Source organism: Drosophila takahashii, chromosome 3L (assembly GCF_030179915.1).
Source record: "Drosophila takahashii strain IR98-3 E-12201 chromosome 3L, DtakHiC1v2, whole genome shotgun sequence".
NCBI lineage: Eukaryota > Metazoa > Arthropoda > Insecta > Diptera > Drosophilidae > Drosophila > Drosophila takahashii.
The window spans coordinates 27,852,493-27,993,666 of NC_091680.1; the positions used below are offsets into that span (position 1 = coordinate 27,852,493).

At 38.9% G+C, this 141,174-nt stretch overlaps 15 protein-coding genes and 2 non-coding genes across 26 annotated transcripts; 9 read left to right on the forward strand and 8 right to left on the reverse strand.

Moving 5' to 3' along the window:
- The first annotated feature begins 5,031 nt into the window (after positions 1-5,031).
- On the forward strand, positions 5,032-18,540 carry Gbs-76A (Glycogen binding subunit 76A). Of its 2 annotated transcripts, none has more exons than XM_017149539.2 (3): positions 5,032-6,058; positions 13,243-13,462; positions 14,702-18,540. In XM_017149539.2, exons 2-3 carry the CDS (start codon positions 13,295-13,297, stop codon positions 16,631-16,633), a joined length of 2,100 nt encoding a protein of 699 aa, XP_017005028.2. In that variant the 5' UTR covers positions 5,032-6,058; positions 13,243-13,294; the 3' UTR covers positions 16,634-18,540. The 2 variants fall into 2 exon arrangements, with proteins under 2 accessions (XP_017005028.2, XP_017005036.2); XM_017149547.2 differs by lacking the exon at positions 5,032-6,058 and adding an exon at positions 10,167-10,338.
- A 35-nt stretch (positions 18,541-18,575) lies between these two features.
- LOC108062758 (putative cuticle collagen 80) lies at positions 18,576-19,817 on the forward strand. 2 transcript variants are annotated; one of them, XM_017149560.2, is made up of 2 exons: positions 18,576-18,660; positions 19,097-19,817. In XM_017149560.2, exons 1-2 carry the CDS (start codon positions 18,651-18,653, stop codon positions 19,792-19,794), a joined length of 708 nt encoding a protein of 235 aa, XP_017005049.2. In that variant the 5' UTR covers positions 18,576-18,650; the 3' UTR covers positions 19,795-19,817. The 2 variants fall into 2 exon arrangements, with proteins under 2 accessions (XP_017005049.2, XP_017005058.2); XM_017149569.2 differs by having other exon boundaries at positions 18,605-18,660; positions 19,104-19,817.
- Positions 19,818-23,292: 3,475 nt separating this feature from the next.
- Positions 23,293-37,637, reverse strand: LOC108070300 (uncharacterized). 4 transcript variants are annotated; one of them, XR_011418756.1, is made up of 8 exons: positions 35,924-36,118; positions 35,762-35,865; positions 35,261-35,342; positions 34,441-35,202; positions 33,583-33,994; positions 33,040-33,491; positions 23,481-23,711; positions 23,293-23,416 (listed from the first exon to the last, which is right to left on the reverse strand). XR_011418756.1 is itself a non-coding variant. In XM_017160720.3 (7 exons), exons 1-7 carry the CDS (start codon positions 35,996-35,998, stop codon positions 32,200-32,202), a joined length of 2,625 nt encoding a protein of 874 aa, XP_017016209.2. In that variant the 5' UTR covers positions 35,999-36,118; the 3' UTR covers positions 31,887-32,199. The 4 variants fall into 4 exon arrangements, 3 of the variants coding, with proteins under 3 accessions (XP_017016209.2, XP_070071779.1, XP_070071780.1); XM_017160720.3 differs by lacking the exons at positions 23,293-23,416; positions 23,481-23,711 and adding an exon at positions 31,887-32,924 and having other exon boundaries at positions 33,027-33,491; XM_070215678.1 differs by lacking the exons at positions 23,293-23,416; positions 23,481-23,711; positions 35,762-35,865; positions 35,924-36,118 and adding exons at positions 31,887-32,924; positions 37,293-37,637 and having other exon boundaries at positions 33,027-33,491; positions 35,261-35,357.
- Positions 37,638-38,090: 453 nt separating this feature from the next.
- Positions 38,091-40,519, forward strand: Aldh7A1 (aldehyde dehydrogenase 7 family member A1). The gene is made up of 2 exons (XM_017160717.3): positions 38,091-38,213; positions 38,821-40,519. The coding sequence occupies exon 2, from the start codon at positions 38,822-38,824 to the stop codon at positions 40,442-40,444; it is 1,623 nt and encodes a 540-aa protein (XP_017016206.2). The 5' UTR covers positions 38,091-38,213; position 38,821; the 3' UTR covers positions 40,445-40,519.
- Mettl5 (Methyltransferase like 5) lies at positions 40,442-43,818 on the reverse strand. Its single transcript, XM_017160718.2, has 2 exons — positions 43,331-43,818; positions 40,442-40,693 (listed from the first exon to the last, which is right to left on the reverse strand). The coding sequence occupies exons 1-2, from the start codon at positions 43,816-43,818 to the stop codon at positions 40,540-40,542; spliced, it is 642 nt and encodes a 213-aa protein (XP_017016207.2). The 3' UTR covers positions 40,442-40,539.
- LOC138913165 (uncharacterized) lies at positions 41,254-43,322 on the reverse strand. The gene is made up of 3 exons (XM_070215784.1): positions 41,900-43,322; positions 41,812-41,825; positions 41,254-41,756 (listed from the first exon to the last, which is right to left on the reverse strand). Exon 1 carries the CDS (start codon positions 42,402-42,404, stop codon positions 41,985-41,987), a length of 420 nt encoding a protein of 139 aa, XP_070071885.1. The 5' UTR covers positions 42,405-43,322; the 3' UTR covers positions 41,254-41,756; positions 41,812-41,825; positions 41,900-41,984.
- An 11-nt stretch (positions 43,819-43,829) lies between the features above and the next one.
- LOC108070299 (SOSS complex subunit C homolog) lies at positions 43,830-44,388 on the reverse strand. Its single transcript, XM_017160719.3, has 2 exons — positions 44,151-44,388; positions 43,830-44,093 (listed from the first exon to the last, which is right to left on the reverse strand). The coding sequence occupies exons 1-2, from the start codon at positions 44,274-44,276 to the stop codon at positions 43,830-43,832; spliced, it is 390 nt and encodes a 129-aa protein (XP_017016208.1). The 5' UTR covers positions 44,277-44,388.
- A 2,870-nt stretch (positions 44,389-47,258) lies between these two features.
- On the forward strand, positions 47,259-49,559 carry Max (MYC associated factor X). The gene is made up of 6 exons (XM_017160714.3): positions 47,259-47,277; positions 47,339-47,451; positions 47,524-47,589; positions 48,011-48,118; positions 48,530-48,653; positions 48,724-49,559. Exons 2-6 carry the CDS (start codon positions 47,407-47,409, stop codon positions 48,867-48,869), a joined length of 489 nt encoding a protein of 162 aa, XP_017016203.1. The 5' UTR covers positions 47,259-47,277; positions 47,339-47,406; the 3' UTR covers positions 48,870-49,559.
- A 118-nt stretch (positions 49,560-49,677) lies between these two features.
- On the reverse strand, positions 49,678-50,407 carry Bet1 (blocked early in transport 1). Its single transcript, XM_017160715.3, has 2 exons — positions 50,216-50,407; positions 49,678-50,123 (listed from the first exon to the last, which is right to left on the reverse strand). The coding sequence occupies exon 2, from the start codon at positions 50,084-50,086 to the stop codon at positions 49,733-49,735; it is 354 nt and encodes a 117-aa protein (XP_017016204.1). The 5' UTR covers positions 50,087-50,123; positions 50,216-50,407; the 3' UTR covers positions 49,678-49,732.
- An 89-nt stretch (positions 50,408-50,496) lies between these two features.
- On the forward strand, positions 50,497-53,583 carry nes (lysophosphatidylcholine acyltransferase 3 protein nessy). Its single transcript, XM_017160712.3, has 4 exons — positions 50,497-50,647; positions 50,929-51,044; positions 51,355-52,385; positions 52,648-53,583. Exons 2-4 carry the CDS (start codon positions 50,936-50,938, stop codon positions 52,999-53,001), a joined length of 1,494 nt encoding a protein of 497 aa, XP_017016201.1. The 5' UTR covers positions 50,497-50,647; positions 50,929-50,935; the 3' UTR covers positions 53,002-53,583.
- A 1,546-nt stretch (positions 53,584-55,129) lies between these two features.
- rept (RuvB-like helicase 2 rept) lies at positions 55,130-56,887 on the reverse strand. The gene is made up of 2 exons (XM_017160713.3): positions 56,791-56,887; positions 55,130-56,733 (listed from the first exon to the last, which is right to left on the reverse strand). The coding sequence occupies exon 2, from the start codon at positions 56,722-56,724 to the stop codon at positions 55,285-55,287; it is 1,440 nt and encodes a 479-aa protein (XP_017016202.1). The 5' UTR covers positions 56,725-56,733; positions 56,791-56,887; the 3' UTR covers positions 55,130-55,284.
- A 7,059-nt stretch (positions 56,888-63,946) lies between these two features.
- Positions 63,947-64,018, forward strand: TRNAC-GCA (transfer RNA cysteine (anticodon GCA)). The gene has a single exon. It is a non-coding gene; the product is annotated as a tRNA-Cys (tRNA).
- Positions 64,019-84,441: 20,423 nt separating this feature from the next.
- On the forward strand, positions 84,442-85,275 carry LOC108068520 (uncharacterized). Its single transcript, XM_017158148.3, has one exon. The coding sequence runs from the start codon at positions 84,563-84,565 to the stop codon at positions 85,181-85,183; it is 621 nt and encodes a 206-aa protein (XP_017013637.2). The 5' UTR covers positions 84,442-84,562; the 3' UTR covers positions 85,184-85,275.
- Positions 85,276-86,321: 1,046 nt separating this feature from the next.
- Positions 86,322-122,924, reverse strand: jim. Of its 5 annotated transcripts, none has more exons than XM_070215756.1 (7): positions 122,908-122,924; positions 119,590-121,378; positions 97,148-98,035; positions 96,324-97,083; positions 95,539-95,736; positions 95,090-95,478; positions 86,322-94,603 (listed from the first exon to the last, which is right to left on the reverse strand). In XM_070215756.1, exons 3-7 carry the CDS (start codon positions 97,616-97,618, stop codon positions 94,013-94,015), a joined length of 2,409 nt encoding a protein of 802 aa, XP_070071857.1. In that variant the 5' UTR covers positions 97,619-98,035; positions 119,590-121,378; positions 122,908-122,924; the 3' UTR covers positions 86,322-94,012. The 5 variants fall into 5 exon arrangements, with proteins under 5 accessions (XP_070071857.1, XP_070071855.1, XP_070071856.1 ...); XM_070215754.1 differs by having other exon boundaries at positions 95,087-95,490; XM_070215755.1 differs by lacking the exon at positions 122,908-122,924 and having other exon boundaries at positions 95,087-95,478.
- Positions 122,925-126,496: 3,572 nt separating this feature from the next.
- On the reverse strand, positions 126,497-127,036 carry LOC108068522 (uncharacterized). The gene has a single exon (XM_017158150.3). The coding sequence runs from the start codon at positions 127,034-127,036 to the stop codon at positions 126,743-126,745; it is 294 nt and encodes a 97-aa protein (XP_017013639.2). The 3' UTR covers positions 126,497-126,742.
- Positions 127,037-127,176: 140 nt separating this feature from the next.
- LOC108068521 (uncharacterized) lies at positions 127,177-128,199 on the forward strand. Its single transcript, XM_017158149.3, has one exon. It carries the CDS (start codon positions 127,177-127,179, stop codon positions 127,639-127,641), a length of 465 nt encoding a protein of 154 aa, XP_017013638.2. The 3' UTR covers positions 127,642-128,199.
- Positions 128,200-134,436: 6,237 nt separating this feature from the next.
- TRNAL-CAG (transfer RNA leucine (anticodon CAG)) lies at positions 134,437-134,519 on the forward strand. Its single transcript has one exon. It is a non-coding gene; the product is annotated as a tRNA-Leu (tRNA).
- The last annotated feature ends 6,655 nt before the right edge of the window (positions 134,520-141,174 follow it).

The following is a 141,174-nucleotide window of genomic DNA, read 5'->3' on the forward strand; positions in this document are numbered from 1 at the left end:
ATATTATAATTTTCAAGACCCAATCTTTAAAACTAGAGTTTATGCCAAAAAAACTGATTTTTTCCCACTGTGCACCATTAAATTTAATGAACGTGGATGTGGAAAGTTTTTCTCCCCACTAGATGGCTATCTAGCATTCTCGGCCACACACGCTCATGAGCTCCACCTAGATGGACTACGGCAAAAAAAATATTTTGAACATTTTTAGGGGGTTGTCCACTAAATTCTATTTGCGCATAAGCAATATATATTATAATTTTCAAGACCCAATCTTTAAAACTAGAGTTTATGCCAAAAAAACTGATTTTTTCCCACTGTGCACCATTAAATTTAATGAACATGGATGTGGAAAGTTTTTCTCCCCACTAGATGGCTATCTAGCATTCTCGGCCACACACGCTCATGAGCTCCACCTAGGTGGACTACGGCAAAAACAGCTCCGATGGTGTGTGTCTCCGCTTTTTATATTGGTGTAAATATGAGTTGGCAGCTCCTCATTTTGAATTGAAATGATAACGTATTTTGAATTTGAATTTAATTTAATTTTTAAAAATGTATAAATAAATACGATGACCGAAAAGCACTTTTTTATTCAGGCCGTTCGCTATTGGAATGACCTCCCAAACCACTTAAAATGCGTACGAAATGAAGCGCACTTTAAAACAACTCTTTTAAATTACTTGAAGGGCACAAGCTAATTCTAATTTTAATTTTAATTTTAACTTTAATTTGATTAGTAATACTTTTTCTTCTTCTTTTTAAATTTTCTTTTTTTTCTCTACCTATTTTTTAAGCATCTAAGCATGTAATCTTCTGTAAAATGAATTTGTTTCTCAATGTCAAAATAATTATTGTTTCTTTAAATGAAATTGGACCTCTAGTTCCTAAGTAATTTTGTAATTACCACAAAGTGACCGATGTTAATCAAAAAGACATAGTCTTGCATCATATGGGATAATAAATCAAATAAATAAAAAAAAAAAAAAATAGTTTTAAAATATTAGGAACCGGAAGGAAGAATTGATGGCGCCTTAATTCAAAAATGTGAATAATATTGAAATTTTTATACCCCATACTCGTGAGTAATAGTCTAGTCACATTATGTGGGGTAAACCATCGAGTGAGCCAATAACCCGATTACTCCAAAAAAGTGTTTCCACTGGGTTAACTCCAAATATCGGGTGATGACATCTAGTGTTTGTTGTATGGTTTATTTGACTAGGGATGGACCTTCACCGATAGGAAATAAATACAAAATATACATAAAAATACAAAAAAATACTCCGAAATACCAAAGACCCTAAAAGTACCTCACTTTTGCCCCCATCTAGTTGCCTATACCCACTATGTAAAAAAAACAGGGTTATGTCAATAACCCCATAACCCCATAACTCCACCCCAGTGTAAATAGACTATAAAAGGGTATATTGTATTCGGGGAAATGTATGTAACAGGTAGAAGGAAGCGTTTTCGGTCCTATAAACTGTATATATTCTTGATCAGAATCACTAACCAAGTAGATCTAGCCATGTCCGTCTGTCCGTGTGTCCGTATGTCAGTCTGTCCGTGTGTCCGTATGTCAGTCTGTCCGTTAGAACGCAGAGATTTAGGAACGCAGAGAAACTATAAGAGCTAGAGGTTTGCAGTTTTGGATTAAGATACCTTATCACAAAGCGCGAAAAGTTATGGCGCCCACAGTTTTGAAGCTAGATTAAAAGTCATAATTGAAATTTATTTGTTTCTTTAGTTCCCATCGATTGACCAAAAACCCCGTTCACTCTAACGCCCACCAACCGCGAAAAACTGAGGCACTCATATTTTGAAGCTAGACTTAATAATGTTAACTAAATTGTATTTGTTTCTTCAATCCCTATCGATGGACCTTGAAAGCGTTTGCACGCCCAGTCTACCGTCTACCAACACCCCTAACGGTTAGCCACACTTTTGCCTTGCGTCGATTCTTGATTTAAACTTGGTTAGCTGAGTAACGAGTAGAGGCATTAGTGCAGTTGAGAAACTCTTACCCAACACCAACTTAAAGCATTAAATGTTTCTTAAAAGCCATTTATATTAAGGGCAGGAACATTATGATATTGAAAAATCGGGTATAAACCCTTACTCGTAGAGTAAAAGGGTATTGATGAAGATAATGATGAAGATAATTATAAATTAATAAACAAATTTAGGCTTAAAATTTTAAATTATGTTATTTTACTAAAAATACAGATATGAAATAAATACCGGTTTCTACCTTAATTGATTCTGTGACATCTATAAGATATTGAGGTATTGATGATAAGTAAAATATCTTCATGATGTTAGGGCGCGCGGATGAACCAGGGCTGGAGATATTTCAAATTATGAACATTTCTTGCTAACTTAAACTGCGGTTTTTTCAGAAGAGGCACAAAAGGGCAGGCTAATTTTTTCAGAAGATGTAATTAAATATCTAAACTTTAAAACTTTACGTCCAAGAATATCCAAAAAAAATAGTACTTATGTATCTAAAATTTTTATTTGTTTTAATATTTTAAGAATTGGTTGCTCTTAAAATTTCAATCGTTACATATACAACTTAGGCCTTTGGGCGCTTTCAGAAAATTTCAAAGATGTGTAAAAATACCTTTTTTTCTTATTCGCTAAAATTATATTTCGAAAAATCCACTTTATAAACCTGTAGTGGGAGAACCATTCATCACAGATCACTCTTTCCTTTTGATTTGTATAGAAAATACAATTGTTTTTAAAGTTGCATTGCAACATTTTGGAAAATCTTAAAAAAAAAAAACCATTTTGGCAGGCTTTTTGTTCTAGGCGCCCCAGTGTGCGACCGCCACGTCCCCTCCCACAAGCGCCTTAAACGTTTTTAAAAGGTGTCTGCCCGCGTCTTTAAATATTTCGGAAAAGTAAAAATTGTTTCTTTTCAGATCGGTCCATTAGTTAAAAAGTTATCTCCCTCGCACTCCCTTAAGCTGAGTTCTTGTTTTTTTCTAAAAATGTGGTGCTAATTGCTAATTTCCAAACCTATTCAATTCATTTGTGTTTCAGCTGTGCCAGAGCAAAGATGATTGCAACATAAAATCAGATACGTATATGCACGTATAAATGAAATCTTTATCTACAGTTTTTGCAACTTGGAGTTTTTTTTTCCTTGGCGCTGTTTGAGAGTGACACCGTTTTTGCTCCAAGTGTACCTTGTATCGTAATGAACTTTTTGTAAGGTATGGTGACGAACTTTTTTTATTCAAGAATTTTAGTTTTTAACGTTGAAACTATAATATTACCATTAAACATTAAATGCCGCAATTTTATTGTAGTTTTGTATTGCTTTTACATACATAGTTGTGCCGTCAGTTGGAAAGGACGGGTTGCGCCATACGTTGTGGGATTTGGCTCCGCTGAAATTTCTAATCATACTTTTACAGAAATATGCTCAGTAGATGTAAGCAACTTTTTGTTTTTACACTTTTGAAAAATATTGATTTTTAGAAAAGTTACATTCAAAAAACCAATCGTTCGTTACCTTACCCTACACTCCTCTACCAAACTATTGAAAATTAATTTAAGTGTGCAAAGCATCCTAGAGATGTTGTTAAAAATATTTCAAAATGACATCATTCATTTTTTTATTGACTAACTGACTAATTAGACACCCGAAACTCAAAATTAAATTACAGTTAATTTAATGTCATGTGATAAGCAAAGCCGATTTAAACCAAATAAAAGGTGGCTCTCATTTCTCTGCCTCCATGTCTCCATAGACTTTTTCCGCGTGCAGTGGGAGGGTTGGCACGTGGCTCACTTCGCGTGGAAATTGTATTTGCTGAGAGCGCCGTCGCATTTGAGTGAAAGCGAAAGTTTGCTGGTGACCTAGAGATGAAAGTAGTACAACGAAGAGATATTTTCAGAGAAAGAGAGACCATAATTAATCTGTGTATCTTTATGAACCCGCTGAAATGCAAGTTCTATTTAAGTGGAATGCCAATTTACGCATCTTCTCGAGGAGTTCGACCAGTCAACGCACTCTGTTATAAATGACAGAGAGTACAATACTCATTACATTTTTACACAAAGATATATTTGTATCTGTGCCTCAGTTTACCGTAAATGTGCCAGTAAGATGTGTTATACCGCATAGAAAGTACGGCTATTTCTCAAAACAAAGGTAATTATTTAAAAAAAAATAATATAATGAAACTAAAACAAAAATCGGACAAACAATTTCAGTATGCAAATATAAACAAAAAAAAAAATATGCCGGCTCCACAACTGCCCGAGTGGAGCGATAAAGAGAACTAATATTGAGAGATATCACGGCGAGAGGCGCTGAGAGCATAGTTCAAACAAAAAACAAATGATGCACAGTGGTAATTGATAAAAATTAAAAAGCGAAATACATTGTTGCCAGTATACATTTCATAAATCAACGAAAGTTAACAATAGATACCACTTAATTACTTTTTTGTTTATTAGTAAATATACAATTATTGCAAATGTATTTCAGTTAACATTAATAAAATATTAAATAAACATAATTAATAATAATTATAACTGAAATTGGGTTTATTTAATATGTTAAACTCTTATACAAAATTGTTAATAGTGAATAGTTAACACAGAAATCTCTTGTAACCAAGGTCGTTTGGAATTAATTAGGTAATGATCTTTATTAAAAAATACCAAAGCACTAGGAGAAACCTGTTTAAAATGTTTTACTTTTTGAATATATGTATCTCGAAATATCTCTGGGTAAACTAAAATAAATGGTATTAAATATAAATTTTCTTAAATCGATAAATATTTTTCTAATTGACCACCACTGTCCATCACCTAAAATGCTGGTTCTCTCGATTTTGTGACTCTCTGTAATCGTTAACATTTAGAACCGAGCCATATCTAGCAGAACCACCCAAAAGCCGCCCACTGAGAGGGAGAATTCCCGAGAGAATTGACCAGAGAAGCGATGAGAATGAGAGCGAAAGTGAGGCCTAAAAAGGTTGCAACTTTCGGCAAGACTTGCCTTCAGTTGCCACACGACAGGACGGCCAAACGGGCGATTTGAGAGGCACAAGACTCGGGCCTGGTTCAAAACCGTATCCGTCAGATACACCGATAGGCAAATTAATAATAATAATTAAACCGCTGCGTGACAAAGCCCCCTCTCTACCCAACACACCTCTCCTCTCCAATTTTGCGAAAAACGAAAAAAAAAAACGAAATAATTCTCGAAAATCTTTGTATCTGTGTATCGGAGAACTGAAAAGAGGCCGTCGTCTGGCGCTCTCGCATCTCAGCTGCCAGTGGGCGAAAGACGCAACTGCTGCGACCTTGCAATGCCCTTGAATGACACTCTTATTGCGACCAAGTCGCCAACGTTGCCACTCCAACGGGCGCTGCTGCCACGGCTGCCACTCAGCGCTGGCAAAAATATTATTAATAATAAGAATAACAATAGCTGAAAATCACATAAAAGCACAGAAAAATTCAAAGATATTCATACAAAACGTTGCGACGAACAAAAGTGAAAATTGTAATAGAGTCAAAAGCAATTTCGCGTACCTTCGTTAAAGCCGAAAACCTCCGACGGGTCCTTATCAAAGCCTTAACCCAAAACAAAACGAGTGTGTGCTGAATAAAAACAAAATTATAATATTTTTATTCATAATTCCCAAATGTAGAGCCAGTTAATAAAAATAAAGGCAAACATATCTGAAAAAATCGCCAAAAAGAAAGTGTTATCTAACTAGCGCCCCCTGGCGGATTGTGTATTTGTGTGCGACGAATAAAAGTGAAAGTTCTCGAATGGCGAATATCCTTCGGTAACCTTTCTCCTACGTTGACTCACTTCTTTCAAAACATAAACTACATCAGGGCACGCAATAACCAAAAGTCCACCCAGCATATATAATAACTATATATACCTGGAATCGGTATATGTAGGCGATTTTTGTGCCACAACTTTTGACAAGCAATTTTTTTATTGCTACGCCGACGAGGGCGAGAAAATCACTGGCAAAGGCCAAAAAGGGAACGCCTTGGATTAATAATAAAACATCAGGTTGGTAAATCATAATTTTTAGGACTAATTCCATACACAAGTGGCATAATTGAGTGCGTGTTTTATTCAAAAACTTGCGTGCTGATTTTACTTTTCATAAATATATACCTACAAATGATGCTGCTGCAATTAGCGTGTGTATACATCCATCAGATACATTTGACATTGTCTTTTCCTTCTAAAGTCGAGGCTTCATAGAACTGAACATGGAGTTTTCGCCATTTCTCAGTAGCATAAACTTAAAAGTCAAAACAAGTTCAATTAAGCAGAAGTTCAGGGGTTGAACAAAAGTATACCAGACTAAAACAATCAATTTAATGACCGCCACCTAAAGTATAGCATTCAGTTGATTAGCCGGTTCTTGCATATAATGTACATGCATTTATTTCATTTGGAAAATCTTCTTTATAGATTACGTTTATTAGTTTATGTTTTTAATTCAAAAATGAATTCCTTGCTAATTCCACTTATTTTGTCGCCGACTTATTTTAATATTGAAAAATTAAAATAATTATATTTGTTGCCAAAACTCTTTAAATATTAATTATATAATCTAGTGTTTTCGAATTTATACATTGGTCCCTTTCTGTGGCCAGTTTTTGTAATATCCTGGAATCATATTATCTTAGCAATCAAAACAAATCAATCAAAACAAAACAAACCCAATCTCGTTATCACAGTAATCAGAACAACCCAAGACTTGGGCAAATCCCAACAATAACCATAAAATAGGAAAGGGAAAGCCAGTTGAAAGCGAAAGTGTCTTTTTCCCGAAGTATCTTTGTATCTGTAACTTAGTTTTCAGAACGGCGCAAGCGTTTTCCAGTTCTTTTTGCCTTTCACGGTGCTTGGCTTTGTTTGCTTTTGACATTTCGGTCGGTAGCAATGTCATACAAATATAAATAAAAAAATCCACGCGCTGCTGAAAAGCGGAAAAAAAATGAATGTAGAAACCACCCACATCCGAGCACACGCACTCACACACGCACGCAATGTATCTAATAGATGGAAAAATTACTGAAAGCAAATTAGCGTCTTAAACTAGGCTCGTGTAAGCCACATGTATATTATATTGATTGCGGGGAAGTTCCAATGCAAATCGATTACTTTGGTAATCGGGGAATCAAAATTCAAATACCGTGGAAAGAGCGCCATGCGCCTTCCCAAATTTCAGCTAATTCCCATTAATATAATATATTATTAATTTTTGTGTATTTATAAATAAAGAGGCCAGTCAGCTGTTGTGGTTTGTGATGGGTGGAACAAGTATCTATTGAGCTCATTTCAATGCGCGGGCGGCACTTGCCGGTCCGCAACAAAGGGAAAATGGTCCTATAGAATTTATGTTAATGATATATGCGACCCTGAATGACAGCGTAAAAATGTGTTCTAATGAAATTGATTAGTTTTATAAATTAACCAAATTATCGGGTGTTATAGTTATTCAAATTAATATCTTATAAGAAATTTAAAATCATTCAAGATTCATTTTTTATAAACCTACTAATTACTAAAATTCAAAATTCTTTTTGTTTATATATATTTTTTAGTAATTAAAAATTAATTTACCATTAACATATAAGTGGTATTTAAAAAGCATCTTAAGAAACGTTAAAAACTGTATCTATCCAAATTGAATTATTTTTCGTAAACTCTTATCTTATCACTATACTTCAAATTTCTAATTAATTGCCTGTTCAGACCACTTTCCGAAGCATATTTGCTTTGTAGAACAGTTCAATGATCCGCTAAGCAATCTTATCACCTTGGGTCCCTCCTGACATCCATCAATCTAACTCGAGTCGTAAAGTACTGCTAAATCAGGATTACATACTATTCTGGCGCCAAATCCAAACGCCAACAAATTAGTTACCTAATCTCATGCTCAAATGCAAAAACTCTCCACTGATTAGGTCATATCGAATAAATAGTCCCACAATCACTGCGGGCAGCCCCAGCCCCGGAAGGTTTTTCAAAGCCCACGGGGCCTAAGTGACAGCGAATATTAAACGCTGATAGTTTATCTGACGGTAACACGGTTGATATGGCTAAAGCGATATGTTACAGTATTTACCAATTTATTGCAGGAACATAAATGAGTTCCCTGGTTTTGGTCAATGTGTGTTAAGTAACAACCTGGATTATTTAATGGGTATTTAAAAATAAATACGTTATGTGACTGAGGGCAGTCCCTAGATATAAAATGATATTGTAGGACTAGGATAGTTAAAATATAAATAAATACAAATAATTATGTAACAAATAAGAAAGGAAGCTAGCTTCGGCAAGCCGAAGCTTATATACCCTTGCAGATCATTCTGTTAATTTACAAATCGCAAAAATGTTAAATTTCTATATGATATAGTAGTTCGATCTTTCAAAAATTAAAATCGAAATTTGGAAATATTTCAAAATAGTCATATCCCAGAGTAGAAGGGAATGTAATAAAAACCAACAAAGATATAATTTTTTTCCCATTAATTTCCATTTAATTTTTCGACCGTTCCTATGGCATATATGGGGTCGGAAACATCTCCTTCACTGCGTTGCAAACTTCTGACTGAAATCATAATACCCCCTGCAAGGGTATCACTATGGACGGCAGTCCATGTAGTGACGAAGCGCACCAGGAGAGTGTGCGAAGGCGACTACTATTATATAGCCGCAAAATTGAAAATCTGCTGTGATAGTCCGATCGTAATGAGTAATACACCAATCGAAAGGTATTGCAAAAACTTAAGGGATTGCATACCAAGACTTTATGAAAATCAATTGGCTTGGGAGAGAGAGCGGTGAAAGTGACAAAGTGAAAATTTTGAATTTTGGAGCTGTTGGGGCCGGTGGGGATAAATGCCCCCTCGCAATGTTTTAATTGTGTTCCTATTGAAAATACCCGTCGAATGAGGAGTCAAAAAAAATAAAAAAAATCCGACGCACCGTTCAAAAGTTATAGCCAAAATAAGATTTTCTTCTTCTTCCCAAAATGAAATTTAATTTAATTCTGTTTGTCAGTTTGTCCAAAACATGTTTTTTAAGTTTTGAAAATTTGATATGACGTTTATCACATCGATATAAAAAACGGGAAAACAGCTATAAATAGCTAAAATTCGGAAAGCCGTAACTTCTATACTACTAAAGTAAACTACTAAACGAACGAGTAAATTTTAGGTAGCGTACTTACTTAGTCGCATCTAAAATCATTTTTCGTCACAAAAGTTGATATCAGAACTTTTGCACGTTGAAGGTGCGATCGTCACTAGTTTTTTACCTCGTTAAGAGGTATTTTTATTTGATAAATATGTGTTAAATATGGAAAGTTTTTATGATCATGGTTTTAGGTTTTTTTTGGAAGTTTTTATATACTCTGATTATTGGGTTATTAAAAAAAATTGTTATAATATTGAAATTTAAATTAGCAGCTCCTAGTATTTATTTTAATTATTCCAATATAATGTTTTCCTAGTTTAATTTTTAATTATTTTAATTTTATAAAATTGATTTACCTTTTTTTAGCATTTCCAAAGTTTTAAATATATTTGTTCATTAAATAATAGGTGACATATGAAAATAGTCTTCTTAAATTGTAGACAATGTTTGAAAAATAGTTTAGAAAAAAATACTTGTGTTTTATTTGAACGGACCATTTGAATTAATTAAATCCAGTGCCTTGGCATTTTGTAATACTCCCCGTCGGAAAAGGGCACTTGAAAGAGCAGTTAGCTAAGATTAAGATCGAGACAGACATCCGAGGCTGCGACGTCACTGATCACGAGCATCTGGCTATAGAGGCGGCTGTCTGGCAGAATCGAGAGGCGCTGCACTTACCTTTTAGGATGCACTGCGATTGCAGATACAAAGGCACAGTTACAAATACAGATACAGATTCAGATTCCCGAGGAGGCGGATGCGGATGGCGGATGCGGGGTGAGTGCAATCAGCTTGAGGGCAGTGTTTGGCTGCGATCTGCGATTTCGCTCCGCTGCGCTTTGATTTCGATTCGATCCCATCGCATCCCATCCGATCCGATCCGTTCCGATTTTGCCTTATCAATCAGAGTGGATTTTCTGAATGCCAAAAACACAACAAAAATATCGGTGGGTAGTCAGTGCATGCCCGACACCGTGACGCTGCAGACGTGGTGCAGTTCGAGTGGTTTTCGGTTGTTTTGGTTTCCTCCGCTTCTTTTGATTCGAACACCCAAGGAGTTTTTGTACCTGAAATTATTAAAGTCCCAAAAAACATTTGTGGCGAGCCGATCGGTTATATAATTTTCGTCTAGTGTAAGTGAAAAATTCACAAAGAGTGCAATTTGGTGAGAGCGGCGTCCGCGGTTCGCGGGTCAATTCTGATTGCTATAAATAAAATTGCAAATTCGTTATCACGCCTCATAATCGAGACGCCGCAGCAGCATGATTAAGTGTTCCGTTCGCTGCCCCACCCAACCTCCCAACCGCCCAAACCACCCACTCACCCACCCATTGGCCACTGGCAAATATCATGTGTGGTTCAGGTGATAAGCCGGCGACCGGCAATAAAAATATAGTGCGGATCGGTGGGCCTAGAAACATCTAATCGAACTATTTAAATGGTGCGAACAGCTAATGGCGCATCTATCTCTGGACCAGTGACTAACTAATTGACATGACAAATGCAACTGGAAGATGCTGCCGATAAGAGTGTCTGTCACCCCGTCAATAATAGCACCTGAAGGGCTTGTAAACATTTGAACACTTTGCTTACTTCAGGGAATTTCCAATTAAAATTAAAATACATCTAAATAAATACGAAATAGATCGTGCTGACACAATACTTAATTTTTATATTAAAATTCAAAAATGAATTTCCTTCATACTATTGCTGTAGCTTTTTGTTCAGAACTAGCACCTCAACAACACCTTGACTTCATCTTACAAACGTCCACTATGAACCAATCAAGCATAATTCAATGGTCTTTTTTATTGCGTGAGACGTTTGGGGGTCCACTTTAATATCAATTCCGAACATTTCCCCCAATTTAATTCAATTAAGAGCCTTTATGGGTGCTTTTGACTCAGTGCGTGTATCTACTTAAGTCAAGTACTTTAGGCAAAAGACATTTTTGCAGCTACGACGTTACACTCAAGGCAAAGCGTTAATTCGCAAAGCTGAAAATGAGAAAGATGCGCAAATAGTATAACAGACATAAGAAGAATAAAACGGAAATGTTACTTTGGCCATAAAGTAGAAGTCACAGACATATGTATGTTGTCTTATATTTATTTATAGATTTCGTGTTCATTTTATTTATTTTCATTTCTTTTTCCTGTGCATATGTTTTATTTATAAAATGTGAGCTTGGGGCGCTGCATTAGCGATTGTTATTTATACAGCAAATATTTTAAAACATATTTATATACAATAGGATAAGAGAATTGTCTGAATTATTATTATTACGAATTCTTTTTTAATGAATGCGTATACTTAATATTAATGATTCCTGACCTATTTTAGTTTATTCTCTGGCATTAATTTATTTTAAATGTTTCCTTAATTTGGCAGATAATATAGTCAAACATATTTAGAGTACAATTTAAAGCACTTTTGATTTTTAATGTATACATTGGGTTTTGTAATGCTTTTGTTGACCCAACGTCATTAGCGCCCAAAACGCATTTAGCCACTTGGCCAAAGGCCAAAAGAATATTAAATTTATCTACAACCAAAAAAAAAAATGAATAAAGGTACCGAGCTGCAAGGGATGTCTGTGAATCATGAAATATCTGCCATAAGTAAAAGTGGTATCACCTCTGTATACTATGCGGCTTCACAGAGACCTGCATTCGTTTATTTAAATTTAAGGAAATTTTTAAGGGATCGGCATTTTGACCTCGTTTATCGATCGATTGTCAGGCGATCGCTTGTTTATTTAAAAACTTTGTCGACGCCATTTGGCGAGAAGAAATTTCAGTTCAATCTTTATACTTCTTTTTATTCATTTTACTGCTTAATTAAATTTCCTATGGATGCTGCCAAAGATAAAAAGTACATAAAGGAAAAAGAGACGGATAATCGGAATAGACAAAAAAGAAATGCCGCGAAAAGTTCAAGGCCAATTGACTTTGTCTCGGCTCGATTGGCGCATCTAATTTCGAAAATAAAAACTCTGATGTCTTAATTGGGCGGCACTTCCTCTCCCAACTTAATCGCCTTCTCGCTCTCATTAGATCTATTAATGGGCGTGGCTTGGCTATGCACCTGAGCAAAGGTAATGCACGTGCAGCCTTTGCAAAATGAAAACAATAACATTGCCATCTGCCAAGATCAAAACAAAGAGGTGTTAACAATCTGTTCTGGTCACACGGTTCATTGGGCGATTTCATTGACATAGTTTGTGCTACAAGCTATCACGAGTTTTCATCGCCTGACTTGCAGCAAAAATATACGGTTTTAGGGCTTTCAAGCCTAGGTATATTATTTTTTCTGAAATCGTTTAAAATCAATTTTAAAACAAGAGAGAACGCTATAGTCGGGTGCCCCGACTATCAGATACCCGTTACTCAGCTAAAGGGAGAGCGAAGGAGATGGAGATAATTGGCTTAACTCGTGGGTTAAACTTTGATCCGCCGTAACTTTTTAACGAATGGTCCGATTTAAAAACTTTCTTCTACATTTCGATAGGTATTGATAAACACAATAAAACTGCATTTTTACTTTTCCGAAATATTGAAATTTTTAAAGTCGTATCTAAGCGATTATGGGCGTTAGAGGGGGCGTGGCACCCTTTTGAAACAAACTTGCGCTGCGTAGGAACTCCTAGAATCTGCATGCAAAATGTCAATCTTCTTTAATTTTAATTGCAAGTTTTTATAAATATTTTAGTGTACCTCTGTATACAAAAATGTCAGAACAAATTTAACCAACATATTCTTTCAATAGTCTATTTAAATTTGAATGACAACCAACTAAATCAAATAAAAATCAAGGCAACGAAAGAGAAATGAATGCTGTGGGGATAATAAAAGCAAATATACTGGCGAAGATATTTTCCCAGCTGTTTTAAAATGCCACCGGGAACATGGGAAAAGCGGAAAGGGAAAGTGATGGAAGAAAACATTTCTCGTGAATTTATTTGTTTGCTTAAGAATTGCTCATCGCGTTTCAATATATCACTCACGTCATATTACCCGATGGTACTATATTTGCAGATATTCCGCAGATCGGTTGCAGCAGACACGATTGTGTGCTGACGTGACGTAAATGAACGATCCCGGCGATATACCACTAGCACACACGGGTACTCCGGACGGCAGGCCGCCCTGCAGCATTATCTCCATCATACCAACCATAGGAATGTCCTCATGTCGTGGAAGAGCCGAGGCATTCGCACGGAGTCTGTCCTCCAAGCTACGCACCTTGGGATCTCAGGTGAATATTCGAATTCTCAAATTCCAAATTAATCAAATAAAGTAGGTACCCAAACTACGTATAGGGATTCAAAAATTAATATCAAATGTTTTTTCTACTAATACTTTAAAATTATTTAGAATTTTCTGAAGTGTAAAAACAATTTTCTGTAGATTGGGACGGTCTGTAAGTTGGGACTCCACATTTTTTCAAAACTTTTCAACAAAAAAAAATGTTTTTTATTTTTTTTAGTTGTATTTAGTAACAAAACATTTGAGTAAAACATTAGAAGCCAGGCTTAAGCCAGATTTAAGTTGTGACACTCGTGTACCATTTTTCACCAAAAAAATTTTTGAGCACTTTTTTTAAAATTCCATAAAAAATTAATTAGGGGTTTAAATATATTTGGTAAAATGCTTAAAACATAGGTAATTAAATGGTTAACAAATATTAAAAATATTAGATTAATTTGACAGCAAGAAAAAAAGTGTTTAATTTCTTTCCCAAACAACCCATTTTGTATATGTTGGGACACTTTGAGCGTGTAAGTTGAGACACCCGTTTTGCAGAGTCAGAGGTCGCCTTCTGCAAAGTAAATTTCATTGAAATTGGGGGAAATGTGATCCTTCAAAGAGCCTTTTAGTTTTAACTGCTATTTGTTCTAAGTTAATTAAAAAGGGACGGGAAATAACTTAAAACGAACTAAAATTGATTAAACTAACATAAATAAATAGTTTCTAAAAGTTTGAAGTACATTATGTGTGAGTTTTATTGATTTTTAAAAGTTTCCCAACTTACAGACCACTTTTTCAAATAGGAAAAAAATATTTTTTGTTGTTTTTTTTTTTTAAGTAGAATTACCTTTTGATCAGTACCTAATGCGTGATATTTCAGAAGTGAATGTCGAAATGGCAGATCAAAAAAAAAAGGTGTACCAACCTACAGACCTCTTCCCTACTTAAAAACAGTCGAGTTTTAATAGCTCGAACCTTTAATAGCTCATTCTGCCAAAAATAATGCAATACATTAAATTTTTTAAAAGTTTTGTAACGATGTTTATTTAGCTTAAAACGACGGCATTTAGATAATTTAAAGAGAAGTTTAGTAACGGCGGAAAATATACCATTTTCAATCTACATTGCCTTCAGCCAATTACTACTTGAATATTAAACACTATACCTCGTTTGCACTATCTCTGAGTTTATTCTTGTCTTTGCCTTTCGAAGTATTATATATCTAATGGAGGATCTCTTCCCGCAGACAACCGAGGAGGGTGAGGGCAATGCGGAGGATGAGCCAATCATTAATGGAACCAGCACGAACACGTGGGTTAATTCCCACGACTCGGAGCAGACGGTGACCGATCTGCAGCCACTTCGCCATGAGTCCGACTCCTTCTTCGACTTCGACTGCGAGCTGGAGTCGCCGGGGAGCCCGGTGGACGAGTGCGAGTACCTGCGCCTGATCGAAACCGCCTCGAATACGCCGCACAACTCAACGGCGGAATCGGGCTATGCCTGCGCTTCAATGGCCAGCAGTCACAGCAGCAGCACCGATGGTCCCTACTTCGATGCTTCCGCCTCGGCTTCGGCTTCGGCTTCGGCTTCCACATCCACAGCTGCAGCTGCCCAGGACCAAAAGCTGCCAGCCTCGGAACTCAAGGAGTATGTGAATACCCTACAATTAAATGGAAGGCATGGCCTGGTCAATGGAGTGCAGGAGGAGCAGCTGTCTGGCCAGGATGTTGCTCAGGAGGACGAGGCCTTCCTACAGGCCCAGATACTCAGTGAACTCCAGCAACATAGCATCAGTTTGCGGACCGAGGAACAGACGAAGCCCGAAATGGAGCAGCTCAGCAATGGGCATCTCGAGGAAGTGGAGGACATGGAACTGAAGGAAGTCCTGGAGGTAGCTGGTACTACGAACAGAGCTCCAGAGGCGGTCTCCACTGAAAGAGCACATAAAGAAGTGCCACATGAAGAGGTAACCTCTACGGACAGAGCCGCAGAGGTAACCCCTTACGATAGAGTTCAAAGGGAAAGCACCCAGGAGAGGGTGCAAGAAGAGATGCCCTACGAGAGAGTTCAAGAAGAGATCCCTAACGACAGAGTCCAAGAGAAAACCTCCAACGAGAGGATTCAAGAGGAATCCTCCAACGACAGAGCCGAGGAGGAAACCTCCTACAAATCGCCCACAGAATCCTCCCTTGAAAGAACGCCCACAGAGGAAGCCTCCTCCCCCGACAGGACCGTTCAGGAAACCAGAGTCGTGGAACTCTCGCCGGATAGTGGTGTGGATGAGACGGACAAATCGGCCAGCAATCTCACCGTAAACGTGGACCTGGCCCAAATAGAACAGGCCAAACAGGATGCCACCGAAGCTGTGGAAAAGAGTGGTGCCCACAGTCATGGCATTGATACCACAGATGACGAAGACGATTGCAGACCCCAGCGCATCAGGCGTTGTTCCTCACTTAAGACGGGAAAGACCCCGCCAGGAACTCCGGGCCGCAAGAAGATCGTGAGGTTCGCCGACGTTCTCGGGCTGGATCTGGCCGATGTGAAGACCTTCCTGGACGAAATACCCACCATACCGAAGTCAGCGTTCGAGGACCTGGAGATACTGGAGTCGGAGCCGCCTCTGCAGCTGGGTCCCAAGTCCGATAAGCTACTGATGCCTCTGTTCCAGCAGCCAGGAGGGCTGCCCAAGTTCCTCGACGCCGTCAGGGAGAAGCAGGTGTCGCTGGAGAACGCCGCCGTGTCCGACAACATCAACCAGACGATATCCGGATCGGTGCGCGTCCGGAATCTCGACTTTCACAAGTCGGTGCACATAAGATACTCGCTGGACGGGTGGAGGAGCTATGCCGATTTGCAGGCCAACTACGTGGAGAACTCCTGCGATGGCTTCTCCGACATCTTCACCTTTGTGCTGTTCGGGAACTCGCTGCACGTGGGCCAGAGGCTGGAGTTCGCCGTGCGATTTCAGTGCAAGGGCCAGCAATTCTGGGACAACAACTACGGGGCCAACTACTGCTTCCAGTGTCTGCCCAGCTCGACACATACCACCGGCAGCTCGACGGCATCGCCTCCGTCCGTGGCGACTGGCCCCGTAACCTCTGGCCACAGTGCCAGTCTGGTCGGAATGCTAAGCCCCACGGCGGGCGATGCCTGGTGCAGCTCCTTCTACTAACCGGTGGCGATGGGCCCGCACTAAAGGCACTGGCACACCGATAAGAATCCATCCCCCATCCATCCACCTCCCTCCCGAAGTCACGACACCAAGGTCTGGGACTCTGCCCGGTCCTTGATGTTGTGTCCACGCCCTGAGAGAATTCGAGTCCCCAAGTCCCAGATGATCGGCCAGTCAGAAATCACAGATCAGAATACCTACCTTCATTGGGCTACCTCTACGATAGGGTGCTACGATTTTTCGCTGAAAAATGTTATGGCAATTCTTTAAGACAGGTATCATGCAATGGCTGTTTAACATTAATGCGTTTACATCTGAGTTGTAAGGCCCAACGGGAGCTATAAAAAGAACTGGAAATGAATTTGTGCTTTACATATTAAGAGCTGATATATGGGATGTGGGTTCAACACATCATAATATATAAATCAGTGGAGCTCCTGTAAAATGCCTTGAAACAGTCTTAAAATTACTTCACTCCTACTTTACGAAAAGTCGAATTTGGTACCCTTCCTTGAGAATGCCAACATTGTTTATATTTTTATAGAACGGAAAAGATTGAAGGGTTAATGAAGGAGGAGGAAAGCTATAACAGCTAAATGAGCGCCACAAAAAAAAAATAAACAAACCAGAGTAGTGCGAGCAAGAACGAAAGCCAGCAAAGTTCGAATGAATCCCAAAGATAGTTGTTAGTCCTATGTTATAAGAAGAGCAAGTGATAAAAAACTAAAAATCAAATCAGTTTCTTCAATGTCTTCTTCTGTTTTCAGTTTTTTCCGATTTTTATTAAGTTTGCTTCTAGGTTTGCTTGTCATGAGAAACCGTTTCCAAGTCGCTGTCAGTCGGATCGGGTTATTAAGATTGGGTTTCTGCCAAGCTTAAAGAAATCATTTTTGTGAGAAAATCAATTATTTAATGTTAGTTCAGCAGCAGCTATTCGATAAGCTCAGATCATTTTGAAGCTTTGTTTATACACAGACCTATACGAGCACAGAGACCATGTCAAAAGTTAACTACAACTAATTAACATCCATTATCTAGTCAATACGAGTTTACTTTTGCGACCTTTTCGACTATTCACAGTCCCAAAGGAAATACTACAATCCCAAGATCTTTGTACCCCGATCGGTAACATGTTTTGAACCATCTGACACAACAGGCAAACCATAACTTTTGTTTCTCTTTATTGTTGATATTCTTCTAATATTTGATTTCTTTAATATTCTTTAATTTTAATTTAAACGATTTAAATATTTTTTATGTATATGTTGATGCGTAATATATATCATAATATTTTATAAATATATATATACAAAATAAAATAAATATAATACTTAGTTATTTCTTCTTGCTTTATTCTTTTACTTATGCTCTTGATTTCGAAATAATAAAAACGAACTCTTCTTATCCACAACCAAACCTTAAGTAGCCTATATCAGGGATAAAGTAGCGAAAACCTACTTTTAACAATTAATTGCAAACACAGCTACCTCAAGGTTTTGTGACCGAAAACACGAAAGAGAGAAAATAATAGTTAAACAAAATATATGATTCAAATAAAATAACAATTAAATAAATATGTTTATTGCATAGCAAACATGTATAAAACAAAAAAGCAAAACCACAAATAAATATGAACTTTAAAAGTTACAACTATTTACAAACGTATGTTAACATAGCAGGAACCTCAGGAAAATTACAAAAGTCCCCCAAACCAAATGACTTAGACTGAAGCGTGAGTATTTCGCTAGATGAGCGAAAAAATGTTATGAAATCTGCCCAAAAACCAGAACATTGTTAAGAATTGTGTGGGCGGGGCTTTTGTCAGCATGAGTTCCACTTGACACTAATGAAAGAATAATAATGAACCCACAAAAAAAAATAAATGCGAACAGAGATATATTGCATGACTTAAAGGTGTTTTCTTTTCTGCATCGAAATGGCACCGAAATCAGGGGGCAGGAATAAATTCTTTGCACATTGCATTGCACATTAAATAATTTTAACGGAAAAAATAATCATGTTCACAGGTAAGTGAAAATTAAGTATTTAAATTCTTATCCGCATCACTCTAAATAAAAGTCATTGCTCTGCTCCCATTTACGGTTATCCAAAGTTTATTGTCGTGTTCGCAGAATTAAATATTTTTTCTTTTTTTCTTATTTATTAAGCTGTTCCAGCTGGCTCAGAATTCACTTTTCATGGCTCAATCACAAAGTCCAATACCCATTAAGTGTGAAAGTTCTTTCAAATCAATCATTGATTTTTATGCAAATTATGCACACTTTATAAATAGTTGGCTTAGTTTATTAAACAAGAGGAATTTGCATAAGATACAAATAAGATGATCGTTCGACAAGACGTATAAATCTCAAATGAGCTATTTTAACGGTAGTTTGAATGGTTCTTCTTTATTGCCATTCTTCAGCCTTATAAAAGAAGTCACAATGATCTGATTTTTGTTAGTTTACAGCATGACGTCGCCTGTGGAAGTTCGCTTTTCGAACTGGATTGTTTTGGCGGTAGCAATTCTGTCTGTTTTTGGGGGTGTTGAGGCCAAGGATGATGCCTCAGTGCCTCGGCTTATCACACTTCAAGCCGGCAGTCCCGCTCCAGCTCCTCCGCCTCAGGAAGTAATCATAGAAGAGGACTACGATCACCATCATCATCATCCGCCGGCTTATCCACAGAGTTATCCATATCCGCAGCCTCAGCCGCAGCACTGTCATTGTCCACCAGGACCTCCTGGACCTCCTGGTCCTCCGGGACAACCGGGACAGAAGGGCTATCCTGGAACAAAGGGATCCAAGGGAGATACAGGAGAGAAGGGACCTCGGGGAGATAAGGGCTACCCTGGAATGCCAGGATTGCCTGGTCCCCAAGGTCCACCTGGATATCCTGGAGGTTCGTACCCGCCATATCCGTATCCCCCGCCTCCACCTCCTCCCCCGTCATCTGGCCACGGACATGGAGGCCATGGAGGTGGCCCAGGTGGACATCATAGGTACTACGATCAGTACTATGATGAGGAGGACAATGAATACGGCAATGAGCGGGCCTTCAGTCTCATTGAAGACGATCAGTTTAGAAATCAACCATTCGTCCTAGCCTTTAGTCAGCACAGAAATCCGTTGACAACAAGATTGAATAAAAGACGCAACTAAAAATAAAACTATTGATAAACAAACTAATTTTTGTTGGAAGTTTTTCTGGGAGAAAGAGATTTTTAGATTTGGTCTTGTAACGAAATTGCGCAGCGCCCCTAGAACCTCCACGATAAATACAAACTTTCAAGCTTTTAAAATTTCCGTGATCTTAGCTTTTATACAGACAGACAGATACGGCTTGATCGACTCGGCTATTGATCTTGAGCCATTATATATACACTTTACTCTTAGGGCCGTTTTCTCGTCCAGTTGTTAAATTTAAAGAAAGCTTTAAACTCCTTTTACCCCTACTTTAAATTTAACAACGGACCTTAGAATAAAGGATATTGTATTCGTGCAATAGTATGTAACAAGTAAAAGAAAGCGACCCTATAAAATGTATACATACATTCATGATCAGGATCACTAGCCGTCCGTCTGTCCGTGTGAGTGCTGAGATCCCGGAGCTAGAGAGTTTCCATTTAGCGCAAGTTTATCATGCTAATATGCCACGTCCAACCGATAAAAGCTGTGGCGCCCCCGAATTAAAGCTATATTACAAATTTTAGCTGAAATATATTTGTGTCTTCAATACCGTTCGAATGACATTAAATACCCGCCCTCTCTAACGCCCACAAACCGCGAAATACACATCGATTGACCTTAAAGTTTGCCACGCCCACAAACGCCCTTTAAGGCTAGCGCCCACGTTTATTCTTGTTTTAAAGTTCGTTAGCTGAGTAATGAATAGCTATTTTTATACCCTTGTAGAGGGTATTATAATTTCACTCAGATGTTTGCAACGCAGTGAAGGAGACGTTTCCGACCACATAAAGTATATATATTCTTGATCAGCACCAATAGCCGAGTCTATCTAGCCATGTCCGTCTGTCCGTCTGTCCGTCTGTCTGTCTGTCCGTCTGTCCGTCTGTCCGTTTCTATGCGAACTAGTCTCTCAGTTTTAAAGCTATCGCGATGAAACTTTCCCGAAAGCCTTCTTTCTATTGCAGGTAGTACATATGTCGGAGAGAGCCGGATCGGACCACTTTATCTTAAGGCTCCCATAGGAATATTCAAACAAATTTAAGAAAATTCATTGTAACTTTGTAGGAAGTAGGCGTTTTGATTCTTGACTACTTAAAAACAAAATTTAAATAAATAGAAACGCTGAATCTGGAATCCCTGGAACTGCACCGAGTGAGCATTCTTTTATCTACAAGGGTATATAAGCTTCGGCTGGCCGAAGGTAGCTTCCTTTCTTGTTATTTTTGTTTTATTTCTTCTAATTTGTCGGTTCATATCCACACAATTACGCCAGTATTTGTTTTAAGGACAATAGATTAGAGCTTAACTTTGCCATCAGTGGCGGATTTGTCATTTTCAGGGACGGCAAATTTCGACAGTGCAATGCAATTTTTTTTATTTCTCAATCTTTAAAAATGTTTTATGAAAGTTTCACAAAGAAATTTGAACTATTTTGGAACTTATACCAGGATGTCGACACCCACCTTCCTTGTGGAGTAGATACATTTCATTACTTTAAATGTGTTCGTCTCGAAACCATGTTGCTTTCTGATGCGGATCGTTTATCTCAAAAAGTAATGGTTCGATCATCTTGCTGCTTTTACAGAAATGTTTGTAATGAAATTGTCCACTGCACACTGGGGGAAAAGTCCAATTTTTTGGCATAAACGCAAAAAATAAAAGTTACTAACTTAAAAAACAAATATTTTGAGAGATCTGAGATCTGAGATTCTGAGATCTCGGAAACTACAAAACCTAGAAGGTTGAGATTTTCTACACATATTCTTGGGCTTCCTACGCAGCGCCAGTTTATTTCAGCCAAGCGCCACGCCCCCTCTAACGCCCACAATCGCCCACTAACGATTGTAAAATCTGGCGCCCACACCTTTAAAGATTTCCGAGAAGTTGCAATGCAATTTTGTTGTGTACATTTATACCTTTTAAAACGTAGAAGATATTTTCAAATCAGACCATTAATTAAAAAGTTATGCGCAATCAAAAAAGGTTATGTATCCATCTCCCTCGCGCTCCCTTTAGCCGAGTGACGGGTATTAGATAGTCGGGACACGAACCCGACTATAGCGTTCTCTCTTGTTATACCCGTTACTCGTAGAGTAAAAGGGTATATTAGATTCGTGCAAAAGTATGTAACAGGTAGAAGGAAGCGTTTCCGACTCTATAAACTATATATATTCTTGATCGGGATCACTAGCCGAGTCGATCTAGCCATGTCCGTCTGTCCGTCTCTCCGTCTGTCCGTCTGTCTGTCTGTCCGTCTGTCTGTCCGTCTGTCTGTCCGTCTGTCTGTCTGTATGAACGCTGAGATCTCGGAAACTATAAAAACTTGAAGGTTGAGATTTTCCACACATATTCTTTGGCTTCCTACACAGCGCAAGTTTATTTTAACCGAGCGCCACGCCCCCTCTAACGCCCACAATCGCCCACTAACGATTTTAAAATTGGTCCTGCGCCCACAAAGATTTCCGAGAAGTATAAATGCAATTTTGTTGTGTATATTTATACCTATCGAAATGTAGAAGACATTTTTCAAATCGGACCATTCATTAAAAAGTTATACGCAATCAAAATATCTACATATATCTATCTCCCTCGCACTCCCTTTAGCTGAGTTACGATTATTAGTCGGGACACCAACCCGCGTTCGCACTTCCTTTAGCTGAGTGACGGGTATTAGATAGTCGGGACACCAACCCGACTATAGCGTTCTCTCTTGTTTTTAAATCGATTGTTTGATGAACGTAGAATCAAAATGGATTGAATTTTTTAGAAATAACAAACCGACAAGTACGTAAAATTTCCCGACTTTGGTTTGAATTATCTATATTATATAAAATTCCAATAAATTTTACTTTTAATTAGTTGAAAAGTTCAATCTTTTAAGAACTGTCCTAGGAAAGAAATTACAGATTTTTGGCCAAAAAATTAACTTTATTTTGACAACTTATGAAAATGGTTTTTATAGCAGGTCGTAGAAAAGCCAACTGTAATTTTATAGCAAATCACGCTACTTTAAAATTCGGTTACAAGTGAACCATGGCAGTCCGCGCCTTCATTTCTTCATGTAAATTGTTAAGAATTCGCGGTCCGTCGAGGATAACTTTTTCGCGAATTTTGAGGGTGAGGACCGTAAACTAGAGTATTACCATCTTTTCTTCTAATATCAAAAACGACTAGTCGATAATATCAAAACCAAAGACTGAAATGCTGTCAAACAAAGGTTTTTTGTTACTATTGGTAGTGTTACAGTTCTACTACGTACAAGACAAGAAAAAAAGTTAGGATTTTATTGCTATTACCAATTCAGTAGAATATTTTCCATTTTATGGTGTATCAAACACACACTTGGATTCCCAGAACAGAAAAACATATTGCACATATTTTTCAATTGAAACCTCTTTGTAAGTAAATGTTTGTTAAATAATTTAAAATCTCACATAACATCAGGCAAGTAAGCTATCTCTTAAACTATTAGCAAACATCATCATCTATGACAGGGGGGTCGTCGCCCTCCTCCTCCGCTTCGTCATCCAAGGCCGCTTGCGAGGCACTAACCTCCGCAAAATCGTCCTCCATATTATCCATAAAACTGGAGACCCTATCAACACAAAACAAACAAACATTAAAAACAAATAATAGAGATATTCGTTGTCTGCCATCACTTTTCAAAGTCGCACTGCGGCAGAAGTCCCTCTTCCTTTGACGGGCTGAATCTGAGCAATGTGCAGAGCCTAAGGACCCCAAGAAGTATCAGGAACATTCCGGCCACATAACTAAGCCACAGATTGTGGGGATATAGTATCAGGCAGATGCCGATGACCGCATAAACAGGAGTGGGTCGCCACCCGCCACAAATCGCTGAAAGTCGCCAGCAGGCCAAGCAGCTGCAGTATCTCCGCTGGTAATTATCCCTGTAACAAATTGAATCCATAAATAATTATTGATATGTTTAGTCGCTTGTAGACATATTTGGGGTAGCCAATTTACATTATAAACATTTTTACGCAAGCTTGTCAAAAAGTGGAGCTCTTATATTTTAAAACCCTTGATGAGGGTATCTTTTTCCTAAAAGCTTTTTGGATGAAACGTTATTAATTTATAGATATAATCTGTAAAAATAATTTGAAGGAAAAATATAATTTATATTCTAGTTTAAAAAATAATTTTTTGATAATATACATACAAAGAAGGAGAATGCTAGTTTCTGGTAGAGTTGGACCACTAAAAAATTTGTTATGTGATATTCGTGTTTTTATTTATATCTTGTGTTGCGCCTAACCAATTTAGGTGATACATATTTATATTTTGAAGTATAATAAAACTTTAATTTTGCCGAATAAATTGGTTATGCGCAACTTGAAATCTGAATAAAAATAAAAAAACATACCAAAATATTGTTTGTACATCTTTTTTTATGTGATCTAGCGGAACTACGAGAAACTACCATTAACTTTTTTTCTTGAGGGATTTTATTGCTTAAGATAGTTAAATATTAGGTGAAAGACTCTTAAAACAATGGTATCAAAAATAAAAATACCCACTCTGAGCACTGAAGTTGCAGAAAAATAGTTAAGAGCCATTTGATCTCAACAAACATAACCAGCACGGCTGAAAAACTAACCAGACATTATTATATTTCTTGGGGATATTAGATCATTGGCCTACATTATATAAAGACCGGCCTGATATCCATGCATGTAGACATCAACGCCGACGCCGCAGATGACTGAAATGAAAAATGACTTAAGAAAGTTTGTGTAAAGGGTCCTTGTCTGCGGGTTCGAACAAGGAATGTTATCCGTAAACGAGCCTATAAAATAATGCGATTTGTCTGGGCAAATATATTTATAAGCATATTTATTGAGTTGGAGCTCTTTTGTTTACCACGCTTGGGCCATAAAATGTTATACAAAACCAATAAAAAGAAACGAGGGTGGAATAAGAACTTTGTCAAGACCCCATAAAATTATTTGAGCTAACCTAAAACATTGAGATTTTACCCCAAGGTAAAATATATTTTCGGTTATACTTCTAACTCTTTCTAAGCTATTTTTCTTTAAATAATTTTCAATAAGTCCCACTTTTAGTGTTCAAGATATCTTTATCGCTCGGTACAAAAATAGAATTGGGTTTTGCGGAAGTTCATCCAACCACAGATTTAAAATTGCGAATTCTGTTGAAATATTTAATGGAGATTTAAAATGTGAAATAATTTGTGTTTTTGCTCAAAAATTCTTAACAGTTTTATACCTGTTATACACGCCCACTTTAACCCACAATTTATTTATTTATTTACTTTATGTACCTAGCCTAGCAGTTAATTACTATGTTTATACGATGGGAATCACGATTTCTTAAAAGCGCGAAATCGGAATATGTTTGCCTTAAAAGCTTGTGCCGCGGAGAAGACATCAATAGTTTTTCGGAATTATCCTTTGTGTTATGTTGGCAAAGTCTATATATAAGATTGCCTAAGAAAAACTAAATAAAAGCAATTATTATAATAACTAAGCTAACATTAGGAAAAAAACTTTTTAAAATTAAGACAACATTTTTATAAGGGTACACAGAGTCGGGTTGTTGTCCCGACTATCTAATACCCGTCACTCGGCTAAAGAGAGTGCGAGGGAGATGGATATATACCATTTTTATGATTGCGTATAACTTTTTATTAATGGTCCGATTTGAAAAATGTCTTTTACATTTCGATAGGTATAAGTATACACAACAAAATTGCATTTATACTTCTCGGAAATCTTTAAAGGTGTGGGCGCCAGACACATTTTAAAATTGTTAGTGGGCGATTGTGGGCGTTAGAGGGGGCGTGGAGCTCGTCCGCTGAGATCTCGGAAACTACAAAAGCTAGAAGGTTGAGATTTCCCACATATATTCTTGGGCTTCCTACGCAGCGCAAGTTTATTTCAGCCGAGCGCCACGCCCTTTCTAACGCCCACAATCGCCCACTAACGATTTTAAAATGTGTCCTGCGCCACATCTTTAAAGATTTCCGCGAAGTATAAATGCAATTTTGTTGTGTATATATATACCTATCGAAATGTAGAGGACATTTTTCAAATCGGACCATTCATTAAAAAGTTATACGCAATCAAAATTGTTTATATATCTATCTCCCTCGCACTCCCTTTAGCTGAGTTACGATTATTAGATAGTCGGGACACCAACCCGAGTACAGCGTTCTCACTCCTTTTAGCTGAGTGACGGGTATTAGATAGTCGGGACACCCACCCGACTATAGCGTTCTCTCTTGTTTTGAATTAAAATCATTGTGCATAAAGTTAAAAACAATCGGTATTGACTTATTCCTATGAACAAACGTTCTATGTTTTTCGATTATTATTTTTCTGTGTACAATTTGACAACATTTTTTACCACTCTTCGGAATATTTGTCAAACAACCCCCTTAAATATTCATATTCTAACCACATTATGGGTTTCTTACCACTCTTCGGAATATTTGTCAAACAACCCCCTTAAATATTCATATTCTAACCACATTATGGGTCCGGTCTCCCATTTTGTCTCAACGAAATCCACTTCCAATGTGTAAGATATGACCCAAAGGAAACCCCACGCCCATTTCCCGGATAAATACCCAATCTAATTAAGTTGTTTTTATTATGCCGAGCCGCGAAAAACCAATCTGATTAAGCCAGTTAGATATATATATGCCCCACATTTAAATACAACTATAGAACCAAAACCAAACCAATTACATTAAATGCTGTCAACGGAAAAAACCGAAAAAGCGGAAATCGAAAAAACATGCAAAAATTATCTGGATAATTGAAAGCGATGGAGGGAAAATAGACACCGGGGAAGAAGGAAAACTTGGCGAATGGCTGGCGCCAAAAGGCTAACAACAAAGCTCATTGTCGACCGTATGGAAAAGTTGCTGATAAGGGGAAAATCGGGACGCGGGAAACTCTGCTCTTGGCACAGGATGCGAGATGTGAGCTGCAAGCTGCAAGCTGCATAGAGGCCAATGCCTTGTTAATGGCTCTGACAGAGAATTTCCTTGGAAACCCCTCCTTTCTCCTGCATTCTTCGGGACTTTTGAACTAAATCAAGATGTTATACTTTGTTTTTCTGCGTGCCACTGCATGTATAATAGACCCCAAACAATTTGCAAAGAAATTAGTTTGAACTTGACCCAAAGTTTTTGTTATGCTGCAGCCGGGCAATTTATCAAATTCTAAAAAAACGAGGGTGCACTATTTTAAGCGCATTAGGGAAATGTCAGATGGTGCTGAAAAATCGTTATGATTGGCCGTGATAAGCGTTTAAGCCAACTTTGATAACTGCCGCAGATGGCCACAAAATTTCGATGAAAAGTTTTTTTTGGTTTTCCTCAGTTTGAGGTGTAGTTAAATTATAAAAATATTTAAATTGTAAAAATGCAGCTAATGCACATAAATTTGTGTTGTTAATGCATTTACTCTTTTATACTTTGTACAATATCAAATTATATTGGCATTCATAATCCAGCTTGAATTACAAAAACTATTATCTCAATTTAACAAGAGAAAGGAAATCACAAGCTGGCTACAAAGAATAATTAAATTGTATGAAATTCACGATGAAATATATGCAAATGAATATTCCACAGAATGCAATTTTAAACCAAACTAAAACTTTAATTGCATCCGAATTTATTGACTTATGCAAACGAGCATTTACATAGAAATCAAATTGTTGAGGATAACTACGTGAGCAAAAGTTTAATATAGTATCTAACCTTCATAATATTTATGTTTTTACTGCCTTTAAGTTACATTTATTTTCCTCGGTCTATCCAAACAATTCAATAACTTTTGCTTACGAAAAAAAACCAAGGAATAATTTGTATTGAAAGGAGCAATAAAAGGAGCCAATAAGAACAGGTCCCTATTCAGATCTTAGCCGTACAGTTCCCATTCAGTGCCAAGAAATATAATAAGCCACAGCACTCGACAAATCCTAAGGCTACGGTTTCAATGCACAAGCATTTTCTTCGATTTGTCAAGGGTAAACATTCCGAAAAGGGCCACAAAAGCTGTGCGTATGCATTCATACACATATTCATTCCCATGCACCATAACCCCATATCATGATTGGCATTATCTCGAGACGGGAGGTCACATGGGTAGTGAGAAATTTTATTTCACTAGCATAGATTTCCGGGCACTTGAGCTTACCGAATGAAGTCAGCAGACCAAAAACTCTTATCACAGGACGTAAACACTCGCACGGCTCTGCGGACTGATTACGGTGATGGTGACGTCCTCGTCCTCGGAGAACGCGTTGCGTTGGCAGTTGCATTTGACTCATAGCTAGCTTGTGTTGTGTTAATTTACAGCCCGAAAGTTGTTATTTTTGAAATCAATATGCCAAGCAATAACACTATATATTTTTTTATGTTTTGGCTCTATAAAATATTGATTTTTAATTAATTATTTACTTTATATTTACATTAAGAATATTTACGTTTACGAAATATGACCTAAAATTCAAAGTTGGTGTTTTATATTAAACTTCGTTAAAAATAATTTGCCTTTTTTAATAAAAAATAATTTAAAAAAAGTTATACATTTCTCCAAATATTTGTATTTGAAACTGGCAGTTTAGTTTCTGTCCAAAGGAATCGCTAATAAAACAATCAAAGAACCGTATCCACATCACAAAAATCCGCTACGTGCTTGGCATACTAAATGGTCGAATAACGTTGCGACAAACATTTTCAATTCCAACTCGAACAGCTCGTTGTGCTTTTAAGTTTCAGCATTTAACTCGGGCTACGCTGCGTATGCGTAATGTGACACTTTTCGCACCTCTCCTTCCACGGCATTTAATCACCGGTCCCGCTCTGTTTGTGAATGTGTTTGTGGGACAACTAATGTCTGCAAATTACCGTTACCATTTGCACTTTACCCCCGCACGTTGTGCGTCCTCTGTATGTTTTTATACCCGTTACTCGTAGAGTAAAAGGGTATATTAGATTCGTGCAAAAGTATGTAACAGGTAGAAGGAAGCGTTTCCGACCCTATAAACTATATATATTCTTGATCAGGATCACTAGCCGAGTCGATCTAGCCATGTCCGTCTGTCCGTCTGTCTGTCCGTCTGTCTGTCTGTCTGTCTGTCTGTCTGTCTGTCTGTCTGTCTGTCTGTATGAACGCTGAGATCTCGGAAACTATAAAAGCTAGAAGATTGACATTTTGCATGCAGATTCTAGGAGTACCTACGCAGCGTAAGTTTGTTTCAAAAGGGTGCCACGCCCCCTCTAACGCCCACAATCGCTTATATACGATTTTAAAAATTTCAATATTTAGGAAAAGTAAAAATGCAGTTTTGTTGTGTTTATCAATACCTATCGAAATGTAGAAGAAATTTTTTAAATCGGACCATTCGTTAAAAAGTTACGGCGGATCAAAGCTTTTATCTCCATCTCCTTCGCATTCCCTTTAGCTAAGTAACGGGTATCTGATAGTCGGGGCACCCGACTATAGCGTTCCCTCTTGTTTTGGTTTAAATTTTTCCTTTTTTTTCTGTTAAATTTTGTTGTATTTTTTGTAAAGTGCCACTTTGCCACTTGACTTTATAACCGTGCTGTAAACAACGGACGTCCGCACGCTTCCAGCAGCGACAACTGAATGAAACTGAATGAAAGGACGAAAGCAATCGTTTCTATTTTCGGAGTCAGGATCCAGAGTCGCCGCTGAGGCTGCTTTTTCTACTGCCACTGACTTTGTAGCCAAATGCCAGCCAATGGGGCGGCGCTGCATATGAAACTGCTAAGTTGATTTGTTACGAGAGGACACTCGTGATTATTTCTTTTTAAATGTTTTTCGCAAAAAATCTATTTTTTTAAACTAAGATTTATGGAAACCGCAACTATTTAATATTGTTAGTAATTCAAATCATTCTTAAAAATTTTTAATTTTGTATTGAATTTCCGTAGATTTTTAACTTAGAAATATTGCTTTGGTATTTATATTTTTTATGTAGACCTAAACGTACGTTTTTAACAGTTATATTCTTTTTTTTTGTACATTTTATTTATTTATTATTCCCATTCTCTAAATGTACCTACTATGAAAACTATAAAAACTATATTTATTTGCGGATAATTTTTTACAATTTTGCTGTTTTGTTGATCAAAATATATTAATATTCTCGGTGTACTTGCTTGCATATATGTAGTTTAGTGCTTTTTTATAATATGTTGGTGTTCAAATTTAGTGAATTTACAGAGATAACACTGTGCAGCATTTTTAGTGCTTTTTAAATTTACCTCGATGGATGCTATATTTTTGGATTCGTTACGAATTCCCAAGTTAAACTGCGTTTTCCAAAAAGTTCCCCGACGCAAGGATTCTTAGCAAAAGGACCTCAAAGTTCGAAAAATTCAGAAATTGGCCAACTTTCTAAAGCTCTCAGAGGCAAACGGATTCATGGTTTGGTTAGATGCTAAAGTTTTATAAAAGATACACTCTTTATCTTTTAAACCCCATACTTACAAAATTTTTAAGATTTTTTTTAAGGCAGAAACAAGTTCTAGAAAACATAGTCAAAAAACATAAAAGTATACAGCTGCGGTCAAAATGATAGTAGTGTTGCCGCCCTGTGTATTTAAAAGTTTGTTGTTGTAATTGATCTTTTCCTGGTAATATTGTATTGATTATAATTTTCCTATTAGACTAATTGGATAAGAAAAAATTACAACATCAAACTTTTAAAATACACAAGGCGGCGACACTACTACTATTTTGACCGCAGCTGTATGTTTTTCAGTTTTTTGACTATGTTTTTTGAAATTTATTTCTGCCTTAAAAAAAATCCTAAAATTATTTTATGTATGGGGTTTGAAAGATAAAGGGTGTATCTTTTTAAAAACTTTAACTTCAAACCAAGCCATGCATCCATTTGCCTCTGAGAGCTCCGCAAAGTTGGCCAATTTCAGCATTTTTCGAACTTTGAGGTCCTTTTGCTAAGAATCCTTGCGTCGGGGAACTCTTTGGAAAACGCAGTTTAACTTGGGAATTCGTAACGAATCCAAAAATATAGCATTTATCGAGGTTAATTTTTGATGCTGCATAGTGTAATCAGGCAAATTATTTAAATTAAAAGAAGTGTTCTAAGATTTTAATTTCAAATACATCCTGGCAGCGATCACTGAACGCAGCGTAGCGCATTAACCTAGTCTTTAAAGTCCTGCAGGTCTTGTTACCAATGCTAGCTTGATTTTATTTGTCACGTTGTCCTGTGTGTGATGCCGACATGTTCTTGGTACTGCTGGTGTCGTCCTGTGTGTGCGTGCTCTCGTCCTGCTAGTCCTGCCCAGCACCCTCACCCGCCCTTGGCCACGTTTCAGTAATTTTCATAACTGGCTGAATGAGAAGCGGAGTGGCAGGAGGCGAAAAGAAGCTCAAAAGGCGACCAGAAGCAAAGCTGAGCAATTGCCAAGTGCCAGGCGAGTACGCAGAATATGGACAAAAACATTTTCGGCAGCCACACCGCCCTCAACCTCATATATTAAACGGGGCAAAATTCAAGGGGGAGCTCGAGTAAATATTTTTTTAGCCCCTCTGCTTATTGTGCTGTGCATTTGCTAAGGTGCCTATCGTCAGACTTGTTTGCATTATGCGGCGTTAATGACATCCAAAGTGGGAGGCCGCCCCCGATGAATCCCTCCGCTGTCGCCACCATCTACGACATAATTCACCGCTGCCTCACACTCAGAAAATGTAATTTCCTTAAATTTCTCAGTTGGAATAAAAAATTATAAAGGTCGTCCTCGGAACCTCGGGACCTTAAATGTAATTAAAATATATTTTTCTTAAAGGTAAAAACAAAAGTTTCTGGACTGAAATAAAAAACTTTGGACTGAAATAAAATACATTTTATTAATATAACCAAGCTGTGTAAGCTTTATCAATTTTTTAATTACTTTGTTTAAGGGGTTCAGTTTGTATGTTCCAGGAACAATGTTCCTGTTAAAATATATAGATATACAGACATCGAAGATATAAAAGATACGATTTTTTTTGTCAGGCCTTTTCAAATATTGCTTAATAGAATTAACAAAAATGTATCATTACATTTTTCCAAAACCAAAAACTTTTAAATTTAAATTTAATTTAAAAAAGATATTCTTCTTGAAAATCTGTTTAGTAACTCGGCTATATTATTTTGAAAATAAGTGTATTGGTTATTCTTATTTTTTCCGTGATTTTATTTGATATATTTTAACAGCTATACAAGGTACTTCTCGACCTATTCTGATCATTTTAAGCGTTTTAAGAAAACTACTACTGACTACTTATATTCTCCTAAAGTCTATTTCACTATATTTTTCTGAGTGCATGATACTTCCCGCGTGGCTCACTTGGGAAACTCCTTGCGCCGCTTCATTATCTTGGTAATCCCGGCCACCATAGCCACCTCGGGCAGAGACAGCTTGGCATCCTCTTGGAAGTCGCAGCGTCTGGTTAAATGCAACCAGGTCCTTTCCGGATTCAAAGACAACGGCATCTGCAGCCAACTAACGTAGTCTATTTTCAAAGAGCCAGTGAGCAGCTGGTCGAATGGTGTATTCCCAATGAAAAACATGGACCTTAGAACAGAGGTCTTGGCCTCCTTGATGTTCTGACCCTGAATGCCTTGAAAAGGACTCGGATCATTGTCACTCGTCCCCAGCTGTTCAAGCAACCAGTCTTTGTTGAATTTCAAATAGTTATAAACCACTTTTAGAGCCTGTTTTCCAATATTTGTGGTCAAAACATCGCTGACTAGGACTTCGGCTATATAATCTGCGATACCCACATCCAGCTCCATGGCATAATTGTTCGGTGGACTGTGGCTTAGGCGATCCGATTCTGCATTTGTCAAGGCCAAGTCATCCATTTTGATGGTACTTACAGCACTCATTCCTCCGGCCCCCCGATTATTGCTACCCGCTGTTCCTCCAAAATCCGTGTCCAAATTAATACTCTCCTTGGCCTGTTTAAGAAACAATTCGATTTGATCCGTGTGCTTGTCGTCCTCGTCAATTGAGCAAATGGCCTCCGATATCGAATAACATATGGCAGCCTTTTCCTCGTTTTTAGCTGAAAATATTTAAATGTTCAGAGGCAATCAAAAAATTATTTACGATTTTTACCATTTTTTACCATAAATATTGTATCATAAAAAAGAAAATATTAACTCACCTTGTTCATACACCTCCGCTGTTTTAATCAGTTCTGTATAGAGGGCTGCAAATACCACCTGCAATAGAACGGAATCCCCCAAAGGCCTTGTCGAAACCGGTATGATATCCTGAAGCAAGGAGGCTATTTTGTACAGCCCCTCGGGAAGGCAGTCCCAGATCTCAGAGACGCAGGTTAGAGCCAAAGACATGGCCTGATACATGCTCGCTCCATTTTCCACGGCATTAACCAACATATCCACCACACAGTCGAGAACAGGATATACAAAGTGCATGATGGCTTCCAGCCAGGGAGTTCGCTTTTGGTTCCACACCTGTCTTTTGTCTAGGCAATCGCTCCAGCCAGCGATCGCGTGTTCCTCCAGGGTTTTGATCAGACAGGACCTAATATCCACCGCCTTGCCAACAGCTACCACTAAATAAGTAAGTGATAGGACTATCTGATAGTTAGATTGACCCACGGGATCTGTTCAAATAAGTAATACAAACCCATAGAAAATATTAGATATTCTCATTTAAAATTTTTAAATAGGTTCTAAACTTTATAATTGTCTCACCTATATCCCCAGCTATAGAATCGGTGACATTGAAGCACTCGCCGCGACACAAGAAAGCCTCGCATTTTTGAGGGGCACCCTCTGCGCAGGTAAACGAAATCTTTGCTACGTTTTTAAAGTTTTCCGAAGAGGGTAAATACTGCATCAGATGGCGCATTATAATTCCCGTGAGAAAGGCATCTCTCATCAATAGAATCTTCAACAGGTACGACCAATCTGCCTCGGGAAAGGCAAGTAAAACCCTCAAGTCCAAGGAAATAGCCGTGTTGGTGGAAAGATCGGAGAACTCGGTGACCCACTGACAGGACTGCTCCTTGGGAAAATATCTGGGAAGAGCGAAAATAATCCAGGCACTTGGTAATCCGTGACGAGAGCTAAACATTTCCATGTTGTCCAAGCCCTTTCGAAAAACCTAAAAAAAATAATACATATTTGGTTCAAACACAAAACTAACCAAATGTAAGACACTCACTTACTAAACTAGTATTTATATCTGATGAAAGGAATTTATTAAATATCGTAGCAAAAGCATATAAATTTGATTTAGCTTTGAATAAATTAATGTTATCTATCATAACGTATAAAAAAAGGGGACCTTTTTCGACTATTAGATACCCGTTACGCAGCAAACGGGAGTGCGAGGGAGATGGAGAGATGGCGTTGAAACCGAAATGCGCTGCGTAGGAAGCCGAAGAATATGTGTGATTAATCAGTTTAATCAACTTTCTAGCTTTTTTAGTTTTCGAGATCTTATCGTTCATACGGACAGATAGACAGACAGACGGACTGACGGACATGGCTAGATCGACTCGTCTGGAGATGTATTTATATCGAATTATTTAAATTTAAATTTCCTACCTTCGAAAGAACACCTACTGGTGACCCCCTGAGGAGGAGACAGTAGAAGAGCTCCCTGCACTTGGCGTGTATATCCCTTATAATAACACTCTGGTTACTGAGCTGCAATCCCACATAAGCCTCACCACTCTCACAAATATGGGGCAATAGTTCGGCTATGCAGAGTAACATATTGCAAATATCCACCAGATGGAGCGTGGATCTAGCCACACTCGTTACTATCTGGGTATATCGTACAGTCAGTACACTCAGCGTTTCGTTCAGCATTCCGGCGAATATCTTTTGAGCCATTTTTGGTGGCACCGAATTCCACAAGTCGGTTTTGGAGCCCCTCATATAGTGCCACCACATCTGAACGGTATAGGAACCTCTTTCCGACTCGAAGAACGGTTGGGTATCCTCCCAATGCAGACAATCGGCATCTTGCATTATATAGAGTAAAAGCAATCGGCAGTGGAGATCCAGGAGTCGTTCGGCCAAAGCTTCTGACATCTGGGAATATTGCTTGAAACTGAGCTTAAGAGCTCCTCCCTTTTCATCGCCTTTTGGGGGACATATAGTTGTGGTTGCTGCTTGCATATAAACACTGAGGGAATTCTTGACCAGTGAAGCAGCTCCAATAGTGGCAGTAAGGACAGATAAATCGGCATGATCCAAGGACTCCTGAGACAGCCGATGAACGTGCTCCAGTAGTAAATCAGCGGATTTGGTGACCAGCTGCACGAACTTATCCGGGTCGGAAGTCTTTACGGTTACATTTGTCTAGGGAAAGCAAATCTTTTGATTTAACAACTATTGAATGTTATAAATAATATCTTACAAAATCTCCTTCATTCATTTCCTTTTCGGTGTGCAAAAGTCCAGAGGGCTTTCGATAAGAGGCAAAGTACTCATCTTCCCACCTGTGTAAATAGATTCTAGTTCCGAAGGTCAGACTTTCATGGAACTTTTTGGCTCATCCAGGACACAATGGCATAGAAAACTTATTTTATTTAACATTAAACATTTTCATACCTTTGGAATGAGATATCTTTATGTTTTTTTACCATAACATATATGTAAGAAATTATCTAGTTTTATTTAAACGACTATGCCAGGTCCGACAAATGAGACAGATATTTGCTAAAGTGAAACCCGTTGCATCTTACTGACTTCCTCACGTCTTTTTCAACTTTTAAAGGTTATAGGTAATATTTAACAGACTGTCGATAAGACCTGTTGTTAAAGTGGTCTTTAACAGCTTAAGCAGCGGCTTAAAAACTTATTTCCAGGGAAAGGAACAAAACTTAAATCATGATTCATAACAACTTGGAATACCTACCATCTTATTAATTTAATGGCTGCAAAGGATGCGTAGCGTGGGAAATCCAGTTTTCCACCTACAACTCCAGAGCAAATTGGTTCCTGAAGCACCCTTTGATGTGTCTGTTTATTGGAGATGAGTTATGTAATTGCCGACAGAGGAAACCTAACTGGGTTTTACCTGGTAAAACTCTAGATCGCGTTGTAATAAAATCGGCACTCTATCCATTAAATTTCCTTCTTCAAGTACCTCCATAATAAAATTTAGTTTATAAATAAAAAAAATTTAAAGAACTGATTCAAATAACAAAATATCTGCCTAATATGTGCTAACGAACAAACAGTTTATTTAATTCACCTGTTGTCAGGGTAACAAAAGGATAAGTGCAATAGAAAGCCGATATCTCCAAAACAGTGAGCGATAGTTTTTTATAAAGATAGTTAAGATATTTACATATTTAACAAGAGCGAACGCTATAATCGGGTTGGTGTCCCGACTATTTAATACCCGTCACTCAGCTAAAGGGAGTGCGAGGGAGATGGATATATACATTTTTTCAAATGCGCATTTTTAATGAATGGTCCGATTTGAAAAATGTCTTCTACATTCATTAAGTCATTTTCCAATTTAGTTCCTTGGGTTCATAGCTACATAATCACTAAAGACTTGATAGTAAAATTTTTTCGGTTCACAAGATATGGCCGTTACAAATAAATTTTGCATGTAAAACTTTAACTCGCTATAATAGGTAAACGTGAGCTAAGCCAGAGAAACCCAAATGGTTTTAAGCTTATTTCGATAAGTACTTTCCGCCCATGAAATCAGAATTGCGGTCACTTTTTTAACCCTAACAAGAGAGAACGCTTAGTCGGGTTGTTGTCCCGACTATCTAATACCTGTCACTCGGCTAAAGGGAGCGCGAGTTAACTTGCGTATAACTTTTTAATGAAAGGTCCGATTTGAAAAATGTCTTCAACATTTCGATACAACAAAATATCATTTATATCATTTATACTTCTCGGAAATCTTTAAAGGTGTGGGCGCCTGACAAATTTTAAAATCGTGGCGTTCGGCTGAAATAAACTTGCGCTGCGTAGGAAGCCTAAGAATATGTGTGGAAAACCTCAACCTTCTAGCTTTTGTAGTTTCCGAGATCTCAGCGTTCATACAGACAGACCGACGGACAGACCGACGGACAGACCGACGGACAGACAGACGGACAGACAGTCGGACAGACAGACGGACAGACAGTCGGACAGACGGACATGGCTATATCGACTCGGCTAGTCACCCTGTTCAAGAATTAATATACTTTATAGGGTCGGAAACGCTGCCTTCTCCCTGTTCCATACTTTTGCACGAATTCAATATACCCTTTTAGTCTACGAGTAACGGGTATAAAAATGTTGCACAGTGTATTGGGCATACAGAAATGATCAATTTATTTAAATTTTTTGCTTTGATTTACATAACGTAGTTTCAAACAAGAAAGGAAGCTACCTTCGGCCAGCCGAAGCTTATATACCCTTGTAGATAAAAGAATACTCACTCGGTGCAGTTCCAGGGATTCCAGATTCAGCGTTTCGATTTATTTCAATTTTGTTTTTAAGTAGTCAAGAATCAAAACGCCTACTTCCTACAAAGTTACAATGAATTTTCTTATATTTGTTTGGGAGCCTTAAGATATAGTGGTCCGATCCGGCTGGCTCCGACATATGTACTACCTGCAATAGAAAGAAGACCTTCGGGAAAGTTTCATCGCGATAGCTTTAAAACTGAGAGACTAGTTCGCATAGAAACGGACAGACGGACAGACGGACAGACGGACATGGCTAGATAGACTCGGCTATTGGTGCTGATCAAGAATATATATACTTTATGTGGTCGGAAACGTCTCCTTCACTGCGTTGCAAACATCTGACTGAAATTATAATACCCTCTACAAGGGTATAAAAATGTCTCTTATTATTATAGTCCAGTACTTCGACTCTCAGATAACCGTTACTCAGCTAAAGGACGGCGAGGGAGAGTGAGATATGCAGTCGTCAAAGCTACTGGCTCCATCCAGCGGCCATTTAATTTTTTTCGAGTACAATATAACCTTTTACTCTATGCGTAACGGGAATAAAAGTATTGAAAAACTGATTAATATTTATATCCAATACCTAAGCTTTTAAAGGAACAAACTCATGATAAAATTGAAAAATGTAATTTTCTTTTCCAATAACCCTCTGAAAGTATGCTTTAATTCTATATGCATGCTGCACTCAACCTCTCATTTTCTATAATTTTATTGATAAGACGCGAACTGAGCTCCCCACCCTCTCTCTTTGCATTAATTCTGTTTGCGCCTGCGATAAGCTGCCCACAAAAGCCAAATCGTCCCGCTGGTTCAGCATTCAAATCTTCCCTCAGTTGATAATTGACTTGTGACTCGGGCAGTCGCTCTTTGAATCCGGGCACCTACTAAGTAAGTCACTCAATTGTGATGCTATCAGTAGATCCGCTCTGCTGGGGATCTAAAAAACTTTCCAGCTAGTGACTAGAAATCAGACGGAGCTGTTATCGCTCGATAAGAATGGTATCAGGTCGTAATCAGTAATCCATAAATCTCCTCTCGTTCGCCTGCGCCAGAAGAAAAAATTTTTCGTTAAAAAACCTAGTTTCTTAATTTTCCATAATTTTAATTTCAATTTGATTTCTACAGATTTAACCAAAGCAAATGAAAGTGAAAGTACGTAGGTAGTATATAAGTCGGGAACGGACAACTATATCTTATAGCTCTCATTAAATAAATCGGAAAAAATTACGAAAAAAAATGTATCTTCGGTGTTTTTTGAAATATTACCTTATACTCTTGGGAATATTATTTTTGAAATATTTCCGAATTTCGAATTATTTTGACAAAAATCGGACGGCTATATTGAAGAGCTGAATTTAATGTTTTTGTAAGTTAATAGGAATGATCTGCAAGGGTATATTAGCTTCGGCTGGCCCTTAACCAAGTGCTTCCCTTCTTGTTTTAAGTCAATTACTTACAAATGACTGCAAATATTTTATCTTTCTTATTTATCTAGCATGCTGGCACATTTGAAAAATCTTTCGAGGCTGGCGTTGCCCCGCGGACTGATCACCGGATCCGCCAACTACTCATCGTCCTCCGCATTCCTGATCGACCAACCGGAATACAGTTTCCTGAAGGAATTGGGCTTGGAACGCGATAATCCAGGTGTTTATTCCGGTCAATGGCAGGGTCGGGGTTCATCCATCACCAGTTACGATCCCGGAACTGGCCGACCTATAGCCACAGTGCGTCAGGGAAATGTCCAGGAAGTTGAGCAGACTATCGGATTGGCAGTGGAAGCCTTCAAGCAATGGCGACAGGTTCCAGCTCCCGTTCGAGGTGAAATAGTACGCCAAATCGGTGACGAACTGAGGAAGTACAAGGAGCCTCTGGGAAAACTAGTCTCCCTTGAAGTGGGCAAAATCTACAGCGAGGGTCAGGGGGAGGTTCAGGAGTTCATAGATATCTGCGACTATGCAGTTGGCCTCTCAAGGATTTATTCCGGTCAGCTGATCAACTCGGAGCGGGCCGATCACTCGATTCTAGAGGCCTGGCGACCTGTGGGAGTGGTGGGCGTTATTTCGGCGTACAATTTTCCCAATGCTGTCTTCGGCTGGAATGCTGCCATCGCTCTTACAACTGGGAACAGTGTGCTGTGGAAAGGGGCTCCAAGCACGCCTTTGGTATCGGTAGCCACTACAAAAATTGTGGCTGATGTGCTTCGCAGGAATAACCTTCCGCCAGTAGTGACTCTTTGTCAAGGAGGAACCGACGTTGGTCAGACCTTGGTGGCCGATAAAAGAGTAAACCTCGTGTCCTTTACCGGTAGCTGCCAAACTGGTCGAGATGTGGGCGTAGAAGTTCAGCGCAGATTCGGTAAGGTTATCCTTGAATTGGGTGGTAACAATGCCTTGATAATAGACGAATCTGCCAACGTAAAAATGGCCCTGGACGCAGCTCTGTTCGGTTGCATTGGCACTAGTGGTCAAAGATGCACGACTACCAGACGGATAATAGTGCACGAAAAGCTGCACGATCAGTTTGTGAAGGCACTGGTTGGTAAATATAAACAGCTTATACCCAAGATTGGGCACCAACTTGATGCTCAAACCCTGGTGGGCCCTGTGCACACGCAACAAAACGTGGAAAATTACAAAACAGCCATCGAGGAAGCCAAAACCTTGGGAGGAACTGTGGCCTTTGGAGGACAGGTTATCCAGCGAGAAGGCTTTTACGTAGAACCCACGGTAATCACAGGTTTGCCCCACGATGCCAGCGTTGTCCATCGCGAAACCTTTGCGCCAATTGTGTACATCCTCAAAGCCAAATCCGTGGACCAAGCCATTGAATGGAATAACGAGGTGGAGCAGGGCCTATCCTCTGCCATTTTCACAGAGAACATTGGACAGGCCTTTAAATGGATCGGAGCCAGGGGTTCGGATTGTGGCATCGTCAACATCAATACCACCACCAATGGTGCTGAGATTGGAGGTGCTTTCGGAGGAGAAAAGGCCACTGGAGGAGGTCGGGAATCCGGATCGGATGCCTGGAAGCAGTATTGCAAACGGGCCACCATCACAGTCAATCACTCTGGGGAATTGGCCTGCGCCCAAGGCGTTGTGTTCAATGTGGAGTAGAAAACATATATGATCAATTTTAATGTCTTCCTATTTGCTACAATTTAAAATATATAAATGAAGTCCAAAATGAAATGCAACCAAGTTAGTTATTTCTATTCCTTGCTGATGTCGAAGCGCCAGAAATCAACTTCGATATCTTTCGACTTGTGTTTGTGGAACTTGTAGCTTGCGTCGATGTTGTAGCGAAGTTCGGCGATCACAGAGCCTCGCGCACCATATTCTTGAGCCTTTTTCTGTATGTAGGACCTGGCGAAATAGAAATAAAATACAAAGGTAAAAAATTAACCAGAAAATAAACCTTTAACATATCTCAAGTCTTTCCTATGAATATGATAAAATTGTTTTATTAACTTTGTAATATTCTGGGATGAGTTATTATGAAACCCAAAAAGAGTAGACATATAATAACAATACAAAAAAAAAAATTTAAATTGAAGAAAAACAAGAAAGGAAGTTAACTTCGGCCAGCCGAAGCTTATAAACCCTTGCAGGTATGCCTACTTAAAATGTTGTTTTTACATTGTCAAAAATCAAAACGCCTACTTTCTACAAAGTTACAATGGTTTTTCTATTATTTTTTTTGATTATTCCTATGGGAGCCATAAGATATAGTGGTTTGATCTGGCTCGTTCCGACATGTGCACTACCTACAATAGAAAGAAGACTTTTGGGAAAGTTTAATCGCGATAGCTTTAAAACTGAGGGACTAGTTCGCATAGAAACGGACAGACGGACAGACGGACATGGCTAGATGGACTCGGCTATTGATGCTGATCTAGAATATATATACTATATGTGGTCGGAAACGTCTTCTTCACAGACTCTACGAGTAACGGGTATAATAAACCTTTAGGGTTGGTATTCAACCAAACAAAAAGTCGTCCAAAACAAAAAACTTTTTATGAAACAAAATTTCTAAACTTCTTATACCCGTTACTAGGGGATACAGTAACCAATTGGTCTGGCCCTTGCCGATGAAAATATATTGATTTAAATCCTATTAGAATAGTTAATATAAGTATTATAGCAAAAGTGGTTGATGTTCAAAACAAAACCTTGTGATATAAAACAAAAACACTTTTTTTATGATATCAAAACTTTTGTATGTAGATGGTGCGATCGTCATTTCTTTTTTACCTCGTATTTTTGTGCGATTTGTGGACGTTAGAGGGGGCGTGAAGCAAACTTGCGCTGCTTAGGAACCCCTAGAATCTGTTTGCTTAATGCCAATCCTCTAGCTTTTATAGTTTCCGGAATCTCAGCGCTCATCCAGACGGACTTTTGCACGAATCCAATATACCCTTTTACTCTACAAGTAACGGGTATAATTATTTTACTTATAACGTCTTTTTAAATTAAACTACCTATTGCGTGCAATCTGGACTTTCATATAAAAATTATTTTTATAAATTAAATTAAATTGTATTTTTAGGAATATTATAATTATATTACATTTTACTTTATTATCGTTCGATTGTGCAGTGTTTATTTCTCTGAATATGTTTCACAGAATCCAATCGATCGTTTACAACCGACATTAGGTGTAAAGCAGCTGCAGGCAGTTTGGACCGCTGAGGCAGCAGCCGTTGCCGCAGACGGGCACCATCCCCTCTCTGGAGACGCGACGGCAGAGGAGCGGCGGACCTCGGTAGTCGCGACGGTAGCAGAGGCGCTCGCACACTGTTCCACCCACTTGGACTCGAATGACGGTGGGGCGACAATGGCCATCACCCAGCCTCTGCCCTTGGGCGGAAAAGGACACTAGAAGCAACGCAGCTACGATCAGTAGGCTACGGTAAAGTTCCATCTTTCCATCTGACTTCCATTGGCTGATGTTGCTGCTGCGTTTTATAGTATTCTGCTTGCAAAGCATACAAAATAACAAAAGGAGCAACAACAATAAGGAAAGGCGGTAGCAATTGTTTCTGTTGTGTGCCAATAACAAAAGAGCGCGCATCTGTTTATACCCGCTACTTGTAGAGTAGAAAGATATGCATATTGCACATCAAAGAGTATTTGTATAGAAGAAAATATATGTTTTTATTTTTATACCCGTTACTCGCATACTATGGTATTTTTACATGGCTAGGTCGACTGGCCTAGAATTGATCAACTTTATCTTCGTACACATATTTAAGAACAACTGTGAAAGTTTTAGATTGCTAAACTTTTAAACTTTTAAACTGAGCTTGCAAACGGCATCGAAACATACGGACATAACTGTATCGACTCCTCAATATATCTTGATCAAGATATTATTCTAGTTTTCACTTGAAAGGTTATTTTAAACGTCGTTTTTTTGCAGTTCTTTACAATTATCACACCTAGCACCACACAATACTGAAAAAATGGGTTGCCGAGGTCGCAAACAAATATCCTTAGCGATCCTTGTTAAATGATATTTTAAACCCAATCATGTTTTTAGGTAGCTCGGATCAAAGCACTATGTAACATTAAACATTTAGATCGACCTAAAAATCTTAATCGTTATGAATCAACTTTTGAAAGAGAATATTGGAAGACATTTTCGGAATAGAATGAAAGCATATCAATAAAAATGGTAGTGTAGTCTGCGTGACCGGATTAATAAGAAACGTCCCTTATGTGCACTTTAAACATTGGGCTATGAAAATGTCCAAGACCATCTGCCTTTGAAACTGAACACAAGTTTTATACAAGTATGTAGTATATGAATAGTAGTATAAAATAATATAAATTAATATAAAAAAACATTGAATCTGAACCAAAGTTTTATATCAGGTGTGCAGTATATAAATAGTATAAATATATAAATATAAATTACTATATATAACATTGATTCAACAAATTCCTTGTTTTTAAAATATTTTCTGAATATAAATTGAAAATAGTGAGTACTCTAACCTTGTGGATGTCTTGTGCAGGGAGTAAACTGCGCTGTTAGCCAACCGGAGAGCCACCTCCAGGAATCGCATGTCCAGGCCAGCATTGTGTTTTGTCCCGAATGGCGGGTTCATCAGCACCGTGTCGAACGACTTTTCCCACTTGCTGTTCGCCAACTGCAGGACATCCGCCCGGACACAATCGACATTGGGCAGCTCCATCTCCACGACGTTACATCTGAATGTGTCCACCGCATCGCCGTCTAGTTCAAAGCCCACCGTGAGTTGGGCGCCTAGGAGAGTGGAGGCAATGCTGAGCATTCCGCATCCACATCCCAGATCTCCAACCAGTTTTCCCTCGATATCTCCGTGCTGCGATTGCATATGATGGGCCATGCAGGCGGCTATGTGCGGAGGAGTGGGATATTGCTCCAGCAAGATCTTGGGCTGTTCGAAGCCATCAACGCCCTGCAGGTACTCCTCCAGCTTCCTGAGCTTCATCCGGGCCATTGTGGTTGCGACTATTTGCTAATACTATGGCTTGGAGGGGCGTTCGGAGTGGTGGGCGTGGTCGCGGGCGACGGCAGCGGCTCCAGGCGAGGCAGCACGGGTATAAAACTGTTTCCAAAATACGAATCCTGAGGTACAAAGAAGCCCAGAGTCGTAGAGCTCGTTGGATTAAATGCAGAGCGGGTGGTGGATGTGGCATTGGAGGCAATGCCCACGCCCACCTGGAAATCGGGAGTCACTGTCGTTGGCTGTCCCAGTAACTGGGGAGCGGGCATCTGGGAAATAGGTCCGGATAAACATCGAGGGATCGCCATATTCCATTCCGAACTCACCTGACTCGTGGTGCTCAGGCCCAGGTTTATGATTCCGCCTGCGAGCAGCTGCTTCTTCGTCTGGATCTCCTCGAGTATCTTGCGGTTCGTCTCAGCTTGTTGCGCACTTGTGGTGGGAAAAGCCATCAAATTGTGTAGGTTTAATTGTCAAAAAGTCGAAACTATTGGGGGAGACTTCTTAGCAAGTAGTGCTGCCGCTGCTTCTGGCATTTCGCGCGTTGCGTCCTGCGGTTACATTGTTTTCTCAGTGTGGCTGTTTGTAAGATATTTCCCAATGTCAAATGCCGCTATATTTAAATACGCAAAAGATGAACTTGCTCTACAAGTTACGATCTCGTTCAAATGCTTTTTTAAATAATACACCACAAACATGCTCATATCAGGAAAATTTGAGTTAAAACGAAATATTTGAATTGTTGAATTATGGTTAACTGTTGGTCAGCTGTTTAGTACAAAATCAATTTAATAATGCTTATGCTCATTGATTTTTGGCTATTGTTGAATTATTTGGAGTTTGTTATGAGCGTAAAAGCGTTCGCAAACAGGTTGCTATGAGTGGGCCAAAATTTAAGTTCTTCTGCGTACGAAAACATCAATGTTTGCAGCGAAGTCTCAGAATATGTTCGGCACTTCGGAAATAATAACTACTATTAAATAAAAGTGTACTATGTACTCCTATAAACTTCCACAGTTGTTATAAATTACCAAAACATCAAAAATTTGGTTTTGTTTACGAATTTGCCACATTAATATTGGCTAGGCAGAGGCGTAGTAAGAGCAGAGAGTGGGGTACGGGAGGTTAGGCTCTTCCCCAGTCAGCAATATGTATTCATACTCGTTATAGGATGTGCTATAAATGTTCAGATATGTTTTTATACCCGTTAAAGGGTGTATTAGATTCGTGCAAAAGTATGTAACAGGTAGAAGGAAGCGTTTCCGACCCTATAAACTATAGATATTCTTGATCAGGATCACTAGCCGAGTCGATCTAGCCATGTCCGTCTCTCCGTCTGTCCGTCTGTCTGTCTGTATGAACGCTGAGATCTCGGAAACTACAAAAGCAAGAAGGTTGAGATTTTCCACACATATTCTTGGGCTTCCTACGCAGCGCAAGTTTATTTTAGCCGAGTGCCACGCCCCCTCTAAAGCCCACAATCTCCCACTAACGATTTTAAAATCGGACCATTCATTAAAAAGTTATACGCAATCAAAAAAATGTTATATAGCCATCTCCCTCGCACTTCCTATAGCCGAGTGACGGGTATTAGATAGTCGGGTCAGGAACCCGACTATAGCGTTCTCTCTTGTTTAACTATTATCTTAATCTATTTATTGTATTATTTTAAAAATCAAAACGCCTACTTTCTACAAAGTTACAATGGTTTTTCTATTATTATACCCGTTACTCGTAGAGTAAAAGGGTACATTGTATTCGTGCAAAAGTATGTAACAGCTAGAAGGAAGCGTTTCCGACCCCATAAAGTATATATGTATATTCTTGATCAGGGTCACTAGCCGAGTCGATCTAGCCAAGTCCGTCTGTCAGTCTGTCTGTCCGTCTGTCTGTCCGTCTGTCTGTCCGTCTGTCTGTCCGTCTGTTTGTCTGTATGAACGCTGAGATCTCGGAAACTATAAAAGCTAGAAGGTTGAGATTTTCCACACAAATTCTTTGGCTTCATACGCAGCGCAAGTTTATTTCAGCCGAGTGCCACGCCCCCTCTAACGCCCACAATTGCCCACTAACGATTTTAAAATGTGTCTGGCGCCCACACCCTTAAAGATTTCCGATAAGTATAAATGCAATTTTGTTGTGTATATTTATACCTATCAAAATGTAGAAGACATTCGGACCTTTCATTAAAAAGTTATGCACAATCAAAAAATATTATATATATATCCATCTCCCTCGCACGCCCTTTAGCTGAGTGACGGGTATTAGATAGTCGGGACACCAACCCGACTATAGCGTTCTCTCTTGTTTTTTTGATTATTCCTATGGGAGCCATAATATATAGTGGTCCGATCCGACTCTGCAATAGAAAGAAGACTTTAAGGAAAGTTTCATCGCGATAGCTCAAAAACTGAGAGACTAGTTTGCGTAGAAACAGACAGACAGACAGACGGACATGGCTAGATGGACTCGGCTATTGATGCTGATCAAGAATATATATACTTTATGTGGTCGGCAACGTCTTCTTCACTGCGTTGCAAGCATCTGACTGAAATTATAATACCCTCTGCAAGGGTATAAAAAGCGACAAAAATTTGATGTTGCTTAAGGAGGCCATCCACAGTCGAATTTGTTCAAGGAACATGTTAGTGTGTTCATCGTTGGTGGTAGTGTTCGCGTTTAGATTTCATATAAATTTGTTCGACAAACGTAGAAACGATTCTATCTTGCCTGTGCTCGCGAAAATGTTTGTTGAGCAAATTCGTCTGTGGATGGCCTGCTTTAGTTCACTTCTACAAGTTAAGGACACTGGAGGCACAAATAATAGAAACGTTTTGGAAGGGCTTCCTTTTTCTCATTTTCTCACTAATGAAAGCTGATATAAATTTAATTATAATTTTTTTTAAAGATTTTTTAAAAACTTTTGAGTCCCAAAAAAAGAAAATAATTCATTTTTTAGCCTTGGAAAAAATAATAGAACCGTTCGCAAATTATGCCAAATTTTGGATTATTCTCGTTACAATCGTAAGTGAAAATGTAGCGCTGGGGTTTTGTGATACATTTAACTAAAAATGTACAAATTTGAGTGGCCAACTAGTTCCCAACAACGCATCTAGGTAGTTTATAGTATGTATACCCTTTGCTTCTACTCCTGGGATTATTATTTTTTTAATATTTATGAATTTTTACAAGCCGGTAAGTTAATAGGCGTGATCTGCAAGGGTACATAAACTTCGGTTGGCCGAAGCTAGCTTCCTTTCTTGTTTTTAAAAGTAATACATCGCGATTCCTATATCTATATCTAGAAAAGATTAAAATTTTAAATACAAATTCTGTGCGCGGGCTTCAAGTCCAGTTCAAATTTGAGTATCTTCCGGCTTCTTTAAAGTGGTCACACTATCGTAGCACTCGATGTTTTTTTCAGTTAAATATTCGATTAAGTCGATAGACAATAACGTGAGCAGACAACAACAAAATAACAGATTTATTTGGAATAATCACAAACAAACATTCGCAGTCTTTTTCAAATCCTCTGAAGGAATAACTAACTAATTGCGCTAAAGACCGGAGAGCAAGAGAAGCAACATGAGTATGAGCGACGACGACCGAGACATAGACATCGAGAGTGACGTAAGCAATTCGATAAAAAAACCTATACGTGGGACTTCATACAGAACTTATTTGTAATTAATGGTTTTATAGGACGATGCGGACTCGGATAATGGTTTGGGCTCCTCCCGTCACACGAGCACTGCGAATTTCACCCAGGTTTGATAGTTTCAGTATAAAAAAAGAAGAAGCGACTGCGCACATTGCCTTTTGTTGATAAACAGAACGCACATGTTGTTGTTGTGTCGAAATCGTGATTACATACAGTTAAGTTCATAACAATAGCAACGTTTATTAAAGTGATAGGTATCATTTATTTACATTCATCACGGAAAGTAGTCTTTTCTAAAATAATTGGTACTTTATAAATGTTTAACAGAATTTCCAAAAAAAAACAATGCTTTTCCGTTTTAAATATGTATATCCGTCCAAAACAAAATTTGAATAGTATTGACTGGATGTTTTGTACATTTTACTCAAAAATGTTATACGATCTTAAATCAAAATGTAAGAAATTACTATTAGTCTGAACTCAACTGTACTTACGGTTTTCATTGGTACTTATTACTTTTTTTTGAAGGCCGAGAAGCGTGCGCATCACAATGCCTTGGAGCGAAGGCGACGGGATCACATCAAGGAGAGCTTTACGAACCTGCGAGAGGCTGTTCCCACACTCAAGGGCGAGAAGGTAAAGGAGGGCAACAGATGATTGTTGGTAGGGATCAGCTAAAAAGTTCCACAATTGTTTAAAATTAGTTGATTTAGTAAGGAATTAATTAATTGTTCATTTGAATTACTACAAATTTGCAGGTGCCCGAATTCTTATTAACAGTATTCTTGAATAATAAGACAACTTTTTCAAGCTAGTATCTGTGTTGCTATCTCGCCAAAATGTTAATATATATATAAATGTTAATAATAGTTAACAAATTGATTTAGAGTTTTTACATTTAGTTTAAAATAAAGGCAAAAAAACGGAAGACGGACAAATCAAACTCTCGTCTCATTACTTAAATAATAAATATTTATAATTAATGGCCGAAAAAAACATAAATAAAAATATAATGGATGTTTTTAATGAATATTTTGTATTTTACAGGCGAGTCGAGCTCAGATCCTGAAAAAGACCACTGAATGCATACAGACGATGAGGCGGAAGATTAGTGATAACCAGAAGGACATTGAGGAGATCAAGAAGCAGAACATCATTCTAGATCAGCAGAGTATGTCCTATAGGATTATTATTTTAAATTAAAACGTCATTTAATTTCTCTTCTTATGTTTATTACCCAGTTCGAGCCCTGGAGAGTCCGAATGGTGATCCCTACGCGGAATTTCTCAGCGACGATGAATTGGGAAGCGAGGAGGCCGACGACGATGACCTTGATCAGCCAGACTTCAGCAGACGCAATAAAAAGATGAAGACCTTCCACGCATAGCCGCTTTGCCAGTCTGAAACGCTCCGGTTTTCTCATTCACCGAAGTTTAGGATACTTTCGTCGACTTAGGTTTACCTCAGAGTTGTGTTATCAAAAAGCAATAGCCCCCAATAGTTAAGAAAAAATCGGTTCCAATTTCAAATAATTTTAAATTTGATCAAATTACGAGAAAATTAAAGTTGCAACAAGTCCGATAATCATAATCATTATTAGCTGTAAGTGCATAATGTAACCCACCCAACGACCTTAATTTTTACGCGTGTGATTTTTTTTACTTTGAGCAAATTAACACTTCCGCGCTTAACAATAAAATATGTAATTAAATATTTTAGAATACAAAAGAAGAAGTCGTTTGGAAAACGTTTTTTTTTGTTTTTTGGAAAATCTAAATAAGATTGAAAGCTTACTTCGAAAAATTTCTTTAAACACAGATTAGTTTTTCTTCTTTTTTCCCGATTGTTCCTATACGAGCAGTATGATATAGGCGTCCGATCGGAGCGTTGTGATAGGGTCGGAAACTGAGTCATACTTCTCACGAAAATTATAACTGTACACACATTATTGGTTAATTTCCTCCACAATGACTTTTAAAAACTGCACGTCATAGGAAAAGTTCAATTTTTAAAAAAAAATGGCAAGCTCGTAACTATGCATTAATATAAATGAGTCAGCCTTTTTTTCCATAAAGAATTAGCTGGAACTTAAAGAATTGTTGTCAGTTCACTTATCAACTTTTTAGCTCAAGTTATTTACAATTTAAAAGTGTTCCTTTTGTCCCGTAGGATCTGCCGTAAAATCTTGGCAAAAATTTCAACTAAACAATACAAATCTGTAGGTATATATTTTATAAAAATTAGCAACAACTACTTGAACTTAAGGGTCAGCCAGAGGATGAAAAAAACTACGAGGACAAAGAGAAACATGTAGCACATCTGACGGGCACCACCACCCTGTTTGGCCAGTCGCACCACCCGTGTCATCGTGTTGCCCAGGAATCCACTCGTTCGATCCATATCATCGTCTATGCCGCGCAGTAGCTTGTCCTGGTAGCGCACCTCGTTGCCTATATCGATGGTGAGGGACTTCAGGGCCCCGATCTTTTGTTTCAGCTCCTCCGCCGCCTGTTCGTTTTCCGCCTCCAAGGAATCGTGACTCGCAGGACTCGGTCCCGATGGCTGGTGGTTCAGGGGCTGATATGGGTAGTTGTTTCGGCGCATACTGCTCCCCGTGTGTGCCAGTTTGGCATCCGAATTGCTGTGGATCGGGAATATGTAGTGCAATCAGTTCCAAAGCCGCAAATCTCAGTCCCATTCAGGTGACACGTAAACGTAAACAGAGAATCTCACCCAGCGGCAGAACAGCTGTTGTGGCTTTCGTTTCTGGTGTCAACTCTGCGGCTGACTGCGCATTGACCGTTGGCCTTGGTCGGAATTCCCGGATTCGTCAGGCTAATGCTTCAATTAAATAAATGAAACTTTTTAAAATCTAAGGAATTCGGTATATCTCTTCTTCTTCGATTTCCAAACCTATCGGGTTTACGTTTTTCGGTATTTTTAGGTGGTCCGTTACGCTAGGACAGACTACGTCAAAACGTAACGAAAAACGTTACGACTAAAGTTCCGCTGGATTTTTTGGGGGAAATATCGACTGTGTGAGATTTTTTAGGAATTTTCATCTGTCCAACAATTCGGATTGCCGCTTTCGTTTGTTGTTCGCTGTTTTTATGACCTGACCGTGAAATCAATAGGCATAAAATATTTAAATCCGTGCGGTGGCAGGTGCGTCATCATCAAATTCGTTGGTTCGCCGAGATAATTCGACCTTTGCATTTCAATTTTCATTGACCCTGACCAAGTGCACTCGTTAGTGGTTGTTGTTGTTTCTGCGCTCCATTGCTTAATCTCTACCCTCCCCGCCACCATCCTCCCTTTGATGATCAAAAAACAATCAGTTTGCGTAATAACAATAACAACAATTAGGGGTGATAAGGACTCTGGCACAATGAACCAGCGAGACACGCGAGTAAAGTTACTGATAAGCTGCAACTCTTTTTTCCCAGATTAAGCATGACGGAATACACGGAAGTCTTGCCCCACAATGGCCTAATGGATGGACTCGCCTCGGGAGTTGGGGTTCCCGTTGAGGCACTCCGGTTGATCCTAACTATCTTGGCCGGTAAGCTGTTATATCAGATCGAGTAATGAAGTTAAAATAGGCCCAAAATACAAATTTTACAGTAGATATAGCTTATATGTGTGCACAGGTGTTTATACATAGACTTATATTAAAAGGGGTGTTTTTTTATTCCTATTTTTGCCATTCCCATTTTTAGTAAGAAAAGTGAAAGTAAAAACAATTTTGGTTTTTTTTAATCCGCACTTTCGAGTTGAAAATATTATAATAATTAATAGTATGAAATATATAACTGATATATACCTGTACCTGTATATATAACGACTAACGATACATTTATTTCTGTTTTCAGGTTACCCCTTGGCAGCGTTTTATCTCAAGTTTATAGCAACCATTGCCGACAAGACCGTGCATCACATGTTTTTTGCCGGATGTGGCGCAGGATTATGTTACTTTAACTACGGCCGTGACACATATCACTCTCTGCTGGCCATCCTGACAACCTATTTCCTGGTACTCATCCTGAGAAAAAAAACTCAAATATTTCTGGCCATCAACTTTGTGTTCCACATGAGTTATCTGCTGCTTGGTTACTTCTACACCTCCAGCAATGAATACGATATATTGTGGACGATGCCTCATTGCATTTTGGTACTAAGAATGATTGGCTACGGCTTTGATATCACCGACGGGCTGAAAGAGGAATCGGAGCTGTCAAAAGACCAGAAGGAAACGGCTTTAAAGGAACCACCTTCACTCTTGGAACTCTTGGCCTTCGCCTACTTCCCCAGTGGATTTCTGGTGGGACCTCAGTTCCCCTATCGCCGCTACCAGGCCTTTGTTAATGGGCAATTCCGTCAGCACGAGGGGAGCCTGGAGGCAGGCGTTAGTCGTTTTGGAGCCGGTGCCTTTTACCTGGTCGTGTGCCAAGTTGGACTGAGATATCTCCCCGACTCGTACTTCCTTACACCTGAGTTTGCAGAAGTTTCGTTTATCAAGAGGATCTATTTCCTGGGCTTCTGGGCCAAATTCAGTCTCTACAAGTACATATCATGCTGGCTGCTCACAGAGGGTGCACTTATCTGCATTGGCTTGACGTACAAAGGAGAGGACAAGAATGGGCAACCAGATTGGTCGGGCTGCAGTAATGTAAAGCTAAAGCTCCTGGAGACGGGAAACACGATGGAACACTATGTGCAAAGCTTCAATGTGAACACGAATCAGTGGGTGGGACAGTATGTATACAAGCGACTCAAGTTCCTCAACAATCGGACGATCAGCTATGGAGCTGCCTTGGGTTTCCTGGCCGTCTGGCATGGTTACCACAGCGGATATTATATGACCTTCCTGATGGAATACATGGTCGTGAGCACCGAAAAGCAGGTAAGTGGTTTAATTTTGTTATTATCTGAGATTTGCAAGTTCTGGAGGTTGCACAAAAAATTTAAAATATTTATATCAATTATACAATTTTTTACTTTATAGAAAATAACATATTTATCTATAAGAAAGATAAATTTATACAAAAAGCTTCCGAAACGACTCATATCAGAAAAAGCTAGCCTAACACATAGGTCATTTTATGATTTTATACAATGTTCATCAATTCATCAGAAATTAATCTATTATTTTCTCGATTTTGTAGATAACCCGCTTCTACACCAAAGTGGTGTTGCCGAAATGGGGCCACATCCTTGACAACTCTGACATTTACAAACTGCTATACTTCATCGCTATGAAATCGTATAACGTAGTATACATGGGATGGTGTCTCACCGCATTTGTGTTTCTGAAATACGAGCGATGGATCGTGGTTTACGGAGCGGTTAACTATTATGGATTTACGTTTCTAATTCTCTGGGCTGCCTTCTACCACACCCATCATCACTTTTTCCGGAGCGGCTCCCGAAAAGAAGCTGTTAGCGATACAAAGTTAGAGGACAAAAACACGGAAAAACTCATAGAGGAAAAGAAACCAGAAGTCAAAAAGTCTGAGTAGGAAATGGTAGATTCAAGAAAACAACCTGCAGGAAGTTCTCAAAATTTTAGTTTTGCCTTGACAATTGTTTGGAATTGGTATTATTCAAAGAATAGAATTGTGTTTACTAACCAAATAGAAGTTTTACCAAATAATATGCCACTGTAACTAGAGATTTGTTAACTAGCGATTGGAAAGCAATTTTTATACATATATATCGTCTGCCTAGTCAAGGAGGAATCATCCCCAAGTTTTCAATGTGCTTTTTGGCGATAAGATACTGTCTTATCTTGCCAAAAATCACATTGTCAGTCATATATATATTATGGAATTGTAAATTGTATAAGTGTTAAAACCAGTTTAGTTTAACTAGAAACTAGACAGATCACACATAAGACTTTAAGGAGACCAGGGTCTTGGAAAATCAAACAACTTCTGTAACAGATTTCTTGTATTTGAAAGGGGAGCAGTATCCGAGGAGACTTAACTAAGCCATAAAGACAGTTTTATACTAATGCAAAGATATATTTTGATATACTCACGCTAAGTGCAAATTTCAGTAATGGAAATGCGAAATAAATGCAATAAAACTATTTTTAGGTACACGGAAAGCATTTATTGGGAATGGAAATGCAATGGTTCTAGTAATTACGATGCTTCATTCATGTATAAGCAACCAAAAAATGGTGGGGATAAATTCTTAAAATTATGCCAGACACCCTATTAACCAATTTAAAAACAAATATACCTCAAGTCTAAATTCTACAATTTTCGGGAGCTATAGGAAGCTTGGAAATTATTTTTTTTGTCTGTATTCCAGAAAGATTATTCATCCTTATCCGATAGTACCGGATAATAAAATTCTGTATCCTATTCAAAGGACAAGAGGAAATAACAAACAGGAAATAACAAACAACGAAATGTATGAATATATCTTGAAGAAAATAAAATTTTAACCTATTTCACCCTATTGTTTCTATGGAAGCAATAGGATATAGAGTATATATTACACTGTGCAACATTTTTAGGGTTATAAAATGTAACCGCAATTCTGATTTCATTGGCGGAAAGAACTCATCGAAATAAGCTAAAACCCATTTGGGTTTCTCTGGCTTAGCTCGCGTTTACCTATTATAGCGAGTTAAAGTTTTACATACAAAATTTATTTGTAACGGCCATATCTTGTGAACCAATTAAAATTTTACTATCAAGTCTTCAGTGATTATGTAGCTATGAACCCAAGGAACTAAATTGACAAATGACTCTTGCTAAGACGTACACCTAGCGCGTTAAAAATCAAAAAATTAGGCAAATTTGTTTTTTAACGCGCTAGGTGCACTAGGTGCTAAGTGCGCAAGAGTCATTTGTCAATTTAGTTCCTTGGGTTCATAGCTACATAATCACTAAAGACTTGATAGTGAAATTTTAATCGGTTCACAAGATATGGCCGTTACAAATAAATTTTGTATGTAAAACTTTAACTCGCTATAAAAGGTAAACGCGAGCTGAGCCAGAGAAACCCAAATGGGTTTTAGCTTATTTCGATGAGTTCTTTCCGCCCATGAAATCAAAATTGCGGTTACATTTTTCATGTTGCACTGTGTTATAGACGTCCGATCGATACAAGCTATTTTTCCTGATCAAAGTTTGCATAAAAAAAATAAGAGAGAACTCTATAGTCGAGAACTCTCGATTACAACTATCGGCGACGGTGCCGCTTAGTCGGAGGCAGTGCTACCACTGGAAATGCAAGGCATAAGTGTGGGCGGTATTGACGAATCAAATACATTTGAGTTTAAATTTTTATTATAGCTTTAAAACGGCAGGCGCCAGTTTTTCGCGGCTTCTAGGCGTTAGAGTGGGCGTGGCACATTGACATTATAAACTTATGCTGAATGGGAAGCTAAGGAATTTAAAACAAAACCAGCAACTCTGCAGCTCTTATAGTTTGCGAGATCGCACGGATAGACAGGCGGACGGACGGACAAGGCTAGTAATCCTGATCAAAAACTTTATAGGGTCGGAAACGTATCCTTTACTGCGTTACAAACTTCCGACCAAATTTATGAAATACCAAAGTATTTCTTCAATGCGTATTAATCCAATTTTTGTTAACTTTAAAATAATTATTTAAGGAGCTTTTGTACAATCCATTTTTATGTTAGTTTTTTTATTAATTACAATCCTGATAAACACCGCAATCAAAGGCATTCAAATTAATCGTAGATACAAGGAAACTTATTTATTGGTCGTAAAATATTCATGAGAATGTACTGGGAGGTTGCTGGGATGTTAAAGTGGCCCCTAGTGCTCCATGGGCTGGGCATCTCCACCGCCCTCCAAACGACGCTTGGCACCTCCACCAACAGGGTCTTTTTCAATCTCCTCAGTGATCTCGCTGAACATGTAGTCGTCCTGGTACTCCTTCAGGATCTTGCTGGAACGATTTTCGTCAAGGAACAGGGAATAAACCTTCTTCACATCCTCGGTATTCACTTCGGTAGCCTTGCGACGACGACACACCAAATTGGCTGTGGTGATGAGTTGAATGGCGTAGCGTAGGCTTGTATCCGTGGCAATGCGCGTAAGAATTGTCAGGGCATCCGGGTGCATAATGCAGTCCTCCTCTTCGCAACGGATCTTCAGGATCTCCTTGACCTCCTTCTCCGAATATGACACAGTGCGTATGATGATCATGCGATCAAGTAGATCAATGGGTATGCCATGGGGACTGCGGTAGTTTGTGCCCCTGATGCGAGTAATACCGCGATTGGTGGCCATGACCACCACCGGGGCCATGTCAGATTCCAACGCGCGATTCAGGAAGGAGAAGCACTCAATGTCCAGCATGTGTACCTCGTCAATGAAGAGCACACCCGGGTTTATCTCGGCTTTGCCCTCCTCACGCCACTCGAGAACCTTGTTGTTGATTTGATCGCGCACCTCCTGCTTGATTTCGCCGGTATCGCCAGAGAAAAGAGCTAGGAATCCGTGGGTGCGACTATTGATCACATCGATCTCGTGCAGGGTCACGGTGTGCACAACTTCCTTGCGCTTCTGGAGCTCTCCCTCGGGGCACTGGACGAATCTGGTCTGAGCGCCAGTGGCATCGTAGTCCCTGGCGCGGGTGAAGCTGCGACCCAACTTGTTGACCTTTCCGGAGGCCTTATCGATGGTGATCACATCGCCCGCCTGGATCTTCTCTTTCATGAAGCACTCTATGATCTTATTGCCCAGATCGTAATTGGTCTCCATCTCTGTGGTCTTCAGTGTCACTTTGCCCACTTTCTGTCCCGTTCCCGTGGCGGGGCGTTCGATTTGGATCTCCACGACCTCGCCCTCGATGATCTCGGTTTCCTCCTTGATGCGAACGCCAATGCTCTTGCGAAGCGCCTGTGATAGAGCCTCGGTTTTGCTCATCTCGAGCGAGTAGATCTCCGATCCGGACATACTGGTAAATGGGGTTTCTGTGCCCAGTGCTTGGGCCATTCCCACAGCGATGGCCGTTTTGCCGGTACTGGGCTCTCCGGCCAGGAGGATGCATCTTCCGGCAATCTTGCCCTCGCGCACCATCTGCACTACAACTCCGGCGGCGCGGCGGGCGTCCTTCTGGCCCACCATTCCCTGGGATACCAGACGAGCCTCCAGAACATCGTCCAATCCCAATCCGCGGATGTGCGAATGGGCGCCAATGCGCTCGATGCGGGTCACGTCGCGTACCTCGATTTTTTCGGTCTCAGCCATTTTGTCCTTCTGCAATATATCACCGGTTACAAGCTATACTCTTTTTCAATTTGTTGGGCGACTCACTAGTTGTTTATGGAGCTAAAATAAGTTGCTAGGCACAGAATTCGGATAGTAAAACGCCGGCCTGCTCATGTGTTTCAATGATTGTTATCGATATCAGGGTCCCCTCGAGCATTTTACAGCACTATCAATTAGTGGCACAATGGCAACCTTTTCGTTCAAAATCGGACGTTAAACGGACTTTTGAATATTTCAAATATTTTTGAAGGTGCTTTTCCTTTATGTACCTGCGTGGTTTGGAATATTTGCCGTTGCAGCTAGCAGTAATAATAATCACAATAATAAGAAAGTATTTTACATTTTATTAAAAATAAAACAGAAAATGGCCACAAAAATGTTTTTTTGCAGCTGCAGCTCCGCTTGCTTTTCGGGCTGTAGTAGGTCAGGGCGCAGTCTTCGGATTGTCCCTTTTATAGACAACCACTGCGCTGCCCAAGCTTGCCCCAACAGCTCCAGGTCGTCGTTGTTGGCCCACTCGAAGGAAAATGGCGAGCTGCTCAGCGCGAACTTCTTCCGGAGCATTTCTTCCATGATGACGAATTCCCGGACAATTAGGTTTTTGGGGGCTGGGGCCAGATCGGGGTCCATTCTCGTGCGCTCCAGGTAGCCGTCGATGGCCTTTTGATAACTCTGCGCGTGGTACACCTGAGCGGGTCATGTGAGTCACTGCCAGCCTCGACTGCAGGTGTCTCCGATCGTATAGCGTCGGATAGCGCAGTTTCCGCAGTATAAAATTGGTTTGGCAGGCGTCGCTCACTATACCCATAAGATACGGGGCCAGCCCCTGCATATCTACGAATTGCAGCACCAGCTCCAAGTCCGCCGTCAGCTGGGTCATCTCGTGGGCCTTCCTGGACTACAGAAATCATGTTAGCATGGAAACTGAAGCCGGAGCAGTTACCTATTAGTCGCAGGAACAGCACCCTGAGCTCCTCGCCGTTCGCTGTTGTGGCGAGGAACGTTAGAAGGCGACAGGTCCCCAAGCCCAGCTCATCAATCATGATGAAAAACGGATGCTTCCACTGGAGGTCGTCGAAATATCGCACCACGCCGGCGGAGGTGTCCTCCATCATGGCCTCGCCTGTAAACAGGCTCAGCCCCCTCTTGGCCAGCTCCAGGCGCCTGGGGCTTGAGGCGAAGTATTCGAATTCACTCAAATCCATTTCGTGTTTAAGTTTAGCGAGTTCAAAGCTATAACTGCAAGCGTTATCGTTATCGCTATCGGTATCTGCCGCCATTCTGCCTGCCATGCAAAATAACAACTTTTACGGCAGAGTAACTATTATTAACTATGGCCAAGGAGCGGAAGGAGCTTCGGGATTCATTGCGCCGAAACCGCCGCAACCGCCGCCCCCGAAAATCAAGATCACAGACTTCTTCAAGCCACTTGGCTCGCCAGGACGAACGCCAGATCCCACGCCCCCGAAGTTAAGGAAGATCAAGATCTCAGACTTCTTTGAGAAGCAGCAACTCAGCTCGCCAGGAGGAACGCCGCTGGATCCGCTGGAAGACCAGCCGCCGTCAGAACCAGGAGGCCATTCGTCGCCAAGAACGACGCAGACAAGTACAACAACGCCGCTGAGCGTTGTCCGGGCTGTACCATGGGTGCCTCCTCCAGGGTGGCGCATCTCAGGACGGGCGTTGCAACTTGAGTCCGAGCCACCACCAACTTCGCCTTCACCCGAGCCTGAGGAGAAAGTTTCGCCGGATTACCAGCCTGCGGTTCTTTCACTGTCGCCCAACCACCACCTGCGATGCCCGAATTGCTACATGAAGAGAAATTCCACCGCGGACTTAGTGACTCATATGGAAGAATGCGACCCGGCATCGCTTCCCTTCAAGTGCCCTTACTGCGACTTTCGGTCCAAGAAAAGACATGCGTTGGACATCCACATGTCCAAGTGCACTCACAACCCGGTGTTGTCCCGCACGAGCACTAGCAGGGTGTACCTCTGCATTTACTGCAGCCACACACAAAAAAAAAACTTGGTAAAATCAACTGTAATAATTGTCAAACAGGCCCCAACCAGCAAAATTGTCAATTCTACTAAGTAAATAGTCACTTTCACAACAACAAATACACACAATTAGCAAGGACACAAACCCAAAGCAAAAACAAAATACACGTAACTATTTTAATAGTTAGGCAACTATCTTTGTTGGTCAATTTTACCAAGCAAATTTTTTTGTGTGCACACATTTAGCGGGCAGGGAAACGCCGACGCCCACATGAAGAGTTGCCCGAAGCGGAAAGCACTAGCCGAGGGTACACAGTAAATAGTTACTAAGAACTCAGACTGTGCTACGTAATAATAAGTAACGTACGCTTTTAAATATATGAACAGTTTCTACACACAAAAAAATTTGCTTGGTAAAATTGACCAACAAAGATAGTTACGTAACTATTAAAATAGTCACGTGTATTTTGTTTTTGCTTTGGGTTTGTGTCTTTGCTAATTGTGTGTATTTTGTTGTTGTGAAATGACAATTTACTTAGTAGAATTGACAATTTTGCTGGTTGGGGCCTGTTTGACAATTATTACAGTTGAATTTACCAAGTTTTTTTTTTGTGTGTACATATATGATTCCGGTGTAGTAATACATTTGAAATTTGCGGTTAAATTGGGATTCAAACATTTTGCAGGTCATGTTTATCCTGATTCGCCGCCCTTTTGAGTTTTGAATTTAAAATCGGAAATAGAGCCTGCATGTATCATTCAATTTTTGTTTTATCTTAGTATGCCTTGAAATTTCTGATTTGTTTAATTTGATTCTATGTGTAGTAAATTGAATGTTGTTCTAATTCATTTCGAGTTGAATGAATCGAATGAATTATTTTATGAATTTCTTTTAATTTTCCAGGTTTTTTTTGTGCTTTCTTTTGAGAACAAAAAGTGATAAATTTTTAACAAATCAATGTTAACTGCATAGTAAATAAAATTCAGACAGATTTAATCAAAAAATTATGGCCCTTTTTTCTTCAAAATAAATTGTCGTTTGAATTATTTCGGAATTCATGCCATTCATTCATTCAATTCTATTAAACTCAAAATTCTAGTTAATTCATTCATATAAAAGAAAAAATTCAAAATAATTCATTGAATCCATTCATGCAGGGCTCTAATCGGAAAGTAAATTTTATTTTAGTTCTAATGGAAAGCCTACTATCTAATTATTTCGGTTTCGGCTGATCACTTTATTGAGAAATAGTCTAGTCCGTTTTGAATTTGAACGAAAGTTGCCATCCTTTTGAACGAAGAGTTGCCATTTTGAGCGAAAAGAGTTGCCAGCCTAATTTCTGCGATTTAGGGGTGGACTTTTAGGATCTTTGATTTAGGGATGGGGGTCCAGAACGTTCCAACACTGATTTCGATTTCCGGCACGTGCTCAGTGTTGGCAGCCTTTTAAAGAGCTAGCTAGAAGTAGCTAAAGTTCTTCCGCCTAAATTCTCTTTGAATTCAATTCATAAAATACAAAAAAGTGTCTGCAATGCAAAGAGCCAAATTGATTTCGCCTGTGAAAATCGTATTTGTTTTGCAAAAGATTACAAAGCAAGAGATCATTAATCAAATGACATGAATTTTGTTTGTCCCCGTTTCGTTATAAACCATAAATCAACTATTTAATTATTAAATGTGCACAAACCTATTTATTTTAAGATATGGGTGTGGCGCGCGGCTGTAATAAACTTGCGCAGCTCAGAGCCCCAAGAATCTGCAGGAGAATCCGTTAGGGGCACTTAAAGTCTCTCAGTTTTAAAGATATCGCTATGAAACTTTCCCGAAGGTCTTCTTTCTATTGCAGGTAGTACATATGTCGGCGCGAGCCGGATCGGACCACTATATCTTAAGGCTCCCATAGGAATATTCAAACAAATATAAGAAAATTCATTGTAACTTTGTAGGAAGTAGGCGTTTTGATTTTTGACAACTTAAAAACAAAATTTAAATAATAGGCACGCTGAATCTGGAATCCCTGGAACTGCATCGAGTGAGCATTAAACTATAGGTGTTTGCTTTATCTGCAAGGGTATATAAGCTTCGGCTGGCCGAAGCTAGCTTCCTTTCTTGTTTTGCATATGATTTAACATGCATATGATTTTAACATGGTTAAAGCCGTACAAATATTAAATGACGACACAGAGGAGACCCTTTTCGAGGATGACACTAGAGGGGAAAATTTGATAGGAAAGCTTGATAACCTGGACTTTCATCTCGTACGATGCGCACACACTTCAGCTGTGTGTCTATGACATTAATAAGCTAAACGAGATTAGCGACAAAATTAGCATCTGCCGCAATATATGCAAAAAATTGCGCACTGAAACCCATAGGTAAGTAACGTCCAAATAAAACAAGAAAGGAAGCTACCTTCGGCCAGCCAAAGCTTATTTACCCTTGCAGATAAAAGAATGCTCACTCGGTGCAGTAATAGGGTTTATTGGAAGCCAAATAAAAGAATGTGTTTTTCAACTAAAAATTATAATTTTATTATTTATTTTATTTTGACATCTGGCGTCAATGTAATGTAGAATCAGCTACTTAGTCCATCTCCTTTTACAGCATCTATATTTAAGAATAAGTGGGAAATTAGTTGTCAATTTATTAAGAATGTTTAGCTGTACTTCCCATATAATACATCAAAATTTCCACTATATTTTACCATAACACGTCAGACTCGGCAAAGTTCCAAAACACAAGTGACGCGTTGCAAGAAAAAAGCGCGTTAAAAAAGAGTAGACAACAAATTACACAAACAACATGCCGTGGAAACCAAAACTTGCTGAAAAAAACATAGGCGCTCGGATGTGTGCGTAATTAAAAAATCATAGAAACGTTCAACAGACAAAAAACGTGCGACCCAAACGATTCCCGAAGTCCCGTTGGAAAGGGGGAGCGAGAAACGAATACAATGCCCCATTGCAATCCTACGTTCCAGAAGCTTCAGAAACGATCGATTACGAATATACCTTCTCGAATGCATTCTATCTCCATACCCAATTTCGGCCAAATGCGGATTGCGCCACTGGGACTCAATGGTGAAGAAACTACTTGAGCTAAAAGAATTCTTGTCCACTCAGTGTAGCGTTGATACAGACATAGAATAGGACTGGATGGAAACGTATGTCGACGCGTTTAAAGACGCATATGATGCTACCTTAAAGTTGCAGGAGGAAAACTTAGTTTATAGTGAATTTATCATTATATGGATGGAGCTGAAGTTGCAGTGCGAGAAGAGCCAAAATCTTATAAAACAAATTATTGGCACAAATTCAACTTCAAGAAAGTAAGTCGATCGAAAACCAAGCTTTGTTATCCGCCAAATTATGTTGTAATTTATTGTTTACAAAAATAACCTAAAACAGGTGTTTTCTCTGGCGTTTTGGATGACGTGCAGACTGTTCCAGAAGCGAAGGAAGAGCCAGTTTCTGAAAAACTTATCAAAACATATTTTGAAAATATACTTTGTTTAATCTGTCCGAGGCAATATATATGTGAACAAGAAAGGAAGCTAACTTCGGCCAGCCGAAGCTTGTATACCCTTGCAGATAAAGTAATGCTCACTCGGTGCAGTTCCAGGGATTCCAGATTCAGCGTATCTATTTTAATTTTGTTTATACATAAGTAGTCAAGAATCAAAACGCCTACTTCCTACAAAGTTACAATGAATTTTCTTATATATATATATGAAAGTTTCATCGCGATAGCTTTAAAACTGAGAGACTAGTTCGCATAGAAACGGGCAGACGGACAGACAGACAGACGGACATGGCTAGATAGACTCGGCTATTGGTCTTGAACAAGAATATATATACTTTATGTGGTCGGAAACGTCTCCTTCACTGCGTTGCAAACATCTGACTGAAATTATAATACCCTCTACAAGGGTATAAAAATTCACACTAAAATTCATAAACCTTGTTAGGGCATTACAAAATGTGATGCGTGTATGGCTCAATCAGTTAGTGTGTCTACAATCCAATAATCCCGGCTTCAAGTTCTAGAGAGGGCGACTTGCCTCAAAAAATGTAAGTTTGTTTTAATTCCATTTAATTATCATTTACTGTATTTGATTACATAACACAGGCCGACAAAATGTGACATGGGTCGGTGTCCAGGCCTGCCACCATTTTATTTAGATAAATTTGTCTTTTCTAAGCATAAGTTGCCACTACGCCTATAGTCCATCAGCTCTGGTATTTGCGGTATCTTTAATTTAAGAAAATTACAAATTTTCTTCGTCTTTTGGGATATATCTTCAAGAGTGGTCAACCAATTTTGGTAATCTTTTCGGAATTAAATAGTTACACGTCTCTTTTATACGGTCGTTTTGGAAAATTAAATCTAACTGAACCACAAGAGAAGGTGGGCGCATTCAAAATTTCAAAGTCACAGCAAAGTTTAAAAATCTTCATTTGTGAACAGCGTTTAAAAATTAAATAAAAATATTTTCTTCTACGATGCATTTTTGATCCAAAGAGTGTGTTAGTGTAGTTTAACAGCTGTAACCATAAATTGGTTAACAGTCACTAGTGCAAAACTGGTAGCAAATTGATTAGTTGTTTCCGACGACAAGCATATGAAAAATGGACCACTTCGTTACAAGGAAATGGACATAACTTGAACTAGTTAACCTTCTTGACCCAACTAGTATTTTAATAGTCCAAAACTGATTCCGTTTCCTGCAGGGTATACCCATGTCCGTTTGTATAAACGCTGAGATCTCTGAAACTACAAAAGCTAGAGGGTTGAGATTTCCCACACATATTCTTGGGCTTCCTACGCAGCGCAAGTTTATTTTGTTTTAAAATGGGTCTGGCGTCCACACCTTTAAAGATTTACAGGAAATATATATATCTATATCAAAATGTAGAAGACATTTATTTAAAAAGTTATTAAAAAGTTATGCACAATCAAAAAAAATATATATATTCATATCCCTTGAACTCCCTTTAGCTGAGTGACGGGTATTAGATAGTCGGGACACCAACACGACTGTAGCAATCTCTCTTGTTTTAATTAATAATGCCGCGTGAATATAGGATTTATTGTATTACATAGGTGGCGTAATGTTATTAATCTATACTGCAATGTAATATAGATGGCGTGTTATTGCAAAGATGTACACAAGAAACATTTTAGACTCGCCGTGTCAGCATGGGGATATAGCTCAGTGGTAGAGCATTCGACTGCAGATCGAGAGGTCCCCGGTTCAAACCCGGGTGTCCCCTTGCTTTTTTCCTTTATTTTTATTTGGGTACAAAGTTTTATTTTTGTTTTCAACGATATTCGGCGGAAAGTGTGTAACAGGGAGAAGGAAGCGTTTCCGACCCCCTCAGTTCCGCGGTGTTACAGAAGTTTTTGATGAACCTTCATCAAAGTATTTTAGCATTAGGCGTGCTAAGTTATTAAAAAAACGTTTTAATAAAACCATATCGAATTAGCGGGTTCAATTGGTCATTGGTTTTCGCGGATTTTCGCAGTGGTGTCCTTCTTAATCGATTAATGAGGCAACGCCAGATTTTCCTCTGTTTAAATTGTATAAAATAAGAAATGGAAAAGTTTTCATTTCCAGCAAATAATCTTAAATCGGGAAACATTTTGACTTTCAACACGGTTTTTGTTTAATTCTGAAAGTATTAACAATAAATATAATACTATTTAAAATAAATATACCCAATTTTACATTTAACCCTTTAATACATTTATGACCTTTAATACAATGTTTTTTTGTAATAAATTTAAATACCAAATATGAGATTTTGGATTTAGTAGGTGGATATTTAAATTTACTATTCCATTTTATACCCTTGTAGAGGGTATTATAATTTTAGTCAGATGTTTGCAACGCAGTGAAGGAGACGTTTCCGACCACATAAAGTATATATATTCTTGATCAGCACCAATAGCCGAGTCTATCTAGCCATGTCCGTCTGTCCGTCTGTCCGTCTGTCTGTCTGTCCGTCTGTCCGTTTCTATGCGAACTAGTCTCTCAGTTTTAAAGCTATCGCGATGAAACTTTCCCGAAAGTCTTCTTTCTATTGCAGGTAGTACATATGTCGGAGAGAGCCGGATCGGACCACTATATCTTAAGGCTTCCATAGGAATATTCAAACAAATATAAGAAAATTCATTGTAACTTTGTAGGAAGTAGGCGTTTTGATTCTTGACTACTTAAAAACAAAATTTAAATAAATAGAAACGCTGAATCTGGAATCCCTGGAACTGCACCGAGTGAGCATTCTTTTATCTACAAGGGTATATAAGCTTCGGCTGGCCGAAGGTAGCTTCCTTTCTTGTTTTTTATCATATATATGTACAATGTACATTGTACATATGTACATATATTATATATGGACAGATTTTTCTAGCTGTAAGGACATCGAAAGTGCCACTGAACTATTCTACAGCGTTTTAAACAAGATTTTAATGAATGCGTTTCTGATAGGCTTCCTCCAAAGCCGAACAGGCCCCCTGGTTTACCAGTGCTCTTCCAAGACTTAAAAATCTTAAAACAAACACTTATATCAAGTATAAACAAGAGAGAACGCTATAGTCGGGTGCCCCGGCTAACAGATACCCGTTACTTAGCTCAAGTGCAAGTTAGATGGATATATCCATAAATATATACACACAAAAAAAACTTGGTAAAATCAACTGTAATAATTGTCAAACAGGCCCCAACCAGCAAAAATTGTCAATTTTACTAAGTAAATAGTTATTCCACAACAACAAAATACACACAATTAGCTAATACACACACACCCAAAGCAAAAACAAAATACACGTAACTATTTTAATAGTTACGTAACTATTTTTGTTGGTCAATTTTACCACGCAAATTTTTTTTTGTGTGTATATTAGGGATGTCTAAAATATATCAAAATATCAATATATCGATATTTTTTACGAAAAAATAAATATTATTATCGTGATATTTTTTTTGAATAATTATTTTTTTGTTAATTTTATATGGCCTTACTTTTCAGCGGGACAAGAAAAAATACATATGTGAAAGATGAGCGCCGCTAAAATTTATTTTTCGGCAGGTGAAAATGCATAGCATAGCATTCAGAATTCAAGAAAACGCGGTAAAAAAAATGCGCGGGAAATACTTGATTTTAATATAATAAATAAAAGCGAAAGAAACAAAAATAAATATTGTTTTCTTTTATTTATTAATAAATATAAACTAAACATTATAAAAATATAATTTAAGATCGTATGTGGGTTAATGTTTAGTGGTTATTGCTTATGCAGCTTAAAATTAAAAAAAAAAAAAATATAACAAAAATATCTGATATGAAGATATTTTTTTTCTGATATATCAAAAATCATTTTGATTTTTTTTTTAAATAAAGAATATCTTCGATACGATATTTTTAAATATTTCGACATCCCTAGTGTACCTATATAAAACTTTGATCGGTCATAACTTTTTAACGATTGGTCCGATTTAAAAATTGTATTCTACATTTCGATAGGTATAAATAAACGCAACACAATTGCATTTATACTATCTTTAAAAATGTGGGCGCTAAACACATTTTAAAATCGTTGTGGGGGATTGTGGGCGTTAGAGGAGGCGTTAAATCCTGTTGTTAAATCATAAATTGCTTAAAATTATGCCCTTTCTGTTGATATACCGTGCACAACCTCTTTGAGAGCTGTATTAATTATGTAAAGTTTGGATAGAAAATATATGGATATTTACATGCACACAAAAAAATTTTCTTGGTAAAATTTACCAACAAAGATAGTTACGTAACTATTAAAATAGTTACGTGTATTTTGTTTTTGCTTTGGGTTTGTGTCTTTGCTAATTGTGTGTATTTTGTTGTTGTGAAATGACTATTTACTTAGTAGAATTGACAATTTTGCTGGTTGGGGCCTGTTTGACAATTATTACAGTTGATTTTACTAAGTTTTTTTTTTTGTGTGTGGTTGATGTAATGGGTCCAATGAGTCTCGCTAGCAAGGTCGGCGCGAAACGGCCAATATCAAAATTTGACCATTTAACCCCCACACTGTAAATCCATTTTCTCAAGAAATGTGGGCTTAACTTTCATGAAATTTTCACGAAATGTTCTTAGAATGATCCTCAACTTCTATGATTGGAACCCCAGATAAATTAGATTTTGGCCCTTTCAGACAAGAAGCTTGAATTAACGCTTAATGGCCTGGTTTAGCGTGCACAACCTCTGTAAGGGGAGCAGTTAAGCAAATGGTGGATACCCGATCTTTCGAATGCATTTTTGAAACACTTGTAAACCTCGGAATTCGCCCCAACCTATTTAGATCAATACATATTTTTATTCTACACAATTTTGCATCAAACATTAATCAATTCGGCCCCAAATAGAGAGTAAATTTAAAAAATAAAAATGGCTCCAGTGTTTTAAATTCCACCGTTCCACTTTGGATGCTAACTCGTCGACATATCGGTCCGTACAACTAAGTGGAATCTTTGTTCTCGGATAACACTGTCTCATAGCCTCTTCGGATTTTTGACGAATGTGAAACTTATGTTCCCACTGAACTCCATCCACAATCTAGCATCCAAAAACAGCTGACTCAAGAGCAATTGCTCAGCTCAACATTAACGAAGAGGGATTTCAACTCGGGAAAACTGTCGTTAAATTGAGTCCTCCTAATTTTATAATAGAATAATACAATAAATAGATTAAGAAAATAGTTTAAAAACAAATCTGAACGTTTATAACATATCCTACATCGAGTATGCATACATATTGCTGACTGGGGGGAGCCTAACCTCCCGTACCCCACACTCCGCAATTACTACGCCTCTGCCTCTATGTAAAATTTGTAAATAAAACCAAATTTATGCTGTTTGTGGTAAATTATAGCAACTTTGGAACTTTATAGGAACTTCCTATTCCACCTGTTTCACCTATAATTATACCCGTTACTCGTAGAGTAAAAGGGTATATTGTATTCGTGCAAAAGTATGTAACAGGGAGAAGGAAGCGTTTCCGACCCCATAAAGTATATATATTCTTGATCAGGATCACTAGCCGAGTCGATCTAGCCATGTCCGTCTGTCCGTCTGTCTGTCTGTATGAACGCTGAGATCTCAGAAACTATAAAAGCTAGAAGATTGGCATTTTGCATGCAGATTTTAGGAGTTCCTACTCAGCGCAAGTTTGTTTCAAAATGGTGCCACGCCCCCTCTAACGCCCACAATCGCTTATATACGATTTAAAAAATTTTATTATTTTGGAAAAGTAAAAATGCAGTTTTATTGTGTTTATCAATACCTATCGAAATGTAGAAGAAATTTTTCAAATCGGACCCTTCGCTAAAAAGTTATGCGTGATCAACGTTTTCTATCTCTATCTCCATCTCCCTCGCACACCCTTTACCTGAGTAACGGGTATCTGATAGTCGGGGCACCCGACTATAACGTTCCCTCTTGTTTTTAGTATATTTTGTGCCAAAACCATAAAAAAAACCGAAATTCAAAACGACTTTAAAGTCAATGAAAATAAAGTTCCAAACTCGAAATGCCGTACAGTGAAGCAGTTAAATTTATTAGAATTTTTCACAAAGAAATTCGGGCTATTTTTACATTTTACATTTCATTACTTTAAGGTCCGTGTTTTCGTCCGTTTGTTAAATTTAAAGTAGGGTTTAAACCTTGATCTCGCATGGGAAATCAGAGTTTAAACCCTACTTTACATTTAACAGGCCGACGAGAAAACGGCTGCGGATCGTCTATCTCAATAAGTAATGCTGCTTTTACAGAAATGTTTGTAATGAAACTGAACCTACTTTATGTAAAACTGTTTACGTTTAACAGAGTTTTTGAGATATTCTATGTAAGTTAGGTTCAGACCGTTTCTACATTATTTATTAACAAAATAAAGTTTGTTTCATAAAAATCGGATCTACACAGCGACCTGTGGACGATCCGCAGCTGGCCTACTTTTTATACCCGTTACTCGTAGAGTAAAAGGGTATATATTTTCCAAATATATACCAAGAAGCAAGACTTTCGCACGCGACACCAATAGAAGTGACTTTTTTGACTTCCTGCTTAACTTTCGATTTTAACGAAACGTGAAGGAATATTGTGACCGTTTTTTAAAGTGGCTCTTAAACGGTTTGTTTGACGTTAAGGGGACATAAAAACCACACACCAAAAAAAAAAAAACTATGTAAAATCAACTATTTAATAGTAAATAGCCAAAAAATAGTAGATTACCTATAAAATAGTATTTAACCCAAAAAAAATTGTTGTTTTTTTTATTTATGTTTTTAACTTTTTTATTTTTAATTTAATTTGTTGTATAGACACTTACATTTCACAGATACTTAAACTTACAAATCAGGTTTTTTTCCTCCGCTGGGAATCGAACCTGGGCCGCAACCATCGGAGTCGAGCACTCTAACCACTAGGCCACTGAAGAATGATTTTCGTAGAGGATAATCTATAATATGTGTGAACAGCGCCTAATTCGCATCCCTATTAATAGCCCTATAGTGTTGGGAAACGCCTAGTAGTTAGTATTGTCAAGGGAAGACAAAAGAGCTATAAGAGATCTTAAGGGAGAACAACGTGTGCAGAGCGTTTTTATAGTTATAATTTCCATGTATTATCCTACTCAATTATCCACATATTAATAAACCTACATACCACTCGAAACGCTACCCTTCAACTATGTATGTATACATATTTCGCTCTGATGGCCGCCAATCAGTGTGGAGGAAGCCTAACAAGGAACTGCGAAAAGAGAATATGGCTGTGTCCGTGAAACATGGTGGTGGAGGCGTGATGGTATGGGGCTGTATGTCCGCTGCAGGTGTCGGCGAGCTGGAATTCATAGACGGAATTATGGACAAGAAATATTATTTGGAAATTCTGAAAACAAACCCAAAAAAAAGGGCCGAAAACATAAATCTATCACAGTCGTTTACTTTTCAACACGACAATGACCCGAAGCACGCGGCTCGTGATGTCCTTATGTGGATAGCATATAATGTTAAACACTGTATGGGTATTATAAAAGGATTTTTGTATATTTTTTAAATATAAAACTAGCTCCACTGGTTCCGAAACTTTGTGGCAACCTCTACTCCCAGAAAAATACCAAACACTATGTCAGTATTTTCCAACACTAAGTGAGTGCTAAGTTTTTGCGTATCTAAACGCACGCATCAGTCCACATTTTTCAATTTTAGGTTAAGTTTTTTAAAACAGACAAACAAGACAAAGTATCTGGTCATATGCACTAGTCGTGCGACCAACCATCACTTTCAACATTCGTTGTTGAAGTAAAGCAGGCCATCCACACTCGAATTTGCTCGACGAACATTTTCGCGAACACAGGCAAAATTGAATCGTTTCTATCTTTGTCGAACAAAACGTCGAACAGATTTAAATGAAATCTAAACGCGAACACTACCACCAACGATGAACACACGAACATGTTCGTCGAACAAATTTGACTGTGGATGGCCTGCTTTAAGCACAAAAAAAAAGTATCTAAAGGCACCACATCGGTGTTTTTCACCGCCTCAACCATCCCACCAGATCCATCAGGATTCAAGAGAACAAAAAACCACCGAGATCCCCGAATTCCCAACGTTTGGCTGGCTGGATTTTCGTTGGCAATGAACCTAACCTCCAACTGATAGTCAAAAAAAAAAACTTGTTAGGTGAGCATAGGGATTTAAGCTCCCTCAATGAACGAATACAATTAGGCAATTATTAGGAAGTGCGGATCGGTATTCGGAGAAATCGCCAGGAACTCGTTTTTGGCCCACTCTTGTCGCCCCCACGTGGAGCCGGCCTACATCTCGAGCCGAGCCACGTTAACACCCCGAGCATCAGCAGTTCATCGTCCTATCGCAAGTCGCACCAGGGCACCCTGGCAATTCTGTCCAGCTAAATTCTGGTCACCCACATGTGGAGACGGCCTATCTCTCAAGCCAAGCCGTGTAGTTTTCTAGTGCAAATTCAAGATCGTTGTAATACGTACGAAAAACCTAGGTAAATAAACTACCCTTAGTAAAACCAAGAAGACTTTTACTGAAATCAAGATTATTTTTTTTTTAAAAAAGTACTCTCAAATCAAGAATACTCGTTCTTGATTTTAGTAAAACCGTTCTAGGCTCACTTTTGAGCACGGAAATACTGAAATCAAGAACGTTGAGAACGGATTTTTTTCTCGGTTAATGTTAGCTTGCACCAGCCCTTAACTCAAAACTTAATTAAATACTTGCTCAGTGAATTAAATTAAATTTAATATTTTGAAATTAATGCGTAAATTCTAATTATCCTTGCTTTGATTTACATATTCTTATTCGATATGACCTCAGCGGAAACTGTATATTGAAAAGTGATTGAAAAGTGATTTTGGCTTGCATGCAGTATCCCACAAATATTATTAAATCACTACTAAATATTGAAGTTGATAATATAGTAATTATATGCGACGGGAAATACATACGGCATCAAAAAAGCACCAACAATAACTACCAAAGAAGATCTTATTCTGGCCAAAAAATCCTTTTAAGCATTTTACCATTTGCACAACCAATGGATTCATCATTGGTATAACAAGACCGTATCCTGTTAATGTCAACGATGCCAAAATTATGATGCACTTAGTGCAGGAAGAAAATGGACTTACCAAGCTTCTTAAGCCGGGAGAAGTAATTGTCGTGGATCGAGGGTGTAGAGACATCGTGAAGGATATTTTGAAGTGCTTATGCCAGCGTTAAAAGGCAAAAGAAAACAAATAAGTACTTTGAAAGTGAATAAGGTAGTTACCAAAATCAGGTGGGCGGTCGAAGCGATACACGGTATTCTGAAACAAAAATACCAGCTTCTCGCTCATAATATCGACAACAAAATGTTTCCAAGAGTCTTATTGAAAATCGCGTGTTACCAAAACAACCGATTTGGCAAACGATTATCAGGCGATCGAGATCTCTAAAAAGGTAGTAAGCCCAATCAAGCCATTAATGGAAAAAATCGAAACTGAGGGGCTGATGAGAAAGAAAGTTACGTTCGCCAAAATCAACTGCAATGATTTTCTTGATTTCCCAGAACTGAGCGAGAAAGAACTAATGGTCTTTTTCGGAGGATGATATCAGTTAACGCAGTCCGTATGCTATTTGGAATAACTTCAAAATTCAGATGGGAGTCTTGATATAGAATACTTAAAAGAAAGCCCCTATTTGCTGCGGGTAAACAATGTGAACTTCACATTAAGGGCCGGCTAACATTTCTCGAACAGATAAAATCCCTGCTAACGCATTTTGGCTTCCTCGAGCATCAATGTGAAAGCTAACTTTGACAGGGACTCCCTGTTAAGCGTTTTCGTCTCGATAGATGACAGCTGAAATTGTATTACCCAAATGTTTGGAAAAATCACTCAAATATCAAAAAATTCAAATACCGATTTTTCCAGTTTTCAACACTTTTCGCTTGCAATCAAAGCGTAACGAAACAACGTGAAGTGCAATCAAAACGTAAACAGAATGACAGCTGATTTCCCAAAGCCAACTAAGAAGAAACAAAATCACAGCTGACAGCCGACTTTTCCTTTAAATTATACCCAAACAGCTGATCAAAGCACGCCATTTGTTGCGCTTTACAGCACAATTCTGTAGGGATGTCAAATATTTTAAAAATATCGTATCGCTGATATATTTTCTTTAAGAAAAATATCAATATGATATATAATATATCGCCAAAAAAACATCGATATATCAGATACTTTTGATATTTTTTTTTCAGTTGAATTTCAAAATTTTAACCGCGTAAATAAGCTAACAACAAAGAATTTTGCCCTAAAATTAATGTAAAAGCACTAGAAAAGTATAAACAATATAATACGTTTTATGAAATTTCTTATTTTATTAGCTCCACACATAAAAGTTTTTGTTTTTCAAGTGGGATAACATTTTTGATGTATTCCCACATGTTTTAATAGTTTTAAAACAAAGTTTGCACTTAGTTTTTTGTTATTAAATTCACCGAAATAAATTTTAACACGCTTCATTTTTTTGTGCACAGATGAGAGAAAGATATGCAAATATCAAATAATATCGAAAAATAAAATATCGATATTGTGATATTTGGCTAAATAAATATCACGATATAAATATATTTTTTTTTGCAAAAAATATCGATATATTGATATTTTGATATATTTTTGACATCCCTACAATTCTGTGCGTTAACAGCACTCTGTAATTGTTTCTCGTTCAGATAAATAAAAGCCAGGGACCGTAACTGTTATAAGTTTTATTTTAAAAATCACACTTTAACAGTTATTTTCTGATTTGTAAAGTAAAACTCAAAGAATAACTGTTATTTATTTATCATGTTTTTTTTAATTATTTCATTTTTTCAAAAATGTCAAGGGAATAACTGTTATTATAAAAATCAAAAAATATAAATCATTACGGATTTGTAAACTATAATGGCTAATAAAAATTGTGGTGTATTTAAAAAATTTTTAGGACCCTTCTAAGTGCGTGATTTTTTTTGTATGACAAATTTACAATAACAGTTATTTTCGGTCCCTGATAAAAGCTGTCGAGAAAGCGGATTTTCTTTATGAACAGTTTATCTGGTCTTTAAGTTTTTCGAACAGATAGCTATCAGGGACTTTGACAGGGACTCGAGAAGTCGCGTTACATCAGCCGAAAAACATACCATATTTATACCCTTGCAGAGAGTATTATGATTTCAGTCAGAAGTTTGCAACGCAAAATCGGACTACTATATCAAGTAGCTGCCATAAGAACGATCGGAAAATTAAAGGGAAAATAATAGGAAATAAATTATAGCTTCTTTGATTTTTATTGTATTCTCTTCTACTCTAGGATATGACTTTTTTTAATATTTCCGAATTTTCTATTAAATTTAACAAAAAAAGGACGACTTTATTATATAGCTGCCATAGGAAGGCAGAAAAAACAGTGTCATAAGAATACGAAATTTAACGTATTTGCGAATTGTAAATTAATAGGAATGATCTGGAAGGGTATATAAGCTTCGGCTGGCCGAAGCTAGCTTCCTTTCTTGTTTTATTAAATATTTTCCTGAAGAAAAAACACTTACGGGGATTTCACAGAAAACCATTTCAACAAAATTTCTCCCGAATAGCAAATCTCGGCGTCACAGACGTCTTTTTTGACGGTTTCCAAATCCCCCGTACTTTTAATAAAGTAAACCAACACACGAATGCTTGTCAAAAATATAATTTATTTAAGACAACTCTAATGAATTGTATGAACTATCTGCATTAGGGCGGGTCGATTTGTATGGGGCCGAAAAAAGTGATGAATCGCATAGGGGGAACGTAATCTTTAAAGGATTCTAAGCCATATTGGCGAACATACTTATGGTCTAAAATGACGTTTGACCCCCCCGAACGCGAATGAAAAATACAGCTTTTTTTGAGGAAAATATCATAGTAGTCAGCTCAGATGTATTTCTAAATTTGAAATAAAAATGTGAAATTGATATTCAGTAATATATCCGTGCTGACTACTATGATATTTATACCCTTGCAGAGGGTATTATGATTTCAGTCAGAAGTTTGCAACGCAATGAAGGAGACGCTTCCGACCCCATAAAGTATAAATATTCTTGATCAGCATCACAAGACGAGTCGATCTAGCCATGTCCGTCTGTCTGTCCGTCCGTATGAGGATTGACATTTTGCATGCAGATTCTAGGAGTTCCTACGCAGCGCAAGTTTGTTTCAAAAGGGTGCCACGCCCCCTCTAACGCCCACAATCGCTTATATACGATTTTAAAAATTTCAATATCTCGGAAAAGTAAAAACGCAGTTTTAATATGTTTATCAATGCCTATCGAAATTTTTTTTAATCGGACCATTCGTTAAAAAGTTACGGCGGATCAAAGTTTTTATCTCCATCTCCTTCGCACTCCCTTTAGCTGAGTAACGGGTATCTGATAGTCGGGGCACCCGACTATATCGTTCTCTCTTGTTTTTTTTATAAAACCTCTCGATAAAATTAGCTAAAAACAAGAGAGAACGTTATAGTCGGGTTGGTGTCCCGACTATATAATACCCGTCACTCAGCTAAAGAGAGTGCGAACGCTGTAGTCGGGTTGGTGTCCCGACTATATAATAATCGTAACTCAGCTAAAGGGAGTGCAAGGAAGATGGATATATAACATTTTTTGATTGCGGAAAACATTTTAATGAATGGTCCGATTATAAAAATGTCTTCTACATTTCGATAGGTATAAATATATACAACAAAATTGCATTTATACTTTTCGGAAATCTTTAAAGGTGTGGGCGCTAGACACATTTTAAAATCGTTAGTGGGCGATTGTGGGCGTTATAAAAAAAAACTTGCGCTGCGTAGGAAGCCCAAGAATATGTGTGGGAAATCTCAACCTTCTAGCTTTTGTAGTTTCCAAGATCTCAGCGTTCATACGGACGGACAGACGGACATGGCATGGTCAACCAAATGATTACTCCAGTGCAAAAAATTTTTTTCTTGTATTAAGAAATGATTACGTGGGGGGTGGGAGGGGGTCAAAAATCACCAAAACTGTGATTACGTAATATATGGACAGCTCCTAAGAGACGTGTAACTATATAATTCCGAAAATAGTAAAAACAAGAAAGGAAGCTAGCTTCGGCCAGCCGAAGCTTATATACCCTTGCAGATCATTCCTATTAATTAACAAATCGCAAAAATGTTCAATTTTCTAATATTTCTCATTAATTTTCCGATCGTTCCTGTGGCAGCTATATGATATAGTCGTCCGATTTTGATCAAATTAAAATTGAAATTCGGAAATATTTAAAAAGAGTCATATCCTAGAGTAGAAGATAATACAATAAAAACCAAAGAAGCTAGAAATTATTTTCCATTACTTTTCCATTAATTTACCGATCGTTCCTATGGCAGCTATATGATATAGTAGTCCGATTTTTTTAATATTTAATTCGAAATTCAGAAATATTTAAAAAATAACATCCCCAAAAGAAGTAGAAGGTAATATTTCAAAAAACACCGAAGCTAGAATTTTTTTTAACGTTTTCTTTTCCGATCCTTCCTATGGGAGCTATAAGATATAGTTGTCCGATCCGGTTGGTTCCGACATATATACTACCTGCAATAGAAAGAAGACTTTAGAAAAAAGTTTCATCCCGATAGCTCAAAAACTGAGAGACTAGTTTGCGTAGAAACAGACAGACGGACAGACGGACAGACGGTCAGACGGACAGACGGACAGACGGACATGGCTAGATCGACTCGTCTAGTGATGCTCATCAAGAATATATATACTTTATGGGGTCGGAAACGTCTCCTTCACTGCGTTGCAAACTTCTGACTGAAATCATAATACCCTCTGCAAGGGTATAAAAATTGGTTGACCACTCTTGAATAAATATCTCAAAGAACGTAGCAAAGTGGTGATTTTGCTTAAATTAAAGATACCGAAAATACCAGAGCTGATGAAGCGTAGGCGTAGTGGCAAATTCAGTTAGAAGTTTGCAACGCAGTGAAGGAGACGTTTCCGACCCCATAAAGTATATGTATATATTCTTGATTAGCATCACTAGACGAGTGTCCCATGTCCGTCCGTTTGGTAAAATCAACTGTAATAATTGTCAAACAGGCCCCAACCCTACACCCAAAAAAAACCGAAAGTTTACAGTTAATGAGCGTTGTATTAAAAGTATACTACAGCTAGTGTTAAACTGTCAGTATTAATTCAAAACTAAATAATGTAGGGAGCAGACTCAATAGTGTTAAGTTAAGACTAAATAGTGTTAAGTTTATGCCCTGAGTTTAATTTCTATACCGAATTTTCTATTTTCGTTCCTGGTGTGAGGCCAGGATGCTCTGGTTTGCAACCTGGACATTTCGAACAGAAAAAGTGTTACCGCTTTTTAATCTTATTCGACGCGTTAGTATTTTAATGGTTTGACATTAGTGTATTTTGTAAACGACGCTGCGGTCTGTTTAAGGTTTGTTTGTGAAAATTTTAATATTTGCTTATTTTGGGCTTATTTGAAATGTAAGTACATTTCAATTGTGTCTTAGTGCATAACTAATTAGTAAATTCTTTTTCTTTTTACTGACACCACCTTGAATTGCGCTCCAGATGCCGGGAAACTAAGGATCTTGCAATTGGCTTGCATTGTTAACTTCAATATCAGCGTCCTCGACCAAGCTTCGGTATTCATCTGGACGGCGACCACTCTGGAGATGATCAGCGACATAAGCGGTAAAACGGCTGCATTTGCCCAAATATGCATACATACGTACATATTTTGTACATGTATTGTATTTATGTTTATTTGTTAAATTAAAAATTACCTTTAGTAATTTATAAAAATGTAAAAAATATTTTTAATAATATATGAAAGTACAAAACAACATTTTTTGAATTTTGTCTATTTAATACGGGGTATAATAAATATACTGGCATTATACTAAATAGTATACAAAATAAACTAGCAGCCTAAATTTCAGTACACTGAGTGAGTATAAACCGTATACTCGTTAGTTTAAACTTGACAACTTCGAAAGTTTCATTTTTATACTTTCGAAGTCCATTAGCTTAATACTCAGAGAATCGAGAAATTTTTGTCACTCAATAGTTTACTATTAATGTAGAAATAGTTTAGTTTCTATGATCATTTTTTTTTGGGTGTAAAAATGTCAATTCTTTTAAGAGGTTGTATACAGTTGTACCGCTCAAAAAATGAAATTTTATCGAAATTTTTTGACACTATAAAAAATATTTATTAATAATGTTTTGCCGACGTTGTTTAGTTCATGTTTCTGGGTGCTTATTAAAATTTGTTCATAAAAAATATTAAATAATAAAAATGTTATGGCCGAATTCCAAGATCGTCTTTTGCGCACTTAGCACCAAGTGCACCTAGCGCGTTAAAAAACAAATTTGCCTAATTTTTCGATTTTTAACGCGCTAGGTGTCATTTGTCAATTTAGTTCCTTGGGTTCATAGCTACACAATCACTGAAGACTTGATAGTAAAATTTTAATCGGTTCACAAGATATGACCGTTACAAATAAATTTTTTATGTAAAACTTTAACTCGCTATAATAGGTAAACGCGAGCTAAGCCAGAGAAACCCAAATGGGTTTTAGCTTATTTCGATGAGTTCTTTCCGCCAATGAAATCAGAATTGCGGTTACATTTTATAACCCAAAAAATGTTGCACAGTGTAATCGGGACACCAACCCGAGTACAGCGTTCGCACTCCCTTTAGCTGAGTGACGGGTATTAAATAGTCGGGACACCAACCCGACTATAGCGTTCTCTTTTGTTTTTTATTTGACGAGCTGGCTAAAGCAGGCCATCAACAGTCGAATTGGTTTGGCGAACATGTTCGTGCACTCAAAATAAAATTAACCCTAAAGTCAAGGAAATCGCCCTATTTTTATCTTCAAGACAAGCTCGCCCTAAATTTTAAGGTAACATTTTCCTATATTTTTGATTTTTTTCGAGGTAATTTTTCTAAAATTTAGGGTAATTTTACTAAATTTAAGGGTAAAAATTTCTTAAAAGTAGGAAATTGTCCTAAAAAATAGAAATTAAAAACAAAACAAAAAAACATGTTCAATCATGATTTATTTTTGTATATGGGCACTTCTACCAAAAAGTCCACCAAGCCAAAAACCTTGAAACTTGAATAAAACATATTTGCACATGATTTTGCCCCGATATTAGTTTCTAATTAGTTGGATCCTGAGCTTAACTACAAATTTGGAGTATAGTTTGATTATTTTTAGGACAAACCCCACCAATATACGAAAAACTCAGTTTTTGGCTATTTTTTGTTATTTTTTTGACCAGTCTTCATTTGTGAATTTTTCCTTTAGGAATGCTAATATGTGACATTTTTCTGTACTAAATGCTTTGTTTAAATGTTAAACTATTAAGTTAAAAGCAAAACAGCCAGTAATTGAGGGAAAGAGGTAAAGAAATCCGCTTTACAAAACAGTCGGAAAAAATGTCCCGAGCGACATGTCCCGAGCGAATTTGATTAAAACTGCATAAAAAAAGCGGCAAACCATTTTAAAGTAAAACCAAAACCATTTCACAGCGACATGTTTGGACAACATTCTAAAAAAAATTGTATTCAAATATTCCATCAGAATTCGCTAAATTCTAGTGTTAAACGAACTTCCCCAAATATCACTTCTATTTTTGTCCCGAGCGAATACGGAAGTTTTTTAAAGATATCTAAGTGGTACAAAATCAAGATTTTTAAACAAAATAGAGCTTGGGCAGAGTGAAAAGGCAAGCCTATATTAAAATTAAAATCCATTTTTTTCCATTTTTTTTTTCAACTTTAAAGGTGTGCAAATGTTTTGAGCGACAATATGGAAGTGCCCATATACGTTTATATTATGTACTCCTCCCTATGTACATATGCAGGCTTTGGGTACCTTGTATATTGAGAATGTTAAAGGTTATGTATTTATTATTTTGTATTTGCGCTTGGATTTCTTATCTAACCAAATCCAAATGTGGTTGTAAATGTGGACTACGGGACTGCTGAAGATTGGGAATGTAGAAATTATGATTAGTTAATATTTTATCTTTATGAGAAAAACTTACATTTTTACTTATCCGTCGGTGAGAATCGAACCCGGGTCTCCCGCGAGAGGAGCAAACCGCCTACATACTGGGCCATTGGGCGCGTTCAGCAGAACAACATGATACGTGATCACTGATGGATCAGTAATCAGTAATCAAGTTTGTTCTGCTGAACGCTCATGAATCATGAGTCATACATTGCAATGACGTAAAAGTAAAAAAAGATATCAAACAGTGCGCGCGCGAATTAAAAAAAAATATTTTTCCTGCCTCCGTAACTGCAGCACTGACCACAGCTATCGTAGATTCATAAAAATCAAAAATGGCAGAACATTTATAAAGAGTTAAACCGAATTTATGGTTTTTATTCAAATTAATTTATTAATATGTTTCGGTATTTCGACTATCGATACATGCGAGAAGCCATGTATCATGTATCAAGAAAAGGGAGCGTACTATTTTTACGCTACCTGATAACTGATCACTGATGCAAAATTCTTGCACCATGATTAGTAATCATGTGCGTTCAGCAGAACTATCGTAGGAAATCCATCAGTGATCAGGTATCATGTTGTTCTGCTACCGGCAACAGCAACAAATATAGAACGTCAACAAAAATGGTACGGTTGATCAGTGTAGCATATTTACAGGCGTTAAATTCCCTACATTTTTCAGGGGACGAAATTGCCCCAGTGGTGTGCCAATTTATTCCCCTTATGTGGCGGAATTGCCCCAGTATATTGGTTTTACTTATAAATTTTTTTATTAATCACCAAGGTAATTAAAAAAAAAGGAGAATTTCACATTTAGAAGCTTGGTGCTAAGCGCATTCAACAATAAAAAAAGAAATATGATAACGTGCCTCAAAATGGACAAATAATAGCTTTGAAAAAATGCAGACGAAATTGCCCCACTCTCCCCTACAGTTAAAACTCTGATTTCCCATACGATTTCAAGGTTTTAACCCTACTTTAAATTTAACAAGAGAACGAGAAAACGGACCTTAATGGTACAACCACAATAAATAACGTTTCATATACAAATTTAGACAGCTAAATTCTTAACTATATTACTAAAAACTACTTCAAAAATTATGAAATACCCGATTATATATTTTCAAATAACTCGGAACTTTCTTTAGATAATATAATATAATAATAGATAATTTATTAAATCCATTCATTAAAATGAATAATACCAAAATATCTATATCCTTTATATAATAAAATAAAAATAAAAAAATAAAAATAAAAAATATATTTGTAACCAAAAAACAACGGCCAGAATTAGAAAAACCTATTAACGAAGAAATATTTATTACAGAATTACGAGATCGTTTAAAGGAAATCCATAATGAATCGGGACGATCCATTTTAGAAGGGGAAGAGCTATCCAACCCGTGAAAGGGTTCCACTTATGGAATTAATAAAAAAATTTTTGCATTGGTTTATGATACTGCCTTCGCCTTTTTCATTAACTTCGAGGTCCGCGCTTGACCGTTCTGCTAAGATAAATAAACCTATCGTAAAGTCAACAACAGCTTTCGTTCGAAGCCAAACTCTCACGTTGGAAGCCAAAAGTATTGCGCTAAAATGGCCGAGGTTTGTTGGAGAAGATTTTTGAATTAAGGAGGCAGTCTTATTCGCATTGAAACCGGGGTCGGTCATAAAAAATAATATTAAGTGAAAGTGTCTTGATGTATTATTGAGTTAGTGAATTAAGGTCTGCACCAATAAAGTAAAATTAAAAAATAAAAATTATATTTTTTTTAATCAACCAATTTTTTGTTTTAGTCCTTCAAGACGGCCAGACACAACCAATGCATTTGTTTTGCACAGAAGTCCAAGATAATTAAGTTATAATATTAAATGTGTTTTAACAGTTCAAAAGCTACATTTAGTTCTCGACGAAATTTTTTCTGTATGCCACAATTCAAAAGGAATAAGATACACGATTTTTTATATAATACACAGTGCTATAATGTGCATTTCTGCGTCAGTGATTTTTAACTTCGCGCCTAATTTCGCAAGAAAAATAATTATTTCTAAAAAAGTACGGTCTGGGGAAATTTCGCCACCCTACGCTAAGGGTAAATTCGCACCTATTTTAAATACATATTTTTATATTTGACGAGCTGGCTAACGAACAGACTACCAGCAGCAGCAACAAATATAGGACGTCAACAAAAATGGTACGCTTGATCAGTGTAGCATATTTTCAGGCGTTAAACTCCCTACATTTTTCAGGTGACGAAATTTCCCCAGTTGTGTGGTGATTTTACCCCCCTGTGTGGTGAGATTGCCCCAGTATATTGGTTTTACATTTTATTTTTTTATAAATCACCAAGCTAATTAAAAAAATAGGGGAATGTCACATTTTAAAGCTTGGTGCTAACCGCATTCAACAATAAAAATAGAAATATGATAACGTGTCTCAAGATGGACAAAAATAGCTTTGAAAAAATGCTGACGAAATTCCCCCACTCTCCCCTACTTCGTCAAAGATGAAAAAGTTAGAAAAAATGCAAACATACTGGTTTTCGGTTTTTAGGAGTGTATTTTTAACGAAGCCATTTTTGCCAGCATTAATGCATTTTTTCGAACTTTTTCAACATTGACGAATTGTAGCTTCTAAACAGTTAAATGAAACTCAATGCAGTGTATAAGTTCAAGGACATTCTTTTACCTGTAAAATAAGTCTTTTGTGGTTGAAATCGGTTAACCACAACTCGAGTAATAGTCTAGTCACATTATGTGGGATAAACCATCGAGTGAGCCAATAACCCGATTACTCCAAAAAAGTGTTTCCACTGGGTTAACTCCAAATATCGGGTGATGACATCTAGTGTTTGTTGTTTTTATGGTTTATTTGACTAGGGATGGACCTTCACCGATAGGAAATAAATACAAAATATACATAAAAATACAAAAAAATACTCCGAAATACCAAAGACCCTAAAAGTACCTCACTTTTGCCCCCATCTAGTTGCCTATACCCACTATGTAAAAAAAACAGGGTTATGTCAATAACCCCATAACTCCATAACTCCACCCCAGTGTAAATAGACTATTAGATATTAAAAAAGTGTCAAAAACGTTTTTTACATTTAAAAAAAAATTGGATCCATAAAAAAAAGTTTAAGTGCCATTTTCTTAATCAGAAAGACGTACCTTACACCCAAAAAAAATTCGATTTGAATCGTAGGTCAATTTGACCTTTTTATACCCGTTACTCGTAGAGTAAAAGGGTATACTAGATTCGTGCAAAAGTATGTAACAGCTAGAAGGAAGCGTTTCCGACCCCATAAAGTATATATATTCTTGATCAGGGTCACTAGCCGAGTCGATCTAGCCATGTCCGTCTGTCCGTCTGTCTGTCTGTCTGTCTGTCTGTCTGTCTGTCTGTCTGTCTGTCTGTCTGTCTGTCTGTCTGTCTGTCCGTCTGTATGAACGCTGAGATCTCAGAAACTACAAAAGCTAGAAGGTTGAGATTTCCCACACATATTCTTTGGCTTCCTACGCAGCGCAAGTTTCTTTTAGCCGAGCGCCACGCCCCCTCTAACGCCCACAATCGCCCACTAACGATTTTAAAATGGGTCCTGCGCCCACATCTTTAAAGATTTCCGAGAAGTATAAATGCAATTTTGTTGTGTATATTTATACCTATCGAAATGTAGAAGACATTTTTCAAATCGGACCATTCATTAAAAAGTTATACGATTTATAAATTGTCAACATATATCTATCTCCCTCGCACTCCCTTTAGCTGAGTTACGATTATTAGTCGGGACACCAACCCGACACAGCGTTCGCACTCCCTTTAGCGGAGTGACGGGTATTAGATAGTCGGGACACCAACCCGACTATAGCGTTCTCTCTTGTTTAAGATCATTTTTAACTTGATATGGGGCCAGGTAAATGTGATATGGTCGAAAATGCAAGAACGAAAATTTTCATTATTCCTGACCAAAACTTATTCTAGTGCGAGCGAGAAAACATGCTTGAAGTACGTCAGTTCGAATTTCGAATACGTCTTTCTTGCTTCCACTCATGTCATTTTGCTCGCCATATTGATTCTTGCGCTATTTTTCGAAGTTAGAGAATCTCCGAGAGAGGGAATTCGGCAAAATGATATTATTTAATGTAAATTTTATAAATATTTCAGGTAAAAACGATATGAGTAGGAATAACCAGAAAATTACCCGGACTTATCGATTTTACGGCGACGTGCTTTTTTTTGTGTGTACCGGAAAACAAAAGTTTCTTTCATGGTATATTTAATCAATTTTTATACCCGTTACTCGTAGAGTAAAAGGGTATATTGTATTCGTGCAAAAGTATGTAACAGCTAGAAGGAAGCGTTTCCGACCCCATAAAGTATATATATTCTTGATCAGGATCACTAGCCGAGTCGATCTAGCCATGTCCGTCTGTCCTTCTGTTTGTCCGTCTGTCTGTCCGTATGAACGCTGAGATCTCAGAAACTACAAAAGCTAGAAGGTTGAGATTTTCCACACATATTCTTGGGCTTCCTACGCAGCGCAAGTTTATTTCAGACGAGCGCCACGCTTCCACTAACGCCCACAATCGCCCACTAACGATTTTAAAATGTGCCTGGCGGTCACACCTTTAAAGATTTCCGAGAAGTATAAATGCAATTTTGTTGTGTATATTTATACCTATCGAAATGTAGAAGACATTTTTCAAATCGGACCATTCATTAAAAAGTTATACGCAATCCAAAAATATATATCCATCTCCCTCGCACTCCCTTTAGCCGAGTGACGGTTATTAGATAGTCGGGACACGAACCCGACTATAGCGTTCTCTCTTGTTTTTTGTAAACTGGTGTAATTAATGGCGAATCGCCGTTGAATGAAAATCACAGGCGATTTTCTTGAATCAATGGCGATTTTTTTTATGAGTGTCCCCTTAATAATAAAAAAGTATTCCTTAGAATAAAATATGTACCCACTGACCAAAACACCTCTTTTTATTATGGTGATTAATTTGCTTTTATTTTTTGGGTGTAGTGGGCCAGGAATTGTTTGTCAATCCATCGATGTATGTAGTTACCTTTAAATCGTTGTATGTGCTTGTTTTATTCGATTCCTTTTCGTCCTTTGCCGTCCATACTGGAAAAGTAATTTCAACTCGTTCGCGAAGGTATGGATGGCAAAAGCCAAAAGTCGCTGACAGACGACATGGCCTCGCCCACATACGGCACGGAGGTGCTCATTGGCAACTGGGCCGAGCGCCGCTTCGCTGTGGTGGAGCAGAGCAACGCTATCCTGCCAGGACTCCGAGTCAGTGGCTGCGAGTACCACCGGTCACTATGCCAGGATACGTACACAAGGGCACCGTTCGATCGTGCCGATACAGTTCCCTTTTTCGTAGATCATCGCAAGTTGGCTTTCCAGAACTTTATGAGGAACCGGAGGTCGTGCTTGAACCTTGTAGACCATGAATCGCTAAAACGAAACTTCACTACAACCAACACCCTTGAGTTCCAAGAGCTTCCGCGACTGCGTATCTTGCTCGCAAAAGGGGAAAATGAAAGGAGCGGTCCCCCAAAGCAACCGACGGACGTGGACAGACTGCAGGCCTTTGGAAATCTTACGGAGACACATAACTATCTCAATCGGTTTAAGTGCGCGAAACTACTTGACGAGGTCAGCAACATGCAAACCACCTATTCAGCCAGCTTCAACCGCCCGTGGAAGAGCAAGCCAATCTTCGAGTTCGGACCAGACTACGACGGTGTAGTCAAATTCGATTTGGCTTGCTAGCGCCGGTTTCTTCTCGATATCTTGCAAAAATTGTAATAGTGCAGTTAATAGAAACTCAATCCTCTATATTACAAGATTCAATTTATTTCAAATCATTTTCTTGTATAATATTATGGGTTCGTATTTTAAGTAGTTCTATATTTTGGATGCCAGAAATTCATTTTTTTTTTGTTGCACATGCCGAAGCATTGGCTTTTCCACGTATCTTTTTAGTGAGCTATTTTTTATTTGGTGTCTGTTTTGTTTTGGAAATTAGTAGGTCGATAGATGTTTACAATACTTTTGCGTTTACCATTGTTTTTGCTTTGTTACAGAATATATATTTAAATATTAATTAATTATTACAAAAAGTAAAATTTTACGACATTAAACTAGACGACGCAAGATTTCGCATAATTTTACTTGCTTAAATATTTTATTTTTGACTCGGTAATATTTCTTTGCCTTAAAATCTTATTTATTCATTTTTTTGGGTTCGATTAATTTTGGGCTGCCATGATAGGTTTCTTTATGTATTTTTGTATATTTTTTTTTTGGCTGACGATTACTTTTAAAATGATTCTTAAAATCTAAACCAATGGAAATTTTGTAGATCTGAGTGTGTGGTGGAGAATGTTAGTGTGTAATTTGGTGGTTCCATGTTCCACGGGTTTTGTGTGGGGTTTGTGATTTTGGGGGATTATTTTAGTTTGGCTGGGGTAATGAAATTTCTTGATATATGTTTGCATATATAGTGCTTAATTTTTGCTTATAACAATTACAATTTTGAATTTTTGTTTTTTTTTTGGGTTTAGTAATTTTTATTCTTTTGACGGTGAATTTTGTTTATTCACTTCGCTTTTTCCTTCTAAACTTTCACTTTTAGTTCATACTCAAAGTTGGGTGCCTTTTGATCCATTTAATTTTCTCTTACATTAAATACCCTAAGTATTAATTTTTACCATTACTTAATTTGTATTTAAAAAATGATGCTTATACATTTGGCTTAAACTTAAATTTTGGTTTTGGTTGCTCCGAAAAATGTAATTAAACGTGAATTGTCTTTAAATAGTTGCCATGACTCGACCTTGCACTGTGCAATCAATTTTGGAATGACCGAGATTAGTTGTTTTTTCCGAGAATTTTACTTTAGAATTGGCCGAGAAAGAATTTATATAATTAGTTCAAGATTTGTATCTTGTTTTATTTTTATTCAATGCCAGTGGTTAAGTCACCATTTTTTATTCCGATTTTGATATCTAAAGTTTCTTATTTTCGCTTAAGTGCGATTTTTTGTCGCAAAACATTTACTTCGAAACGTTTGTTATTTTCTTGAAAGTTGCCCTTTTAGCTTTCATTGTAAATATTTCTGATTTAGAGAACCATTTATTAAATTCAACTTTTTTAATGGTTTAAACCTTGTTTTTGATTCAGCCTAAACAAAAATTGTTGTATGCAAAAATTTGTTTGCTTGCAGTGTTACTTGTATTTTTTAAAAATTGTTGATGGTTGATTCGGTAATTTTAATCTGTTAGTGTAAAACCAAATTCGAATTGTCGTTTCTTAACTGAGGATTGGTTTAGATTGAAAATAAACTCTGAAGATTGAATAAAATAAGAACAAAATGTTTACATTATGTGTTGTTATTGAATTTGATAAGCCAGTTTTATTGTTTACGTGCAATCTGTTTTTAGTATTTTTTTTTACCAATTAATTAAATTTTTACCAGAAAAGTGAGATTTTTGTTTTCTTGTTTGTTTCTTGTAATATAAAAAAGTTTTACATTATTTTGCTTTGATTTTCACTGCGTTGTTTTTTATTTATATATGTATGTATAACTTGCTTTTTACACTCAATCGATTAAAAATTATACAAATTCAAATATAAAAATGCTTAACAATTTTTAGCTATTGTTACCTCTGCTGTTGCTGTTTTTGCGTTTGCCTCTTTAAAAAATATATTTTTATAGGTAGTTAGCTTGATCTTGCGTTACGTTTGCTGTATACTTAAAATCACCGCTGTTGGGTTTTCGATATTCGTTTTTGATTCGGTTTAATCTGCTTCATTTCAACACTTCTCATTATCATCTGCTTCTGCTTTTTCTATTAGTTGCTCAGTTAGGTTTTGCTGATTCTGTCTATTGTATAAAAGTCGGTCAATAAGAAAAAAGTATTATTATTGTACTATGGTTTCTGCTGCTGCGGTATCCGTTGCATTTGTTGTATATGTTGTAAATGAAAAGATTTGTTCGGTTTATTGTTTAATTGTATCAGGCTATTGGCTATTGGCTGGCCCAGGGCAGGTACTTGTCCTGATCCTGGCAGTATAGTATCACTATTGCTTTGTTTGATTTTACTTTGGTTTTGATTCGGTTTGATGGTTTTGATTAAAACGTCTGCTCAACAAACCAAAAATCTGTTAGTCCTCAATTAAATTCTCACTTTCTGATAAAAATAAATTAAACTTTTTTCTGTGTATGTCACAAAAACGTAATCGACTATGGAGCAGTGGCCACTCTTCTGCAAGGATATGTTGCGTTCAGCTGATTAACTCATTGCGATACTTCATGAACTGGATCGTACCTTTTTTTCATCCCGCTTAAACATTTTTGGTTGCTGTTCTTCGCTTTCCGATTTTTTGGTGCATTAGCTATTTGTTAGCAAAATTAGTGAAATAATTGATTTACTTACATTGGTACTATTGCATTTGCAGTTGCAGTTTGTGATTGCTTATGTACAGTTAGAGTTGAGTTTCAATTAATAATAGGTTCATTCCTTCCCACTTTCGGGATAGTTGCATAAATAAAATTTGTTTCTATTGACTCTGCTCAGTTGTTATTTCTATGGTAGTTATTAAATTGTAGTCCCTGTCAATTGTTTATAATTACAAACGTATATATCAAAGTAATTTCAACATAACAAATTGTGTTCTCTTATCTGATCTAGTCTGATCCTTCTGAATATTAAACTTATCGTAAATCATCGCATTTGATGTTGTCATCCCTTACTCACAGGGGAGCGCAAGGTTTAAAATTATATTTCATTTGCATACTTCACTTAACACTTAATGGAATATTTTGTATGTCTGTTAAGTAAATGTTACTATATGTTCTCATTTAAAGTTTGTTTTTCGGCATTTTCGTCGATCCCCGCCGACTTTTACTATTTTTTTGCTGTTTTTCTCAGTTGTAAGCTGTCTGATTGATTTATTTTCGTATTGTTGCTGTTGTGTACCGATATTCTAATTTTCTTTTTATTTGAGAGCTGTATTCATTTCTTTTTTGTCGGTTTGCTGTAAAAGTTATGTAAAATATTTTCGGTACTATTTCATTTGATTTGTTCCTGTTGCAAAAACAACAATTCGTATATAATATAAATAAATTAATTGATTTCTGTTTGTTATAAATTACTTGTTCTATGGGCACATTGTGTCTATTGCAAATAGTGAACGGTACAGGTAGCATAGAAACAGACTGGGACCTTACACTGAAATTGGTCTTTAGAGACACAGATCTTTGAACATACTTATATAAATTCCAAAGATTCTGGATTGAAGTGTGCATTAATAATAAACTAAGACAAATCAAATTTCGTTTAGGGAAATTACACATCGTTTTAGTACTTATATTTCTCTTGATAGGCTGTCTTGAGCTGTATAAAAATAAATTTAGTAACAACTTAATAGAACATTTTTGATTTAGATATTTATTTAGATAATAAATAGAGAAAAAATCGGTCCCAATGGTGTATCTATGCATTGCTCGCCCAGGTCTTTGCAATATTTGAATATAGAGTTTTTATCAATATCGCCACATCGGCTTAATTAACAACTAACGAGGCTATTGTTGTTTTGGATTATTTCATTACATTTTTCAATTTGGACTCTTGTAAAGTAAAACCAGGTTATGGTTGAATTCTTGCCATTTCAGAACAGTATTTTAGCCGGCGTTCAATACAATTAAAAGTCTGTAATTGCTCCTATTGACGCAGCTGGCTGCTGTCACAAACTTTTTAAGGTTACGTCAAATATAAGTAGATATATCATATATATAGAGAGTATGCCTTAAATAGGTTAAAAAATATAGTACACCATACATATAATATAAGAGTTTAGGGTTTTCCATATGCTATACGCTATTTTGCAATTGTTTCAATTTTGTTTCATCATTTGCTTTTGAATTTCATTAATTTTATTTTGAGTGACTTTACTTCATTTCATTCCTTGGTAATCGCTTCCATTTCGGATATTTATTAATTTAACAAAAAGTATCTTTGGAAATCGAATTAAATTTATCAACTATGCGTTACCCACAATTTTAAATCAAATCAAACAGCTGTTCAATGGTCTTTTTTATCTTTGTATATATTATTACTTCTCGTTTTCATTTAGAGTTATCAGTATCGCTATTATGCCTCAGTTTTTTAAATTAATGCTTACCGTTGCTATTTCAATGTGTATTTATCTATTTTTTTAATATTTTCTTTTCTTTGCTGATTTCTTTGAGTTATATTTTGTTTGTCGGTTGCTTTTATGCTTGGTGGTTGACTTAAAAACTATTATCACTATTGCAGAAAGCGGCTGTACTCAATTATAATGTATTCGCTTCTGGAAATTGTGGGATGGAGAGTTGGGTTTTCCACAGGTTATACTGCCCTCCATCCCTTTTCTTTTCCTTTCTTTTCTGTTTCGAGTTTGCTTCTTTGTTGTTTGTATGTTTGTTGTAGGCATTTTCTATTAATTTTGCTTTTCATTGGGATTGAGCTATATTCTGAGTCCGAAATGAAAGCCGGAAAAGTAATTATTTTTGAATTATCCTCAAATATTATTCTGATATTATATTTTTCTATTTATTATGATTTTTTTTACTTTTATTATAATTTTAGTTTATACTTTTTTAAGAAGAAAGGATTTTACTTTATTTCAAAATTTTTTCATTTTGGAGTTTCAGGGTATCATGATTTCTCATCGAAACGCAGTTTTCAGATTACTTTCATTTCTCATGTTTGATCTTTTTTGACGATTTTGATGTGCCAAGTATAAAATATGTCCATGCCTCTGTTGTGTTTGTGATTTTTGGGTTTGCTTTATGGTTACATGTTACTTATGTTTACTTATTATGGCTCTTTGATACTGCAATTAAAATTTCTGCTATAAAAATTACTTGTATTTGTACTCTTGGTTATTTAAATTGGGCTATTGTTTTTGTTAGGTATGCTGTAACTTTGTTTGTGTTTTCCTATTTCTTCCATAGCAGTTTGTTTTATCTGCGTTGTGTATCTGAAGCTATTTACTTTCTTCGGCTGTTTGTCAGGGGTTATATAATTGTATGTTTCGGTTCAGGTCCGGTCTATGCGGCTTGACATGCTGAAGCCTTTTTATATTGAAAAATTGGCTGTCATTACAATGCCTTATGATCATTGAAGTTATGCTTCATCGATGTTCATTTGCACACCCAGAAAAAAAATTCCCTTGATTTAAGTCCACGTTCCTTAAATTAAGGAACGATGGACTTTAAAGCCATTGTTCCTTAAATCAAGGTCAATGGACTTAAATTAAGAAAATGTTTTTTTCTGAGTGCAGTTTCTCTGTATATTTGTCCCGGCTGGTATGTTTTTGGTCTTCACTTACTGATGCTCCTTAGAAATATTCCAAGAGCAAGATTCCACTGAAGCAGCTGGTCTACTTCTTTTTGCAGCTTTCTTTAACTAATCTTTTCTATGACATCTTGTTAGCAACTATAAAATTAAATAAATAATACAGTAAAAACTTAAAATAGGAACCAAATTCAAATCATATAAAACAATAGATAATCGGAAATATATAGTATTTTACAGAACATTAATGGAGTATAGTCTCCAGGTATGTTCTGCAAAATGATTTTGGAGCATTTTAAAATTTTGTTCTTAGTCTCTGTCTTTATGCTAGATTTTGTTGCGCCTAAATTTATGTTTTTGTTTTTGAGTAAGTGTATGCTTTAAATTTTGTGTTAATGCCTAAAATGTACAAAAGTTTTACGTTTAGGTTTTTTTGTTTTTTAATTTGCATTTATCACAGCGACATTCAGTCTAAATTTTGCTTTTATTGGAATTATAGCATAATTTGCCATAATTTACTTTGATATAATCGTTTTAATAAATTTTTTCATTTCTCTTTTAACTAAAACTAAACATAATTTTGATTTAAAGCCAAAGGTTCTTGCGTGTGTTCGTCGTTTGTTCATCGATTTTATATTTTCGATTTTTAAAGCCGAAAGGATTAATAAAATTTTGTCTAAAAGGCCTAAAGTATGGCTACAGCTTAGTGATAAACTGTGTGTTTTTATAGCAAATCATGCTGATCATTCCGATCAAGTCTCTTTGGTCTAATTCCAATAAAAGCCACCATATTGGGTACCATATACATTTTTGGATGTTGGTTGTCCTTATGCCAGAGCATGCGATATTTTCGTATTTAACGTTTTGTTCCGCTATAAATTTTAATTTAGATGTGGAATTATCATGTGCCTAAAAGTGATTTTAAAATTTTGACTAACATTACCGTAACCGTAGGTTTTGTAAAATATTTTACAAAGGAAACAATTTGTTCAAACTATTTATAAAACTTTTGCTGGTAGATTTACATTTAATTTAAGCCGAAATATGCTATGTACAATTTTGAATAATCCATTGTTGCCGAAATTTTTGCCAGCGACACTCATATCACAAAAACCAGACGCCTGCCCAAGCCGAAATAGTCGTAGTTTTGTGTAATGCCAAAATTGTCAGAGTTACCCCGTGTATAAGGTAATTAAAAAAAATAATTTGGTAAGGATTAAAGTAAAAAAAACCGAAGAAATAAAAACTTAAAATCAGATAAATCATATATTTGTTTTATTGAAATAATTAAATAATATATCCAAACATAATTTATATCTTTAAGTTTAAAAACAGTGAAAACAAATCGTATTCGGAGCACTTGCTTGGATTCCAATAGAAACTTAATTGACTAATCACTAAATTTATGAAATAATGAGTAGATACTTTTTAAGGTGAAACGACTAAACTAAAGTTAATTTCTGCTCTTTCGCGATTTTTCTTTACATACATACATAAATATGTATACTTTTATATATAAATATGTAGGAAATATATACTAAAAGATTAATAACAATCATAAATGCTTTGACGGTACATTGGAAAATTTGATAAGAAACTAAATTTGTCGATTATATCCACACAGTTGGCATGGGAAAAACGTGGGTGGCGAGGGGTCGTGTGGCTATTAAAACGGTGGATCAGATTGAATATAGGTTTGAAGGTTGTTACTTGTTCATCTATTATCTTTTGACTATTGTTCATTTGTATGGCACCTGAAGAGTCACATTTGAATTGCCTGCTATATAAACATTACGTTTCTGCTCATTTTTTTGTCTGCCTTGTCTGTGTGCAATTGTGTGGACATAATTGGGTTAAACGTATGCCTAATTACTAAATAAAAACTCAACATAAATTACACATACATAATTAGTTGGGGAAGACAACAAATGAATCCTAGTTCAAAGTACCTATGGATAATAAACTTCTTATTCGTTTTTCGTATCATTAAATTGCATTCCAGTATTGTTTTATACACTTTAAAAATCACATATCAATTGAAATGAAAAAGAAATTTCTAATAAGAGTTTGGTGGCTTCGGTCAATCCTCTTGGCTTAGCCAAGATATTAACCCAGCATAATCCGATCAGCCACATTTGTTAAACAAAAACTCCAACACATCAAAAAATCTAAAGAACAGAAATGAAACTTTGATGCTGCTTTAAAAAACAAATTGCTCAGCGCCCACGTCTGCGTTTCCCTTTTCCATCCCTTTCCCTCTTCCCTTTCCACCTCTCCTTCATCCTATCGCGCCATTTATCCTTTGTCCCGAACAGGTTCTAGCTGCCTTATCTATCACGTCACACGTACACACTCATCATATCTGCCATATCTGAGCTATCCTAGTTTTACGCCTAAGTCGTATATCTTCGGTCGATGTCGATGACGCACTTTTCATGTTCTCGAAAGTCCTCGTGTTTGTGTGTATATAAATATTTGATGTATTTTTAGTCTTTAAAGGTGTTGGGTGCTTAATCAAAATTATCAAAAAGGAATCGTATAACGTTGTGTTTGGCTCTCGTTTCTCCTTCTTTCTGCTCCTTGCTTCTCTTACACATTGACCATTTGCATTTCATGTTTATGGTTTATATTAAAGGAGTTTAGAGTCCTTTTCAAAAAGACTAGTACTCGTCCTGTTTGCGTGGTTGCGTCTCATCCTATCAGCTCCTCTCGGTTCGTTCGTTTTCCATTACCAAAACTGTGTTTTGTGGTTCTAAGATTAGTTTTAAAAACTAGGAGAATTTGTATGCGTCTAATACTAGAGAACTAAGCGAACCTATCAATTATCGTGAATAGTGTATGTTTTTCAACTTTGAATTCCTGCCCTCCGCTCCTGTCTCTCCTACTGATGACATCATAGAGATCCGAATATCGAGTGTATGTGTGGATGAATGGGAATCGCGTGTGACAGAGTCGGTGGCGGTGGAGGCGCAGCTCCGTTGGCCACCGCCGGGTGACCCGGATGTCCCGGGTGACCCGGGTGGACCGTGTGCGAGGCCGGTGGTGGGGGCAGCGTAATCGAGAGCGTCACAGTCTGCGGCGCCGCCACTGGAGATGCGTGGGCGGATGAGGGCGCGGCCGCGGTTGCAGCGGCAGCCGCTGCTGCAATGTGATGGGCGGACGACGTGGGCGGCGCGGGCGGCGGCGGGTGGTGTTGCTGCTGCCCCGCCGAAGGCTGTTGCTGCTGCTGTGCCCCTGTTGCTCCAGTGGTGGGATGTCACTGGGCCACCACGGAGGCGGAAGCGTTCTGCTGCACCACCACGCCGGAGGCCACCGAGTTGGCCACTGTCACGGTTACCGGCGGCGTGGGTCCTCCGTTGGCGTGTGCCACGCTGGGCTGCTGGGCCTGCTGCTGCTGCGCCTGGAAGGGATGCTGGAAGGGCGGTCCGTAGCATTGTGGGAAGTAGAGCTCGTTCTTCACCACCGACTGCTGGACAACGGCGGCGGCTGCCGCGTTGGACGCCAGGCTGCGCACCGGGAGGATGTTAGCCTTGTTGTCCACCGTCGACGGGTTGTTGTTGTTGAGGAACTGCTGGGCCGCCAGGCTCTTGGCGTCGTTCATCAGGTGATTGGCCACCGAGGTCACCTGTGCCACGGCGTTGTTGTTCTGTTGTTGCTGCTGCTGCTGCTGCTGTTGCTGCTGCTGTTGCTGCTGTTGCTGCTGCTGCTGTTGGTGTTGCTGCTGCTGCTGGCGCCGCACCTTGGTGGTGTTGGGATTCATGTGGTTGTCGATGTGCTTGGTCACCTCGTTTTCCGTGGCAAAGCGCCGACGGCAGTTTGGCATCGGACAGCAGAACGGGCGATCGCCCTGCGTAATGAGACAAGAATTCATGTATTAGGACTGTGGTCTAGACTACTAGGGATTATTTCTCAACTAGCATTGGAGTCCTGCCCCACTACACTTAAGCCCATTTCAACTTTTTGTCAGCTCTTAAATTTTTTTCTTTTGCTCGATCGGAGATGTGAAATGTCTTGTTCGTAAAGTGCCATCCGACTTTGGCGACTCGAGGATTGTAAAAACGATCAAATCTGACCAATTAGGCCGTTTTCCCTAATTATGTGATAAATATAGCGACATGAAAACCTGACATAACTTCTTTGGCTTCAATTAAGTATTCCTTAGTGCCTGGCAAGATTTGAGTTTAAAAGAGCAAGGAAAAACAATGCACCACTTTCAAAATAAATATAAATTAATAAATATGCCTCCTGATACCGCCGGGTGCAATTCTAAACAAACATTACTCTCGGATGGCACTGAGAAACCAGGCCCGGGTTGAGGCCAGGCTACAACTACCTGGTGGGTGCGCGTGTGCTGGTCCAGAATGGCCTTCTGCCGGAAGTCCTTGCCGCACTGGCCGCACTTGTACGGCTTCTCGCCGGTGTGGATGCGCAAGTGCTGGTTGAGAATGGTCCGCTGGCGGAAGAAGCGCGGACAGTACATGCAGCCGAAGGGCTTCTCGTTGGTGTGGATGCGCAGATGCTGGGTGAGGTGCGACTGCTGGCGGAAGCGCTTGCCGCACTCCGGGCAGGGGTACGGCCGCGACTCGATGTGGATGCAGCCGTGCTGCAGCAGCGTCGTCTTCTGCTTGAACTCCTTGTCGCAGATGGGACACCGCACGTAGAGCGGCATATTCGCCGGCCTGACGCCGATGTGCTGCAGCACCTCGGGCAGTATCTTTTGGCCTGTGTGAGGGTCTGATTAGAAGGTAGCCGCCTCCGACCACACCGCCTGCTCGTACTCACCCTTGCCGTCCTTGAAGTACGACGGGTAGTGCATGCCGCCGCTCCCGTCCGGCGTGCCCTGCGAGTCCTCGTCGTGGTAGCCGCCGCCCGTGCCGGCGATGTCGCCCTTGGTGTCGTTCTCCTCGCCGGGGAAGGGCACGTCCGAGGGCCATAGGGTCGGGTGGGGCCCGTTCTTGAAGATGAGGTGTGGCGAGACGTCTGTGGGAGGGACGTGTTGATCCGCCGCGGCACATGGAAAGAGTCAAGCGAGAGAGAGCTACTGTTAGCAGCGCTTAAACTTGGCGCGCAGCCGAGATACAAATCTTCGAAAGAACTGCTAAAAGCTAGCTTTCTGCTTATCTAGAGACGTATTTTTGCTCTGGCTGCCGACTTGCTGGGGCGATTGGAAGGCTGAGAACCCTGCTCTCCCAGGTTAGAGTTTACACAACGATTCTTTGGGTTCGCCCTCCGTCAGCGTCCTCAGCAAGACCGCGGCCCAGTGTTGACTACAATAGGGACAATTTCGAAAACCGGCCAGGGGTTGGCTCAATTGCATAGATAGTTGAATTTTGCAGGGAAATCAGTTGCCAAAGGGAATGAGTCGAGCTGGCCGCACCCAACCGGGGACTGAACTACCACTATCCCTAGCTGACCCCCCGTTCGAATCTGTATCTGTATCTGCATCTGCATCGGTAAGTAAGTTATCTGTATCTGTCGCTCGCCTTGGTGGGTGCGCACATGCTGATTGAGGATGGCTTTCTGGCGAAAGTGCTTGCCGCACTCGGGGCAGGCGAAGGGCTTCTCACCCGAATGGATGCGTATGTGCTGGTTGAGAATGGCGCGCTGCCGGAAGCTGCGCGAGCAGTACGGGCAGGTGAAGGGCTTTTCGTTGGCGTGGATGCGCAGGTGCTGGGTGAGGTGCGACTGCTGGCGGAACCGCTTGCCGCACTCGGAGCACGGGAAGGGTCGCGCGTCCGTGTGGATGCGGTCGTGCTGGAGCAGCGTGCTCTTCTGCTTGAAGTCCTTGCCGCAGGTGAGGCACTTGAACAGCCGCAGGTCGCTGTGCGGCTTGTTCTTGTGCGGGCGTCCGGGGCCGTTGCCCGTCCTTCCGCCGCTCGTCGCGGCCACCGAGCCCACACCCACACCCGCTCCCGCTCCGCCCACTCCTCCGCCCCCGTTGGCGCCCGCCCCGCCTTCATTGGCATTGGCGTTCGCCGCTCCCCCGTTCTGCTGGGCGTTCTGCTGAGCGGGCAGCAGTTCGGGCAGCGCGTAGGCCTGGCCCTCCCCGCCCCCGCCACCTCCGCCGCCGGACTGCTCCATGGGCAGCACGCCTTTGTTGAGATAGTGGAGCGGCGGGAAGCCGGGCGGTGCCAGCATTCCTCCCTGGGGCGCCGCGTGCCGGGGGGTGTAGTAGTCCGGGGTCTGGAAGCCGTTGCCGGGATCGGTTTGGGGTCCTCCGTTCTGCTGGACGTGCGGGTTGCCCGGCTCGCCCGCATTGGAGCCCGTGTGCTGGGGGTCGTTGCTGCTTTGGCTTTGGTTGGGCGCGGAGTTCTGCTGGTTGGCGAGCTGTAAGAGAAGGCAGGAGTTAGTCGAAGATCTAGCCAGGACTGCACCGCGGGGTCACGTGTACCTGATTCATGGGGTCCTCGTCGCCGGCCCCGTTTGCCCGCTGCTGCTGCTGCTGCTGTTGCTGGACCGAGGGGTACGGACTCGAGGAGGGCGACACCTGCTGCTGGCGGCCGTCGCCGCTGCCGTTGTCCCGCGCCTCCTGCCCCCCGCCCGGAGGACTCTGCGGCTGTCCCGCTGCCGCCGCCACCGCCGCCGCCTGGGCAGCCGCCTGGGCCGCGCTCTGCTGCTGCTGTTGCTGCTGCTGGGCGGTCAGGTGCTGCTGGGCCTGCTGCTGGATGTTGGGGTACATGTCGCCGCCCCACTGGGCGGGACTGGCGCCGATGGCGCCGGGGTTGCGGTCCGCGTCCTGCGAGTCCTTGTAGAGCACGTACGGCTGACCGGTGTCCTGCGTGATGCAGTACATAATCTGGCGCGGCACCTTCAGACCGGCCGCTATGCAGGCCGCAAAGGAGGCCGAAAAGTTGATGGCCATTGCTGCTGCTCCTCTGCCTAGTTCGTTAGTTTGGGTAAAGGCTGTGGTTTGCTCAGGGATACAGTTGACTTTGCCTGTGGCTCTGGCGTCGCTTTCGTTTTCTCAAAGTCCCTTCTTTATTGACTTCTGTTGCACATTTTGCGGGGTTTCTTGGCTTTCTTAGCTGTGCTGGCTTTTCGCCGCTGTGGTTTCTGCCGGTTATTTATTTCTCTTCATGTTTGTCAAATTTAAAATTCCTTTCTTCTTAAGTGTCTCATTTATTTATTTTGGTTTATAAACTGGTTTTGGTAGTTGGTTCTTCGCTTCCGAAGTCGTTACTTTTGCTCTTTTATTTGAAATTAGTTTTTACTTTTGACCTTGTCGGTTTAAAATGGGTTTCGAAGATGTTGTAATTGATGCGATATTCCTTTGGTTCAACTGGAAAGAGAATAGATCATTATTAAAGAGGCCATCAAGGTGATTAATTCATCGCAGATCTTATTCCCTCTCAACCATCGCTAGAAATTAACTACGGTATTAACTGCTTTAAGTCGTTGGCATGCAAAACGCATCCACCTACCAACTTCACTGCCAACCCACAAAAAGTGAAAAGACCGGAGACATTAGCAGAAATGCCTGGCAAATTAAAAACAATGAAGATCATCAGCGGCTGATTGGGAGGAGTGGCGCACAAATGGACACCGCATGCCAGGCAGGCGAGTTCCTCCCTCCCAACAAAGTCCCCCCCTGTGCCGCCTGGCGACCCACAAAGCGGTTGTCCACATGTTTCCTCCTTTGTTGTCATGCCTTGCCGGTCTGTCTTGACTCACTTGTCTCCCTGGCTCTCTTGCCTTTCGTTTTTGCGTTCGGTTTGGTTTTATCTTTGTGCTGTGTTATTTTTGCTGTTTAACGACGATGACGACGACGTGCCAACTTTTTAATGCGGGATCAAGGTCTTGGAGAGCGTGCGCCCCGCGCAGCTCAGGCACTTCGCAGAGGCGGGCCGGGTCTCGGATATACTCTAGCACAGAAATATATCCCCGGGGCAGCCCGCATAGTATCGCGTATATTAACTGTCCGCAAGGAAGTGACTACGCAACGCAAAGAGCAAACGTGTTCCAAAATTGTCGCCATTTCGATAGCGATTTTCATACATGCATAAATAGATACTTAAACATGGATAGTTAAAGTTCAATCCCCGGACAGAGACTTCCAATTAGGGAATTTCTATTTTCACATGAAACTTATTCTGTCGGTATTGTATTGCGGACTTCAGCAAGAGTATTCCAACGCATTTGCCACTGCTTAAGCCTTTTTCAAAATGGGTACCCTTTTTTTAAAAAGTTGGATTTTCACTAGATACAGGCAATAAGGCTGAAGACATAAAAATACAATTTCAATTGACCCTTAAGATATTTGAAAAACATGAGCTATGGCGTACCTCCAATTGGTTTTGACTAGTTTCGGGGAGTACTTTAAGATTTCGAAGACAAATGGTGAAATTCTAAATTCGGTATTTTTATACCCTTGCAGAGGGTATTATGATTTCAGTCAGAAGTTTGCAACGCAGTGAAGGAGACGTTTCCGACCCCATAAAGTATATATATTCTTGATCAGGATCAATAGGGGAGTCGATATAGCCATGTCCGTCTGTCCGTCCGTCTGTCCGTCTGACCGTCTGTCCGTCTGTCCGTCTGTCCGTCTGTCCGTCTGTCTGTTTCTACGCAAACTAGTCTCTCAGTTTTTGAGCTATCGGGACGAAACTTTCGCAAAAGTCTTCTTTCTATTGCAGGTAGTATATATGTCAGAGCCGACCGGATCGGACAACTATATCTTATAGCTCCCATAGGAAGGATCGGAAGAAAAAATCTTTAAAAAATTCTAGCTTCGGTGTTTTTTGAAATATTACCTTCTACTGTTGGGGATGTTATTTTTTAAATATTTCTGAATTTCAAATTAATTATTTTAAAAATCGGACTACTATATCATATATCTGCCATAGGAACGATCGGAAAATTAATGGAAAAGTAAAAGGAAATAAATTCTAGCTTCTTTGGTTTGTATTGTATTATCTTCTACTCTAGGATATAACTCTTTTTAAATATTTCTGAATTTCAATTTTAATTTGATCAAAATCGGACGACTATATCATATAGCTGCCATAGGAACGATCGGAAAATTAATGAGAAATATTAGAAAATTTAAACTTTTGGCGATTTGTTAATTAATAGGAATGATCTGCAAGGGTATATAAGCTTCGGCTGGCCGAAGCTAGCTTTCTTTCTTGTTCTATCTGCATTCCCTATTACTTGAAAACTCGTTGATATTCTGAACTGATCGTTTTTGAAATACACCAAATCCTTCACACATTAACAGATCCAAACTGTTACTTCTTGCTTTAACATCAGGCCAAAGACTTCCAGCAGAGAATCGGAAATCAATTATCGGGAATCGGCTATTGAGAGCTGGAGAGGCAAAGAGACCCAAAACTACCTTGAACCCACTAGTGAACGCAGGCTGCGAGAAACTCACTGCACTCAGGGTCGGAGACGCAGATGTCGGCTGCGTTCTCCAGCGATTACACTTCGTGTCAACGGCAGTCGAAGTATGTGTGTACGCATTCTCCACTCTCGGCATAGCCGTCGCGTTGCTATTTGTGAATTATTGCGCTCCATTGGCAGAGCAACAGCTTTTGCAATTTATGCGTTCGTTGTCGTCGCAGGTCGCCTCCATTCGGATTCCGATTCCGTGTCACACTATCTGTAAGTTCGGTGTTTTTGTTTTATTGGCTCTCCTCTGCTGATCTTCTAAGACGCTTCTCACCCACTTCCCTTGCTCTATAAGCAGGTGTATAACAGTTGCTTGTAAATAGGTTTGTCAGATAGTCGTTCTTGTCCCGGTTAAGAGCTAGTACTCAACCCAACAAAAAGTCGTCCAAAACAAAAAACTGCATATGAAAAACAAGAGAGAACGCTATAGTCGGGTGCCCCGACTATCAGATACCCGTTACTCAGCTAAAGGGAGTGCGAAGGAGATAGAGCTATAAACTTTGATCCGCTGTAACTTTTTATCGAATGGTCCGATTTAATCATTTCGATAGGTATTGATAAACACAATCAAACTGCATTTTTACTTTTCCGAAATATTGAAATTTTTAAAAGCGATTGTGGGCGTTAGAGGGGCGTGGCACCCTTTCGAAACAAACTTGCGCTGCGTAGGAACTCCTAGAATCTGCATGCAAAATGTCAATCTTCTAGCTTTTATAGTTTGCGAGATCTCAGCGTTCATACGGACAGACAGACGGACAGACGGACATGGCTATATCGACTCGGCTAGTGACCCTGATCAAGATACTTTATATACTTTATAGGGTCGGAAATGCTTCCTTCTAGGTGTTACATACTTTTGCACGAATACAATATACCCTTTTACTCTACGAGTAACGGGTATAACAACGTCTAAAAATTTTGTTTCATATGAAGTTTTTGTTTTGGACGACTTTTTGTTGGATTGAGTACTAGCCCTAAAACATTTATCAAAATAGTTTTTTTTTGGGTATAAGAAAAATTTCGGATTTTAATAATACTAAAAAATAAAATTAAATAAAAAATCAAATTAAAAAAAAAGTTAAGCAGAAAATCTCAGTCAGGATATGCGCTCCTTATGACATAGTTTATTAAAGTACGGGGATAGAAGCTACCTTCGGCAAGCACTTGCAGATTTCACGAATGAAAATTTGACTAGAATAAATAAATAACAAAATATTTTATAATGGATATAGACGTCCGATCGGAACGCGCTTTTACCCTGATCAAAGTATGCACAAAAAAATACGATTTGGAAAGATTCATGTCAATAGCTTTTACACTGCGCGAAATATCTTCATTTTTTGAAAGCTTTATCCGATTGTTCCTATGCGAGTTATAGGATATAGACGTCCGATCGGGTAGATTTTCAAACTTAATCTGCGTGCACATGTTTTAGGACGAATGTGAATGTTTAAGATCGCTACACCCAAAAAAATATGATCATAGAAACTAAACTATTTCTACATTAAAAGTAAACTATTGAGTGTCAAAAATTTCTCGATACTCTGAGTATTAAACTAATGGACTTCGAAAGTATAAAAATGAAACTTACGAAGTTGTCGAGTTTAAACTAACGAGTATACAGTTTATACTCACTCAGTGTACTGATATAAAGGCTGCTAGTTTATTTTGTATACTATTTAGTATAATGCCAGTATAAATATTATACCCCGTATTAAAGAGACAAAATTCAAAAAATGTTGTTTTGTACTTTTCATATATTATTAAAAGTATTTTTTACATTTTTATAAATTACTGAAGGTAATTTTTAATTTAACAAATAAACACAAATACAATACATGTACAAAATATGTATCACATCGCTCAATTAGTTCGCGGCCCGACATATAAGGAGCAGTAGTAAGCAAATATAGATATTTTTTATCGAAAGTGTCGATTATCATAAGCTCTGTGTAAAAATTATACAACTCTGTGACCACGTGCTTTTAAGTTACAAATTTTTAAGTAATACAACCTTTGGGTTTTTCTACAATATGGAAAAAAAGGAGTTTCGTGTCCTGATTAAGCACTGTTTTTTGATAGGAAAAAATACAGTAGAAGCAAAAGCTTGGCTTGATAAACATTACCCAGATTCTTCTCCGGGAAAATCAACCATCAAAGATTGGTACAATGAATTTAAACGTGGTCGTGTGGACATCAAAGACGCTGAACGCAGCGGTCGCCCAAAAACAGCTGTTACGCCAGAAAATGTGGCAAAAATCCGAAAAATGGTATTGACCGATCGCAAATTGAAATTAAAGGAGATAGCTGATGCCTCAAAGATATCGGAAGGCAGTGTGTTTACGATATTACATGAACATTTGGACATGAGAAAGCTCTGCTCGAAGTGGGTGCCGCGATTGCTAACATCGGACCAAAAGCAACAACGCATCGATGCTTCCGAGACGTGTTTAAGCATGTTGAAGCGCAATAGGACCGACTTTTTTCGCCGTTACGTAACCATGGATGAAACCTGGATACACCACTATACTCCAGAATCCAGTCGTCAGTCTTCTGAGTGGGTGGTAGCCGGTGAAAGCCGTCCGAAGCGTCCCAAAACACAAATATCTGTGGGTAAGGTTATGGCTTCTGTATTTTGGGATGCACATGGGATTTTATTTATAGACTACCTGGAAAAAGGTAAAACAATAAACAGCGAATATTATATAAAACTGCTGGATCGATTGGATCGCGTTATCAAGGAAAAACGTCCACATATGGCCAAGAAGAAACCACTGTTTCACCAGGATAATGCACCATGCCACAAGTCTATGGCAACAATGGTGAAATTGAGTGAATTGAGGTTCGAACATCTGCCGCACCCACCTTATTCTCCAGATATGGCCCCCAGTGACTACTGGCTTTTTTCAGATCTCAAAAAGCACCTTCAAGGCAAGAGATATCGATCAAATGAGGAGGTGATTGTCGATACTGAGACCTATTTTGAGGGTAAAAGTTCATCTTTCTACAAAAATGGCATAGAAAGGTTGGAGAAGCGCTGGACTGAGTGTATAGCCGTAGATGGAAACTATATTGATGAATAAAACAAAATTTTCAAAAAAAAAGTGTTTTTCCTTGTTAGGCCGGGAACTTATTGAGGGGTGTGATACGTATGTATGCATATTTGGGCAAATGCAGCCGTTTTACCGCTTATGTCGCTGATCATCTCCAGAGTGAAGGCCGTCCAGATGAATACCGAAGCTTGGTCGAGGACGCTGATATTGATGTTAACATTGCGCTGGCCGCGGTCAGAAAAAATGCAAGCCAATTGCAAGATCCTTGGTGTTCCGGCATCTGGAGCGCAATTCATGGTGGTGTCAGTATAAGGAAAATAATTCACTCATTAGTTATGTACTAAGACACAATTTAAATGTACTTACATTTCAAATAAGCCCAAAATAAGCAAATATTAAAATTTTCACAAGAAATTTTCACAAACAAACCTTAAACAGACCGCAGCGTCGTTTACAAAATACACTAATGTAAAACCCTTAAAATACTAACGCGTCCGAATAGCATAAAAAAGCGGTAACACTTTTTCTGTTCGAAATGTCCAGGTTCCAAACCAGAGCATCCTGGCCTCACACCAGGAACGAAAATCGAAACTTCGGTATAGAAATTAAACTCAGGGCATAAACTTAACACTATTGAGTCTGCTCCCTACATTATTCAGTTTTGAATTAATACTGACAGTTTAACACTAGCTGTAGTATACTTTTAATATAACGCTCATTAACTGTAAACTTTCGGATTTTTTTTTGGGTGTAGCTTTTAAACTGAGTTTGCAAACGGTATTGAAACAAACATACAGACGGACATGGCTATATCGACTCCCCTATAGATCATGATCAAGAATATATGTAATTTATAAGGTCGGAAATGCTTCCTTCTCCCTATTACATACTTTTGCACGAATATAATATACCCTTTTACTCTTCGAGTAACAGGTATAAAAACGTTAATATTACCAAATTACAATAAGTGCTGCAGTTTTCTTGTAGTTTAGTATTATTTTTAGTTGTGCCGTCAGTTAAATTTATTAAAAAAGAAAAAATTAACCTAGACCAATTTTTTTAATCATCATTATTACTTCTTTCTTTTCTGTGTCCAAAAAAACTTTTTGGTAAAATATATATATTTTTTGTTAATTAGATATTGAACAGTTTAATAAGTGCAAGTAGTACTCAATACTGAAGTAATTTATCTATTAATGTCAATTTTCAACCTTTCTTGAAGAAAAATAAATAATTCTCACGTCTGCTAAGAGTTTTAGTGGTTATTTATCAGTACGTAATCTTTTCAACTTGTAAAAGTGCTAAAAATAATGGTTCACGCCAAAAGTTGTAGGATTTGGCTCCGTTGTAATTTCGAATCTTAATTTTTCAAAATGTAAGCAACTTCAGTAGATGTAAGCAACTTTCTGATTTACAATATGATTTACAATGAATACAATACCCTTTATAGGTACTCTACGATAAACCTTATTAACTAAGTTTAAGTTATTTTATCGATCAATTTATAATATTCGTTGGAAACGAACTTCCGTCGAGTTATGGAAGTTCGAGGTATGGAAATTTACTGTGTGTATTACTCCTTTTTTGACCGCTTATTGTCAGCGAAATTGAGTCGCCAATTTCTGGCTCACGCTTCGCTGGCAGTGAAAGTTGTCAACGCGCCATTCCCCAGCTGCAACCGCTGCCCCACCCACAAGTCGTGGTCCATTTAAAAGGGAGAATGATGTTTTAGTTTCTATTTCTATTTGAATGGCGTCCAACAGCGAGGCAGCCAATGACGCCGTAGCTCAGTGCCAATAGCGAAGCTTGCAGTTTTGTGCTCGTGTCTCCAGCATGTGCACATGTATCTGGTGTGCAGTGCGAATATCTATATCTGGTGTCGTGTAACTTGTATCTTCAGGTACAGCGTGTGTCTTGCCTTGGGCATAGGCTGTCAGGTGTGAAGTAGGTGGAGTCTGCCCGCAATTGCCCGCCCAGCTCTGCTCCCATTACACGTTGATACTGCATCTCGTTTGGCTTGGCTTCACACTCATTGAGGACGTTTCCACTATACCACCGTCCAAAAGTCCTTAGAGTGCCTCAGGCCTTAACGGCTTTTGTCTGGAGGAAGCATTCCTAATTTTAACCGTTTTAAGACGTAAGAGCCCAAAAAACGAACCATTAATATTAGATCAAAGTTCGCAAAACAAAACCAAGTTAGAACTCAGATTCGTTTAATATGCTAGCATTTGTATACCCTTGCAGAGGGAATTATAATTTTCGTCACATATTCTTCATTAAAATCCATGATTTAGTTCTTCAGCTTAAAAGATTGTGATTTTTTGTGCTGAAAACTTAAAACTTCGCAGGCCTGACTTTAAAATTCTTGATCATAAAATTGGCGAGTTTCGCGTCGTTGTTAGTATGAAAATATAAAAAAAATCGGATTGATCGATCTAATTGTTGTCATACATAAAGAAATATCTGACATACTGAACGTGATGTAAAAAACGAATCAAGGTTGAAACCATATCACAGATAATATAAGCCCTGCATCAATTAACCCTTCAAATATTACATACTTTTTAGCTAAGTAACTAATTTATAAACGAGTATCAAATTGTGTTACTTACAATATTAGATTTACAAATTTGTTCAACCTGGAACTAATTTCTATGTAGATGTTTAAAGGGCCTTTTTTATAGAACCCTCTTCAAGGTTAAGGCAATAAACAAAAAAAAACACCGAAATATACAAATCGTCAAAAAATTTGGCGCTTGTTGCTGCAGCAGCAGACAAAAAAATGAGCGGCAGAACATTTTAGCTTAATTTGTGCAGCTATCTAATTCAATGTACAAAAGCTCTGCCAAGCACACTTAAACATACACACAACGAAGAGAGATCCATTTCTCAGTGGAAGGGGTGAAAAGGAGGAGGAAAAAAGTGGGGAAGAGAGCGCACTAGGGAAGGAGAGCGAGAGAGAGAGAGCGCATAGACTACAGCGACAGGTATAGAGATGTGAGAGTAAATAAAAACAAAAAGAAAAATAAGGCAAAAAGTGACTCACAAAAACAGCCGAATGGGCATTTTTCATCTATTTATTTGTTTTTGGAGAGCGTTTCGCAAAAAAACTTTTCTGCCTTAGGTTATCTGCGTAGCTTGTATTTTTTTGCCCACCGAAATAATTGAATTCAGGAATTCAGATAAGAGTAATTTCTGTAGTAAGTTCTTCAAGGTGTACCATTCTCCCCCGTTTGGATTTTGACTGTTGAAAGCCTTTCAAAGGGTATTCGAAGATTCGCAAGCCGTTATCATGTTTTTGGCAAATACGCGTACATTTAATTGGCGCCCAACAGAGGGGCTCTGTTGTGTGACAACCAACATTTCTACCGTCAACGAACCCATCGCTCGGCAGCAGATGGACGTTCCACAGCACGCTACACATGCATTAGGAGTTGGAGATGTACAGTGTACACTGAACACACATATGTATCTGTTAGATACACAGGCCGAAAAAACGAAAAGACAACTACGACAAGCACACACGCACATACATACATACATACAATTAAGTGATTTTGCTTGTTTTATTGCTGAACATTTTGTGGATTTTAGTTTTTTGTGCGAAAAGCGTTTTGGCTTATAATTCATCATATTCCTTTATGCCCTGACATTCGCACACATTCGTGGCTACGCACACACACAAATGCCCTACTCTTTCGGCTCCCCACCCCCTCGCCATCAAACGACTCAACCCAGACACCAAAAATATAAATGAATTCAGCCCCAGGGAGAATTTCGCAAAAAATCGGAGAGCAAAAAAGCAAATAAAAATTGCAAATGATTTGTGGCAATTTTTGTTGTTGGTCTTGCTTTTAGTTTTGCGCCTTTTGCTTTGAGCTCCTCTGCTCATTAGTGCCGTTTTGTGTATGCCCCTTTCCGCGCCCCTTTATTGCGCCCCGGCGAATCTCCTTTGCATTTGTCAACTTGATTTACGCGCAAACATTTTTAGTTGTGTATCTTTGGTTCCTTTGGTTTCTATTCAATTTGGCAACCTCTGCCACTCCTCAGGAATATTTTCTAATTGCAGCCTTACCGGAAAGTGTTAATTTGCGATGACTTCCGAATCAAGTTTTTGGAGCTCATCCCATCAAATAAGACCGTCATCCCACCCAAAATTTTAATTTTTCAAACCTCCACTAGCGGTGGACTTTACTTTGCTTATAGTTTTATACATATTATTCGTATTCGCATCAAATCGCATATACGTTTTGGGGGCTCGATTTCGCTTTCTTTCCCAGTTCATCCACTAATCGAGCTAAATTCTGTATCTAAATTCGTTTCCATGGCTAAGAGCACCCAAAACCATTGCAATTCCCGTTCTTGGGGGTTTGACATACTGTGGATGTGAGTGCTTTTGGGCCCAACGGCAGTATTAGTATGTATACAGGGTATAAAGACACTAACCTCAAATTGCTGATTGCGGCAGGCAATGGCACGACTTGTCGAAGCTCGGAACGAGGGAGCTGGAGGAAGTAGGGGCGAAAAATTGAAAATTGCAACGGGCCGCGAACACAGGCGCAGTTCGTAGCGCACACAGATGCACGTGCTCACACAGACACCCCCGAAACGAGCCGAAATTCGCATAGATACTTCTACCAGTGCACTAGCGGCGTGGCAGATACACACAGATACGCAGATGCAGTTGCAATGTTGCAAAAAGCAAACTGCAGACGATCGCGAAAATGCTTCTGATTCTACTTAGTGGCACTTGCTGTAGGTCCAAAGGGCCTGTCCACTTTTCATTTGGCGGTTCTTCATAACATCACAGTTTCGTATGCGCCTTTGCCACTCCTCCTGTGCTTCGCCTTTCCTAGTGGGGCGAAATTGCGTATACGCAGCGTTGTGCAGCACACAGGTAAATTATGCGTTGCTTATTCAACACTTTGCCCGCCTCGCGATTGTTTTCGGTGCACTTTTGCGTTTTATTTCGGTTTGTGTCGCTGGCCGACTACATTTTTAGTTATTTTTGATGGCTGCCTCACAAGTTCTCGACGGGAGCGCTCTCCGCACATGTACGTACGCGGTGTACAGCTTTTTTATTAGATGTCGGCACGAAAAATCGAACAAAATGCCAAAAAATAACAAACCGAACGCGAAGCCAACGCGAATCTGAGTCCGAACCCAAAACGAGACTCAACTCGACTTAACTTGACTCGCCTCTCAGCGATGCCTCGTCGTCTGAACGGTTGATTCTCTGCCGTTCGTATCCGTGTCCGTGTCTTGCCTCTTTCTCATTTTGCAGTGTCTGTTTTTGTGCTGTGCTCTGCTTGTATGGTGTACGGTGTATGGGTGTGCGGCAGCGCGCCAGCCTTTTGCTTAGGAGCCCCCAGTCGAGAGAGAGACCCACCTCAGAGAGTCTCTCTAAGCTTTTTTAGCCAAAACATTCGCGAATTTTTTCCACTTTTTGCCGGCGGGGCGAGTAAGGCTGTGTGTGTGTAGGTGTGGGTGTGGGTGCCGCGCGCGTCTTACACAACCGCCTCAGTGTTAGTGCATTCTCTCGCAAAGCTCGCTCTCGAGCTCCGTTGTCGATTTTCTAATGTTGGGTCCGCGGCATATCAGAGTTCAATCTACTTTTTATTTCCTCTACGCGCTCGCCGAATAACATGCAGAGTGCCGCAGAACTAGTGGAAGTAAGGACCCCACCATCGAAGATGCCACCCCTCCATTGACAGGAATTACATGTGATAGAAGATAGAAGATAGAAGTTTAATTCGATACATATAAACGAAAAATGGTTTGGTATCAGGATTTTTAGTCAATATTGCATAATTCGAATTTCTCTATACAGAAAGTCTTAGATGTAGATATTTAATAAACTAGCGTTATTTATGAGTCAAGGCTATGGTCGAGTGCCTCGACTATCAGATACCGTTTTCTCAGTAAACGGAGTGGAAAGGAGATGAAGATTTTAGAGATTTACAAAAAATATTTGCCTTTAGATGGTTATAAACAGATATGTACACAAGAATGTATATACATGTAGCAATAATGTACAAATTAAACCAAAACAAGAGAGAACCTATAGTCGGGTGCCCTGACTATCAGATACCCGCTAAGGAGCTAAAGAGAGTGCGAGGGAGATGGGGATATAAAACTATTTAATGAGGGTTCCGATTTGAAAAATTTCTTCTACATTTCGATAGGTATTGATAAATAAAATAAAACTGCATTTTTACTTCTCCGAAACCTTTAAAGGCGTGGGCGCCAGACACCTTTAAAAATCGTTTAAGGCGATTGTGGGCGTTAGAGGGGGCGTGGCGATCGGCTGAAACAAACTTGTGCTGCGTAGGAAGCCAACGAATATGTGTGGGTAATCCCAACTTTCTAGCTCTTGTAGTTTCCGAGATCTCAGTACTGGCGTCCAAAGTGATATTTTCTTTATTTCTATCACTAGCCGAGTCGATTTGTCCATGTCCGGATATCTGTTCGTCCGTATAAATGCTGAGAACTATACAAGCTAAAATGTTGGGAGTAAGGGTGCAGATTCTAGGGATTTCTTTGCATCAAAAATTTCTGCAGCGCCCCTTTTCACGCCCACAAATACCAAAAGTTCTTGGCTTACGCCAGCACATATCAATAGACCAAAAAAAAGTTTGCTAAAGTGCGAACTAACAGTGGAGTTGTAAAAAATTTAACAATAAAGGAAAGTTGCTTCGGAAGTTTATACATCCTTGCAGTTAAAGGAAACGCTCAATGCTTCGCTTTCTCTAGTTCGTGAACTACTACAAGACTTGTTTGCGTAGAATCGGACATGGCTAGATCGCCTGTGCTGATAAAGAATATACATATATACTTAATGGACGGGTTGATTTGGAACGTCCCATATGTACATATATGTACATATATACCGGTCAATGTCTGAAATGTTTTTCATCCTCCTTTTAGAAGTTTTACCCGAATTATAATAATATATCAAATTGTTTGCATCATGTACAAAATAATTTGATTCTTTTTCTTTTACTCCCAGTCTGTCATTGCTTAATCAGCTCTATTGATGGACATGCAGGACCAAATACCAAAGCCATTAAGACAATTATAACTTGGCACTCAACCGTCGCACCTATTGCAGCGACCCAGCAAATTCGGATGGCGGGCTTTTATCGTGCCAGAAATTTAGCAATTGTTCATTTGATTTCGCTGCTTTCCGGGTTGGAAGCGGTTTTCCAGCGACTGCGAGTGACAGGTGCGGCGTGGTGAGGAGAAGGGGTCAGAGGGGGCGGCACCGTGTACAAATATAAAGTAAATTATTGTATGATGTGTATGCATTATTGTATAAATAAACACCGTGCTTATTTTTTTTGCTATAAACAACAGAAACAAATCGAGCAGATATGCCATCTTCGCCCCCCCGATACATTTGTATGTATACGCTGCTGACATCGTGTCTTTTGTGCCGTTTTTGCTGGATGTTTACTTTTGATTGGTTTTTGCTTTATGTTAAGCTTTCTGCATTGCTGCAGAATCGGAAAACACGAAAAATTACAAGTTATTTTTTATGCTGCTCCAAAAAAATCAAAATGCCATTTTGAAAGAGAGCAAGAGCAAGCCACGAGGCAACCAAGCTGGCATCTTCCCTTGAGATGGCCAAGAATAAACGACATTTGGTGCCTTCAGAGATATAATTCCATCTCTCAGATGCCTCTTTTTTGCGCTGCCTCTCTATTTGTGCATCTGCTGTGCACTTTGCAGTTTAAATTTAGCATTTTTATTGCATTGTTGCCAAGATTCCTTCCACTCTTAATCTTCTCGTGGTTCCTGTGAGTTGTTTACCAATGCATTCAGCTGTTTTGCCTTCGCCAGAGAGTCTGTACTTGTGCCCCTCGTTGGTGACTTTGCGCCTTGCCTTTTGGTTCAGTAACCTATCGATTTGATTTTTTTTATCTTTCCGACTTGATAAACTGAAATTGTGAAGAGAGCGCCGGGAAATTGCAATCGTTTTGACATGCATATAAATGAAATTGTGAAAAGGGACAAAGGCACAAAACAGTTTTATACCTTTCTTTTTATACCCTTGCAGAGGGTATAATGATTTCTTTCAAAAGTGTGCAACGCAGTGCAATATTCGTATTGCATAATAAGAAATTTCCATGCGCATATCAATTTTACGGCGAAATGAATAAAATCGATTTTTTTTGGGTGTACTTTTTTTAAGACTTTGCAGACAAGAGCATTTACTGGTCGGAATAGATGATTATTTTCCATGGTTCCCCTTTGCAACTTACCATCCATTTACATACATATAAAAAGTTAAAACCCTTGCCGGTCTCGACCCAAAGCAACGTGTCAAACGAGTCTAATGCAATTACCTTAAATGACTGAAAAAAGGCAATTTAGCGAAATATGTTTAAATCTCGGGAAACAGCGAATGGCCAACAGCTTAGGTGCCGCAAGTATTTAAGAAGAGGGCCGACTCAACCGCCCAAGTACAGTTGGCAGGTGCCAATAAATGCAACCCTGGCTACTTTGTTGCCGGTTCGCTGATCAGTCCATGCGTGAAGTGTGAAAATCCGCACGCACCAAGCAGAAGCCTCCCAACGCACTACAGGGTGGCAAAACGCCTTTTCAGCTCTGGCCTCCCCCACATATTCAACTGTCTCTCCCATAAGTCTTTCCGTTTAAGAGCATTTTTGTAAGTAATAGGATTACTTTGGGCCAAGGGTCGCACACCTTTCCACCGACCTTAAGTATGTATTTTTACTGGAAATAATAATCACAAGGAACTAATTATATTTTATTTATATTATATTTCACACAAAAGAAAAACTTGGTAAAATCAACTGTAATAATTGTCAAACAGGCCCCAACCAGCAAAATTGTCAATTCTACTAAGTAAATAGTCATTTCACAACAACAAAATACACACAATTAGCAAAGACACAAACCCAAAGCAAAAACAAAGTAAACGTAACTATTTTAATAGTTACGTAACTATCTTTGTTGGTCAATTTTACCAAGCAAATTTTTTTGTGTGAAAGTTTTGTGTTTTAAGAACACAGGCCGACAGAATTTTCTTTTTTTTTAACTTTCATTTTTTTACAGTGGTGGACACTACTTTAGCACTCTCACGAAAATTATGTAAAAGTTAGAAGAAAGCGTTGCCGATCCTATAAAGTGTATATATTCTTGATCATTAGCCGAGTCGATCAAGCCATGTACGTACGACCGTCCGTACGTTAGTCTGTCCGTCCATATGAACGCTGAGATCTCTGAAACATTAAAAGCTAAGTATGAAGATTCTTCGTATTCCTGCGCAGAGCCAGTTCGTTTCATCAAGGTGGAGTAAAAATACCACACACAAAAAAAAAACTTGGTAAAATCAACTGTAATAATTGTCAAATAGGCCCCAAACAGCAAAATTGTCAATTCTACTAAGTAAATTGTCATTTCACAACAACAAAATACACACAATTAGCAAAGACCCAAAAAATTAGCAAATACACCCAAAGCAAAAATAAAATACACGTAACTATTTTAATATTATAATATACGTAACTATCTTTGTTGGTCAATTTTACCAAGCAAATTTTTTTGTGTGCACCAAAATGTAGAACAAACTTTTTAAATCGGTCCTCTCATTAAAAAGTTATGAGCAAATAATGCCTTTTCCAATTGATGGCACCACTTAAATACTAGACCATAGCACATCTCTTTTTTTTATTATTTAGTTTATAAATGAGGGGCTAGAAATTTTCAATTTTTCGGCGCCCCATTATATTGTACACACAAATGAGGTTTTCGCATACAATTTTTTTGGAAGTGTAACAGGCCTGTAAACCGTATGCCCGTATGCCTTTCGTTATACGCCACTTCTACTCCCGAAGCGGAAACACATTCAAATGTTGTGCCAAAAAATTTCTCGGGAGCTAAATGAGTTCTGACATAGTTTTCCCGGCTGTAGTGGCTGGATCAACTGAAGTTGAGCCAATGGGCGTCTGCGCATTTTTACGTCTGGAAAACTTTGTGAGAGCCCTTCGGGGAGTGTGTCAAATTCAATTTTAAAATGAAGTTGCCAGCAAAGGATGCTGGGGGTGCCTGGACCTCTATTATTTGCACATAGCTCGTTAGGTGAAAGCTTCTTTAAAGAAAAAAACATTTGTGTTTTATGTATTTCTCGTTTCAAGCACTTCAGCCTTACTTAATAAACTTTATCGCTTTTTGCGCTTTGTTTGCCTTGCCTGAAAGTGAAAACTTTGAGATACGACTTTGAAGGCTTCCCTTCGCTAAATTTTCCCCGCATGGAGGGAACAAGCTTTTATGAGCAGACAAGTTTTCGCAGACAGCAACCAGACAAAAGGTAGTTAAAATGCAAAAAAAAGGAGTCACTGCATGCGGCTGAACATTTCTGTTATTCCACATGCTGCTCGCCAGTACATCAATTTGCTGATCTGAACTATAGCCAAATTTGAGCTCCCCCACCAGGCCCCTTGACCATTAACTACTGACTGTAAATCAAATGAGTCAAATTTGTGGCAACAAAGAAGAGAAAGAGCATTAGCATGCAATGGGTTGCTAACAAAGTTTCCACTGCATTTAAATGCAGTTGCAGGTTTTAAATATTATAGCTGCCATGCCAACTCCCCCGGAACTCCCCATCGGGGGCAGTCTGCGATTTTTACGAGCACTCGGGCTAGGGCTGGCTAGAGTCTGCCTGCATTGTCCTCGCAGCAATGCCGCATGCCCATGTCCCGAGCACTTCGGTGCTTTTTCTATTTTTCAGCAGCAGGCCAGACCAAAGCGCACTTGTGCCAGAGCTCGCAATTTCTGCCTTTGCACTATGGGGCATTTGACCACTTTTGTTGGCCGAAATTAATAACTCGGTCATTTCAAAAGATATTGACTTGAAACTTTACCAGTCGCCATTTCTTATCCCCCCGCATATTATATATGATAATCATCCGGATCGGAAAACTATATCATATAGCTGCCATAGAAACGATCAAATTAACTTTGCTGTTTTTGGAGATAAATGCACATAACTTTAGAAATAGCAATTATGTAAGTTTTTAAAACAATATTAACAGTTTTATACAAATCGGACGACTATATCCCAAAGTTTTAAAAAAAAGGGGCAAATGCAAGAATTTACTTTACATTTGTACGACTTTTTGTTCAAGTTGTAGCGGAACTTTCGTTTTAAAGCCGCTAAAGTCCACTTAAGTTAGTCAATTACAAAGCTAAGTATTTCTACTATATTTTGATAATAATTTAAAGTCACGAAAGTCCTTACTTCCTTAGCCACCAGTGCAAACGATAGGAGTTTGTGAAATTTGAGGTTATGGTCTAAAAAATTAAATTACAGAAAAAGTGGCAATAAGTGGCGATTCTGACCATATACATTTTAACAACAATTAAATAATCTACAAATCCCAATAGGTTCCAGAAGTGGACTCCGCTGGACTCACTTTGTTGCTCCATTTGAAAATTAGTTTTCTTACAAAAATGTACTTGTTAGACCACTCCCTTTAACACTCATTTGTAAGAAAAAACCGTCTCATTTTTGTCGTCGAACCACACAAATACTTAGTAAATAGCATAATCCTTTAAATCCAATCCAAAAAGTTTACTTAGATTGCTTAAAAACTCAAATTTAAAGCACTTTAAAACTGCAAGCAAAAAGTCGAAATTCAACAGCTCGATAATTGCATATCGAACAGCTGATTTAACAGCTCCTACCTTAACAGAGGCGACCTCTATCGGATTTCTGTAAACGTAACATTGTTAAATGGTCTTTTGTTAACACATCCTCAAACAACATTTTTTGTTTTAACGACTTTTAAAAAATGGGTTTTGGCCAACCAAAGTGGTCAAATGCCCCATAGTGCTTTGGCCAGAGGTACGTTGGATAACACAATAGTGCGCCAAAAGGAGGAGAAGTGTGTGGCTGAAATCAGTATGTACGTGAATATGCTAAATGCAAGTTTTTGTTTCATTCTACAAGAGACATAAGAATGCATATTCCGCATACGTGAATGGAACATTATTGTATTTGTGCGCTGGCCTTTGTTGGGGCCCCAAGTGCTTTTAGAGTGGATTGTGATCGCCAATACCAATTCCGCATCTAACTCTTCTGGACTAAACTCGCCACTCCGACAATGCAGGGTTTTATTACTCAAGCTGAAATCAGTATTTTAATGGGTTTATTTATGCGTAATTTCTAAGCCATTACAACATCCGAATTCCGCTGTAAACACTCCACCCCCTCAACCTCTTGGCAATTCATCCAATATCTTTGCAAAATGTATACTGCATGGCAACTAACGGCAACACCACCACGTGAATAATGTCAGCCCCCATCCCACACACAGTCTTTCCCACCCCGTTGCCGGCAACCCCAATCCAATCCCAAGCCCATTCCCCACTCATCCGTTCAGAGGAAGACGAGCGAGCGATCTCAGTACGGGCGTATAAAAATGTTACGCATACGCCCCGTGCTGCCCTGCGATAGGCTGTTGACATGCATTTTCCAACCCTTGACCCCGCCATACTGTGTACCGTTTATTTTAAATAAAATAAGATAAACAAGAATTAAGTTTTTTATTTAAGCTTTCCCATCTTTTGTTCTTGCACCTATGAGTGGGCATGGGCGTGTGTTTGGAGGATCTCGGAAAGAGTGTGCAGCCAGTGCATAAATCCCTTTCCCACTCTTGATTTATACAAAGGCAGTACATTTGTAAAAAAAAAAGAAAGGTTATTCAACTGGTCTCACATTTCATTTTGTGTGAACTCATTTTGCTGACTTTTGACTACTTCAACATGAGCTACGCTTCCTTATTGGTACTCTCAGGACATATGACCACCCAAATTCCGCCCTACTTACCACGACTAGCTACATGTATCTATCCATCTCTCTATTTGGCCATCCTCTCATCATCTTTATGTATCAAAGCCCCTACTTAGTCATCCACCCAAGGCCAACGAAAGCGCGCGATCCGAATTAGGTGGAGAACATACACTCCGCACATGTAAGCCTCTTCAAATTTTATCCTCCCCCTGAAATTTGCGCACATGATTGCCGTTCTAGAGGCTGCCTTTCACGACTTTTACTCGCCTTGCAGCTGAAGAGGATGCGCATGGATGTGTCAGGCGGAATGTTTGCTTTGAATATTTATGAATAGCGCTCTTGAATAAGTTGAGGGGATAATTAAAGCTGGTTAAAACGGACCGAAAAGTTTCGCGATGCGCGTGAAGGGGACTATGTTTTAATGGGATCAAATCCGAAGAAGTCCGGGCAGCTGAAGCTCTATAATTAAGAACAGATTTTTAGTCACCTTGTTTTAGGCGGCAAAAGAAACCTTCGGCACCAAGAAAGAACACCAGCTTACAATTAATTTTGATGTTATAAACAAAAACCGTGCTCCCCTTTTCCCCCGTGAATGACATGTCACGTTTGCTCTAGACTCTAGAAACTACATTCAATGACATGGCAAAAAACTCGCAGAGACAGAGAAATATACGCAGCAGCTGCAATAAAATTAAGTGAAATGACATGGAAAAGAATGCAACCGAAAAATGCAATTTGCGCGCGGTTCAGCGGGTTCGGTGGGTGGTTGGGTAGTTTTGGGTGGGGGCTCCGTGGCTCTACTGTTGCCAACTGCAAGCCCATCGCCAAAGAGGGAAAGAGAAGCTCGCGAATGTAAATTAAACTTGTCATTAATGACATGGCCCACACGTACAGCAGCGGATTCAGCAACAAATGCAGATTCCCAGAGACAGAGAGCAAAAATATAATTGCGCTCTTTTGGGCGACGCATCGTCAGCTTCAACACATTAAAAACTGCAGCTACTTGTTGGCAAGGGTGGTGGGCAGGGGGCTTGGCAGACAGAATCCATCCCTGTCGCACAGCCTCGTGTGGAAGGACACTCGGCAACTGACCGTTCGGTCGGGCAACCCCTTTCGGGGGCTCTGCATCCGCACCCCATTTGCACACACTGCCCACGCCTCTGCCGCTGCTTCTGCCTCTGCCGCGGTCGCTGCGAATACTGCTTGCCTGCCATTTTCCGTTAAAAATGTGTGGAGTCAACTGTACTTCGGCGGCCACATATACAGTCTCACAATCATTTTTATGTACGAATTTTATTTCAATTCATTTAAAATATGTGTAATGGCTGGTTTTTTCTGCTGCTGCTGCTGATGGTGCTCATCCTTTCGACTTTTGTATTTCGATTGCCGATGGCCACCCACCACCACCTCCACCTCCACCTGCACCAGCTTTTAACGGACAGCGATGGTGGGTGGAGATCGGAGTTGTTTCTCGCGGTCCTTGGATGTCCGTCGCGCATTTTTTCAATAATTAATTTTTTGCGCGTAAGTGAAATTTGCATGTAGATGAGCATACCAGCATTTTTGTATGCACACTGTACATAAGCTTCACATATATACATGCATATGTGTGCGTTGTGGGGGCACCTACACATTTGCGCATGTGGGTCCCTAAGGGGCTGTTATATACGTCACGTGTTCGTATGGATATTCTCACGGTTCGTGTTTGGTGTCTCTGTCTTTTGGCATCGAATATAATAAATTTACCTTTGTTCAAACTTCCTATGTATTATAGTTGGTGAAAAAATCGATAGCCCTATCGATACTATCGATGGTTTTAAAATTTTGGAAACATCGATGGGTTGGGCTCACAATCGATACTATCGCTCAAAACTACAAAAACTACTATTTTACCCTTGCAGATGGTATTATAATTTCAGTCAAAAGTTTGCAATGCAGTGAAGAAGACGTTTCCGGCCACATAAAGTATATATATTCTTGATCAGCGCCAATAGCCGTACCCGTCGGTCCGTTTCTATGCGAACTAGTCTCTCAGTTTTAAAGCTATCGCGATAAAACTTTCCCAAAATTCTTCTTTATATTGCAGGTAGTACATATTTCGGAACGAGTCGGATCAGACACTATATCTTATGACTCCCATAGGAATAATCAAAAACAAACATTGTATCTTTGTAGGATGTAGGCGTTTAAATTTTTGACATTTTAATAAGAGCGTTAAAATACATGCAAGGGTATATAAACTTTGGATGGCCGAAGTAAACTTTTTTCTTGCTTTTTGTATATATTAAGAACAAGAGAGAACGTTATAATCGGGTGCCCCGACTATCAAGTACCCGTTACTCAGCTAGAGTGACTGCGAGGGAGATGGACATATAAAACTTTGATCGCGCATAATTTCTTAACAAATGGTCCGATTTGAAACATTTTTTTTTCTACATTTAGATAGGTATTGACAAATAAAATAAATCTACATTTTTACTTTTCCGAAATATTTTAAGGTTTGGGCACCAGACACCTTTTAAAATCGTTTAAGGCGATTGTGGGCGCTAGAGGGGGCGTGGCCGTCGGCTGAAACAAACTTGCGCTGCGTAAGAAGCCCAGAATATGTGCGGAAAATCCCAACCTTCTAGCTTTTGTAGTTTCCGAGATCTCAGCGTTCATACGGACAGACAGACATGGCCAGATCAACTCGGCTAGTGTTGCTGATCAAGAATATATGTACTTTATGGGGTCGGAAACGGTTGGTAAGAATTCCCGTTACTCGTAGAGTAAAAGGGTATATTGTATTCGTGCAAAAGTACCTGTTACATACTTTTGGACGAATACTCTACGAGTAACGGGTATAAAAAAGTATTTTACAGTTTTTAGAACACGACGGTATATAATCCGAGGTGTCGCAGAAATCTTTCCCAAACGAAGACGGTTGGTAAGAATTCCCGTTACTCGTAGAGTAAAAGGGTATATTGTATTCGTGCAAAAGTATGTAACAGGTAGAAGGAAGCTTTTCCGACCCTATAAAATATATATATTCTTTATCAGGGTCACTAGCCAAATCGATCTAGCCATTTCCGTCTGTCTGTCTTTCTGTCCGTCCGGATGAACGCTGAGATCTCGGAAACTACAAAAGCTAGAAAGTTGGGATTGCCCACACATATTATTGGGCTTCCTACGCAGCGCAAGTTTATTTCAGCCGAGCGCCACGCCCCCTAAGGATTTTAAAATGTTTCTGGCGCCCACACCTTTAAAGATTTCGGAGAAGTATAAGTGTGTATATTTATAACCTATCAAATTTTTCAAATCGGACCATAGGTTAAAAAGTTATTCCCGATTAAAGTTTTATATCTCCATCTCCCTCGCACTCCCTTTAGCTGAGTGACGGGTATCTGATAGTCAGGGCACACGGCTATAGCGTTCTCTCTTGTTTTAATAACCTAAAATGTAACAAATCATAAAAGCCTAAATATTATTTCAAATATTTAAAAAAAACATGAAAAAGGTTGTTAATACGACTTTTCATTTACCAGGTGACAAATAAATAAGATATAACGATTAAAAAACCTCACTTACCGAATTGACAAGCAAAGATGACCTCCTTGAAATGATTTCTTTTGATACGATGCTAATGGGTGTGAAGGGATTGTTGAGTTATTCCAGAAAAACGTCGTCTTGTTTGTCTCTTCTATATTTTAAAGATCCTCAAAACTCGTGTTTTATTGTTAATAGTAATATATTTTTATTTTTAGCCTAGAATGTTCTTCCGGAATGGAATTTTCTTTTGTTTATCTTTTTCTCACTACTAATGTTATGTTAATTTTTTTGCAAGTACGAAATGCATTCGAAAACGGATTTTACTTTCTTTTAGATCATATTAAGCTTTTGCCACGATATGAACAATTTTAGATAATTTGTATATGGATATATATTGATATAGTGATGTTCTTCGCGATCCGATTTATCTCGTCATCGGTGCAACGTGACACCCTCATACACAAATGTACACTTGTAATTGCGCAACTTTGGCACAAAACTGTTTTTGCAGTTTCCTGCTTTTCACTAGGGAAATTGTTTTTTGCCGCTTCCTTTTTTATTTCAATCGCTTATCCTCTCAAAGTTTATAAAGTGCTTCTCAGCTCGATTCATTCAAGACTTTTTCAGAACATTTTCTCGACCGCTTTTTTGACGAACGCAAAATTTAAGGACTAAAGCGAATATGTAAGCTTCAACACAAGGGTTCAATTTTATAAACGACAAATTTATTTCTTTTTTATTTATTTCCGTTTGACTTTTTTGTTATACTTTTTTCCGTTAAAACACACAAAATAAATTTAACAAATTTTGGCTATTTCCGTTTTTGTATTTCTTTTTTGTTTGATTGGCTTTCGGTTTTGAAATTCAGATTTCACTTCTGCTGTTGCTTTTTCTGTTGCTGTTTCGTTGCTCTATTTTCTATTTGTTATCCTGTTATCGGTTTCAGTTATCGGTTATATCTCTTGAATTCTGCTATTGGGTTGGGCTTGGAGGCGAGTTGTAAGGCTATTTCTGGTTCTGATTCTGCTTCGATTGGTTTTGCTTCGGTTGCTATTTTTGTTTGTTTCGGTTGCTTTGTTCTGTTTCTGGTTTATGTTTTGTTGGCTATTTCGTGTGGCTATTTTTGTTTGTTTGCTTTGATTTGATTTGCTGGTTTGTTGGCTGTTTCCTTTTGGTTGTGTAATTCGTTATTTGTTGCGCTTTGATTTATTTCTTTGTTTAGTTTGTTTAATTAGTCTCTTTATTATGGTTACAATTTTCTCATATTATCAATTATACTTTTGTTATTTTTGTCTATTATTTTCTGGATTTTGCAGTTGTTATCGGTTGGTTGTTGTTTGTTGCAGTGGTTGTAATTGTTGTTGTAGTTGTTGTTGCGGTGTTTGTAGTTGTTGTATTCCAAATTTTGTTGTGAATTTTGTTTGTTAAATTTTGAGAAACTAACTAAAAATCACTTTTTGTTTTTTTATACAACTGAAATTTAACTTTAATTTGTTGTACTATTTATTTTTTGTTGTTGTTGTAGTTGATGTTACAAATTTGTTGTCGTAGAATTGGTTGCATGAAATTATATTCAAATTATTTAGGTATTTAGTAATAAGAATGTTTGAAATAAAAAGTTAACTGATGGCAAATAAGTTGTTATCGTTGTCGCTTTTTATGTTATTACATTTGTATTATAATATGACCTTCGTTCCCCTTCCTTTGTATTATGCTGACAGTATTATAGTGGTTATTATTATATGTTTAAACACAAAACAATATTTCAGTAAGTATCAACAACGTTTTAACGTAATGTTTAAAAATGTTCCAAACAGTCAAAAAGCACCTGCAAAAGAAGAAGACATCAGATTAGTGACTGTGTGGGTGAGGTCGGCCAACAGTTTTCGGGACCTAATGTCCTTCTGCATCTTTAAGTGGTATCCGAAAACTGCCGACAACATACATATATGAACAAAATTTAGTTAATTAAATTGTAGTACAACCAAAGAAAACGTAGTTCATTGTGTTTCTTGAGTCTTGGGGTCTTGGTTCTGGGATCCCCATCCCCCTCCCCCTTTCGAAGCGCTCTTCCTGTTGCCTAAATAAAATCAACACATGGCACAGACTCCACATACACTCTCACTCGCTGGCACCGAGACAAACAACCGCAGACACATCTGCACCCACAGCCCACCCACTGCTCTTCTATTCCTAACCCTAGACACCAGTGTTTTGTATACGGCACGCATTGTCTAAACATCGGAGAGGACTCTAAGAGAGCCGCTCGGAGAGAACCAGAGAGAGGGCGCAAGGACAATGCCGGGAAGCTAGAAAATATGGTAAAACTAAGCGAACAACAAAATTTTCAAGTTCAAAACGCCGCCAGATGACGGAAAGGGGGTTTCGAAAGCACTGGCCCCCCAGAAGGGTGGGTCTATGTGGTCTCTGTGGGCGGCAGAAAACAAAGCAAAACCCATCCAAACTAAGTAAAACTGGCAACATAGATACGATCTAATGCAGACAACAACAGTCGAGAAATCTGCGGCAACGCCAGCGAAATAAAAGTTGGACGACGGCGACTGCACTTCGTGCGGGGCAGATTTATGGATAGCGATACAACACACGAATACACAGAGTCATAGATACTACGTTTGCGTTTAGCTTTTTTGTCGTGGAACACAACGGGTAACTGAATAACCCGCCGGCACCGCCAATTCCACCCGCCAAACACTAAAACATTAAAGTTCCAAATAGTTGAACAGAAATCGTTGAACCGCATCGGGGAGAGTCAATATCCGTAGATGCGGCAGATAGCTCGCTCTGCTTTTGGGCCGGCCAACTAAAGGCACAGCTTTTAAAAGGGTGTTGCAATGGATTTGTCAGATGATTGCCAACTTTCCAAATGCTGGCCTTGAAGATGAAATATCTGAAAAATACTCCTTCTGACGAGCATCAGTCTTTTTGACCGTCACTTGCAATAAACATTAATCATTTTGCACTTCACAAGCGAATTTTCCTACGCAAAGCTTTTCGCATTGAGCACTCGCAACATGAAATTCGCAGTCCCGGAAAGAATGTACAGTCAAACTTCCGTAACTCGAATTACTATCTGTCAAGAATAAATTCACTCTAAAAGGTCTTCGAGGTATTTTCCATGCTAGCACCGTTCAGTTTTTGGAATGTTCTGGTTAAAGGATTTTGGGACTTTTGGATCGAAGATTATAGAGCGCTGAGGGTTAGACGCAGAACCCAAAAGATTGGATCGTGGCCTCCGAACCAGAACAGAAACACGGGAACTACAATTTCTTTGGGCGCGCAAAAATGCTGGAAATTCGCGCGAACACTCCAAGAGCCAGCGAGCTCCGCGAAACGCACCGAAAACGGCCAAAAAGATGAATATGTGCAAAAATCTTTTGCATACGCTCAAGAACCCCATGAAAGCGGCGACGACCAAGCCGCAGTCTCGGCCAGCGTCGGCGTCGGCAGCATCAGGAGCCGTGAGAGCTGGGAGAGCCAAAAAGAAACTGAATAAACCTTCTTCAGCGGGTGTAGGAGGGGTCGTGGACGGGGAATGTGGGGGGTTGGCGCACAAAGCTTTTTACGGACACTCGCGCTCAGACAACAACAACGAAGCGAAAATCAAACGGAGCGAACCCAAAACGACGACGAGAACGAGAACTTCACCCTCTACCCCACGCTCCACCCCACGCCCCCGCCTTTAAGAGAGTCGCACCGCGAGAGAGACAAGTGCTGCGAGAGAGCTACTCAAGACCTCTGCCCGTGTGTGTGTGAGACAGAGAGCAATGACAAACAGAGGGAGACAGAGAGACGGGGCAAAGCAACAAAAAGCGTCGGCAAAAAGTTCGCAAAAAGCAACTTGGCGGTGGAGACGTGTGTGGATGTGAATGTGCTGTATCTACATCTGTGCACACAGACACTCGCCCGTGTGTATCTCGCCCGAGTGTGTGTACGTGTCGCGCGACTCACATGGGTCCGCAGTCGACGCACGCGTCTCTGCGACTGAGGCCTTGCGTCGCGTGCCTTTGCAGCTGAGGTTCTGTTGCCCTTTTTCGACTGCCCCCGCGGAGTGTTAGGCCCGACCATGGGTGGGGAAAGGGCTGCGCCTGGCCCGCAGGACGGTTAGTTAAACCCTTCCCCAAAGCAGATCCCTCCGCTGGCCGTCTGGCGACTTTGGTGGCAGCGCGTGAAAGTGTTACGATTTGGAAACTGGCCGAGCTTAGAAGTGGGTAAATCAGTCGCAGTCACCGGTCGCGAGCGGAGTCTGGGCTTCGACGCGCCAAACTTAAAGACCGGAATTTAAAGCCTCACTAGCGGACGCAGGGTTCTCGAACACTTTAACTGGTCAAGAGCCAAGCATCTATAACTCGAAACATTTTATATAATCACAAATACTCTTCTTTTTATACCCTTGTAGAGGGTATTATAATTTCAGTCAGATGTTTGCAACGCAGTGAAGGAGACGTTTCCGACCACATAAAGTATATATATTCTTGATCAGCATCACTAGACGAGTCGATCTAGCCATGTCCGTCTGTCCGTCTGTCCGTCGGTCCGTCTGTCCGTCTGTCCGTCTGTCCGTTTCTATGCGAACTAGTCTCTCAGTTTTAAAGATATCGCGATGAAACTTTCCCGAAAGTCTTCTTTCTATTGCAGGTAGTACATATGTCGGAGCGAGCCGGATCGGACCACTATATCTCAAGGCTCCCATAGGAATATTGAAAGATATATAAGAAAATTCATTGTTACTTTGTAGGAAGTAGGCGTTTTAATTCTTGACTCTTTAAAAACAAAATTCAAAAATAGAAACGCTAAATCTGGAATCCCTGGAACAGCACCGAGTGAGCATTACTTTATCTGCAAGGGTATATAAGCTTCGGCTGGCCGAAGGTAGCTTCCTTTCTTGTTTTTGTAAAGTTTTGGTCAAATAAAAAAATTATATCTTGACTGACATGTGTATTTTTACTAATTGATTTTCCAAGTGATTCTATTCAAGCTTTTTGATATATTCTTCATATTTATACCCTTGCAGAGGGTATTATGATTTCAGTCAGAAGTTTGCAACGCAGTGAAGGAGGCGTTTCCGACCCCATAAAGTATATATATTCTTGATCAGCATCACTAGACGAGTCGATCTAGCCATGTCCGTCTGTCCGTCTGTCCGTCTGTCCGTCTGTCCATCTGTCCGTCTGTCCGTCTGTCCGTCTGTCCGTCTGTCTGTTTCTACGCAAACTAGTCTCTCAGTTTTTGAGCTATCGGGTTGAAACTTTCCCAAAAGTCTTCTTTCTATTGCAGGTAGTATATATGTCGGAGCCGACCGGATCGGACAACTATATCTTATAGCTCCCATAGGAACAATCGGAAAAAAAAACTTTAAAAAATTCTAGCTTCGGTGTTTTTTGAAATATTACCTTCTACTTTTGGGGATGTTATTTTTTAAATATTTCTGAATTTCGAATTAATAATTTAAAAAATCGGACTACTATATCATATAGCCGCCATAGGAACGATCGGAAAATTAATGGAAAAGAAATAGGAAATAAATTCTAGCTTCTTTGGTTTTTATTGTATTATCTTCTACTCTAGGATATGACTCTTTTTAAATATTTCCGAATTTCAATTTTAATTTAATCAAAATCGGACGACTATATCATATAGCTGCCATAGGAACGATCGGAAAATTAATGAGAAATATTAGAAAATTGAACATTTTTGCGATTTGTTAATTAATAGGAATGATCTGCAAGGGTATATAAGCTTCGGCTGGCCGAAGCTAGCTTCCTTTCTTGTTTTATACAATTTAATTCGCCATTTTTAATTTTAAAATAATGCTACACCAGAGTAGATGGGAGTATTATCAAGAAAACAAGTCCTACTCTCACCCGACTATAGCTAGCGCTTTTTTGGAATTTAAAAAAAAGCGTTTTACGGTCTGCGAATTGGGGTCGAATTTATCACCCATACGCACCTTTGCCTCCGAAAAAAATTTTTTAATCTAGTAGTTTTATGCAAAGTTTTTAACAGAACCGTAACTGTTATGAGTTTTATGTTAAAAATCACATTTTAACAGTTATTTTCGGATTCGTAAAGTAAAACTCAAAGAATAACTGTTATTTTTTGATTTTTATAATAAAAGTTGACAAATAACCGTTATTCGTCGTGATCAAAAATAAAACTCAAACTTGATTTATGGCGATTTTGTGGGTAAAACAAATTTTAAAAAAATATAGTTATACAATATGCACGGTTGGCTTTTTTTAAAGATTTTTAGTAAGTTATATAAAACACGGTAAGCATTTTTTTTTAAATTATTTCTTCTTATACCAGTTGTTCTATCAATTTGTATAATTTAGCACTGTTAGAAACGGGAGAACGATTTTATGAAAAAATTAAATTTAAGGTCTTTGAATTGTTGACGAATTTATCACCCATACGCACCTTTGCCTCCGAAAAAAGGTTTTTTAATCTAGGCGGCGCAGATTTTATACATCAATACTTTTTCATCGAAATGTATAATTTGGAAGAGGGTGAACGGTTTTAACTAACAAAATTTTAAACATTAAGACCACTTCACATTTAGTTGTAGAATTCACCGATCAAACGAACTCAGGAATATATTGTGTTCTGGGAATGTCTCTATCGCTGCGTTGCATATTTCTGACTGTATTTGCTTAGACCTACAGAGAGTAATATAATTAAAATTTCCTCGTAATTCGGTGGTATGACCTTTCAAAATTGTTTTGTAAGTCTGAGGTTTGCTGGTGTTGTGAAAGTAAGCCCGTATTTACCACGTATGGTTCTATTATTCAATGGAAACATATGCCAAATGCTATATATAAACTTATCTCCATCGGCTGCGTTGGATTAATCAGTTGCCGTTGTTGTTGCGCCTGGACAACGGGGGGCTCCGTCATATGCGGTACTATCAGTAGAAAAACAAAAGTGCTTACTTATAAATATTTATTAAAAACAAAATGATAAAGCCATTGATCGCAACAAATGTGGCCGAGGGTACAATGGCAAATGCTGACCGGATAATCCGAAAGAGCGGGATATTAAGTGTGTTGGATGAATGGAACGTAAATGCCGGGAGTAACACTGGTCAAATTTAGTTGAACTTGAAAATTTCGACAAATAATAAGGCATTTGGTGGAGACCTTACTTTCGTAGTCATTTCTCCTCCGGGAAGCGTTTAGATATTATTGTTAGCATCATCCACCATTTCGATTATGTTTCGTTGGTGCTTCATAATGCCATGGATTTTCAGAGCGGTCTGCTGCAGATTTGAGCCGTTTGGCTCTCTGAGATCGGTCGAGCTGTCGACTTCGGTCATATCGGGCGACTTCTTTCCCCGGCAGACGAGGAAGCTAGGCTTTCCGCAAAGGTTTCGATCAGATGCCTGGAGATCCTTCACGGACCCAGATGCCGTCCTTGGCACTCCGACCTCCTGCGAGGGTCCGAAACGTTCCGATTTGGATTTATTCATTGTGTTGTGTTCTGAATTCTGTTTTCGACGCAACTGAATCGCTAGACTGTGCTTAAATAAAACACTTGACAGCACGAACAGCTAGAAAGTACAATTTGTCAGAGCAAACACATACATAACTCTATTTCATTAGACCAGCTATGCGAGCCTCTTTTCTGATCAGCCGTAGGCAGCCCTGGATGGGACAGCTGCTCCTCATGGCCAGGAACAGGGCCCTCACCCTCCTGCTGAAGCTCTACAGGCGAACTCCCATCTTCAGACCGCGCCACCTGCCAGGAATAAAACGAACCAAAAATGCTGGCCCTGCCGGCGATGATACGATCGTGCCATCCGCCAGCAATATCAACCTTTCCTGTCGCATATTGGGAAAGAACGCAATTTTTGGCGGGTTTGTGCGGCTGGATTTGTTACGGGAGGACCACTTCGATACAGACAGCGACGTGGAGTTCGTGGAGGATGAGGACATTTTTCTGGATCTGCAGAGCCTGCGGCGGCAGGGCAATTTTGAGCTGGCCATAATGGCTGGTGGACAATTGGATGTGGACTCCGAAGAAGATGGGGAATACGACGATTACGACTGCGACTGCGAACAGTTCGCGAAGTAAAGGAGTGCGAGGGGGAGGACGATCGGGTGCGGGATCGGATTGAGGGCGATTTCGGTCAGGGCCTCCAGCTTGATTCCAGACTCCTAGGTTCTCCCACAAAGCGAGGCAACGTCGCCATCTAAGCATGTCCGCGGCTGAAGCGTGGCAACGCCGCATTGCCAACAATAGACACTCTCGTTTGGCGCCAATACGAACGACAACAATGTAAAACACTAGAGCACTCTGCCGAGAGGGCACGTCAAGTGCAGAGAGAATCCGAACCCGAATCCGAAAGGGGCGGGGGCGGGGGCGGAGGTGGTCGGAGAGTTTGCACAAAAACATTTGCCGGCTGCTTAGTTTTTTTGCCGGTGCAAAAAGTCGACTGCGAGCGAGCGCCGAAAGCTTCCACTCTCCCTCCCGTTTAGTTTCAGATTCGCATTCGCATTTAGATTCCGATTCCGATTTCGACCTCCCCCCCTGGCACTCCGGTACCTCATCAGCGTCACCATCGCCAAGTCGCACACGTCGTATACGTAGTACAAATAAAAGGCAAACATCAAATAGTTGTGGCTCGGGCAACTGGCATTTGTTGTTTTTAGCCTAGGTATCTGGCATCGGGACAATGGGAGAGCGCCCTGGCAGATCACAGTGATTTGGTTCGCCTTCTCACGGAACTGGCCAACACGGCGAAAGCTCTCTGTTTTTGTGGCCGTATCTCCTGATAAGGCCCTTTCCGCACCGCCCGCTCCGATATGCTCTAATCTTATCGCGAGCGAAAAGCGTACTTCATGAAACACTCCCCAGTGCGATTTCTGTTCGCCTTTTTGCCAAAGTAGTTAACTCAAATATTAGGTCACACAAAAAGCCGGTTTCTGTTGTATTCGGCTGTTCTTGTTGTTGACGCTCTTATCTTGTGCGGTGCTTGCATATGTGGGTGAGTTTTGTGAGTGTGTGAGCTGGCAAGCCGGTTTCGGTCGTTGTTGCTTTTTGCGACTTTGTCGACTTTGGCTATGTAAATTTCAGCCGGCCCGCTCCCTGCTAAGCGTATGCTCCATGGGCCAAGAGGAAGAGCAACAAGAGAAATAGAACGCAAAAAAGATGAATTTGGCAGGCAGAACGGGCCGTGGGGTTTCCCTCACGGCCTTCATCTAAATTAGCATTAGCAAAGACTTATGTACAAGGGCAATCACATTTCCAATGGTGCGTTCAAAATCACTCCCTGAAGTAAAAGTATTCTCTTGCTGCTGAGTTCTTCAAACGGACCTGGCTAAATTTCTCAACTGTATGCAATCAAATTCGCTATGACCATAAATATAATAATATTAATTAATATTCATGCTCCAAACAGCAGACTACTGTATCATATTTCTGAAACAGCATTCAACAAGGGAAAATAGCGATTTTGAAGCCGAATACATTTCCATTATTATTTCATTAAAATTATTTAGGCTGCCATGAACATACGCGAAAAGTCAACGCCGAATTAGACAATTTAAATCAGGGACCGTAAATAATCATTATTTGAGATTTTTATTTTAAAAAGATTTTTTGTTTAAAACGTCAAAAATAACGTTCTTTTTACTATTGTCCACAAAGTATATACACACAAAAAAAAAACTTGGTAAAATCAACTGTAATAATTGTCAAACAGGCCCCAACCAGCAAAATTGTCAATTCTAATAAGTAAATAGTCATTTCACAACAACAAAATACACACAATTAGCAAAGACACAAACCCAAAGCAAAAACAAAATACACGTAACTATTTTAATAGTTACGTGACTATCTTTGTTGGTCTATTTTACCAAGCAAATTTTTTTGTGTGTATGCATGTCAACAAATCTGTAAAGCAAGTTAAGTGTTATTTGTTCATGTCTATAAAGTGCATAAAAACCAGTTAAATTGTTGACTAAAACTTGTAAAAATCTCAGTAGGCCTTTTAAAATAAAAATCTCAAATAATAATTATTTACGGTCCCTGATTTAAATAAATTCAAAACATATACATATCTTATTAATGATTCATTTCAGGTGGAAAAATGAATCCTTCCCAGATCACCCAGCAAAGAGCATCGATTAGCCGGGACCCAAAGTGAATAGAGCCCAGCCGCAAACCCCCGCACAGGCACATATGTATTATCGTGGTGTGTGGGCATATAGACAGACGATTACCATTTTTGTAATTTTCGGTGAAAAGGCTTTTAATTTGATGGGAAAACATAAAGGAGTTGACCAGGACCCAAAGAGCCCTCACGGGGACTCCGTACGTACGTGGGCAGCCTCGGGCCAAAAGCCAGAGCCACGATACCACCCACCAACACTCGGGGTTGGATTGGGGCTGTAGCTGGCTCTCGTTCATGATATGCAGATAACTGTAAATAACCGATTATGTGCACATATATTCCCGCACCTATGTGCCGTACACATTTTTATGTATGCAAGTATATCACGGCACATATGTACAGGGCAGAGTTTAAGCCCGTTGTCGTTGTTGTTGCTTAATTTACAGCCTTATGTCACTTTTTGGTGCATTACACTTTTTCATTATCGCGCAGCAGCACCCAAAAGCGAAAGAGAGCGAAAGGGAGCGAAGCCCACTGGCTACCTCTCGCTCTCTCCGCGTCCGCTGGCTATGGCCATCCCGCTCTGCCAGAGTCCGAGGAAAAGTGAAAGAGGAGCAGAGCACACATCAAAGGGAAATGAGTTTTCATTTAGTCCCACACAAAAGCGGAAATGAATCGAAATAAATAAATAAATTGCACCTGTCCCAGCCCACCGAGCACCATGCTGCCCCCACCCCACTCACCCACCCGCATTACATACAATCCCCCGTCCCGCCAGCCCCCTTTTTAGCACGTCTACTTGGGGGCTTTTCGCATGCGCAGAGAGAGATGGCGGAAGAATGCAGCGGCAATCGGCCATCTCGCTCTGTCGCGGCGTGCATTCAACCCGGCAACGCACCTGGGCAGCCCCCTGCCACCCACAGCCACCCTCTGCCACCCACTGCGGCCAGCCCCCTTCGAGTCGTCCTCATTCTCGCGCTGCACTTCTCTTCGACGTCTCGACCTTTTATCCTTTTTGCGTCGGAAAGCCGAACGGAAGGCGCTTCTTGTTTGTTTTTCCCGGCGTCAAGCCCCCGGTTTCACCCACAAGCCCTCCGTTTTGTTTTGCTTTGCCTTATCAAAGTTTGGCGCTCTCCGGCGCGCTTTCTAGTTGCCGACCCCCCCAAGCCCCGCGCCAATCGCTTCGTGTGTCGTTTTATATTTTGTTTAGGTTTTGGTTGTTTTGCCGTTTGGCCGTTTTTACTTTGACTTTCATTCAAGAACAGTCTTCGTCGCGTCGGGAGTCGCCTTTTCGCGACACAGAAACGATGCCACAGCTAGAAAATAGATCACAAAAGGGTTAACGAAACATCGTCGAGGTCGGAGAACACAGGCGAGCACGCACACGTATCTAATGAAAATTAAAGCGAACCGAAGACTGAAGGGATGCTTGATGATTTAAAGTTCATGTTACGGACTTGTTAACTTTTAGATCAAACAAACAATACTTTAATGCAGCTGGGTTAGTTATTGACTAAAATGTTACTACAATTATCCAAAGGATTTTATACAATCGAGATGTGAGTTGCACTTTTCACCTGAAATACGCCACTTTTTTACTTTTAAATATGGGTTTAAGAGTAAGCTTATGAGAAAGGTATAGGGATTAGATATATAAACTATGCACTTGAGCTACGTAGTTTACTTGCAAGCTTTCCGGATCGCATACCATGGCTAAGATCTTTCGTTTTGCACTTTTAGTAATCCGAAAATAAAGGCGGACGGAAAATCATCGCTTCAGGTCATCCCGACTCGTTGAGCAATTGGCAATCATTTTATTTTTGTCGAAAAAAGCGAAACAATTTTGGTTTGTTTCGAACGCGAGAGCGGAGTTTTCTAAACTAATTTTGTTAATCAGATGCATCGGCCAGCGCAGCTAACTAGCGGCAAAAACAAAACCACAAACACCAGCCACAACGTCGACGCCAGCGTAATATAGAAATAGGGAGGCGGTGGGCGATGGGCGGTGGAGGGCGCTCTCTGCGGCTTAGGGCTGTAATAGGGGTAGTATTTGCATAATTTACATCAAAACACAACACACACCCCCATTTCGCAGGGGCTGATGCTGGCTATGCAGTTGTTTGGGGCTGGTCACAGGAAGCGCTTAGATTTAGACCGGACACACACACTCTCACGCTCACGCCCACGGCAGTCAATGCACTCACTCATGTTAGGGGACTTTCCCTTTCGACAGAAAATCAGGAGAATTTCCAACACAGAATCAAGTGGCGAGCCAAAGTTGTAATATTGTACTAAATCAGGTAAAATAAAACTTATGCGACTAAACCGAAAATTTTGAATGTGTGTTGCTGTTGACAAAGCATTTTCGAAACTGATTTTGCCCCGACACGACGCACTGCCGCATTTGTCGCTGCCCCAGCAACAAACTGCAGCCAGAAAAAACTCATTATGAGAGTCGTTCACGTTCACTGTCGACGCAGTCAGCGCCAAGCCACAAAAGTGGGTCGGGGCTGGGAACGGGGCTGGGGCTGGGGTTGTGCCACGCACGTCAATAATTAGCAGCCCTATTAATGCGAATTCCGACCACCCCGCAGCTGCCTGCTTTTGCCAGCGCCCAGTGGGCGGGTGTCGATTGAGTTTTGTGCATTTCCCTTCTCTTGCATTTTAATTTATTCGATTATTTTGATGTTTGCGCATCGTCATCAACATAATCAGCAACAGCAGCCTGCGCGGACTGCGACTGCAGCAGCAGTGCATTAAAGCAGACCCCCGATCCAGACGCCATAGTAACCGCCCCCTGCCCCATGGCTTTCTGGATGCGGACCTCCTACTGCGACTCCGCCCGTCGATTCATTCGCCTTACTGTTTTTTAACTCTTTTTAGGTGCGTTCGCACACAAAAAGTGCATTCGTTATGTTTTGCCCGGCGCCTATCATTCACACTTTGCGCTGGGAGCTAAATTTACACATCGATTGGAAACAACTTTCCCCTAGGATTTGGACCGTGCTGATCTGTAATCAGGGATACATAAGGACCTAGTGTTTGAGCCACTGGGAAAATACGTCGAATTTGTTCAAAGCATCTAATCACGATACCTAAGTATGGTCCAACTACATTCATTAGCTCTTATAGGAATTATTCGAAAATAAATATAAGAAAAATCTAACCTCGCTTTTTTTTACAAATATAGAATTAAATTTAAAATCGGACGGCCATGTCGTGTAGCTAGCTGGGCCATAGCAACGATCGCCAAATGAAAAAGAGTCTAAACAAAATTAAAAAAAAAACTACAATATACCTTAAAAGTACATAAAAATGAAAAACTATAGTCATTTTTATTAGTAACTGTAAATAGAAGATTTTTGCATTTGCAACATAGAGGAATTTTCTTGAAGTGATATACACTCAGGACAATTTTTCATATATGTACGTGTAGGGAACTTACAGCTGCATCCCGCCCAGTCCGTCATAAAAAAGAAATTATAATACAATTTATTATTAATTTTTACACGTTTTTTCAGCTGCATTCATTCGGATCTGCCGACCAACCAAAATGCAACCCCCCGTCTCCGAAGAGGGCGGGCCATCAGCAACCGCCCATCAGCAGCAACGCATTATTTTCGCGCTCGTTGTATTCTGCTGTGTACAACATTTTTATTTCCATTTTTTTGGTATTTTATGCGATTTTATTGTCATTTTGCGTAGCTCAAACCAGATACCGCCCACCCCCACAGCCCCACACAAATGCGACACGAATATGTATATGGCTGGGAAATGAGCTGCGACTGTGTTTGTGCACGGGCTATGTACTCGCGCGAAATGAGAAATTAGTGGTAAGCTCATCCATGGGATCCTAGCAAGGAACAAGGAAGGGTTCTGAATCCCGCCACTCGGACCGATGTCCGATGGCCATAAATTCACACATTGCCCACAATCTGGTAGTACATAAATCGCCAGTACTTATATATTGGGCTACGTGTCTACGCAATAATTGAATGTTGCTGGACTGATTTATCAGAGGTGGGGAGAATTATAATAAATTGTTGCAGTTTTGCCATTTCCAGCCACTTTATGCCTGAATATATAATTCGCGCTTCATCCAATGAGCGAATACAATAATTCAGTAAATATCCTTAATTATGTTTGCAATGCAAAGCCATCGAGGTGCCATATTAAAGGCCAACACAATCCGCTTATTGGCTAATTGCAAATGGGGATTGGCTGATTGGCTGCACTAGCACTAGCATTATTCGAAAAGTACAGTCAGGTGTGTTTCAAAAAACACTAGAGTTTTTGTAGATTGGTTTTTAGAAAGAACAAAAAAAGCTTTTTTTATGTACATGTTTTCTTAATCAATCTGATTCAACATTATAACATTGTGCAATACAATTTTCACAAGGGAAATATTTTGTAGGAACCCAACAATTGCTTTTTGTTAAAGATTTTAATAACCCCACTGACTATCCAAATTTAAGGGATGTTCTGTTGTTAACTGGTAATATTTAAGTGGACAAAGATTCAACCAGTACGCATTTAAAACATTCAAATATTCAATAGGAAATAACCTCGCTGAAGTGATATATTTTTGATCTTCATTTTCTATTTTTCGACCATGCATTTGTTCGCTGTATAGAATAAGAACTTTGATGGCTTGTATCTCGGGTATAGTATAAGACACTTTCTCTTGTTTATTTCGAGCAAAATGGGAGTGATCGAGACGTGGATCATGGCCATTGAGACCACAGCACGCAATGGTCAGGATGGCCGAGTGGTCTAAGGCGCTGCGTTCAGGTCGCAGTCTACTCTGTAGGCGTGGGTTCGAATCCCACTTCTGACAAGAATTTTTTTCGACCCTGCCTGTTTTTTCCGTGTTTTATATATTCACATCGTCCCGCTCCACTCGAAATAATGCAACAAAAATACATTTTACATGGAAAATGGCATGCATAACGGCGTACACACACTCGCCGCTATTTGCTGCCCTTTATGTACACGCATTGTTGCCACTCACAGCAAAAAAGAGCCCACCGACCAAATTGATTTTTATACAGCATTTCCAAATGTTTTTATTTAACAAACCACTTGCAACCCTTAAAAAATCGCCGGCGAGTTTCACATATGCGATTTTCGAGCCGTCGTTTTTTAATGACGCGAATTCGATGTACGAAATTTTCATTAATACTCCGTGCGACCTCCCTTCATTGAATGGTAGAAAAAGTGGGAGTGCGAGTGCGACAGAGACATCCACCGGGCTGCTGGCCAGGAGCGGAAGGGGTACAGGCTGTAGGCTTAAAGTGCGTCATGTACAGGTCACGGCAAAGTCAGAGTGGGAGAGACAGCCGTGGACATGATGGAGCATATGTAGCGCCTTGCACATAGGCATGTACATGCACTCAGCTATGTAGTACATAGACTCCAATGTTTATGCAATGCGGTTTACGGCCAGCAGCAGACCCAGACCCGCACCACAAGCTGCACCAGGGCAGATCTTTGTTTGTCCTTTCAATCCTTTTTCAAAAATAATTGAATGTTATATTCAATTAATTGTTCGTTAGTCGCCAGCACCTATTGCCATCCCCATCGCTGTAGCTGCGGCCTGGCAGTGAAACAAATTGGCTGCAATCGCACTGCCTCTCGATGAACAGTGCCTGATAGCTAATGGATAATGCGACCCCGTAATTGGATTATCGACGAGTGAATAACCCGCCAAATTTACTGTCCTTCTGACTGGCTGAATTTCAGTTAAGAAACATCAGATGCTTAATAAGTTTTCAGTTGGACGTCACTGAAGATCGAATTATAAAAATTTAGAATGTGTACTTATTTGGTCAAATGTAAGCATATCGCAGCTTTGTTGGTCAAAACTATTAAGTCGTTCAATTAAAACAGTAGAGAGCTATAACATCTAGAGAATCATCTAAGCCTGATAGCTCCCAAAGGAACGATAAAGCGAACTTTACTGTTTTTAAAGACGAATGATGAAAACTTTGAAAATTGCAATTTATTGCACTTTTAATCATACCCAGAAAACAAAATGAACTACACTGGTGCCAAAAATAATAAAAACGATTTGATATAAATTTGGTTATAATTTTTGTTTAAAGAGTATTCTAGTAGCTTAATTTTCAGCAAGCGAGACAATTAAAAAAAATTTAAGTACAAAAAAAAAATTAAAATACACCCAGAAAAAAAATTACCTAAAATGTCAAAAAATGGCGTAGAATTTAGGTAAAATTGGCCTAAAACTGGAGCAAAGTCCTTGAATGGCCTAAAATTTAGGATTCCATGACCTAAAATGGGGGTTATTGTATCCCTTACTGGTAGAGTAAAAGGGTATATTGTATTCGTGCAAAAGTATGTAACAGCTAGAAGTAAGCGTTTCCGACCCCATAAAGTATATACCCTGCAGGAAAAATGCGAACTAGTCTGAAAAACAACTAGTAATACAACTAAAATAAAGCAACCGGAATTTGTCTGAATGCATTTGGACTACACAGGGTCTAGAAAATTTGTGCTAGTCGAAAAAATGATTAATACAAAACTAGTAAAAAAGAAACTTGTCTCGGACTAGTACCTTTCTGGCAAAAAAAACCTTAAAAATATTTAACTGGTAGAACAAATACATGTTAGGGTCTAGTTAAAAGGCAACTGGAATTTAACTAGTTGCAAATGAAACACATATGATCCAAAAATATAGCCTAGAGGGTAAATGTCTTGGGAAATTTAACACTAAACAAGTCAAACACTCGAGGTCCTCGGTTCAATCCCCAGTCTCTGTACATTTTTTTTTGTTTTTTGTTTGCTAGGTGATGCTTTAGTTTTATTTTAAACTTTGTTTAATCTGTCCGAGGCAATATATATGTGAAAAATCACTGTTTTTGAATTATGTCACACTAAAATTCATAAACCTTGTTAGGGCAATACAAAATGTGATGCGTGTATGGCTCAATCAGTTAGTGTGTCTACAAATCCAAAGGTCCCGGGTTCAAGTCCTAAAGAGGGCGACTTGCCTCAAAAAAAGTAAGTTTGTTTTAATTCCATTTAATTATCATTTACTGTATTAGATTATATAATAATTATCCGAAATTCTCTAAGGACCGCGCCTATTGATTGGATACTAAATTAGGAGAGCGTCAAGTTAGGCATCGTCAAGTACTAGTGAAATTCAATCACTTGATGGTTTAGAGATTAATTTTTAGTTTTTTCGTGAAAATATTTTTTTCAGTGTAGTTTAACAGCTGTAACCGTAAATTGGTTAACAGTCACTAGTGCAAAACTAGTAGCAAATGGACTAGTTGTTTCCGACGACAAGCATATGAAAAATGGACCACTTCGTTACAAGGAAATGGACATAACTTGAACTAGTTAACCTTCTTGACCCAAATAGTATTTTACTGGTCCAAAACTGATTCCGTTTTCTGCAGGGTATACACACAAAAAAATTTGCTTGGTAAAATTGACGAACAAAGATAGTTACGTAACTATTAAGATAGTTACGTGTATTTTGTTTTTGCTTTGGGTTTGTGTCTTTTTTGTTGTTGTGAAATAAGTATTTGCTTAGTGGAATTGACAATTTTGCTGTTTGACAATTATTAAAGTTGATTTTACTAAGTTTTTTTTTGTGTGTATTTTTGATCTAGATTCTTGACCGAGTCGATCTAGCCATGTCCGTCTGTCCGTCTGTATGAACGCTGAGATCTCGGAAACTACAAAAGCTAGAAGGTTACGATTTTCCACACATATTCTTGGGCTTCCTACGCAGCGCAAGTTTATTTCACGCCACGCCCCCTCTAACGCCCACTAACGATTTTAAAATGTGTCCGCGCCCACATTTTTAAAGATTTTCGAGAAGTATAAATGCAATTTTGTTGTGTATATTTTTACCTATCGAAATGTAGAAGACATTTTTCAAATCGGACCATTCATTAAAAAGTTATACACAATCAGAAAATGTTATATATCCATCTCCCTCGCACTCCCTTTAGACGAGTGATAGTTGGGACACCAACCCGACTATAGCGTTCTCTCTTGTTTTTATACCCGTTACTCATAGAGTAAAAGGGTATACTAGATTCGTGCAAAAGTATGTAACAGCTAGAAGGAAGCGTTTCCGACCCCATAAAGTATATATATTCTTGATCAGGGTCACTAGCCGAGTCGATCTAGCCATGTCCGTCTGTCCGTCTGTCTGTCCGTCTGTCTGTCTGTCTGTCTGTCTGTCCGTATGAACGCTGAGATCTCAGAAACTACAAAAGCTAGAAGGTTGAGATTTTCCACACATATTCTTGGGCTTCCTACGCAGCGCAAGTTTATTGCAGACGAGCGCCACGCCCCCTCTAACGCCCACAATCGCCCACTAACGATTTTAAAATGTGTCTGGCGGTCACACCTTTAAAGATTTCCGAGAAGTATAAATGCAATTTTGTTGTGTATATTTATACCTATCGAAATGTAGAAAACATTTTTTAAATCGGACCATTCATTAAAAAGTTATACGCAATCCAAAAATATATATCCATCTCCCTCGCACTCCCTTAAGCCGAGTGACGGGTATTAGACAGTCGGGACACGAACCCGACTATAGCGTTCTCTCTTGTTTTTTTTTAAATGACCAATATAAGTTTAAGGTCCTTTTCTTAATACATTAAACTAATTTATGACAAAGTTTTAAAGAATTCGGGCAAATAGTTTTCTTTTACCGTATTTTCAAAGTGGGAAATTCATCAAATGTTAGTAAGTAAGACAAAATGTAAAAATGTAAATGTAATGTAAAAATATTGTACCCGTAGTGACTGATGCCATAACTAAAAAGCTTCACTTAGCCTGTAGCACTGGGATAAAACCAAAATAAATTAAATTAAATTAAATTAAATTAAATTAAATATTAATGGAAATAAAAAAAAATCTTCAAGTCAAAGATGCTGATGTTCAACTCTTCACGAAACTTGAAGATATGATTACTTTCAAATAAACATTAAACAAATTAAAAATCAATATTTTTATACCCTTGTAGAGGGTATTATAATTTCAGTCAGATGTTTGCAACGCAGTGAAGGAGACGTTTCCGACCACATAAAGTATATATATTCTTGATCAGCACCAATAGCCGAGTCCATCTAGCCATGTCCGTCTGTCCGTTTCTATGCGAACTAGTCTCTCAGTTTTAAAGCTATCGCGATGAAACTTTCCCGAAAGTCTTCTTTCTATTGCAGGTAGTACATATGTCGGAGCGAGCCGGATCGGACCACTATATCTAAAGGCTCCCATAGGAATATTCAAACAAATATAAGAAAATTCATTGTAACTTTGTAGGAAGTAGGCGTTTTGATTCTTGACTACTTAAAAACAAAATTTAAATAAATAAAAACTCTGAATCTGGAATCCCACAAGGGTATATAAGCTTCGGCTGGCCGAAGGTAGCTTCCCTTCTTGTTAAAACAGTTTTTTTAATAATTTGATTATAAAAATTTTAAAAGAAAAACAGAAAAAAATATAAATCTTTTTAAAATCGATTGTTTGATAAACGTTGATGTGGGAGCCTCCAAAAGTTGTAGCTTTTAACGGTTCATAAATCTTACACCACATAATATTTTTTGGTGATGTTAATTTTTAAGTTTGTGTTATCTCATATTTCATCGTGTATGAAAATGGATTGAGTGCGTCTTATAGTTATTTTTTAAAAATAATAAACCGAAAAGTACTTAACATTTTCCGACTTTGGTTTGGATTATCTGTATCACACAAAATTCCAATAAATTATACTTTTAGTTCGTTGAAAAGTTCAATCTTTCAAGCAAAAAACGCAAAAAACTGCATCCTTCTAACTGTCCTAGGAAAGAAATTACAGATTTTTGGCCAAAAAAATAACTTTCTGGCCCACTGGGCAGTGGCAAAACTACAGATTTGCCACCAAAAATTTTTGGAAGGCGGTTTTCTTCAAATGAAGATGTCTAGAATCGATTAGTATGGTCCATTGATAAAAATAAATTATAACAAGAAAGGAAGCTAGCTTCGGCCAGCCGAAGCTTATATACCCTTGCAGATCATTCCTATTAAATCAAATCGCAAAAATGTTCAATTTTCTAATATTTCTCATTAATTTTCCGATCGTTCCTATGGCAGCTATATGCTACAGTCGTCCCACCCTAATATATATGCCTGATACATATATTTGTTTACGTGTAAAAGCTTTATTGTTGAGATGAAAAGAGTGGCGGTAATACTACTTGTTAAAAATTGAATAAAAACAGATTTGCTGCTATCTTTACCTCCCCCTGGGTAAGAAATATTCGATTTTTTTCAAGCTCGGGTACTTCGTAGAGTTTGCCTTGGTTATCATCTGTGTTTTTTTTTAAATTTTTGGTGTCCATTTAGGGGCGCTATGAGTTTTTGAAGTTAAGAACTTAGAAAATGTTCTCAAACTTCAAATTAGTAGATCTCGAGAACGGGTTAGAAGAACAACGTGCAACTTTACACGTTTTTAAATGTGTACTGGGGAAGTAAGAAAATAATTTTCTTAAATTTTTTGTTGTCCAATAAGTATGAATTTTTATTATTTGAAATTTTTTATTGCGGTTTTGAAAGTTTTCTTCATCCTATAAAATAAACTTAATTATCCAAGATTGTCCATCCCATAACCAACTTAATTTATTGGAAGAAACATTTTTGTTCCTTTTCATCATTTCCAAGATATATAATTTTTTATGCGAATTTAGAATAACCCTATTTATATTTCCAATGAATACAATTCTTACATGTTTAAGCTGAAAGTTTTCACAACTCAATTACTCACTGATATTATGCACATATATTAATATCATCATTTTCCCACCGCCCCTTCATATAGCTGCCATACAAATCGATGGATTTTCTTATCGTTAAGAAGGTAGGCTTTGAAATTACAATCTTAAATAAAAATTTTGTTCAAGGCCTAACTTCTTAACAATAAGAAAATCCATTCTCGAGATATACTAATTAAAGGTTTGAGAACATTTTTAAAGTTCTTAACTTCAAAAATTATAGCGCCCCTAAATGGACACCAAACAACTTTTTAAAAATTACAGATTGAATTACAGTTTGAAGAAAATCTAATATTTCATATGCGCAGTTGAGAAATTCTTACGCCCCTTTACTATTGAATTAGACAACTTGAAATACAAGTACCTGGCTTGGTCCGTTCGCTCATTTGTGGTACCCCCTCAAGGGCGATAAAGGTCTCAGTCCCACATGCATACATACGAACATGGCGGATGCGGCAGGAAAATCAAACAAAACAATGAAACAGTAGAGTGCATTTAAAATTTTGTTGCTATCGATTTTCGAAGCGGAAAAGAGGCAGCAAGAGTGCAGTGTCCAAAGCCAGAAGGAGATGGATAGCGGGCCATCTTCTATGTTGCCGTGCACACACATCCACATCCCCACTTCATCACACATACATATATGGAGTAAACATAAAAAATGCAAATGTGCATGGACATAAAACCCACCCCATC

Coding starts and splice junctions, on each gene's coding strand:
- Gbs-76A (XM_017149539.2), top strand. CDS start 13,295: ATGAACGATCCCGGCGATATACCACTAGCACACACGGGTACTCCGGAC. Junction 13,463..14,701: donor TACGCACCTTGGGATCTCAG/GTGAATATTCGA, acceptor CTCTTCCCGCAG/ACAACCGAGGAGGGTGAGGG.
- LOC108070300 (XM_017160720.3), bottom strand. CDS start 35,998: ATGGAGGTACTTGAAGAAGGAAATTTAATGGATAGAGTGCCGATTTTA. Junction 35,866..35,923: donor GCGATCTAGAGTTTTACCAG/GTAAAACCCAGT, acceptor TCCAATAAACAG/ACACATCAAAGGGTGCTTCA. Junction 33,995..34,440: donor CAGTAGGTGTTCTTTCGAAG/GTAGGAAATTTA, acceptor TATTTTTTTTAG/GTTTTTCGAAAGGGCTTGGA.
- Aldh7A1 (XM_017160717.3), top strand. CDS start 38,822: ATGCTGGCACATTTGAAAAATCTTTCGAGGCTGGCGTTGCCCCGCGGA.
- LOC138913165 (XM_070215784.1), bottom strand. CDS start 42,404: ATGCGCGCTCTTTTGTTATTGGCACACAACAGAAACAATTGCTACCGC.
- Mettl5 (XM_017160718.2), bottom strand. CDS start 43,818: ATGGCCCGGATGAAGCTCAGGAAGCTGGAGGAGTACCTGCAGGGCGTT. Junction 40,694..43,330: donor CTGCACAAGACATCCACAAG/GTTAGAGTACTC, acceptor CTATTTCGCCAG/GTCCTACATACAGAAAAAGG.
- LOC108070299 (XM_017160719.3), bottom strand. CDS start 44,276: ATGGCTTTTCCCACCACAAGTGCGCAACAAGCTGAGACGAACCGCAAG. Junction 44,094..44,150: donor GCCTGAGCACCACGAGTCAG/GTGAGTTCGGAA, acceptor CCTATTTCCCAG/ATGCCCGCTCCCCAGTTACT.
- Max (XM_017160714.3), top strand. CDS start 47,407: ATGAGTATGAGCGACGACGACCGAGACATAGACATCGAGAGTGAC. Junction 47,452..47,523: donor ACATAGACATCGAGAGTGAC/GTAAGCAATTCG, acceptor ATGGTTTTATAG/GACGATGCGGACTCGGATAA. Junction 47,590..48,010: donor GCACTGCGAATTTCACCCAG/GTTTGATAGTTT, acceptor TTTTTTTTGAAG/GCCGAGAAGCGTGCGCATCA.
- Bet1 (XM_017160715.3), bottom strand. CDS start 50,086: ATGCGCCGAAACAACTACCCATATCAGCCCCTGAACCACCAGCCATCG.
- nes (XM_017160712.3), top strand. CDS start 50,936: ATGACGGAATACACGGAAGTCTTGCCCCACAATGGCCTAATGGATGGA. Junction 51,045..51,354: donor GATCCTAACTATCTTGGCCG/GTAAGCTGTTAT, acceptor TTCTGTTTTCAG/GTTACCCCTTGGCAGCGTTT. Junction 52,386..52,647: donor TCGTGAGCACCGAAAAGCAG/GTAAGTGGTTTA, acceptor TCGATTTTGTAG/ATAACCCGCTTCTACACCAA.
- rept (XM_017160713.3), bottom strand. CDS start 56,724: ATGGCTGAGACCGAAAAAATCGAGGTACGCGACGTGACCCGCATCGAG.
- LOC108068520 (XM_017158148.3), top strand. CDS start 84,563: ATGGATGGCAAAAGCCAAAAGTCGCTGACAGACGACATGGCCTCGCCC.
- jim (XM_070215752.1), bottom strand. CDS start 97,618: ATGGCCATCAACTTTTCGGCCTCCTTTGCGGCCTGCATAGCGGCCGGT. Junction 95,491..95,538: donor GTACTTCAAGGACGGCAAGG/GTGAGTACGAGC, acceptor CCTTCTAATCAG/ACCCTCACACAGGCCAAAAG. Junction 94,604..95,086: donor ACACGCGCACCCACCAGGTA/GTTGTAGCCTGG, acceptor CTCATTACGCAG/GGCGATCGCCCGTTCTGCTG.
- LOC108068522 (XM_017158150.3), bottom strand. CDS start 127,036: ATGAATAAATCCAAATCGGAACGTTTCGGACCCTCGCAGGAGGTCGGA.
- LOC108068521 (XM_017158149.3), top strand. CDS start 127,177: ATGCGAGCCTCTTTTCTGATCAGCCGTAGGCAGCCCTGGATGGGACAG.